The following is a 143,760-nucleotide window of genomic DNA, read 5'->3' on the forward strand; positions in this document are numbered from 1 at the left end:
GAGAGGGAGGGAAGGGAGACAGAGAGAGGGAGAGAAAAGGAGAGAGGGAGGGAGAGAGAGGGAGAGGGAGGAGGAAGAGAGGGAGGGAGAGGGAGAGGGAGGGAAGAGAGAGAGGGAGAGAGAAGGAAAGAGGGAGAGAGAGAGAGGGAGGGAGAGAGAGGGAGGAGGGAGAGAGAGAGGGAGGGAAAGAGAGAGAGAGGGAGAGAGAGAGGGAGGGAAAGAGAGAGGGAGGGAGGGAGAGGGAGGGAGAGAGAAAGTATTTTCCATCCACTGGTTCACTATCTAAACACCTGCAACAGTTGGGGCTGGGCCAGACAGAAGTCAGGAGCTGGGAACTCACTTCACACCTGGGCCATGGGCTCCAGTGTCTGCTTCTGACAGCTGCTCTGGACTACCTGTCTGATCCAGAACAGAACTCTAGCACTCTGGACTTAGGTATCATCTGCTGAGAATGGGAAATCCCATAATGTAAAACCTGTCCTTAAAAGAATAAGAATGTAAGGAAAGGCAGCTTAGCTAGAAAAATTTTGAAGTGCTCTTATATTTGGCCATCAAGACGGCATGAGTGGTCCTCACAGAAGGCTTGTGGGCTCATTCTGAATACGCAGGATGAGGCGGGAGAAACGCTGGGCCTCTGGGCAGTAGAGAGCACATTATGACCATTGCACTGGCATGTGAGGGACTCAGACCCTTGCCATGGGAGGTGGGATTGGAGTGTAATGCTAGAAGGAACAGAGGCACCTAAGTGGAAAAAATGGAGGATGGAAAAGACAGGCAACTGAGATGCTCAATGGACCAGATCTAGAAGAAGCTGAGAACAGAGAGGAGGGGTCCGAGCATGGGTGGAAAAATGACCTCAGTAAGAGGAGGAGCTCCTGTCCAAATAAGACAGAAGCTCATGAGAGGAGCTGAGCACGTCCCTGACCCCAGCATCACTACTGCTGACTGGGGCACAGACATTCAGATCAAGCTCACCGTGTGGACCAGCGGGCCAGCAGAGCAAGATGGCCACCTTGGCACATCCATGTCCATATGGGAGCAACCCGTTCAACTTCATTAGCCTGATACTGCGGACGGTTCTGCTGAAGGCATATGCCGGGCTTTTTCCTGAAAGTTCAAAGACATGTCTCTGGACGATGTCCCAAATCAGAGCAGATGACCAGCTTCCAAAAGCTGGTTATTGTCATCGTTTGGTGTTAACATCTTCTGGCCAGCTTTATGCCTCACATGTAAGTACTTGTGTTTGTGCTGCTTTGAAGTTGTTAAACGAAGATCGATCATTAGATTAACACATGCAGTACAAATAGTCTATTATCCTCCAAATTCCCCACTGAGCGACAGCGGCATCTGCAAATCTGATTTGAAAGATTGGTTTGAAGCAAAGTTGTGGCAAACTTCCAGTGCCACGTGGTTTTCTGTGCCCCTGACCTCGCTTTCACCTCCTGTAATCACCATAGCAGGGTGAGCAGTGCCACCAAGCCCAGGTCCAGGGAGGGGCTGCAGACAACCTTGCTGGATTCCTCAAACCACCACAAGGAAATGAGACTGGTACCCTACACGTTGACACTGTGCCTGTAAACAGATGTGTATATGTTTAGATCCAGGCTATTAGAAAAGTCCCATGTGCCATCAGTGTCCTTGAGTTTTACAGAGAAGATTCTAGAAGGTGCTCAACACACACACACACACACATACACACACAGAAATAAACACCAGATCAAGGAAAGGCAAGTGCTGTCCAGAAAGAAGAGTCCACCATTCGGTTCCTCTATGAATGATTAGCTCTTCTGCATTTTGGGAAGTTTTCTTTAGGAATTCAATCCCATATGTAGAAGACAGCACAGCTGATGGACATTTGATAGCAGGATGGGAACAGCGGATGATTCTTTCAAGAGTTTAGAAAGTGAAAGAAAAACAAGAGGCAAAAGTTGCTAACAGATGACCCCTTTAGAGGTCAACTTGATGGGAACCTGGGCCCCTGTCACGTCACTGACTGGCCACAGATGGGGATTTGAGCCCATCATCTCAATGACTGGCCACAGACGGGGATTTGAGCCCCTGTCACCTCACTGACTGGCCACAGATGGGGATTTGAGCCCGTCATCTCACTGACTGGCCACAGACAGGGACCTGGGCCCCTGTCACCTCACTGACTGGCCACAGATGGGGATTTGAGCCCGTCATCTCACTGACTGGCCACAGACAGGGACCTGGGCCCCTGTCACCTCACTGACTGGCCACAGATGGGGATTTGAGCCCGTTATCTCACTGACTGGCCACAGATGGGGATTTGAGCCCGTCATCTCACTGACTGGCCACAGATGGGGATTTGAGCCCCTGTCATCTCACTGACTGGCCACAGACAGGGACCTGGGCCCCTGTCACCTCACTGACTGGCCACAGATGGGGATTTGAGCCCGTCATCTCACTGACTGGCCACAGATGGGGATTTGAGCCCGTCGTCTCACTGACTGGCCACTGCTGGGCCTGAGATGGTGTCTAACCTCCTTCCCAGCTCTGCCACTCTCTTCTCTCTACGCACACTCCAAGCAAGCCTTTTGGTGAACAGGTATTCATTATGTATTTACAATAACATTCAACACTAGTAGATGTGACAAAATACATAAAACTGGAAAAGAAATCATCCCTTCGTTAAGAATGTTACAAAATGAGGTAGGTAAGTGAGCCATAAGCCAGGAGAAAAGAGGGTGTTCCTCCTGTCCCTTTATTTTCTGTGTTTTCAATGCTTTGGCATTTGGAGCCTTATTAAGTTGGAGAGGCTCCCCTTCCTGGAAAAGCTTATTGTAAGAGATGGTAAAGGAGGTAAAGGACTGGCCTGTCAGTGCACCTTTCATATGCCAGCAGATCCATCCAGAGCCCAGCCACCAACCCCCTTATTTGGCAGAGTCAGGGCCACGATTTCCTTGCTGTACTCATCCCAGCACCAGAGACAGAACAACTGAGGAGAACCCCTGTGCCCCAGAGCTGGCTGAGATTACAACACGCCAATCCTAAGCCCGTCCACACTGCTCCTTCCCACTGAAACCACGATCAGCATTCTTTCCCACCATTTCCCCTCACTCTTGCTGCTTCCCTAGTGTTTTCCCTGTGATCTGCACGACCTGCCCCCTCCTCTGACACCTGAGAATAACAAATCATCTTTTCGAGGATTGTGGTGTCCTGGTGTTGGCCCCCCACCCCCCTTCGAATACAGTAACGGTCCAAAAACAAATGTTAAAGCACAGGGAGTGATGACAAACAGAGGGATCAAGTAAGCGAAGACAGGCACGGATCCATCTATAAAATATGCAGTGGCCGGCGCGCAGCTCAACAGGCTAATCCTCCACCTAGCGGCACCGGCACACCGGGTTCTAGTCCTGGTTGGGGCGCCGGATTCTGTCCCGGTTGCCCCTCTTCCAGGCCAGCTCTCTGCTATGGCCCAGGAAGGCAGTGGAGGATGGCCCAAGTGCTTGGGCCCTGCACCCCATGGGAGACCAGGATAAGCACCTGGCTTCTGGCTTCGGATCAGTGTGGTGTGCCGGCTGCAACGCGCTGGCAGCAGTGGCCATTGGAGGGTGAACCAACGGCAAAAGGAAGACCTTTCTCTCTGTCTCTCTCTCTCACTGTCCACTCTGCCTGTTAAAAAAAAAAAATACTGGAGTGTTCAAAAGGCAGACAGGAGGACGCTGCATTCACAACTTCCCTGCCAGAGAAGCTGAACTGAACCCTAACAGAACTTAAAGTAAGAATAGGGGAAAATAAAAATAAAATCAGAGAGACCTGAGCTATGAAAGGCTTTGTATTTTAAACAAAGGAGACAAATTCAAGGACCAGATGATTTTACTCTGATGTGAATTGTCTTTAGGTTCTAAACATGAAATTCTCCATGACACAGTAACCAAAACATGTATTTGGTGATATATTTGTATCAAATAAGACAGAGAAGTGAACATGATCAGTATATAAAGAGAGCCATAAACAGAGTTAAGATCACATACAGGGATGGTGCTTGTGGCATTATGGGTAAAGCCACTGTCTGCAGTGCCAGCATCCCATATAGGCACTGGGTGGAGTCCTGGCTGTTCCACTTCCGATCCAGCTTTCTGCTATGGCCTGGGAAAGAAGTAGAAGATGGCCCAATTTCTTGAGCCCCTTGGGTCCCTGCACACACATGGGAGACCAGGAAGAAGCTCCTGGCTTCAGATAGGCCCAGTTTTGGTTGTTGTGGCCATTTGGGGAGTGAATCAGTGGATGGAAGACTTCTCTCCCTCTCTCTGTGTAACTCTGCCTTTCAGGTAAGTAAGTCTTAAAAAAAAATAAAAGATCATATCCAAAGCCATAATGCCCACAGAGTATAAAGACAGAGGCAAAACCTAACTTATTGAAGATATAGGAATGGCAGTAGAAATGTAGAGCACCTCCTGCTGCCGCTGACAACAATGCTGAAGACAGAGTGTGGATGTCTTTGTTATCCATGGGTCTTCATCTTGGCCTGGAGGCGAGGGCGTGTCCCCATCCCCCTTATAAAGGGAATGCTCTGTGAGGGGCTCTTTTCCATCCCCGCACCCCTTCACTCCTGTGATTTACCTGATGGGCAGATACTGGTAGGGCTTGGCCTTCACTGGCCCTCACTTGCCTTCTGACTGAGCCTTCTAAGACAAAGCCGTATCTCTGTCCTTGCTTCCTTCTGGACCTGCCTGTGTTCAGGCTCTGTGGTCTGAGCTCCCAAAGCTGGAAGTGTCACCACAGCCTCTGTCCACTTGCCAGGATGCATCAATCAAACACACATCCTGTGGATGTCCACCACAGATACGCACGCTTCTACTCCCAAATTCCTGACAATGTTTTAAAATTTCATTTATTTACATTCATTTTATTTGAAAGGCAGAGACAAAGATATCTTCTTCCCACTGATTCACTCCCCAAATGCCTGCAACAGCCAAGGCTGAATTGAAGTCAAGTGCTCAGAACCCAATCTGGATCTTCCATGGGGGTGGCAGGGACCAAGGTGCTTGAGTGATCATTTGCTGCCTCCCAGAGTGCACATCAGCAAAACGCTGGGATTGGCAGAGCCAGGACTTGAACACAGGCACTTAAGTGTGGGACGCAACAGTCCCTTGTAGCATCTTAACTGCTCTGCCAAATGCTCACCCTGTGAGAAATTTTTAGAATAAGGTCAATACCACTCAGAACACATCTGCTACCTTCCTATATGTCTGTGTGTGGAGTTTTAAAAGCATCTTGCTTGGAAAATTGGATTCCAGGATCTCTTCAGTTGTTATTCCTTTAAATACCACCATCTCATATTTTGTTATTGAAATTGGTGTCAGGCATTCATTGGCACCTCTAGGCCAAACTTCAAGTTTACCTATTTTTATTTATATTTTAACAGTTTTTTTTTTTTTTTTTGGTGATACAGGCTAAGAGAGTCACTCATTGTGACAGAATTTCATTGATTCACTCTTGTCATGCCTTGCTTCCTCTCATTATTTTGCTTGTTTTTAATAACTGTTTTTGCTGGAAAAACTTTTAAATATTTGTCACAAGTATATTCCTATTGTGCTGTGTAACACACTTTCCTTGTTGTGTAACTTCCTCTTCTTGATTCATGATTATTATCTGTTCCATTTTGACACTCTTCTGTAGGTTCACTAGACCTGGTACCCAAGCTTCTAGCACCGTGCCTGGTGTAAGTGAACACTAAATAAGTATTTATTTGAATGATAAACAAATGCATCAAGTATAATTTCCAATTCTTCACACTTCAAGACAAAACCTGGTATGCTAGTTGTTGAGATAGTAGTGTTCAGATTCTACAGTGCAGCTCTCCTATGGGCAGTGTATGAGAGAGCTGGGATGCTATAACAAAATACCACAGCCCAGGGAAGTTCAAACAACAGAAATTTAACATCTGCCAGTCCTGGAAGCTGGAGTCTGAGGTCAAGAAGCAGGGTGGGCTCCTTCCAAGGCTGTGAGGAAGAGCCAGCTCTAGCCTCACTCATTTTCAGGGCTGCTGTAAATCCTTAGTGTTCCTCATCATGTGGAAACATCACCCTTATCTCCGTCTCCATATTCCCCGGGGTGCTTTCCCTGTGTGTGTGTGTCTGTTTTCAAATTCCCCCTCCTCCTAAGAATAGCAGCCATGTTAGATTAGGGATCAGCATAAAGACCTCGTTGGATTTTGATTAGCTTGGTAAGACCACATTGTGAAGTTTGTGGGCTGGGACTTCGACATGTGGGAAAACGTACTTCAGCATGTCAGCCTTTCCTAGTCCACATTAGAGCTCCAAAGCTGTAGGTCCATAGAGCCTCCAAACCCACACGCTGCTTCTCCTCAGGGGAAATGGAGAATCGCAGAGATGAAGGCAATGCAGAGCGAGTGGCAGTCACTCTCCAACCTGCACAGCCCTGCACGGGATGGCAAAGGCTGCCGGCACTGCAAATCCTAATGATCTCGTCATTGGGGCATGCCTGCCTTCCGCTCAGAACTGATGCACTGACAGGAACTCCCTGCGGCAGCAGTGAACAAGGGATGACATCGGTGTGCACTTGCTCTTCAGAAGAGCATTCACTGCACTCAGCCACTCAAAGATCTGATGATGTGACTGCCTTATTTAAAAATGAATTTCATCTATTTGAAAGCCTGCTGCAGAGAGAGGAGAGACACAGAATCACAGAGAGATCTTCTATCTGCTGGTTCACTCCCCAGATGGCTTCAAAAGCCTAGGCTGAACCACGATGGTGAAGCCAGAAGCCAGGAGCTTCTTCTGGGTCTGCCACGTGAGAGCGGTGTCCCAAGCATTTGGGCCTCCCTCCACTGCCTTCTCAGGGGCTGGACTGGAAGTAGAGCAGCCAGGACCTTCACTGGTACCCATATGGGATGCCAGCACTGCAGCCCACAGCTCTCCCTGCTGCACCACAATGCTGGCCCTGTGACAGCTGCTTTGCCTGTCCTCTGACTAAGGCTGTGCTCTTTAGTAACAACTTTGCCATGGTTGATGCCCACAACCACTGGTCTGCTAAGACCGGTAAAAGTGTTCATGGTTCTTGGCCACAGGCTTTTTGGCTCTTGAGATTTTATTAAAAATAACCAATGTACTGACCAGGTGGAACAAACCACTGCTTCGCTTCTCAGAGTGTTTAAAAGGGATTTTACAGCAGTTGTATTTGGACCATATCCACTTTGGGTGTGTTTGCAGTCAGGAGAGACATCAATTTCCACTCTTGCTATCAGGTGGGTGAAAGGGAACAGAGCGGGCTTTTGTCTCCTGCAGTCTCCACCACACCCAGGAGGCCAGGAATTCCCAGAGACAACTCATACCGGCCGTCCAGCCTTGCCACATTAAGACATGAAAGGATGCAGGCTTTCTAATACAGCCAAAGAATGGGTCTAAGCCTTTGAAACAGCAGCCCAGTTCCCGGGCCCCAGGTTTCTAGACTTATTTGGGTATCCTTTCCTCACCTGTGTTCATCTCTGCAGGCTGCTAAACAAAGGGCTGGAGTCCAGGCAGCTCCCACAACAGAACTCCTTCTCACAGCTCTGCCCTGCGAGTCCCAGAGCAAGCTCCTACAGGGTCCAGTGTAGGGTGAGGTTTCCTGCCCGGGCCTGCAGATGTCTGCCTTCTCACTGGGTCCCCACACAGTGGAGGGAGAGAAGACTGGGTAGGGAGGGAAATGGAGCCACAGAGAGATTGAGAGAGACTGACCTCTGGTGTTTCTCCCTCTTCTTGTAAGGGCACCTGCTCCATTAATTTAGGGTCTCACCCCACGTCCTCGGCTACCCTTTCCCTTCACCTCACAGGCCCTAAACTTGGGGGGACAAAAGCATTCAGTCCATGGCATTCCACCTGTCGTCTCCCAAAATGCACATCCTTCTTGCAAGAACATCCATTCACTGCATTCCAACAGCCTCCAACATCTTAACTCATTCTGACATCAAGGGCTCATCTACAATCCTCTACATAAGATCAGTGAGACTCTAGCTGTGCGAGCGTATGCTGCAGTTGTGCACCTGTGAAGACAGACAGGTTATGTGCTTCCAGAATATGGTGGCAGAGCAGACAGATAGATGTTCCCACTGCAAAAGGGAGAATTCAGAAGGCAGGCAGCGCAGGTCCCCGGAAGGTCCAAAAGCTAGCAAGGAGGATTCTCTTAGTGCTGAAGGCTCTGTGCTGTGCCCCTGGTTCTAGGCCTCTTTCAGAAGCACCTGGGGCAGCCTTCTAAGCTCCTGGGGATGTGGGAGCCATCTGGAAGCCTGTTCAGGGCTTTCTTCAGAACTCATGCTTCTGTCCTCAGATCAATCTTTTTAACCCAATAAAACCCGAAGAGGAGAGTTCCTGTCTTGCCCGTGTTCTGCCTGGACTGCAGAAGGTCAAGTTTCCGCCAGGCTGATGCCCCTGTCTCTACTTGCCTGGGAGAAGGAACTGGACCCAAAGGACACCAGGTCAGAACATGACCGGGGGAGGAGGAGTGGTCCCGAGCACTCAGGAAATCTCGTTGGTGCCAAGAGCTGCTGGGGGAGCAGCAGGCCTTCCTGTGCACAGCCCACACAACTGCAGCTCACCACAGGGGAGGGAGGATGACTGACACTTCTGTGTAACTGTCAGGGCCAGTGGAGCGTTTCAGGACCGAACAACGTGGGTTGGAGTCCCCCTTAAACATGGTTCTGCACAGATCTCATGGTTGGTTTGGAACAGCGTGCACCATCTCTCCTAATATGCTGTGTAAGCTTATCACCATCTGGCACTGCTGCATCCTAAAAATAATGACACCAAATTTAAGAATTTCAGTTATGTTCTTGAAAATCGATTAAATTGTAAGCTATGATCTCAGAGATCTGAAATTTGCTGGCTCATCCCAGATAATTACATTGATTTACAAGGGAACTGCATTAAACCTAACGGTGACCACACAACAAGCTCAAGTGCATGCGTGGTCCAGCTTTGGACCCCAGTCTATTAAACAAATCGATCAAGCCAGATTCAGTTCTTTTTACTCTAGAATGAAAAGTCAAAATTTTATAACTGATGAACATGGAGTGAAAACTGAAAACTCACAAAGAATTCATACTATGTGGTTTATTAAACAGACCAATGAAACCAGGCAAGCAGATGATGCCATGAGCACAGTGAGAACAGTGCTCTCTGGAGAGGAGCACCTCTCCAGAGAGAGTGCAGAGTAAGCAGGACAGAAGGGCTGTTTACCCAACTCCAGCGCCATGGTGCAACGCTGCGGCAGGGGCAGGCTCTAACCTGGCAGTTAAGCCGACAGCCAAGCCTCCCACAGCCCACACTGCAGCACCTGGGTTCCCTACTCAGCTCCGCTCCCGACTCCAGCGTCCTGTCAATGAGCACAGGGAGTCAGCAGCGATGGCTTAAGTAACTGGGTTCCTGACACGTAGGCTGGGGATGTGGACTGAATTCCTGGCTCTGGCTTCAACTCAGCACTACTCTAGCTGCTAAGGGCATTTGGGGAGTGAACCAGAAGACAGAAGACCTCTCTGTCTCTCTCTCTGTCTCTCTCTCATCCTTGAATGTGCTGTAGTTTTTGTTTTGTTCCCAGCCTTGGGAAGGGGTCCTTCCCTGACTGCCCCCTGAGCCTAAGTCTGCCATACGGGGTTCTCCTCACATCTCCACACCTTCCCCAGTGACACAGTTTGCCATCACATTTCAGCCAGTAGATTCAAACCCAGCAAAAGATCCTCCCCTCCCTTTTCCCTGATACCTTTTCAACCCAAATCCATCACACGTACACTTCGTTCACATTAGAGTTCAGAATGTGGTGAGGGCTCTTAGCTGACACAGGCAGGTGACTATCCGGACGTCTGCCTTCACCATGTGCTCAGAGGACCAGAGGCTACTACTGACCACACCCAGGCCACTGTATTCTCCGGGATTAGGTGCCCTATTTGTGTGTCAATCTGGGATGGACAGCTGTTTTTTATGGAATTGAAAATCTACTATGATAGGCTTCAGAGCCCAAACCACATTATCAAAACCCACCACCAGCGGTGCCCAGGAAAGGAAGCAGACAATGGAAGGTGGAGAACTTGTTAGTTAGAAAGGGGCGGCCTAACACTGCTTCCTCATCGTTCTCTTCATCTCAACAGGCAGACACTCCAAACACTGTGGCTGCCATCTCCACCAGGTGGCCAAGCTCCCATCTGAAATCTCCCCTTGGCTCTGATTTTCCAACTGGTCTTTGCTCTCAGCATTTGCTTAATCACCTACAGTGCTGCCCCAGTCTCTGGGCCACTTCTGCCCCTCAGCCTTGCCACACCGCTCCATTGAACCTGCTGCCCAGCTCTGCTCACAGGTAGCCCCAGACTCCTTGCCAGGTGCCTGCCAAGCAGTCCCCACTGGGTTGGGTCCTTTCCTGCACTCTGTCTTCAGTTCTCCCTTCTCGTCGGTCTGTGTCCTGAAGACTGGAGGAAGGGGAAGCCTGAATAAACTTCAATGCACCGTGCGGGCATTTTCGAGTTGAAAGGCTTGGATCTGCTTCACATTCCCCAGTGCAGAGGGCCACACTCTCTTCCTCTCTGGGAGGCTACAGGTGAGAGAAAGGGAGGAGAGATGAAATGTCCATCTTCCACACCAGGTGCTCTGTCTCTGCCCAGAAAATAACGTCGTTCGTCCAACAGCTTGGATGCTAAACGCATGGGAAGGATTCCTACTGTGCGACACCTGTCCCTGAGGCTGGGCGATCTCAGCTCTTCCATGGCTGCGCCAGAAGAGCGGAGCCATGGGCTTTTTGGACTATCCTAAAGGGCACAGGAAGCTGGAGTGTAAACCAGCCCCGTCATCGGGACAACTCAAAGGTGCTGGACCCCGTCACATGTCGGGCGTTCTCTGAGCACGCGAGAGACAAGGCGACCAACACAGTTAGAAGGGGTGCAAGTAAGAATCAAGCCACCAATTCACACAATGTGACTCCAGGCTGGAGAAGAGCCAAGAAGAAAATAAACTGGGTGACGGGCTAGGGCCGAGCACCCACTCTGAGAAAGGCACACATGGTCCACACGTTATGACCACATTATGCTACAAGGGGTAGCAAAGTACAACTAGGATGCTGTCCAGGACCATCTGAGCAACAGTGTTTTTTTAAATTCAAAGTAGTTTTTTAAGGTCCGAGCCAGTGACTTGCAGAATGCCTGCCCCTGCTAACCAGGGTAGGAATGCCAAAAGCGGTTGTCAGGGAGCATTGAAGAATGTATAATCTGGGGGCAAGCGCTGTGGCATAGTGGGTAAAACCACTGCCTGCAGTGCCAATATCCCATATGGGCGCTGGTTCAAGTCCTGGCTGCTTCACTTCCAATCCAGCTCTTTGCTGGGGCCTGAGAAAGCAGCGGAAGATGGCCCAGGCCCTTGGGCCCCTGCATCCATATGGGGGACCTGGAGGAAGTTCCTGGCTCCTGGCCATCCAATTTGAAGATTGGCACAGCTCCGGCCACTGGAGCCAGTTGGGGAGTGAACCAGTGGGTGGAAGACTCTCTCTCTCTCTCTCTCTCTCTCTCTCTCTCTCCCTCTCCTCTCTCTGTATAATTCTTTCTTTAAAAAAAAAAAAGATTTATTTATTTGAAAGTCTAAGTTACACAGAGAAAGGAGAGGGAGAAGGGGAGGGGGGAGAGGTCTTCCATCTGCCGGTTCACTCCCCAGTTGGCTGCAATGGCTGGAGCTGTGCTGATCTGAAGGTAGGAGCCAGGAGCTTTTTCTAGGTCTCCCACATGGGTGCAGGGGCCCAAGCACTTGGGCCATCTTGTACTGCTTTCCCAAGTCACTGTAGAGAGCTCGATTGGAAGTGAAGCATCCGGGACACAAACTGGCGCCCATATGGAATGCCGGTACTGCAGAAAGCGGCCTCACCCGCTATGCCAGTGCTTGGCCCATAACTCTGACTTTCAAATAAATAAATATTTTTTTAAAAAAAAAGTGTTATGAAACTGGTGCAGTTTTAGCCAGGTGGCCGCATGGCCCAGCTACCTGAGCCAGGCTCCACCCCCATCCTAATGGGATTCACTGCTCCTGCTTCCCTGCCTGCCCTCAGGCAAAGTTTTAAAAGGGCCTGTTCCTGAACACGTGCTCTCTTGGCTCTCCTCTGCAGCTCTCCCGGTTCTTCTCTCCAGACTCCTCCTCTGGTCTCTTGACTCTTCTCTCTTGGTTCTGCTCTCTTGGCCCTTCCCTCCTGCTCTCTTATCTATCCTCTCCTGCTCTCTGCCCACCTCTCTCCTCTTCTCTGCTCTATCTCCTCTCCTTGCTAGCTCCTCTCCTCTCTGCTTCTCTCTCACACTCTCTTTCTCTCTCTTTCCCTTCGCCGTCCCTTCACTCCGGTCTGTTAGGTGTTCCCCAATAAACCCTCTCCCTTACTCTGGTGTCTGGTGTGTTTTGCAATGGCTAACATTAATATACAACAAAAAGAATGCATAATCTGGGGCCAGTGCTGTGGCACAGGTTAATCCTCTGCCTGCAGTGCCAGCATCCCATATGGGCGTTGGTTCTAGTCCCAGTTGCTCATCTTCCAATCCAGCTCTGTGCTGTGGCCTGGGAAAGCAGTGGAAGATGGCCCAAGTCCTTGGGCCCCTGCACCCATGTGGGAGACCAACACCTGGCTCCTGGCTTTGGATCAGTGCAGCTCTGGCCATTGCTTCTCTTGGTCTCTCTCTCTCGCTGCCTATAACTCTACCTCTCAAGTAAATAAATTAAAAAACTTTAAAAAATGCAAAATCCATATTCTCATTGATTTACCTTGCTTTAGTTACTATCTACGTAGTTTGTTCTCAAATGCCCAGGGTTTAAAGGACACTATTGTATTCGGGCACTGAACACACTGGATTTGGCTTAAGGACCTTTCAGCAACTCTAGGCAAATTCATCAGAATTTTTGAGAAAACAGGTAGAGAGTTTGAGAAGCTTTAATTTCAACTGTTAAACGATGCAAAAATTGGGCATTCAGCTTTATCAGGAGACAGACTTCTCTGTTATCAAGGGTCAGTAGGAAACTTTGCATGCCAGTGACCCTACAGATGGGCAGCTTTTTCATAAAGAAAGCATTAATAATGTAGTTCTAAGTACCCTGTTCTCACCTCTGGTTACTAATCTGGAACTTCTTGGCTTGGAAAGTTGAATTTTTCATCTCTGGAAGACGGAATGAGACAGCTGAACTCAACTGCTCAGCATCCGAGCCAGTGGCACCTTTCAGGTTTTCTGTTGGCCTCTGTCCCAGGCCACTGAGCACCTCACCCATGTGGTGTCTGCAACCTCATGGATGATCTTCTTATCTCTGAAAACCACCCCGTTTCTCAGGCACCACAGAGAGGAAGACTACTTATCCTTCTCTCATGATTTCCATGAACCTGATGGGAAATTCTCCATTTGTCCAAGGTACTTACAAGTGAACATGACAGGGAGGAATCAATCCAATCTGCTGTGCAGTTCTGGTACTTGGGCTGCAGAAATGTTAAATTCTTTTCAAGAGATGCAGCTCTTGTTCTGGAAGGATCTCTGGGACTATCTCCCATGTAAATCAACTGGCTTTGGAAGCAACCTTTAGAGCAAATGAAATGTTCATGTTCCTACTGAATTTGGTCTTCAGTGAAGTGATGTTGCCTGCTATTTTCCCATTTTTAATGTAGTTTAACACCATGTATTATCTTTCATTTAAATGTATCAACTTTAAAGTTATACTGAACTTACAGAGCGGTGTCTGCATTCCAAGCACTGTTCCCAGTCCTGAACAAAGGTTAGCTTATTCCATCCGTTGGGTGACCCTCTGTGGCAGGTTCTGTTGGGAGCATGCCCATCATCCAGATGGCAAAGTGGAGACATCTGGAGGTTAAGAAGTGTTTCCTGGTCACATCCTGTTCACATGTTATTATATCTACCAGACAGATGTTTTCATTTAACAATAATTCAATTCTTAATTTAATATCTCAGTTTTCCTTTTTCAGTGTTTTAAGATTATATATTTACATTGTATTTCTTCAGTGGAATCTAAGATGCTTTTATAGGAAGAAAATTTAATATACTGGGTATACAGTTATAAGTATTTTTACATCCAGTTCACGCCTGTGCCTTCTGATTTTCATTCTTGTGTTGCCTCATTATTTCTGAGTACTCAAAACCTTTTTTTTTTTAACTTTCCTACTCTCATGTATTCAACTTATTTTTTTTTCTTTTTTTTAACTTTTATTTAATGAATATAAATTTCCAGTGTACAGCTTATGGATTACAATGGCTTCCCCCTCCCATAACTTCCCTCCCACCCGCAACACTCCCCTCTCCCGCCCCCTCTCCCCTTCCATTTGCATCAAGATTCATTTTTAATTCTCTTTATATACAGAAGATCAATTTAGTATAAAGGTTTCAACAGTTTGCACCCACATAGACACACAAAGTGAAACATACTGTTTGAGTACTATTTATAGCATTAAATCAAAATGTACAGCACATTAAGGACAGAGATCCCACATGAGGAGCAAGTGCACACTGGCTCCTGTTGTTGACCCAACAAATTGACACTCTAGTTTATGGTGCTAGTAACCACCCTAGGCTGTCGTCATGAGTTGCCAAGGCTATGGAAGCCTTCCAAGTTTGCCGACTCTGATCATATTTAGACAAGGTCATAAAAGACAGGGTGAGGATAGTAACCAATGATCCTAAGAGTGGCATTTACCAGGTTTGAACAATTATACAGTATGAAGTGGGGAAGAGGACCATCAGTACACACAGGTTGGGAGTAGAGCCATTGGTGGTAGAGTAGAGGTTATGATTACAAAGGAATGAGGCCCAAGTACGCTAGACAGGGTCTAGAACAAGGGACAGAGTCATTATTAGAGGAGCTAAGAAAGGTGCTGTCTAAGCTACAAGTAATTTTTCTGATTGAGAGGCAAATAGAACCTGATAGAAGGGGCTTGATAATAATCTGGTGGGCTTTAGGCCTTGTAAATTCAGAGGCCCAGACCTATCTATCTCTTCACATGGGGTACATCCTAAGGGAGGTGTGAACCTCCTAGGGGAAGGCACTCTGTTGACTTTCATTACTTGGCTGGCCTGGGAGGAGAGCTGGCCAGGTAAAGGCAGGTGGCATCTCTAACAAGAAATTTACAGTTCTGCCTGCAATGTTGCTGACCCTACTTGACCATCCCCTCAGCTGCAGTGGTCACTTTGGAAGTTGGGCTGAGTGAAGGGCTTTTCAGCTTGGAGCCAATAAGATCTGTGGCTCTGACCTGGGCATCCTTCGACTCCAGGGCAGGTCCACCTCCAGTGATCCAACTCTTGGCAGAGCTGCCAGGGCTCTTCACAAGCTGACTTCTGCTGAAGCCCAGGCTTACCACATTGAAAGCCACTGCAGTGGACTGGCCTGTTGGGTCTCCTTGAGGGCAGATCACTGTACAGATCAGCCATTAATAGGCCTGCCACCCATTGCTTCTGATGCCTAGCTTTCTTTTCCTCCTGGTTTGTGTTAAAGCAGACCAGAGGATGCAAGTCAAGGGAGTGCCCGTGTCCCATCTCTAATCTTCGGTGGCCTGAACTACAAGTCTATAGTCACAGGCATGTTCTGTAGTAGTTTTTCTAAGGTAGACAATGCCCATGAGAAAATTATATTCTCACTTTAAAACTTCCTTTCCCTTTGGTCTGAAAGGGAGGTTTTTTCTACTTACTGTATACTTTGCAGATGGCGAAGTGAATCTAGCTATGAGATTATTATTTAAGTTCTTATTTTGGCTATGCTATTACAGAAAAATGTTAGCCATCTCTTTTATAAGGTCTAAAGATTAAATTGTGCGTCCTACAGATTCCTTCATAATAGAATTAGTTTCCTACCTTGAAGAGAATAGAGAATTGAAAGAACAAGTTGGGCTTAGAATAGAGAAATGAGGGAGCACGTCCTAGATCGCTTGCTGACAATAGCAATATTACATGAATACTTAGCAAACCGTTTCAACCATTAGATAACAACTTAAGAAAACATTTAGCAGAAGGTCCAATGCCTTCTATAAATTTTAAGAATCATGTATTTGAAAACACCTCTTAAATATCTAACATGGTGTAGTTTGTTTAACCAGTAAACTTAAGCACAACCATCTAAAATGTTTTTAGTTTCTTTCTACCAACACGTTTAAAACATATGATACACAGATTCAGGTCACACAAATTAAAATGTATCTTTGATTGATTTTAGCAGCTTAAATTTATGGACAATCTTATCTATAAGCCATTTAAAATAAAACTCTTAATAAAATTTCCCCATGTGGACATACAATATGTACACACGTATAACATAGCATAATAGACCAATGTAGCAATTTTAATAATAGCTTTTAAAATCTAACTCTTTTTGTAAATTGCCAATTGATTTGAATTGCTTTTTGTTTTTAGTAACCTCAGTTAACCATACTTTCTCTCAGTTGGTACTGTTAATACATTATTGGCTTCATCTGTTTACAGAGCCATCCCAAAGTACTGAATACAATGGAAGTGGCTGGAAAAAGACCATAGGAACCTATAGGAGGACAGCTAAACCCAGAACCAACAACGCTTTAGTTTTATGAGCAGCACATCATATATAACTGTGGATGACAAAAGACTTTAAGTCGCCATGTTTAAAATTATAAACTCATCAACCAACAAGAGGCACTTGCTTACTTCACAGTATTTTTGAAAGCACCTGTAGGATTTTACAAGTATTTAACCTTTTAGGCCTCTGGGGCTTTCTCATTAAGATAACTATCATGTCTAGTAACACAAGATCATTAGACTTTTTAATTCTCAAACATTTGTATTGATAGCATTTCCATTATAGAAACTAAAGTTTGGTACCACATCACATCTTGACAGTACTTCTAATATGATCCAAATAGCCTGATTAGTTGGTGTCTCTATAAGATGAGAGACACAGGTCCTTCGATTTTTTCAGTTTGGCCCAAACTGGAAAAACCAAAGTCCAGGATTTACTGGAAATTTTAGAGACCAGATTGTTTGAAACTTTGATTTTTTGAATGCCTGTCAAGAATGCCAAGAAGGCTCAAAATCCAAAATATCTGGTTGAAATAAGATTCCTTAAAATCATGACCTAACATAGACCAAATTTGATCATTGTTACAAGGTGATTATTCAAATCTTTGAAAATAAGCACATATTTACATAACCCGTAGCTCTTAATAAAAATTCAGCTGTTTTTGAACAATTAGAATTTAACAGACATCAAGAGAACATAATAGATTACTTTAACACATTGCTTTAACAGAGCATCAGAGTTTAATTCTATGTCAAAGAGAAATTGAGCTTCCTGTGATCTTTTGCTGTGAGGTTTCCTTCCTTTACCTTCTTTCATATTGGTGACCATGTGTCTGTGTTTCTGTGTGTAACACATCTTTAAGCATCTTTTGCAGGGCAGGATGAGTGGCAACAAATTCTTTCAGTTTCTGTTTGCTATGAAAAGTCTTAATTTCACCTTCATTCACAAATGAGAGCTTTGCAGGATATAGTATTCTGGGCTGGCAGTTTTTCTCTCTTAGTACCCGGGCTATATCTCGCCATTCCCTTCTAGCTTGTAGGGTTTCTGATGAGAAGTCTGCTGTGAGTCTAATTGGAGATCTTCTGAGAGTAATCTGACATTTCTCTCTTGCACCTTTTAGAATCTTTTCTTTATGTTTCACTGTGGTGAGTTTGATTACGTGTCGTGGTGAGGATCTCTTTTGGTCATGTTTATTAGGGGTTCTATAAGCTTCCTGTACTAAGATGCCTCTGTCCTTCTCCAAACCTGGGAAATTTTCTGCTGGTATCTCCCTGAAAATGCCTTCTAATCCTTTCTTCCTCTCCATGCCTTCAGGAACTCCTAGAACCCGAATATTAGGTTTTTTAATAGTATCCTGTAGATTCCCGACAATATTTTTTAGATTTCTAATTTCTTCTTCTTTTCTTTGGTTTGCCTGTTTCCTTTCCTGTTCTCTGTCTTCTAAGTCTGATATTCTCTCTTCTGCTTTGCCCATTCTGTTTTTAAGGCTCTCTAATGTGTTTGTCATTTGATCTATTGAGTTCTTCATTTCATTGTGGTTTTTTGTCACTATCACAGTTTCATGTTCTACTAGTTGTTTCATTTCATTTTGATTCCTCCTTAATATTTCATTTTCACGAGAGAGATTTTCTATCTTGTCCATTAAGGATTTCTGTAGTTCAAGAATTTGTTTTTGAGAACTTCTTAATGTTCTTATCAATTTTTTGAGATCCGCTTCTTGCATTTCTTCTATCTCATCATCTTCATAATCTTGAATTGGGGTGTCTTTTTCATTTGGGGGCGTCATCGTGTCTTCCTTGTTCTTGTTACCTCGGTTTTTGCGTTTGTTGTATGGCATGTTGGAGATATTTGGTTTCTTCACTGTGGTGTTTTTTCTTGTTACACTATGGCTCTATATTAAGTGGACTGTCTGCTTTCGGTGGAGCCTTAGAGGCTTGAGATAAGTGTGGACTGAGAGCTGTGTTTGGTTCCTCAGGGTTGAGGGTGTGTCAAAGATGACACTCCCAGGTTAGGCGTGGTGGTAAATTTCTCTCTCTCTCTCTCTTTTTTTTTTTTTTTTTTGATTCAAAAGGGAGGTAATTCCGCACAGCTGAACGTAATTGGAGGTAGTTAGCAGGCGAATGATATAGCCACAGGAGCCAGAGATCGGAAGCTCTTTCCCAAGGACCACACAGGGAATCTGTGCTGCCCTCAGTGTGGGCTCCAATTCTCCTGCAGTCTCCCACTGGGTTGCCAAGTTAGATGCTAATCTCCTGTTATTTCACCCCTCCCCCCAGAGTCAGGTTTTTCTGCTAGGCTCAGGGCTGGTGCAGACCTGAGGTCGCCCTGCTTATGACGTATGTCCAAAATGGCGCCTGCTCTGTCTTGCTCGCCTTTGAGAGGTGAGTGGAGAGAGAAACTCGTGTCCGTATCGGTCACTTTTTTTTTTTTCCTCTCTCTCTTCTAGTTAGCCTGGTGAACTTTTCCCCACGGAGTTTCAAGCCTCGTTCCCTCTAGTCTCCTCTTTCTGCTTGCCCGCTGGTGTCTCGGGCTATTGAGGTTCGGCTCACCTTGCGTTCCAGCGCTGGTGCGTTAAGTCTGCCGCTGGTGTCCCGAACTTGGGCTCCCACGCTCTCCAGGCAGGTCCACTGTGAATCACTAGTTCCGGAAGAGTTTCCTCTGCTGTTTCTTCCCCTACTCTTCCTTGACCCTGCCATATCTCCACTTTTATTAACCTGTGTGTCTTGCTGAACTATCAATGTGCTCCCTTCCTATTCCGCCATCTTGCCGCTCCTCGTATTCAACTTATTTTTATCATCAATATTATTTTTAGCTTTTCAAAAGGCTTTTAGCCTACTTTTCTTGATTTCAAAGTTAACGGGCAAAGCCATATGTGTGGATACCCTCACCCACAAGACAGACCTGTAGAACAATTTCACTTCACTTTCTGCCCTTCCTGCCTTGCTGATCCAGGACAGTATTGTGGAAAATAATGAACCATTTATAACAATTGTCTTAACTCTTTCAGTTCTGCAGACCTATACATGTGTAGTATTTCTCAATAGTTATCTTTGTCATTTTACAGTTCAAGCAATTGCTTAAATTTCTGATTTATCTATTTTCATGATAAACACCACCGATTTAACACTATAGTCCTGCAACAGTCAATGCACAAGTATACAGAACTTTGTGAAGCCAGGAACAAAGTAAAAGAACTAGGGGTAGAAGTAAAAACAGCTCACGATGTTCAGGAGAAAATGTGCAGCAACCCTGAGGATCCCGTCCGAACATCACAACGGCCACCGGCCACCGTAGAACAACGAGGCCCAAGGGGGTTGCAGATTTCTCCTGCACAAAGTGAATCGGATCACGGCAGTGACACATCTGAAAGAAAAGCACTGTTGCTTGGCACTTTTATTCCAAGCCAACGTACGGTGATGCAGGCGACAGAAGTCAGTGGTCAAACCCGCACTGCTTGCCGTGGCGCCGTGGCATCTCCCCACTGGCGGGCGCACTCCAGGTTCCCTCCCCTCCTTATCTTTGGGAACACCTGCCCCCTCCCCCACAGTGGCCTCCATTCCTCGGGGTGGCACAGGTGACAAGGAGGCACCGTGGTTGAGTTCTGGGCCACAGGTGAAAATGACTGAAGCAAGGGCATGAGGTCACAAAGAAATAGGAAATAAATCCAGACATGAAAAACTCGTAGCCAAAGATGCACCAGGTAACAAATCCTCAACCACACAAACACAGAGGAGCTGGCTAGGGGGTGTGCACTTTGCAAACAAGCAGCAAATGAACGTTGACATGTGTGGTCAAAATGCAGGGGATGGGAGAGGGAAAGACCAACGTGGTGTCAGCAGACGGACAACGGGTGCCCCAGGTTGCCCTCCAAAGTACATGGACATGCGGATTCAAATCAAATGGGAACAGAATCAGGACTCAGAGAGATGCCTGATAAATCCTGCTCTGGGATATCATTACCAAGAGTCTCACCTCACAGGTCGGGGGGTTACCACGGGTGTCCCTGGGTCGTCACATACAATCCCAATTTCAGAAACATTAAACTGAGAAAAATTAACTTCACAATGGAAGAAATGCAGACAAGAAGGAAAACTCTACTCATCAATACTGAGAGGGAAAAGATCAATAAACTAGACGAGGGCTATAAAATGACCTGAAGAATAGCATATGTTGGCAAACTCACTCCAAAAGGCCTCAATAGGTGTAATTCTAAAGTCATTCCAAAGAGCCTTAATGGATACAATCTTAAAAAACATTCAGTGGAAGTTAGGTCACTGCTTAGGATGTCCATACTCCATATCAGAGAGCCTGGTTCCAGAGTTAGGTCACTCTCAGGACGTCCATACTCCATATCAGAGAGCCTGGTTCCAGAGTTAGGTCACTCTCAGGACGTCCACACTACGTATCAGAGAGCCTGGTTCCAGAGTTAGGTCACTCTCAGGACGTCCACACTCCGTATCAGAGTGCCTGGTTCCGGAGTTAGGTCACTCTCAGGATGTCCACACTCCGTATCAGAGAGCCTGGTTCCGGAGTTAGGTCATTCTCAGGATGTCCACACTCCGTATCAGAGAGCCTGGTTCCAGAGTTACGTCACTCTCAGGATGTCCACACTCCATATCAGAGAGCCTGGTCCAGAGTTAGATCACTCTCAGGATGTCCACACTCCGTATCAGAGAGCCTGGTTCCAGAGTTAGGTCACTCTCAGGACGTCCACACTCCGTATCAGAGAGCCTGGTTCCGGAGTTAGGTCACTCTCAAGACGTCCACACTCCGTATCAGAGAGCCTGGTTCCGGAGTTAGGTCACTCTCAGGACGTCCACACTCCGTATCAGAGAGCCTGGTTCCGGAGTTACGTCACTCTCAGGACGTCCACACTCCGTATCAGAGTGCCTGGTTCCGGAGTTAGGTCACTCTCAGGACGTCCACACTCCGTATCAGAGAGCCTGGTTCCGGAGTTAGGTCACTCTCAGGACATCCACACTCCGCATCAGAGAGCCTGGTTCCGGAGTTAGGTCACTCTCAGGATGTCCACACTCCGTATCAGAGAGCCTGGTTCCGGAGTTAGGTCACTCTCAGGATGTCCACACTCCGTATCAGAGAGCCTGGTTCCGGAGTTAGGTCACTCTCAGGATGTCCACGCTCCGTATCAGAGAGCCTGGTTCCGGAGTTAGGTCACTCTCAGGATGTCCACGCTCCGTATCAGAGAGCCTGGTTCCAGAGTTAGGTCACTCTCAGGATGTCCATACTCCGTATCAGAGTTCCTGGTTCCGGAGTTAGGTCACTCTCAGGATGTCCATACTCCGTATCAGAGTTCCTGGTTCCAGAGTTAGGTCACTCTCAGGATGTCCACACTCCGTCAGAGAGCCAGGCTCCGGAGTTAGGTCACTCTCAGGATGTCCACACTCCGTATCAGAGTGCCTGGTTCCGGAGTTAGGTCACTCTCAGGATGTCCATACTCCGTATCAGAGTTCCTAGTTCCAGAGTTAGGTCACTCTCAGGATGTCCACACTCCGTATCAGAGAGCCTGGTTCCAGAGTTAGGTCACTCTCAGGATGTCCACGCTCCGTATCAGAGTGCCTGGTTCCGGAGTTAGGTCACTCTCAGGATGTCCACACTCCGTATCAGAGAGCCTGGTTCCAGAGTTAAGTCACTCTCAGGATGTCCACACTCCGTATCAGAGAGCCTGGTTCCAGAGTTACGTCACTCTCAGGATGTCCACACTCCATATCAGAGAGCCTGGTTCCAGAGTTAGGTCACTCTCAGGACGTCCACACTCCATATCAGAGAGCCTGGTTCCAGAGTTAGGTCACTCTCAGGTCGTCCACACTACGTATCAGAGAGCCTGCTTCCAGAGTTAGGTCACTCTCAGGACGTCCACACTCCATATCAGAGAGCCTGGTTCCGGAGTTAGATCACTCTCAGGATGTCCATACTCCATATCAGAGTGCCTGGTTCCGGAGTTAGGTCACTCTCAGGACGTCCACACTACATATCAGAGAGACTGGTTCCGGAGTTAGGTCACTCTCAGGACGTCCACACTCCGTATCAGAGAGCCTGGTTCCGGAGTTAGGTCACTCTCAGGACGTCCACACTCCGTATCAGAGAGCCTGGTTCCGGAGTTAGGTCACTCTCAGGATGTCCACACTCCGTATCAGAGAGCCTGGTTCCGGAGTTAGGTCACTCTCAGGACGTCCATACTCCATATCAGAGTGCCTGGTTCCAGAGTTAGGTCACTCTCAGGATGTCCACACTCCGTATCAGAGAGCCTGGTTCCGGAGTTAGGTCACTCTGAGGACGTCCACACTCCGTATCAGAGAGCCTGGTTCCGGAGTTAGGTCACTCTCGGACGTCCACACTCCGTATCAGAGAGCCTGGTTCCGGAGTTAGGTCACTCTCAAGACGTCCACACTCCGTATCAGAGAGCCTGGTTCCGGAGTTAGGTTACTCTCAGGACGTCCACACTCCGTATCAGAGAGCCTGGTTCCGGAGTTACGTCACTCTCAGGACGTCCACACTCCGTATCAGAGTGCCTGGTTCCGGAGTTAGGTCACTCTCAGGATGTCCACACTCCGTATCAGAGAGCCTGGTTCCGGAGTTAGGTCACTCTCAGGATGTCCACACTCCGTATCAGAGAGCCTGGTTCCGGAGTTAGGTCATTCTCAGGATGTCCACGCTCCGTATCAGAGAGCCTGGTTCCGGAGTTAGGTCACTCTCAGGATGTCCACGCTCCGTATCAGAGAGCCTGGTTCCAGAGTTAGGTCACTCTCAGGATGTCCATACTCCGTATCAGAGTTCCTGGTTCCGGAGTTAGGTCACTCTCAGGATGTCCATACTCCGTATCAGAGTTCCTGGTTCCAGAGTTAGGTCACTCTCAGGATGTCCACACTCCGTCAGAGAGCCAGGCTCCGGAGTTAGGTCACTCTCAGGATGTCCACACTCCGTATCAGAGTGCCTGGTTCCGGAGTTAGGTCACTCTCAGGATGTCCACACTGCGTATCAGAGTTCCTGGTTCCGGAGTTAGGTCACTCTCAGGATGTCCATACTCCGTATCAGAGTTCCTAGTTCCAGAGTTAGGTCACTCTCAGGATGTCCACACTCCGTATCAGAGAGCCTGGTTCCAGAGTTAGGTCACTCTCAGGATGTCCACGCTCCGTATCAGAGAGCCTGGTTCCGGAGTTAGGTCACTCTCAGGATGTCCACACTCCATATCAGAGAGCCTGGTTCCGGAGTTAGGTCACTCTCAGGATGTCCACACTCCGTATCAGAGAGCCTGGTTCCGGAGTTAGGTCACTCTCAGGACGTCCACACTCCGTATCAGAGAGCCTGGTTCCGGAGTTAGATCACTCTCAGGATGTCCATACTCCGTATCAGAGTGCCTGGTTCCGGAGTTAGGTCACTCTCAGGACGTCCACACTACGTATCAGAGAGACTGGTTCCGGAGTTAGGTCACTCTCAGGACGTCCACACTCCGTATCAGAGAGCCTGGTTCCGGAGTTAGGTCACTCTCAGGACGTCCACACTCCGTATCAGAGAGCCTGGTTCCGGAGTTAGGTCACTCTCAGGATGTCCACACTCCATATCAGAGAGCCTGGTTCCAGAGTTAGGTCACTCTCAGGATGTCCACTCTACGTATCAGAGAGACTGGTTCCGGAGTTAGGTCACTCTCAGGATGTCCACACTCCGTATCAGAGAGCCTGGTTCCGGAGTTAGGTCACTCTCAGGATGTCCACACTCCATATCAGAGAGCCTGGTTCCAGAGTTAGGTCACTCTCAGGATGTCCACACTCCGTATGAGAGTGCCTGGTTCCGGAGTTAGGTCACTCTCAGGATGTCCACACTCCGTATCAGAGAGCCTGGTTCCAGAGTTACGTCACTCTCAGGATGTCCACACTCCGTGTCAGAGAGCCTGGTTCCAGAGTTACGTCACTCTCAGGATGTCCACACTCCGTATCAGAGAGCCTGGTTCCAGAGTTAGGTCACTCTCAGGACGTCCATACTCCATATCAGAGAGCCTGGTTCCAGAGTTAGGTCACTCTCAGGTCGTCCACACTACGTATTCGAGAGCCTGCTTCCAGAGTTAGGTCACTCTCAGGACGTCCACACTCCGTATCAGAGAGCCTGGTTCCGGAGTTAGGTCACTCTCAGGATGTCCACACTCCGTATCAGAGAGCCTGGTTCCGGAGTTAGGTCACTCTCAGGACGTCCACACTCCGTATCAGAGAGCCTGGTTCCGGAGTTAGGTCACTCTCGGACGTCCACACTCCGTATCAGAGAGCCTGGTTCCGGAGTTAGGTCACTCTCAAGACGTCCACACTCCGTATCAGAGAGCCTGGTTCCGGAGTTAGGTCACTCTCAGGACGTCCACACTCCGTATCAGAGAGCCTGGTTCCGGAGTTACGTCACTCTCAGGACGTCCACACTCCGTATCAGAGTGCCTGGTTCCGGAGTTAGGTCACTCTCAGGACGTCCACACTCCGTATCAGAGAGCCTGGTTCCAGAGTTACGTCACTCTCAGGATGTCCACACTCCATATCAGAGAGCCTGGTTCCAGAGTTAGGTCACTCTCAGGATGTCCACACTCCGTATCAGAGAGCCTGGTTCCAGAGTTACGTCACTCTCAGGATGTCCACACTCCATATCAGAGAGCCTGGTTCCAGAGTTAGGTCACTCTCAGGATGTCCACACTCCGTATCAGAGAGCCTGGTTCCGGAGTTAGGTCACTCTCAGGATGTCCATACTCCGTATCAGAGTTCCTGGTTCCAGAGTTAGGTCACTCTCAGGATGTCCACACTCCGTATCAGAGTTCCTGGTTCCGGAGTTAGGTCACTCTCAGGATGTCCATACTCCGTATCAGAGTTCCTGGTTCCAGAGTTAGGTCACTCTCAGGATGTCTACACTCCGTATCAGAGAGCCTGGTTCCGGAGTTAGATCACTCTCAGGATGTCCACACTCCATATCAGAGAGCCAGGCTCCGGAGTTAGGTCACTCTCAGGATGTCCACACTCCGTATCAGAGAGCCTGGTTCCAGAGTTAGGTCACTCTCAGGATGTCCATACTCCGTATCAGAGAGCCTGGTTCCGGAGTTAGGTCACTCTCAGGATGTCCACACTCCGTATCAGAGTTCCTGGTTCCGGAGTTAGGTCACTCTCAGGATGTCCACACTCCATATCAGAGAGCCTGGTTCCAGAGTTAGGTCACTCTCAGGATGTCCACACTACGTATCAGAGAGACTGGTTCCGGAGTTAGGTCACTCTCAGGATGTCCACACTCCGTATCAGAGAGCCTGGTTCCGGAGTTAGGTCACTCTCAGGATGTCCACACTCCATATCAGAGAGCCTGGTTCCAGAGTTAGGTCACTCTCAGGATGTCCACACTCCGTATGAGAGTGCCTGGTTCCGGAGTTAGGTCACTCTCAGGATGTCCACACTCCGTATCAGAGAGCCTGGTTCCAGAGTTAAGTCACTCTCAGGATGTCCACACTCCGTGTCAGAGAGCCTGGTTCCAGAGTTACGTCACTCTCAGGATGTCCACACTCCGTATCAGAGAGCCTGGTTCCAGAGTTAGGTCACTCTCAGGACGTCCATACTCCATATCAGAGAGCCTGGTTCCAGAGTTAGGTCACTCTCAGGTCGTCCACACTACGTATTCGAGAGCCTGCTTCCAGAGTTAGGTCACTCTCAGGACGTCCACACTCCGTATCAGAGAGCCTGGTTCCGGAGTTAGGTCACTCTCAGGATGTCCACACTCCGTATCAGAGAGCCTGGTTCCGGAGTTAGGTCACTCTCAGGACGTCCACACTCCGTATCAGAGAGCCTGGTTCCGGAGTTAGGTCACTCTCGGACGTCCACACTCCGTATCAGAGAGCCTGGTTCCGGAGTTAGGTCACTCTCAAGACGTCCACACTCCGTATCAGAGAGCCTGGTTCCGGAGTTAGGTCACTCTCAGGACGTCCACACTCCGTATCAGAGAGCCTGGTTCCGGAGTTACGTCACTCTCAGGACGTCCACACTCCGTATCAGAGTGCCTGGTTCCGGAGTTAGGTCACTCTCAGGACGTCCACACTCCGTATCAGAGAGCCTGGTTCCAGAGTTACGTCACTCTCAGGATGTCCACACTCCATATCAGAGAGCCTGGTTCCAGAGTTAGGTCACTCTCAGGATGTCCACACTCCGTATCAGAGAGCCTGGTTCCAGAGTTACGTCACTCTCAGGATGTCCACACTCCATATCAGAGAGCCTGGTTCCAGAGTTAGGTCACTCTCAGGATGTCCACACTCCGTATCAGAGAGCCTGGTTCCGGAGTTAGGTCACTCTCAGGATGTCCATACTCCGTATCAGAGTTCCTGGTTCCAGAGTTAGGTCACTCTCAGGATGTCCACACTCCGTATCAGAGTTCCTGGTTCCGGAGTTAGGTCACTCTCAGGATGTCCATACTCCGTATCAGAGTTCCTGGTTCCAGAGTTAGGTCACTCTCAGGATGTCTACACTCCGTATCAGAGAGCCTGGTTCCGGAGTTAGATCACTCTCAGGATGTCCACACTCCATATCAGAGAGCCAGGCTCCGGAGTTAGGTCACTCTCAGGATGTCCACACTCCGTATCAGAGAGCCTGGTTCCAGAGTTAGGTCACTCTCAGGATGTCCATACTCCGTATCAGAGAGCCTGGTTCCGGAGTTAGGTCACTCTCAGGATGTCCACACTCCGTATCAGAGTTCCTGGTTCCGGAGTTAGGTCACTCTCAGGATGTCCACACTCCATATCAGAGAGCCTGGTTCCGGAGTTAGGTCACTCTCAGGATGTCCACACTCCGTATCAGAGACCCTGGTTCCAGAGTTAGGTCACTCTCAGGACGTCCACACTCCGTATCAGAGAGCCTGGTTCCGGAGTTAGGTCACTCTCAGGACGTCCACACTCCGTATCAGAGAGCCTGGTTCCAGAGTTAGGTCACTCTCAGGATGTCCACACTCCGTATCAGAGAGCCTGGTTCCAGAGTTACGTCACTCTCAGGATGTCCACACTCCATATCAGAGAGCCTGGTTCCAGAGTTAGGTCACTCTCAGGATGTCCACACTCCATATCAGAGAGCCTGGTTCCAGAGTTAGGTCACTCTCAGGATGTCCACACTCCGTATCAGAGAGCCTGGTTCCAGTCCTGGCACTCTATTCCTGATTCAGCTTGCTGCTAATGCACTTCCTGGGAGGCGGCAATGATGGCCCAAGGACTTGGGTCCCCAGCACCCGTGTGAGAGACCCCCAACTTCAGCCTGCCCCAGCACTGGCAACTGCATGAATCTGGGGAGTGAACCAACAGATGGAAGATCTCTCTCTCTCTCTCTCATTGTTGCTTTACCTTCAGAAGTAGATAAATAAATTTTAAAACATAAAAAGTTATATGAGGGAAAAAAAGAATTCCAACCGCAGGGCTGAAACTGTGGTGTAGCAGGTAAATCCACTGCCGCCTGTAGTGCCAGCATCCCATAAGGTTCGAGAGCCAGCTGCTCCACTTCTGATCCAGCTCCCTGCTAATGGCCTGGGAAAGCAGTGAAAGATGGCCCCAGCTTGGGCCCCTGCACCCACATGGGAAGACCCAGAGGAAGCTCCTGACTCCTGACTTCGGAATGGCATATCTCTGGCTGTTGCAGCCTGTTGGGGGGTGAACCAGCGGATGGAAGACCTTTCTCTCTCTGCCTCTCCTTTTCTCTCAGTGTTAACTCTGACTGACTTTCAAATAAATAAATAAATCTAAAAAAAAAAAATGCCAACCATGCCAAAAATCCAGTTGTAAGTTAAAATATTCAATTTCACTCAATAAAAATCTCTTTATAGGATTTTCCTTTTAAATTCACCAAAGTGATAGACACTGGGGGCCACAACTTGAACAACAAAGTGTGTCTGTGAGGAGTCCCAGCCTCAGGTCCCCACGGACACCACCTGAGAGCAAACCTGTGCTGCCCGTCAGATGCCTCCTGAGACCACGCCTCTATCCTCATCAGCTGCCATCCTCCTGTGTCCTGTCCTTAGCGGTTCCCTTGGAACCAGAAAACTCAAATGGACATACCTTACCCAACAACCAGCTCTACACTCTCGGTCCACAGACGTGCAGACACGCTCACATGCTTGTGCTGCCACTCAAGTGAAACTATTCCCAAGAACAACCTGCCGGGGGCAGCAGGACCCCAGCATCTTCTCTGCTCATCACCCAGGTCCTGAGCCAGAGCCACCTGCTCTGATCTGTCCCCTCGGCTCCACTTGCCTCAGCATCTTGGGGAATTGGGCCAGCAGCTTCCTCAAATCCCCAAGTCCAGGCTTCACCCCATAACCACGACCTGAGGGTTTTACACTCTCTCGAACATCAGGATTTTACAGCTGCTGGAGAACTCCAGGACAGCCAGTGGGAGGATCAGAGCTCAAGAAGCCTCCCTGTGCAAGGGTCCCCTGGACCCCGCACGGAGGTGCCGCTAGTGGGGGAGGCCCTGTGGCAGCCAAGCAGCAGGCTCATGTTCTATCAGTGAGGGGGGAGGAGACTTCCCCTGGGGATGGCCTAAAACCGCGTGCCACTGGGCTCATAGTGGGCACAGGCCAGTGCGTGGATGGACCCCATACCTGCCCTTCCTGAAGGGCCCACGGGGTGGGTGGGAGGCCTCCAAGCTCCGCCAAGAGCCGGATTTGGTCGGTGTTGAGCCTTGGGGGACTGGGCCCCCCTTCCTGGTGGATGGAAGCCTTTCACCTCCACCGTCGCACGGGTCTGGAGGCTGCCATCCAGGGTCCAGGTGTGGGCAAGGCTGCTTCCCCCTGAGATGGGAGGCAGCCCTGGGGGTGTGCTCAAGCCTGTGTCACCACAAATCTCTGCCTCTGACTTCATCTGGACTTGCGTGTGTGTGTCTGCACCCAAGGTGCTGCTTTAATAAGAATGCTGACCTTGAACCTGATGGCCTCCATGAAGACCACTCTCCAAACGAGGCCAACTTTCTGAGGTGCTGGGAGTTAGGACTGCTACGAGGAATCCGGGCTGTGGCAGTTCAGCCTAAAACACGGATGGGCCACATCTCCAGGGAGCCGCACCCTTCTTAGCCACCCCAGCAGAGCACGTGTGGGGGTGGGCCGGAAGCCCCTGCAAGGGGAGCCCACCGCGTGCCTCGGTGCTCAGCCCAGCCCTGCCCTCGGAGCAGAGCGTCCGGACGGTGTAGCAGTGGCGAGCGCGGCCCCGGCTCCACGTCTCGGGCCTGGGTACCATGAGCAGCACCACCACGCTCCCCAAACAAAAACGTGCAGGACAAGAGGTGTGAAGCCCGGACCGAAGGCACGCACAGGCCTGTCTGTCCACCTGGGCCGCTTCTCCTGCGTCCGGGCTGCCCGTGGAACCGCTCGGCCAGCAGACCGGCGGGGGCGGCGGCGGCCACTGGTCCAGGGCTCTCTGCGCACTGTTCTCCTGTGCAGGGGGACCACAGCCGGCCGGCAGGAGGACGAGCGGCCACAGCTAACGGCCGGGGCAGCCCACGGGCCAGGAGCCGGAGAACCTGGCCCCTGGCCCCTGTGGGCTGCACACCCCCGGGGAGCCGGCCAGCAGGCGGGCCCACAGGCCGGAAGCCATGGCGCCCGCTGGAAGGCGCCGCGGTTGCTCACGTGAAGAAAAGCGGTTTACCTGGGCCTGGATCTTCGAGGCCGAAGGCAGGGTAGGCCAAAGTGAGCACGGGCAACATGGCGGCAGCAGAGCCAGGTGAACACGTGACCCCGACGCCAGGCCAGCCAGGAGCGGCGCCCGGAAGCCGCTTTATAAGCAGCCCGCTCTTCTCGCGAGATCTGCCTCCCGGGACACGCCCCCAGGCGCCCGAGCACCGCCCCCAGGCGCCATGATGGGTCACAGTTCCCGCCTCCTCGCGCGCCTCCCTCAGGGCTTTGGGGCTGAGGGTCCTGGGGAGGGGGAGCCGGGTCCTAGCCCCCTCGGCGCTGCGGGGACCGTGGGTGAGTGCGGAGCTGCGGTCCCCTAGGCGTCCGCGAGCAGCGGGGGGCCTCGCGGGGGGCAAGGCCATATGACAGGGCCCTGGGCGCTGCCCGGGGCGGTCAGTGCAGAGCGTGGACGAGGACAGCGCCAGAGACGGCGCTGAGGGAGGGCGGCCCCGCCCCGGCACCCGCCCCCGCCCCGCACCCGCGCCCACCCAGACCCCGCCCCGCATCCGCCCCCGCCACGCACCGCCCCGCACCGCGCCCACCCCAGCCCACCCGCACCCTCCCCAGCCCCGCATCCGCCCCCCGCACCGCACCCGCCCCTCCCCCCGCGCCGCCCTGAGCCCGCCCTCGCCCCGCACCGCACCCACCCCGCGCCCGCCCCGCACCGCCCCGGCCCGGTACCCACGCCCGCACCCGCCCCGCCCCGAGCCCGCCCCGCACCCGGCCCCGCACCTGACCCGCACCTGACTCCGCACCTGACTCCGCGCCCGCACCCGCCCCACCCCGCCCCAGCCCGCACCCGCCCCCGCCCCGCTCCCGGGCTGCCCCCCCCAGCCCAGCATCCGCACCCGCCCCCGCCTCGCTCCCGGGCCGCCCCCCCCCTCCCCGCACCCGCACTCGCCCCGCCCCGCCTTGCACCCGCACCCGCTGCCTGCTCCTGCTCTTCACGCAGAGTCCACGTTGCAGACGCCCAGTGTCCTCGCCTCGCGTCCTCCGACGCCGTGGCTCGGTGCTCTCTGGGCTGTGGCCAGTGCAGGGCGGGGTGGAAGGAGGCCCGGCGCGGGTCGGCTCTGCCCCCGGAGTGCGGCCTTCTGCCCGGGGACTGCCCGCAGGGACAAGGCGAGGCCGCTGGACGCCAGGGTCTCCCTGGCCCTGGCTGGTGCTGTCGTGATTCGGTGCGGGGATGAGCAGCAGCGGCCCTCACCTTTCTCCCGCTGATTGCGTTCACCCACAGCGCCCCAGGACTGGGCCGCGAGGCAGGGAGGAGCTGCGGGCAGCGCGGACACGCCCGGTTCCCCGTCACCCGTGGGCGTGGAGCCCCAACACACGAGGTAAGGTGCCTGTTACACAGCAGCTGAGGATCCTCCTCTAACCATTTGGTTTCTGTTTTCAAAAGTTAACTTTATTCTAGAGACAGACACAGAGAGAGAGAGAAGCCCCAGCCTCTGGCTCGTTACCCCGGTGCCTGCAGTGACCAGAGCCAGGCGCCAGGAGCTCAGCCTAGGTCTCTGCGTGGCTGCGGGAACCATCACTGCTGCCTCCCAGGGGCTGGGTCAGCTGGAAGCTGGGGTCGCACCCAGGCACTGCAGGCCAGACCCTCAGCCCCAGACTGCCTGCCTGAGTAATGAGAACTGCCCGCAGGAGAGAGACAAGTGTGAGCTCCGGGTCAGCCAAGCCTCCCCTTAAAGGGCCAGAGGTAAAGAGGGGCTCTGCGGGCCACAGTCTCTGGTCCAAAGGCTCAGTTTCACCATGGTGATCGCTGTCATAGAGATTGTATAAATAAAAGGGCCGTGTTCCAATAAAACTTTATTTACAAAAGTAGGCAGCAGCCCAGATTGGACCCAGGCTGTAGTTTCTGATTCCAGCTCTCAGCAATTTTGATAAAGTTACTCTCCTGTACTTTTATCTCCAAGTTTAGAGTGATGACTCCTCAAAAACCTTTAGATTTATGGACTTTGGTGCTGGCTGCTTGTTTTGAACTTTGCAGTATTTATCCTCAGTTATTTTGGTGAGACATTTTCTTTTTCTTTTTAAAAGATTTATATTTATTTATCTGAGTGGGGGGGGAGGGAGGGAGGGAGGGAGGGACAAGAGAGAAAGGGAGGGAGGAATATCTTCCATCTGCTGGTTCATTCCCTAAATGGCCACAATACCCAGGGCTGGACCAGCCTGGAGCCAGGAGCCTGGAACCCCATCCAGGTCTCCCACATGGGTGCAGGGGCCCAAGCACTTGGCCATCTTCCACTGCTTCCCCAGCTGCATTAGCAGGGAGCTGGATTGGAAAAGTGGAGGAGCCAGGACTTGAATCAGCGCTGCTCCATGGGGTGCTGGCATCACAGGCATCGGCTTAACCCACTGTATCACACCATCAACCCTGCAGTTTTCAATGGAAAGAATCCCACATACAAATCTGGATTTCCACCTGCTCCTTAAAAATCAGACGGATCTAGGCCTTGTTACTGTGCAGCAAAACCCCCGAGCAAGTGCCGGCCCCAGGTTGCCCCAGTCCCCGCTCCTCCCTGTGGCAACTCTGCTGAGACAGGGCGGCAGAGGTGAGCTACAGGGCTGTGTCCTGTGGCCTTCCTCACGCTCGGTCTCCCCACAGGCTGGAGTTTGTCCTTGCTCTGCCTATCTGGGGGTGCTCAGGGTGAGCCCCAAAGCTCCTGCAAACCTGAAGGGACCGCGGAGCGCTCAGCGTTGTAAGGGATATGGTCTGTCTGCATAGTGCAGCGGGAATCACCAGGCTTGACACTTTAAACAGAATCCTAAGAGTGAATTCTTTTACATCAGCCATTTCTTCATCCCATCTGTCTGAACCCAAAAAATCAGAGCGCCCTGCGTCTCTCTGTGTGATGGTGAGACTTGGGAAATCTGACTCCTCCTCATGGCGCGCTGGACACAGGCACAGGCAATCAGGCACAGGCTGCACCCTGGACACAGTCACAGGCGGTCAGGCACAGTTTGTACCCTGGACACAGGCACAGGTGATCAGGTGCAGGCTGTGTCCTGGACATAGTCACAGGCGATCAGGCACAGTCTGTACTCTGGGCACAGTCACAGGCGATGAGGCACAATCTGTACCCTCGATACAGTCACAGGCAATCAGGCACAGGCTGCACCCTGGACACAGGCACAGGCAGTCAGGCACAGGCTGTATCTGGACACAGGCACAGGCAGTCAGGCACAGGCTGTATCTGGACACAGGCACAGGCAGTCAGGCACAGGCTGTATCTGGACACAGGCACAGGCAGTCAGGCACAGGCTGTATCTGGACACAGGCACAGGCAGTCAGGCACAGGCTGTATCTGGACACGGTCACAGGCAGTCAGGCACAGGCTGTATCTGGACACAGGCACAGGCACTCAGGCACAGGCTGTATCTGGACACGGTCACAGGCAGTCAGGCACAGGCTGTGCTGCCTGGCAGAGGACAGAGAAGTCTGCTTGACACCTCCGGCCTGGCCCAGTCCCAGCCTCAGCCTCACCTCTCCCAGGTGAGTGCAGCCCAGGCAGAGCTTCGCCAGCCACGGGGGAGGCAGCATCACGGGTGTTTTAAGGCCACCCCCCAAAGTAGACATTTCATAAAGATGGACATGCATGTGCACATGTGTGTGTGCCCGTGTGTGTTACGGACAGCGAATCTGCTGGTCCTGCCCAGGACTTGAGGCTTCCCTGTGATGAGGGCAGGAGGCCTTGCTGAGCTCCTGGGGCCACCTACAGGCTCAAGGCTGCTGGGCCAAACGAGGCCAGAGACCCCTGATGCCTTGCGTGCGTTGTAGCCGGCCTGAACCAGGCAAAACAGGCCAGGTCAGGCTGCAGTGAGCAGGGACAGAGGCAGGAGACCAGGCGGCCCCAGGCCACAGAAGAGAGTGGCCTGGCTGTGGAGAGCAGCAGGCTGTGCAGGGCACCATGGATGCACTCACACAGGAAGCGCACACGTGTGTATTCCCGCACACACCACGGGGCACGGATGCGGACCTCCCACGCAAAGACACGCAGTGATTAACTCACAGCACGAGCAGGACAGGTGGCCGTACAGGCCCGGGCTGTCACTTCGGCCCCTGGCTTCCAGCCAACAGCCAGACCCTAGCACTGGCGTCCAGGTCAGCAGAGGGCGGCCTGGACCGGGGCAGCGGAGAGGCAGGGCTGGAGGCCATGGCATCTGTTCCTTCACAGCCAGCTCTCTGTGAACCGCGGGGCCCTGGCGGCCTTTCACCAGACCCGCGCTTCTGCCCCAGGTGCGGGGACCGACCGCGGTGCGGTGCAAGCAGGGCGCCTGGACAGCAGTCCCCGCGCACCACCTTCTCAGGGTCCCGTGCCTTGGCTGTGCAGGTGCGGTTAGTGCGGTGTGCAGCTAGTGGCCGAGTCCCGCAGCCGAGGACAGGTCGCGGGTCAGGCGCTCCGCTCCCCCTCCCGGTCACTGGATCAGCGCGGGCTCCCCGGGTGGCCCGCGAGGCGCGGACTGCGGTCTCCCCAGCCCTCGCCCGCCCACCCTCTTTCTCCCGCCTCCTCCCCGCACTGCAGACTCCTCCTGGTCCTCCTGTCCATTTCCCCGCTCTCCTGCCCTCTCCGTCCTCTTGCCCCCTCCTGCGCACTCCCCTCTCCCCGCGCTGCTCTCCCAGGGCTCGGGCGGGTGCTGGGTCGCCGCCCCCGCCTCGGCTGCCACTCCGCCCCCCGCGCCGCGCGGAGCCGCGGTAATAAGCCGGGCGCGGGCGGCGGAGCCACTGCGGGGACGCCTGCGCTCCAGACTGGGTCCGGTGCCGCCCGCCCACCCGCACACTGCCCGACCGGGGACCGTCCCGGGGTCCCTGGGTCCTTCTGAGCGTCCCTGGATGAAACTCTGCCTGCCCCGCTCCGGGGCGCAACGCGGGCAGCCGGTGCGGGGCGCACAGGGCAGCTAGCTGGGCCATGCGGAGCCGGGGCTGTGCTGCGCTCTGGGTGCTGCTGCTGGCGCAGGTGGGTGTGCAGGTGAGTCCCGCGCGTCCTGTCCCTTCCCGTGGCTCCTCGCATTCTCACCGAAGTGTCGCCGCTGTTTTTCGGCAGGCACCTGCGTGCGCCCTGGGACCCGCAGCAGCAGCGCCTGGGAACCCGAGCGTCCCGCACCCTGCTCCTCCCTCGGAGCCCCGGGGCTGGGCGGAAGAGGGCGGTAAGTCCTTGCAGGTCAGCGGCCGGTAGACTTCCGCAGCCGCTGTGCGGGAGTCACCCGTGTGACCGCGCGGTCCCGGCCCTAGAGCCAGCACCTCCGGGCGCGATTCCCCAGGCGCTACCTGGACCTGTGCGAAGGGCTACAGAACATATTGTTGCTAGTATCACCTTGAAGGAGCTTGGGAGGGGTCAGACCACTCTAGGGAGCTTGTGACCCCTTCTCGGCTGCCCCCTGCCCCTGCTCCGTCCACCCTTGCCCGTCGCAGCCTGGGACAAAGGGTAGAGTTTCTCCTTCGTGACTGTCATCTTAGTATCAAAGATGAAGCTCTTTGAGAACTGGGAGACAGCGGAAAAGCCGTCCTGCCGAATGGCTGCCCGCGTGTTGTGGTGTCAGCGTGGCGGCACCTGCGGCCCGGCGCGCCTGGAAACCCGGCGGTGTCCCGCAGCGGCTCAGGTCAGCGAGCAAGCAGGTGCGCAGCTGCTGCGTGTCTTCAGTTAGTCGCAATCCGGTGGCCAAGTAGTTGCGTCATTTCAGCAATAAACTGCCACCTCAAATTTTAAGTGTCTACTTTTGGAGAAATCACTAGGTTTGACTGTCTCAACGCATGTTCAAAAAATCTAGAAAGAATTAATAACTTAAAATTCCTCAATGAAGTTTCATGCTGGTGAAATAGCGCAGAACTAGTGTTCCTCCCGGGTCCGCGTCCGTTAGGGAGCACTGTGCAGGGATCCGTGCTCAGCTGCGGGACCTGCCGGAAGACCACCAGAGGGCGCTAGGTGCAAGTGGTAGCAGACGTTGGCCGTGTTTTCCCCTTGTTAGGAGAAAGCGGATTTAAAGCTCCCTGCTTGGGGCTGTTGCCAATGTTCCCCGGTGCATCCTGCAGTGCAGTGCTTCATAGTGGAAGTTCATTGTCTCCCATTTAAAAAAAAAAATTTTAATCCTGCTTCCATGAAATCAGGAAAATTCCAGAGGAACTTAGGCAATTATCAGAGTATGTTGTAACATTTAGGAAGTTTTATTCGAGATAAACATTACGTACAGGAAACCAGTCGGAAGAAACGCCGTGGTGTGCCGCCTCAGAATGCTTCCCTCCTGGACCATGGCTGGCTTCTAACTCCTATGAGCAAGCTGCTGAATCCCAGGTGCAGCGTTTCCATGACAACCAGGTGGGACCCATGGTCAGTGAAGTTCTAGCTTGGCCACACCTCCATCCCTCACCTGCCAGGTGTGTCAGCTCCTTCATCACAGAAGGGTGAAGGAGACAGGTGGCATCCATGGGAGGCCTTCCTCCCGGCCCCACAAAGCCCGTGTTCTCTGCAGAATGGCCTGTTTGGGTCTGAAATAGGACGGCAGCACACTTTGTGTGGCCCTGAGATCAGCTTACCGTTGGGTGTTCAGGTGTCCAGGAGACAGGTTGATTTGGAAATAACTATTTTGACCATAATTCTTGTTTAAAGTAACATATGGGTCAAGATGTGGGCTCACATTTTGCTGGGTGTCAGAAGCAATAGGAGAGAGAATTCTGTGCACTCCGAGGCAGTACCTCAGTGGAGACAAGTTCTACTTCAGACATGAAGGAAACTGGTCTTACTTTGGTCAGCACCGCTCCTCCTTCCTCTGTCGTGGGAGACTCGGGTGCTTCACCTACACATTCACCCGTGCAGAAGAGACTGTCTGCTGTGTGGACACTCACACCTCGGACCAGGAAATGGAGCTCTCAGTGTGATGGCACTGAGCGCAGCGCTGGGAAGCCATGTGCAGAGCCAGCTCCCTGAAGCTGGCTGGGGCCGCCCAGCACGTGCACAGCCGGGTCTACATTTCATGCCATCACTTCCACATCAGGCTTCTTCCCGGCCTTTGTGAAAACCCCCTGAGGTCAAGTAGCTCGGGGTAATGGCTTGAGCAGCCAGCTGAGTTTCTTCTCCTGAAAAAAAAAAAAAAAATCCACATAGGACCAAGGTCTTATTGAAACATGTCTCAAAGATGGAGAACCACACTTTAAAAAAAAATAAGGCAATGGTTTGGGGAATCCTAGTCTTAGAACATTAGCTTGAAGTTAGCTTAACATTTTCAGCTCATGGCAGTTTTACTTGGACTTCTCTCCAAATGGTAGGTGTGTGGTGAGATGCTACGCGTATTTTGCTCATTCTTTGAATTCTTTAGTTAGGACTTTTTTTCACACCCATTTACACATAACTGCAAGTGCCTTTCTGATTCTCAGGACTGCTTTCCGGACTAAGTGAGCATTTTCCCACCTGGACAGCCCTGGCACTTTGGTTTGGGGGCCTCCTGTGCATTGCAGGAGGTTTACAGCAGCCGTGGGTTCCGCCCTCTGGCTTCCAGAAGCGCCAATCTCCTCTTCCTTTTCTGAGACCTACAATGTCTGCAGACATCGCCAGGAGAAGTTCACGGGCAGGACAGTGACACGGGAGGAGGGAGTTCTGAAGTCCCTCAGCACAGCGGGGAGACGGAGTTCACAGCCACTTATCTGTTTTATAAAGCACTGGGAGAGAGTTTGCACCTTTCCAACACAAAGAAACCATAAATAATTAAGGAGCTAGAACTACTGATTATGCTGATTCCATCATTACACAGTGTATGTCTGTCAAGTTACACCAGCTGTTGTGGGCATTTGCAGAGTTAACTGGGGATGGGAAATGGGGTCTCTCTCTCTCTGTCTCTCAAATCAATAAATATAAATTAAAATAAGCATACAGATAACTGTGGGTTAAGAACGTGGCAACGTAGCAAGCCAGTCTTCCTGTTCAAAGTCTGCGCTGCACACTGACGAACAACTCCTATGGAAATCTGGACAGCAGAGATGACGTTGTTAATGGTGAGGAGAGAGTGAGTGTCGGTTATGACTATGCAAATCAGTTACAGTTATCCGAAGCAGAGGAAGCCACCAAGGTGCACGGCAGAGAGAGCCATGACTCGGGATGAAGTGCTGCAGGCTGCCTGTGGTCACAGCCGGTGGACTTGAATGTGTCCCGAGAAGTCCAGTAGATCTGGGGGTTTTCTTCTATAAAAAAATAAAGCCAAGAATTAAAACACGGGTTAAGGCAATACACTTTAGACCAGCAGACTTTAAATTACAGTGGGAAGAAGAGCAGAACACATGTCTTTGAAAGGCTTTGGAGTGTGAACCTGATCCTGTCCCAGCAGCCGAGGCCGAGAGGAGAGTGGGGCCAGGCCCAGAGGGCGGGCAGGGGTGGCTGTGAGGGGGGCATCCTCAGTTAATGTCTCTGAAGCCGGGACTGTGAGCACAGTCAGCGTTTCTGCTGTATTTGCAGTTCCATGATTTAAACAGGCATCAAAGAATGCCCGTTGCATTTTTCTTTTTACCTGTCTCCTGAAAATGTACCGTATTTTAAAGCTCAACTTTCTTATCAATTCAGTGAAGATGTTTGTGGAAACCAGTATGACTACAGGCATGTTTGGGAACTATAAGCACAATTGCATGTGGTACTTACACTTTCAGTAACATTGTGCACTGTAATCCCCAAAGTCTGTTTTTGGTTTTATTTTGTCTGTCTTCCCCCCTACATTTCCCGACACAGAATTTGCTGAGTTGGTAGTAACGCATTACAGAAGCAGCAATGGCTTAGCTAAAGGCCACTTCCAGGTGTTTCCCTCTGTCCTCAGATGTTGTGTGTCACAGAGTGTGCATTTGAGAACGGCAGGTGTTGACTTTTCCTGCACCGTCACAGGTGACGATGCCATCCGGTAAGACAGGCTCACGCTATCAGATGTCCCGACTGTTGTCAGAACCCGAAATGACTCAGCCACCCTCTCCTCTTCATTCCAGAGTATGACCTGGTGTCTGCCTATGAGGTGGACCACACGGGAGACTACGTGTCTCATGAGGTCACGCACGGCCAGCGGCGGCGGAGGGCGGTGCCTCCGGGAGGTGGCGACTCTCTGCACCTTCGGCTGAAAGGCTTTGGGCACGATTTCCACTTGGACTTGAGGGCGTCCAGCAATCTGGTGGCTCCTGGATTTATCGTGCAGACGTTCGGGAAGGGAGGCACCAAGTCAGTGCAGAGCTTCTCACCTGAAGACTTCTGCTTCTATCAAGGCTCCTTACGCTCCCACAGGAATTCCTCCGTGGCCCTGTCCACCTGCCATGGTTTGGTGAGTACAGCGCGCGGCGCTGTAGTGAGCTCGGTGGGCGATGTGTGAAGAGGGAGGTACGGGCAGGATTTCCCTGCAGACATCGCCGCGTGTCCTTCTGTTATAGCACAGGTTTCCTTGGTCCGTAAAAGCAGAAGGCAGGTTGCTACGGACACTTCCTAAAGTGTGCTGTGCGCCTTGCGTGTCGGCAGTGGTGTGTGTGCACGCTTTTCTCGCTGTTCTGGACTGACTGCGGAGAGTGCTTGGGTTTGGAACATGCCTGTGCATAACGATGGAGCCTGGACAGATGGCTTCATTTTGAATCGAGTGACGTACTCCATGGATTGGCTGTGTTGGCTATTTGATCGGATGTTTGCAAGACTTTAAGTACTTCACGTCTATCTTTCTGGTGATGGTAATGGGATTAGGGAGCTGGGTACCCATCCTCAGCGGGGCAGTGCTGGCCTCGTGAGACTCACGAATCCGTGGGTGCATGTGCCGTGTTTGGAGTACCATAACTGCACATTGCACATGGCTTGGTGGCTCCCTGTGCTCTGCTTTGCAGGGACTTTCAGTGAGGAGCACCTGGCCAACTTGGCAATCTACCTGCACCTCTCACGTTCACCAGGCTGCAACCTCCATGGCTTCTCTTTTTTTCTTAAAAGACCTCCATATTTAGGAAGAAGTGTTTAGGAGATGCATAGAGTCCTGGGCACAGATTCGTCACTCAGACACAGAGGAGTGGGAGGTGACTTGGTAATGTGTGGTTACAACCCTTTGAGGTCTTGACCAAGCTAAAGGCTTGGCAAGCAGGCTCTGGACATTTGTGCCTCAAGACAATGATTTCAGTCGTCTTAAACACCCTTCTCTCTTTGAAGAGAGCGAATTCAGTCCTGTCTTACAAGATTTTTCTGTATTTGTGTGCAAGAGTATTTATTGGATGCTGAAAAGGCACTCCTAACCAATGACCTAAAATACAAAATATATGCGAATGTGAAGTGTCATAAAATATTTTCTAAATATTGGAAGTTCTGCTTTTGGAGGGAATTTGATACGAACTGATCTCATCTCTCCTTTCATTTAGAAAAGCTCTGGTTTGAGAATGGATGTAGCAAGGCGTTGCTAGGGAGAGGGTGGTGGTGGTTTGGCATGCTTGTTAAGCATGAAGACAATGTGGCTGATTTCTTCACAGTCTCTCAAGAAAAATAGGTCTTTCTTAATTAATGGACAAGAACTCTTAATGTAATACACAAAACAAGGTATTTCTTCCTTGACTTCCTTCCACGAGGGCTTACCCAGGGAGGGAAGCCATCTATGTGGTGGGTGTGTCATGGCATGCCAAGCCCTGCAACCTTGGGTTTGTTTCCAGGATTGGATGGGGTGCTCCTGTTCACCCAGCAGGAGCACAGGCTAACTGATGACCCATTGGTCTGTGTGACCCAGGCTCTCCCAGGTTAGCTGAGTTCGGTCCTGTTGTTTGTCCCATGGATCAAGTTGACTATAGAAGGTTGGAATGTGTGGCTGTCTTTGAACTTGATGGAGTTATCAGTGAAAGTTTTAAGAGTACAATTATGTGAAAGATAAAGATAGAGAAAAGAACAGGAAGAAAGGCCCCTCTGGATAATAAATACTGGAATCTGATCCCAGAGTCGGTGGAATAGAAATGTGCATGCTTTCACCATTTATCTTCCAAATGCACACATTCCAGCTTCACTGATGTTTTATCTATCTGCTCATACAAAGTGACATCAGTTAGACTTCAGAATGTGAGGTGTAGGGACATTGGTCATAAGATAGGACAAATGAAGAGAGGAAAAAGGAACAGCAACAAAGTCTTCTGTCTTCAGCCAGATGAACAAAATGCTGAGTGGGATCCTCAAGGAGCTGCCGAGTCAGCTTCACTTCCTTCCTGACGATTACCCATGATGCATCCTTCAAAGTCTGTTCTTACACGCGGAGAAATAGTGTGTCTTCTACCTTAGATGGTGGGTCCCTGTCGCTGTTGTCCTTCTCTGGCTCTCCTAGATTCTGACTGAAGTCTCAGATAGCTGTCAGGAGTTCTCACAGGGTTTCCCCCTGAAGCTGATTGACCCAGCCCTCTGCTGGGAATGGAGTCAGTGGGATCCTTCGTCTGCCTGTTCTCAGCATACAGTTCTGCAGAGCCCAGGCGGACACCTGGGACACAGGACCCCTTCAGGTGGGAAATGCACCACGTCCTGTTCTCCCTGGCCAGTCTCATACAGCCAAGAGCTGTATGTCTGTGTTCACACATATATGCTTAATGAAGAGGAAGTGGTTTGCTGCCATGAGACAGTGCAGGTTCCAGCGTGGTCTACAGTGTTTTCTTGTGTTCCTCAGACTGCGTTTGGGGAGATTTTGCCAAAGTACTCTAAGAATCAGTTTGAGAAATCCTGTAAAAATTAATAGTTGGTGGTGTCCTAGCTATAATATGTGTTCTTGAAGAAGAAGGTTGAACATGTAACAAGATGTTGTCTTAGAGCTAGTGCTCAAAATAAAAATGTGAATAATGATCACTAGGATTGTCTGTTTCTGGAGCCAGCAGGTTAGGGTTAAGGAGTTTATTAACAAATGAGAGAAGCAGGGAGCAGGCGGTGTCTACTGGGTGATGGAACAAGGACACCCAGAGATGGGATCCGGCTTCCTTGAGGGGAGCGGAGGGACATCAGGCTAGATTTCCTGAAGAAGTTCAGAACCCAAGTCTATGCCCAGTCTTCCTAACACTGTGGGAATGGAGGCCATAAATGGAAGAGTCACAAGCAGACACAGAGAGGTTGCTAATATCCAGCAAGTTCATGAAATTTGCAGTAAAACCTCAGATGGATATTATCAGAAGAATATTTGTATCTTAAACCCAAGCATAGTACACTAAATAGAATCATAAAAGTATTTCTATATTAGCCTGGCATTTCCACCAAATATCTTCACCCAATGTATTTCTTTAGTTAGAGGAGAATAGCTTTTGGGAAAACAGTATCTGTTATATCTGTACTAAACTGACCTACCAGATCCGTTGTGGTCACCAACCACAAGCACATAAATGTGTGTCATTCAGTAGGTGCTTTCTGATGTTTGGATGAATAATGGAAGGGTCTACTGGGCGAATTTTAATAGTGCAGAGACAGTGTTGATGATGATGATGATGCCAGGAGGAAAAACTCATCAAAAGTTATGTGCCGGCCAGCGCCGCGGCTCACTAGGCTAATCCTCCGCCTTGCGGCGCCGGCACACCGGGTTCTAGTCCCGGTCGGGGCACCGATCCTGTCCCGGTTGCCCCTCTTCCAGGCCAGCTCTCTGCTGTGGCCAGGGAGTGCAGTGGAGGATGGCCCAAGTGCTTGGGCCCTGCACCCCATGGGAGACCAGGAGAAGCACCTGGCTCCTGCCATCGGATCAGCGCGGTGCGCCGGCCGCAGCGCGCCTACCGCGGCGGCCATTGGAGGGTGAACCAACGGCAAAGGAAGACCTTTCTCTCTGTCTCTCTCTCTCTCACTGTCCACTCTGCCTGTAAAAAAACAAAAAACAAAAAACAAACAACAAAAAAAAGTTATGTGCCAAATACTTAACTAACAGCTTCATGTTTGTTATGTAACTTAGCTTCATGCTAAATCTGAAAGATGCCATTTCAGAAACTTTACTGAGATGTAATTCATGTCACAGAGTTTCTCCACTGTAAATGCATGTAGACTCACAGAGCTGTGCAGATATCCCCAGCATCTAGCCAGAGACACTGAACCAGTCTCAAACAGCAACTCCTTACAGCTGGTCCTCTTAGCCCTCAGCTCTCCCCACTCCTCGGCGTCCACCAAGGCACTTAGATCTGCTTTCTCTGTCCATTTATTGTAAGTAGAGGCATATAGTATGTAGTGCTCTGTAGCTAGCTTGTTTCAGTTAACATAATTTATTTAAGCCCCATCCATGTTGGAGCATATATGAGTCTTTTTTTTAAAAGATTTATTTATTTACTTGAAAATCAGAGTTACACAGAGAGAGAAGGAGAGGCAGCGGGGTGGGGAGGAGTGGTCTTCCATCTGCTGCTTCACTCCCCAGATGGCCGCAATGGCTGGAACTGTACCAGTCCAGAGCCAGGAGCCAGGTGCTTCTTCCAGGTCTCCCACGTGGATGCAGGGGCCCAAGGACTTGGGCCATCTTCTACTGCTTTCCCAGGCCATAGCAGAGAGCTGGATGGGGAGTGGAACAGCCGGATCTCAAACCAATGCCCATATAGGGTGATGGCACTTCAGGCCAGGGCATTAACCCGCTGCACCACAGCACCGGCCCCAGCATATATTAGTCTTTATTCCATTTTATTGCCGAAGGAAGTTCAGTTTATCTTTATATTACATGTTTTTGTTTCTCAACTTAGCAGTTAATGGAAGGTATTTGGACTTTTTGGCTATTGTGAATAATGCTACTATGAACATTTGTGCACACGTTTCTAGTAGACATGTGTTTTCAGTTCTTTTGGATATATACACGACAGTATAATTATCAGATCATATGAAGACTATACTTAATAATTTGTAGAACTGTAAACTTTTTCCAAAGTAACTGCATCATAGTATATCCCCCCAGCACTGCATGATGGTTCTTGTTTCTCCACATTTTTGCTGACACTTATTATTATCCATTTCTTTATTATACTGACCCTAGTGAGTATGAAGGGGCATCTCATTGTGATTTTGATTTGCTGGATGTAGATTATTGATTTATGATATAGATCATTGTGCATTGATGGCCAACTTATCTGAGAACATTCCTCACACACAGTTACATGAAATAACTTTATTACATACAGATAGGCAGAAAACTATATACTCACAGAAATACATGTTTTTTAAATAAGTTGCTTAATTATTAGAGTTTTCTAAAAAGCCGTTTTTAGAAATTCCTTTAGACACTGCTTTTAAATAAGTTGTGTTTAGAAATGTTTTCGCTTGCATATGAAACCAACAGTTTTTCTTAGAGGACGGCATGTAAGTTCTGTATTTGGGTTAACACTTTCAGTCAAAAGGAAAAAGAATATCACCTGACAGCTGTCTTTGTCATAAAGTCTGCATGAGCTATAGTTCATCTTGCATAAATTGTGATGTTTGTTAAGGCTTTAATGCATAGGGTTGTTATTGCTTCTTCTAAAATCTAATTATTATTCTGTTTTCAAAAATGGTGGAAAACCTTTAAATGCTACAATTCTCAGTTTTATTTAGGAATTCTCTCACTTGGTAGAGACTCACTCAGGGCCCTGGTTTGATTTGTACTGGGTTTTATTTCCAGCCACAAACTTCAGGGATCCCCTGGAAACTCTAGTCACTGAGAGATTTTTCTAAAGCACCCAATAAATCCTAGGAAGCATCTGAACTACTGCCAGATTTCCAATTGACTTTGAAAAAATGAACAATGTTCTTGCACAGGAAAATAAAATGGAAGGAAGAAAAAAAACACAGAGTCAACAAGGAGGTTGGCCAGAAGAGACAATGGGAATTTTTTTTTTTTTATTGCTGTGTGTTTGTGTATGAATGTGTAGGAGTTTGGATGTGTGTTTGTGTGTACATTTTTTTAATATTTTTATTAAACTTTTATTTAATGAATATAAATTTCCAAAGTATAGCTTATGGGTTACAATGGCTTCCCCCCTCCCATAACTTCCCTCCCGCCCGCAACCCTCCCCTCTCCCGCTCCCTCTCCCCTTCCAATCATGTAAAGATTCATTTTCAATTCTCTTTATATACAGAAGATCAGTTTAGTATATACTAGGTAAAGATTTCAACATTTTGCCCATATAGCAACATAAAGTGATAAAACTACCATTGGATTACTAATTATAGCATTAAATAGCAATGTACAGCACATTAAAGACAGAGATCCCACATAATTTTTTTTTCAAATTAATTAATTTTCTATGCCATTTCCATTTTAACACCAGGTTGTTTTTTTTCATTTCCAATTCTCTTTATATACAGAAGATCACTTCAGTATATAATTAGTAAAGACCTCATCAGTTTGTGCCCACACAGAAACACAAAGTATAAAAATACTGTTTCAGTACTAGTTATAGCATCACTTCGCTTTAGACGACATATTAGGGACAGATCCCACATGGGGTGTAAGTACACAGTGACTCCTGTTGCTGATTTAACAATTTGACACTCCTGTTCATGGCATCAGTAATCTCCCTAGGCTCTAGTCATGAGTTGCCAGGGCTATGGAAGCCTTTAGAGTTCGCTGAGTTTGATCTTATTCCGATAGGGTCATAGTCAAAGTGGAAGTTCTCTCCTCCCTTCGGAGAAGGGTACCTCCTTCTTTGATGGCCCCGTTCTTTCCACTGGGATCTCACTCACAGAGATCATTCATTTAGGTCTTTTTTTTTTTTTTCCATGATATCTTGGCTTTCCATGCCTGCTATACTCTCCTGGGCTCTTCCGCCAGATCCGAATGCCTTGAGGGCTGATTCTGAGGCCAGAGTGTTGTTTAGGACATCTGACAATGGGAATTTTGAAAGAAAAGTGTCACTCTCTGAGAAAAACGGTGTGGTCTACACAGATGAAAAGGTCAGTCTCGGGAGACATGAGAGAAAGCTGTAGTGAAAGTCAGGTCTTTGCATAGAGAATGCCTACATTGGTGATGATCAGGAAATGTAAAAGGTGGCTGTGGAGAACGAACTGAAAGTATTGTAGAATTTCACAAATGCCTACTATTTACTTTAGGGTAAATATAATAGTGAACTTCGACATCAATAGAAATGTATATACTTCATCAGCGGCAACATCAAAATAATGTTTTGTAAGATGATCTTTTTTATTTGAAATTGGTACAGATTTTTTTTTATTAGTTTCCATTAGCTGTAAATGAAAAATAGACTAGAAAAGCTTAGCTATAAACTATGAATTTGTCAGCTTCTCTCCATTTAGATGTCATGAAACTAAGCTCCACAGGGGCAGAGTGACTTGATCAGCGTCGCAGAGCTCGGCATTTGGACAGGTTCAGACTGCTTATCTTCAGACTTTGTCCAGCGACGTCCAGTGAAATGTACTGGATGATGACACTTTTTCATTTTAAGGAAGAACCAACGGAAGGAGTTTAAATGTTGGAATATGCACAGAGATTTAAAAAGTAATCCAGACTTGTCCTTGGTCTGGAGAGTGAGGCCAGGTGCCATGGGGAGTTCAGAGTGACAGGCTGTGTTGTCATCGCCTGTTCCTCCTGACAGTCCTTTCTCGGGAGGCACTGACTTCCACCGTCATCACCAAGGACAGGCTTCATTGGGGCTGTTGACATGGTCAGGCTCAGCTGAGCTATCAGGGTCATTTGGATGGCACTCATATCCAAAGCCAGTGTATAGAGGGTATCCTAATGGCAAAAATCAACCCTGAAAGAGCCAAGGGACTCCTGGGAGGTGCAGAATAAACTCCTTATGGTTATTGCCTCCGATGGATGACCCATGTCTGGGATGGCTGAAGGACAAGAGTGTCTAAAACCTCCTTTTGTAGAGAGTGGCTATTCAAGCAAAAATCCAGCCCAAAGAGATTAAAAGAGGCCAAATGAACCAGAATCCTACCTTGCCCAAGACTGAATCTGCTAGACCCCTAAATTACTATTTTGTCTAAATGCCAGCTTCACCGTGAGGGCTTCTCTGTACCAACCACCTAAATGCCCAGGGCACACATTCACATGTACTTCTCCTATTTAACATTTATTATGAACTGTATCAGAGTACGGTCAGGAGATAGAAGCTCACAAATTTTCTAAAAAGAGAGAATTAATATAGTGCTTTAAGTTGACAGTAAAGAACTGGACATGGAGAAGCAAATACTGAGGCACCACTGAACAGCAATGGCAAGAAGCAGCCACTGCCCCAGGGCTGAGGAACTGAGGAGAAAGGTTAAGATTCTTACAGTTGTAAAGCTGGGGGCTGGGCCTCAAACGTGTACGCAGGAGAAGCTGGCCAGCTGGTGCCGGGACTGTGAAGGCGGCATGCTGCAGCTGGTCCCTCAAGTAAACTGCAAACCAGAATCAGCTGCTGCCACTGTGACAAACTAAGGAATGGGAAGCACACATGATGTCCACAGGGATAGATAAGGAGTCCAAAGAAGATGGACGGAAGTGCACAGTAGACAGATAGTCCACAGGGGGAAGAAAGGAAGTAAGAGGGTAGGTAGAAAGTAAGGGGCAGCCGGCCCCGTGGCTCACTTGGCTAATCCTCCGCCTGCGGCGCTGGCATCCAGGTTCTAGTCCCGGTTGGGGCGCCGATTCTGTCCCGGTTGCTCCTCTTCCAGTCCAGTTCTCTGCTGTGGCCCAGGAAGGCAGTGGAGGATGGCCCAAGTGCTTGGGCCCTGCACCCGCATGGGAGACCAGGAGGAGGCACCTGGCTCCTGGCTTCGGATCAGTGCAGTGCACCGGCCGCAACGCACTGGCCGTGGCGACGACTTGGCGGGGTGAACCAACGGAAAAAGGAAGACCTTTCTCTCTGTCTCTCTCTCTCTCATAAAATAAATAAAAATAAATAAAAAATAAAAAAAGTAAGGGGCACATAGGAAGTCCACCAGGGGTAGAAAGGAAGACTACAAGGGGAAGACAGGAAGTGGAGGGAAAGACAGAAATCCAAAGGAGGAAGATAGGGAGTCAGAGATTTGATTGGAAGTGAGGGGGGAACACTGGTAGCCCCCTGACAGGAAGTCCACAGGGGAGAAACAGGAAATCTAGAAGAAATAGATAGTAAAAAGAGGAAGATGTGAAGTTAAGAAAAACAGGAAGTACAGAGGGGGATAGATAGGAAGTCACAGGGGTAAGACAAGAAATGAGGTGGTAGACAGGTAATCCAAAGGAGGAAGACATTAAGTGAGAGGGTAGTCAGGAAGTGAGATAGCCAACAGGAAGTCCACAGTGTGAATACAGAAATTAAGAGCATTGACAGGAAGTGAAGGGATACACAGGAAGTCCACAGGAGATAGGAAATTCAGAAGAGATATACATTAAGTCTACAGGAAGAATATGGACAGTAAAGGGAAAGACAAGATGTCCATAGAGGTTATATAGGAAGTCCACAGTGGAAGACAGGAAATGAGAGAAGGCAGACAGGAAGTGAGAGCAGACAGGGGAAGCCCACAGGATAAAGACAGAAATTCCAGAGGAGACAGGAAGTCCAAGGGAGGAAGACATTAAGTGAGAGAGTAGTCAGGAAGTGAGGTGATAGACAGGAAGTCCACAGGAAACAGGAAGTCAACTGTGGGAACACAGGAAGTGAGAGCACAGGAAACGAGGGGACACACAGGCAGACAAGGAGGTCAGTAGGAGACAGGAATTCCAGAGGAGACAGACAGGAAGCCCATGGGGGAGGACAGGAAATGAGAAAGGAAGTGAGAGGGCCGGCAGGATGTTCACGAGAGACAGGAATTCCAAAGCTGTTAAGACAGGAAGTCCACAGTGGAAAGACAGGAAGTGAAAAGGTAGACAAGAAACACAAGGGCACGTAGGAAGTGCACAGTGGACAGACAGGAAGTCCGTAGGAGATGAACAAGAAGTGAGGGGGCAGACAAGTCCACAGAGAATGGACATAAAGAAACAATTTCTTCTATCCTCCTATATCTTTGCTGCCCCCACTGTGTGTGCCAGTGGCAGAGGAGAGTAGGGATCAAGTGACAAAGCAGAAATGGGATTTGTAGAGTTCCAACCTAAACCTCACAAATCCAGGTGTAGAAGGGGAGTTTGGAGCTAGGGGATAATTTAATAATAATCAACCTACCTACCATGCTCAATATTGATTGGCAGGGATGTTTGTCTGACTTTTTCTTTTTTGACAGGCAGAGTGGATAGTGAGAGAGAGAGACAGAGAGAAAGGTTTTCCTTTTTGCCGCCTCCAATGGCCGCTGCGGCCAGCACATCTCGCTGATCCGAAGCCAGAAGCCAGATGCCTCCTCCTGGTCTCCCATGTGGGTGCAGGGCCCAAGGACTTGGGCCATCCTCCACTGCCTTCCCGGGCCATAGCAGAGAGCTGGCCTGGAAGAGGGGCAACCAGGATAGAATCCGGCGCCCCAACCGGAACTAGAACCCGGTGTGCCGGCGCCGCAAGGTGGAGGATTAGCCTATTAAGTCACGGTGCCAGCCAACTTTTTCTTTCTTTATCAGCTCTTAAAAGAGTACCTGATATATAGTAAAAGCCCTATGTAAAACTTCCTTAAGTGAATGACGGATTTTTGATAGAGACATAAGAATTCTGTTGCTTTACAAAAATTGTTTGCCCAGCCACTGGTTTGGAGGCCAGGAAGGAAGCTCCAGAAATAAAGGATGTTCTAGCTCTATCTAGGGAAAGGGGCCACCTCTCTCCAGGACTAGGTAGATGTCAGTAGGCTTGGTGACAGGCCCCCTGTGTAGCTTCTTGGGAAGGAGCAGAAGCAAAGTGTTTCCTCAGAAGGCTTGGAACTTGTAGTTCATGATGAATATAGGAGTACCTAGGCACTCAGGGGCTTGTGCTTGCTTGAGTGAGTTTGGCTACTCTAAGTTACTCCTGAAGTAGGTAGTGGGCTGTCTACAGACCAGTCGCTGTATCAGATTTACACTCTCAGGAGTCCTGTCCTTCCTCATTGTGGACAGTGAGCTATGCTCAGTAACCTCTCCTGACAACTCTCGAGTGCCCCGAGACTCAAAATGGAGCTGGAAGCGGTCCATTGCATTTGCTCTTCTGTTACTTCTCTGGTCTCCAGGTATCCAAGGCCTGTGTCTCTGTTACAGACTGATTCCTTTGTGTAATAGCAGCATCCATCCTTAGTTCATGCATGTCTTTTTCACTACTCAAGAGCTTATTTTAATTTAATTTAATTTAATTTGGGGTGGGGAGAAAGAACAGCATATATCCTAAAAGCATTAAGTCAGGTAAAGGCTTGCATTTTAAGTCAGCATCAAAATCAGGGCTAATTTTATATTCTCTTTATAGAAATTATAATAAAACTAAATAAAAATATCTGGTTTGAGAAACATGGCAATGTCAAGAAATGTAGACTTGATTCTTACTTTTCACCTTTTATTACTTGACTATAAGTGGATATAACCAGCAAGACATGTACTGTCATCATATAAAATCTTTAAGGTTTTATTTATTTATTTATTTGAGAGGTAAAGTTACAGAGAGAAGGTCTTCCATCCCCTGGTTTACGCCCCAGTGGTTACAACAGCTGGAGCTGAGCCAATATGAAGCCAGGAGCCAGGAGCTTCTTCTGGGTCTCCTATGTGGGTGCAGGGACCCAAGCACTCAGGCCATCTTCTACTGCTTTCCCAGGCCATAAGCAGAGAGCTGGATTGGAAGAGGAGCAGCCGGGACATGAACTGGCACCCATATGGGATGCCCAAACCGCAGGCTGAGGCTTAACCTGCTAAGCCACAGTGCTGGCCCCATCATATAAAATCTTAACAGTGTTGAACAAAAATCAATCTAAACTATGAAAATGCTATAAAAATTAACATGTGTATCACTCATCAGCTGTATGTAGATATTAAGATGTTTAGTTGCCTTCAGTTTTAAAATTATGTTAACTTGAAGCATAATAGTATGATATGAATGATTATCCTCATTTTTTATCACTGACAAAATGTATATCCATCCTTTAGGACATTAGAGATTTGGAACAAATAATACAAAGAAAAATGATGTTTAAGCAATTTATAAATACTTCCCATATGCAAAATCTGAAAGGAAAATATTTGCTCCAATAACCTTGGAGCCATTCATTTAACCATGCTTTAAAATTTCATGTGAGTATTTTTTTTCTGCTGAGACAAAAAAAAAAAAAAAGCAATTCTTAGTCTTGGTCTGGTTTGTCTTCACAAAGTAAGTTTGAGTTGGGCCTCCTAGAACTGCAGAAACCTGTCCATTTTCTATCACCTAACACGTCTCTTCCCTTTCCACCCTAGCTCCCCTCACTTCAGCATAACAGCCAAACCCGCCCTCTGATGGTTTCTTTCAAGAGTAATTTCATTTCTTTTTTTTTTTTTTTTTACAGGCAGAGTTAGTGAGAGAGAGAGACAGAGAGAAAGGTCTTCCTTCCGTTGGTTCACCCCCCAAATGGCTGCTATGGCCGGCACACTGTGCTGAAGCCAGGAGCCAGGTGCTTCCTCCTGGTCTCCCATGTGGGTGCAGGGCCCAAGCACTTGGGCCATCTCCACTGCCCTCCCGGGTCACAGCAGAGAGCTGGACTGGAAGAGGAGCAACTGGGACAGAATCTAGCACCCCAACTGGGACTAGAACCGGGGTGCCAGCAATGCAGGCAGAGGATTAGCCAAGTGAGCCATGGCACCAGCCAAGAATAATTTCATTCCTTTAGTAGTACTAGTTTTGGGTTGTTATAAAGGTAAAATTGGTCAAAGCTAAGGTGACCAGGAATCATCTGATGCAGTTTTTTTTCCTCTCTGAATTGGTTCGCTTTCTATTTATTATAGAATATACAAAGATTTGGCAGGACTTTAGCCCACAGAAATAAGAGACAAACAGAAGGCTGTTTGAGGGCTGTGCTACGCAAGCTGGTAGCCACCAGAAGTGGGGAAGGGGAGGTTTGGGTCCGAGCTCTGACAGGTGAAGCAGCTTGTCTGCATGCTATCCCTCTGTGCCTTCCCTCCAGGGAGCAGCCGCGGTGCTCTCCTGAGCTCATCACGTCCCTGTTCAGCACGTCTCATTGCTCGCTGGGTGGAAGCCACGTGCTCTGTATGGCCTATGATTCCCCAGGGCTTGACCTTGCCCGCGTCTCCAGCCCCTTGCTGGAGAACTCTCTGGGCTTGGGCCACACTAATCTTTTGTAAGCTTTAAAATAACACGGAGTTCTTCACACTCTCAGAGCCGTAGCAGACACCATCCCCATCCAGCCCTCTGACTCACTGTCACTTTATTCTTTCTCAGCTTGAAAGCTGCTTGGTTTTGGTTTCTTTTTTTTTTTTTTTTTTTTGACAGGCAGAGTGGACAGTGAGAGAGAGAGAGAAAGGTCTTCCTTTGCCGTTGGTTCACCCTCCGATGGCCGCCACTGCTGGCCTGCTGCGGCCGGCGCACCGCGCTGATCCAAAGGCAGGAGCCAGGCACTTCTCCTGGTCTCCCATGGGGTGCAGGGCCCAAGCACTTGAGCCATCCTCCACTGCACTCCCGGGCCATAGCAGAGAGCTGGCCTGGAAGAGGGGCAACCAGGACAGAATTTGGCGCCCCGACTGAGACTAGAACCCGGTGTGCTGGCGCCACAGGCAGAGGATTAGCCTATAAAGCTGCTTGTTTTAACAATACTCCTCTTATGCCCATGCTACGACAAATTTTCTTCTAATTCTTCTAATTCTTTCTTCATAGCTCACCTTATTTTTTATTGTTAATAAACTTACCTGAAACATTTGCACATGTTTGTCTCCAGATGTGAAATACCTCAGGGAGAACAAAGCAATTTAAAAGTAAGAATATCTTGAGACCCTTTCCTTAACAATTACATTATTTAATTACAGCCCTCGGTTATGCACATCTAGTTTAATATATATATAAAATTATATATAGAATGTACACATAGTATTGTCTATGTAGCAATGTATCTCTACTGTTCTAAGATCAGGAGGGAGCATCCGTTCAACCCAGCTTTCCTAAGCGGGCCAAGCGTATTGATTATGCTTTGACATTGTATCCCTTTCCATGGTAGAATGTGCAAGTTAATCCTCTTACGTGGCTGTTATTCACAGCTTAGAGCTCGCCTTCATCTCATGTACTCTAAAATGGATTAGGCTTGGAGACTTCCAAGAGGTCAGTTTTGTTTGATCTTGGTTTCCCATTCAACCCCAACCAATTTCTCCTTTGCTTGGCTTTAGACTTTCATCTGCCCTTTGTCAAAGGCACAGCGCTTGCTGGACTCGGTCATGGGATAGAGTGGTCACAGCTGTGTGGATGCAGTCCATGTGTGTGAAAAAGTAAAGTCAATTCAATGGTGTAATGCATGATTTTTCACTTCATTTGACAAAACGTGGGTAGAGACGCATGTAGCAGAAGAGTCTGTGGATATTCCCGTAAGGCATAGTTGGATGGATTTACAAATTCCCAAAATGTTTCAGTTCACCTGCTATTCTCTTCTTCCCACAATAATGTTTTGCAATTCATGTTTCTAGTCCTACCCCAGGATCGTCTCAGATGCACACGATACATTTTCTCTGTCACAGAAGCAGACACTTTCTTGGACTCTGACCAGCTTCAGTTCTGACATTTCTTCAGGAGTAATCTCCTGCTCCCTGTGACCACATAGGGGGAGAACTGTGAAGATTTGATGCCAAGGGCATTTATATCATGTCCCTTCTCTTTCAACCTACCCATCCTTTTTCTCCAATTCCCAAGCCAGAGCATTGGGGGAACTTAAATGCACATGTCTTGTTATGCTCAGTGTGCCCAGGTACCAATGCGCCATCACTTTGAAAAGGCCAACTTGCAATATAATTCGCATGTTTGGTTGTTATGGCACCAATCTATGATGAATTCAGCTTCATTACCATAGGAGTGTACATGTTAAAGAACATCAGTAATATGGTTTGAAGAGTTGCAAATACATAAAAGTAGAGAAGAGAACAGATACTGAAACAGGCACCAGGGGCTGGCACTGTGGTGTAGTGGGTAAAGCCACTGTCTGCAGGGCCAGCATCCCATATGGGTGCCAGTTTGAGACCCAGCTGCTCTGCTTCTGATCCAGCTCTCTGCTATGGCCTGGGAAAGCTGTAGAATATGGCCCAAGTCCTTGGGCTCCCATGTCGGAGGGCCAGAAGAAGCTCCTGGCTCCTGGCATCAGATCGGCACAGCTCTGGCCACTGGGGCCAATTGGGGAGTGAACCAGCGAATGGAAGACCTCTCTTTCTGCCTCTCTTTTCTGTGTAACTCTGACTCTCAAGTAAAACATATAAATCTTAAAAACAAAAAAAAAAAAAAAAAAAAAGAAACAAGCACTGACTGCATGCCAGACATTTTTCTAGGCAGATTCACTTCATGAACTACTATTGCATCTACTTATATTAGCATTACAAGAAAAGTTCTTATTCCATCTCTGTATGAGTGGAATATGCATGTCAGGGAGATTATCTCCTCTGCCCAGAGCTGGCATCTAATGAAGGAGAGAACCTGGACTCCCAGCCGTGTCCCTGGGATCACAGAACACGCAATGGGCTTTCTACCTGCACCTTGTCCTCCCAGGGATGTTCTTCAGCAGTATTTTTGGAGATTGGTTGATTGGTTGAACAACACTGGATCTTATTAGGAAAAAAAAAATCTTTAAATATTCAAAACATGTGCTTTTAATCATTCTGGTGCATATGTGGGGACAATTCTGCATAACCATGCTCAAAACCAAGATTACTGGAGAGAATCCTAGAAGGGTCTGTGTGAGTTACAGCTCTGGTAGTTAAGAAACTCCATGATTATATGATTTAGCTGTACAGACAATCATTTTTTTAAAAATTCAAAAAGAATCAGGAAAGCTAGAGAAATTTCCAATTGTAAATAGTAGAAAGTCTCCTTAATTCCTGATTCACAGTGGGCTGGAACTTAACCTTCCTTACGGACTTGACCCCAGTGTTTCTAACAGCACTGTTTCCTTTTAAGATGGCTGAGCCAAAAATGCACACAGAAAATTGGCAGGAAGGCCACTTCTAGTAGCATCATGACTGCCACGGCTGGTTGTCCAAGAGAAATGAGTGCCTCACCTGAAAATGGCTGAGAGAGCTGGTCTTGGGGACTTTCTGTTTGCTCTGTGAAGAAAAATGTCTATATATAACTTATCAGGAATCATGACATGGCACATTTCAAACAGCTTTCCTTCCAGAAATTCCACATTATGTAGATTATTGGTTGAGTGATGGTGACATAAGCATGAATGGCTTCATTGGCCTAAGCATTGCCCTGTAAATACCAGCTCAAAGATTTGGCCCAGGACTGGAGCTCTTGTCTGCTGATCATCCACTGTGTTTTATCCTCTTGCTTATATGTTAACTGTAATTTTAATCATAAGACTTGAGAGCTACATTACACCTCGGCAGAATTGACAGAGATTTGGGATTGTCAGTGATCATGTGGGGACCACGTCCACAAACTTCAGCATGCTGGCAGCAACCTGTAGGACAGCAGACACACTCAGAGCTGTATCTCAGCTTCCACATTGTTCTGTGAGTTTGGATTATAGTCAAAGCACAGGAGTAAGTAGAGAGGTATCACTGGGCACTGGATAACAGCATATTTAGGGCAGCTGGACATCTCTGTTTAAATTCCATCCCTCCATGGCCGGTGCCGTGGCTCACTTGGCTAATCCTCCGCCTGCGGCGTCAGCACCCCAGGTTCTAGTCCCGGTTGCTCCTCTTCCAGTCAAGCTCTCTGCTGTGGCCCGGGAAGGCAGTGGAGAATGGCCCAAGTCCTTGGGCTGTGCACCCGCATGGGAGACCAGGAGGTAGCACCTGGCTCCTGGCTTCGGATCGGTGCAGCGCGCCAGCCGTAGCGGCCATTGGGGGAGTGAACCAACAGAAGAAAGACCTTTTTCTCTGTCTCTCTCTCACTGTCTATAATTCTCTCTCCCTCCCTCCCTCCCTCCCTCCCTCCCTCCCTCCCTCCCTCTCTCTCTCCCTCACTCTCTCTCCCTCTCTCACTGTCTAACTCTGCCTGGCAAAAAAAAAAAAAAAAAAAATCTATCCCTCCACTACCTAAAGGTTAAGGAGGATATAGTTAACTCTCATCTATTTTGGGAATATTTGGTGGTTGGTAGAATTCCAATTATTATAATTGACTCTGAGGCTACATTATCAGTAGCATTCAATTAATACAAAAAAATTCTGTGTGATTCACATTAGCTATTGTGCTGCATTTTGGGCCACACACTTACTTTGCCTTTGCCAGAGAGATGGTTTTCTGACCACAGGAATGAGGAGGAAGTCTTGCTGAGCTTTTAGGGAATTTCTCCCTCTGAGCCAGTGGTGGAAATCTTATACTAACCACACTGGCTAACAAAGGTAACCGTGCACTGCTTCATGGTCGTTTACAGAAATGAGCAGTGAGTCACAGAAAGTGACCAAGCATGGCCTGGTTTCTTTTTCTTGTTTGTTGCGACCTCTGTTTGTTGTTTTCATTTTTTGTTTTATTTTGTGTTTGTTTTGTCTTTTCCTCTTCGTTCCTCTGTAAGTGAAGAGTCTTCCCAAGTGTGTAGTGAACTTTCTCCTGATGATGAAATTTGCAATACCTGTGCAACAATGGCCTTGATTCATGTGGACTGACTGGCTAACCTGTTGACAATGCTTAATTTTTCCAAAAACAGGATGATGTTTGCTTAGTAAATTCTCGATAATAGCTTCTTAGGATGATGCTCTGAATAAGACTGCACCAGATAGGTATTAACACATCATGTGGTGATTATCCGATTTGAGCTAGCAGCCTGGAAATGAGATCAGTCGTAACGTTTACAGTCCCCTTGGGATTTAATCATAGGAGTGCATGCAGTCATGTATATCACTGACTGTGGGTTTCTAAGTGGTCAGATTGGTATCCATAGTAACAGATGTTTAAAATAACTGTCTGGGATATTACTTGGTAATGGAAGTCATGAAGAACATATAGTGTTGGTACAAATGACCATCCTTCAGCCCTGTGGCACAAAAGCTGTCATTAGGCCATGTTTCAAGTCAATTCCAGCTAGTTTACTGGAGAATCCTGGTACTTGGTCTGCTTTTTGTATTTATCAAATTACTGTCAGAAAATATTGGTGTCTAAGGTCACCTTACTTGAAAATAAGGAAACTTCAGTTATAACAAAGTCCAAATAATGCCATATTGCATCCTATAAAGCCCTTAACATACAGTAGATGTCCAGTAAAACCGTATTTCCCACAGAAGGACTGTCTTCCCTGCTCCCTTATAGCAGATCTGGGAAGAATAGGATGGAAGGGAAGGGGAGGGAAGAGGATGGGGAAGGGGACAGGACAGATGTGCAGGGACTGGCCTTCTTGACACACGGTATGTCTGACATGCACATTATAGTACCACACCCAAGACCTGCTGAGTCAGAATATCTGGGAGGAAGAGGAGCTTCTTAGATGATTCTCAGACAGAAGTGTTCGTAAGGATCACTGGGTGTATGGAAGGTGCAGACTCTATGGATGATACCCTCAGCCTGTAGTCCCACCCTCCGGGAAAGTTCGTCAGGTTCCTACTGGGTGCCTGTAGCTAGGAACCCCCTCAGGAAAATGTCACCACCCTCCAGTTCAGCAGGCCCAGGTGGGTGACAGTGTGGAGAGATGAGGAAACAACTGCTTTCGAATCTCAGCTGGCTTTGAGTGTTGGAAAGGAAACCAGAGAGATTCTTGTACACATCCCTGCAGTATTCCACATGTCAGTAAAGAAGGGGTTTGGGCACAGGCCACACTCCTGGGGCTAGATGCAGGTTCTTGGCTTTGTTTGTCTCTGTGTCCTTTGTGATATGCCTGACCCATCCATTGTCCTTTCCAGTCTCCGTGCTCTGTAGTTAGCCTGGTCATCGTGCAAGAACATTCCAGAATGACTGTAGCACAGCCTCACTCTGTGTTCAGAAACAGAATGGCAGGAAGGAGTGGCTGCAGCAGGAGCTCACGTGGGCCCGCCACGTCCTGGTCACACTCTCAGAGCCTGAGTGCTTTATTTTCCAATCGCTTTTAAGAATAATTTACAAAAAAGAATTATCACCAGGTTAAGTATTTAATAATTTTACAATTTAATAATTTTACAATGAGTACAGAAAGTTAACCAACAGTCTCCACAATCCAGTTTGCAGACCATTGCCCTCACCCCAGTAGGAGCCGTTGTGCCCACCTGCAGTTCCACTCCCAGCAGAGCAGCCGTGAGTCTGCCTTCTGCTCTAGAACTCTGGTTTTTCTGGACATTTCACACAATATGGGCCTTTGATGTAGCTTCTTTCCTCCAGCACCCTGTTCTGGGGTTCGTACATGTTGTAGTGTCCGTCAGAACATCACTCCGTTCCATTGCCAGGAGGTATTCTGCTGTATAGATACACCATATTTTCTTGATCCATTCATCAGCTGATGGACGCTTGGCTTGTGCAAACCTCATTTTCTTCCTCTACCAACATGTAGCTGCTGACCTCTTCCTGAGAACCTGTTCCAGGGAAACGGGTAAAACGATGACATAAAGTACCTGGATAAGGGCCTCAACGTGGTAGGTGGTCCATAGATGACCACAGTCATTGTCACTGTGATCAACAGAAGTGTGCAACTGTCCTGCAGCTTGAGATGAAGGGACACCTCCTGTAAGAGACTGGATTTCAGTGCCCTGGTCCGTCAGAGAAACACCTCCCATGGCCAAAGAAATAGAGAAAACAGCTGATTCATGAGCTAAGTGTCAGCTGGGTGAGCTCATCACAGAATTTGCTGCAGGCCAGCAGCTGGCCTCAGCCAGAGGGAAGGGTGCCGTAGGCTCGCACACTGGGATGGGTTGAGTGTGTGTATAAAACCATGGATGATTTCAGCAATGGCATGTAGACCTAGGTAACAGCACCCTGGAGACCCGTGCCTCTGATGAGAAACACATGTGCTTGCCTGGCTTCCTCCTGGCCGTGCCTTGCCACTGTGGCCAACTGCTCTGCCAAGGCAGCCCAGGCAATAGCTGTCCTGGCTCAGCTCCCACACTTAGTTGCTTGGTCATTTCCCATCATGCACAGAGTCCTGCAAGGCTTTCTCTTCCGTCTCCTACAGGTTCCCGTGCACTGTCTTCATTCTTTAAAAACACGTGCTATGGTTTTGATGAATGGCCCTGAAATACTTTTCCACCTTTAGAGTGTGTCTAATTAATCTGCACAGTAACCCTGTGAAATAGCTCTGTTTGCAAACATGGAAACTAGATCTCGGGACACACGTGAGCACACGTGAGCACACACACACAGAACTTGCTTGTGAAGACAGTCAGGACTCAAACCAGGTAGCTGGCCTTGGAGGCCACATGTTTGACTACTAATGGCTCTCGTATGTGCCACAAGGCCCAAGTCTCATGTCCATTTCACTGTGAAGAGCAACATGGTGGCAAATGTGTCTACACCACACCATTCCAAACTGAAGGATGAGAAAAACCAGGGCAAGCAGAGGTAGGCACGGGGGGTGCCAGGAAGAAAGGCGAGTACAAGGGAAGCTTTGAGGCCCAAAAGGAGGCTGGCTGCTCCTGGAGGGAAGTGTGGTTGGCATGGTTGGAACGCCACGAGCCCCCAGGGAGGTGGCATGAGAGGAGCCTGGGCAGAGCCCTCTCATGCCAGAGGGTGCAGGGAGGCCTTGCCCTGAGTGCTGGATCAAACTCTCCAGACAGGGAAACCACAGCAAGGCTTTAAGCAGTAATCTGATTGGTACTTTTCCTCTTCTAAAAAAAGTAGAGAAAAGAAATTGTACAAGGGAGTGGTGCTGCAGTAAGAGTGTCAGGATCCAGATGTGTGGTGCAGTGCTGAGAGATGGTGAAGGCAGGTGGTTCAAGCCGGAGGGAAACGTCCAAAAGCTTAAACTCTGCTTGGAAGAGAATGTCCAAGAAAATGAGCAAGGACCTGCTGACTTAGAATAAAAATGCCTGTTTATTGTTACTATTGGAGGCTGTATCGTGTGGATGCTTTACAGAGAACAGACATCAGCTGCCACCATAGTCAGGCCCTTGCTGGGGCTGCTCCCTCTGCCTGTGCTGCAGCCTTCCCTCCCGCAGCCTCACAGCTGCCTCCCCTCACTCAAGATGTTGCTGAAATGCCAGTCCACAAGGCCTGCCCGACTCCAGAGCAAGATCAAAACCGCCTTCCCTGCACTGCGGTGTCCTTTAGTACGGTCCAGCCCCCCACCACATGCTAGAATCTAAGCTCAACAAAAAAGGGGAATTTTGTCTGTTTTGTCCATTGTTGTGTCTGGACTGCCTAGCCCAGTGCTTGGATTCTAACGGACAATTAAGGAATAGTCACTGAACGAATGAAGGGCTGTGAATTTCTTCTGGAGTACGGGATTAAATCCATGTCTAAATATTACACAGTTCTGCAAAGGAATCTATCACAGTGTTCCCTCCTTGATATTTCGATTAGGTTATCTTTGGTAGCAGCAATGTTTTGACTAGGTGATCAGTCGCTTAAATATTTGTCTTTGGGTCTTGGGGATGTGTAAGTATAGGGCACAAGAATCAAAGCTTAGGTTGTTCTTGGTTTAGACATGTTTGTGTCAACCAAGAGCAGTGTTACTTAGTAATCAGTCTAGGGTAACACATTTTCAATATTTCAGCTGAAAAAACTTTGCAAGCATGCTAGTGGGTGTGGCTTATGAGATTGCTCCTAACTGTGTGATATACAGCACTTACCATCAGGAAAGACAGTTGCCCAGAGAATCAGTCTTAGCAATGAGCAGTGGAGGCTCTGGTAAGCAGCGGCTGTTTGGTCACCAGTAGAGCTTTGTGCCATGAAAGAGAATGCCTTTGTGTGCCTAGGGCTGCCACTAGCCGTAGGTGGCAACTGAGCAAGTGAAGAAGGGACTTTGCATTTTATTTTATTTACCTGCACTTAGTACCCACTTGTTGTTACTGAGCAATTCAGGACGGAGTTTTTAATTTTAATCATTTGATCAGATCTAAACTTGTGGAGATAGGACAGGTCTAGTCAGTGTCTTTCAATAGAATTAAATTGCTATTATAATATGTTAGCACAACTAAGAGAGCTGGTTCACTAATGTCAAAGAACACAGTGTAGTGAAAGTGGATCTCCAAAAGAAGTTTGATCTCCCACTGTAAATCTGAGCCATCTCTAGCTTGGCTAATTCTCCTCTCTCTCTCTTACTTGAAAGACATAGTGACACACAGAGAGAGGTAGAGGGAGAGGTCTCCATCTACTGGTTTACTCCATATCTGGGCCAGATAGATGCCAGGAGCTAGGAACTCCATCCAGGTCTCCCATGTGGGTGTCAGGAACCCAAGTACATGGGGCATCATCTGCTGTGTCCCAGGCACATTAACAGGAGGATGGATAGGAAGCAGAGGTAGGACTTGTCCCAAGCACTCTGATATGAGATGTGGCCTCCCCACGTAGTGATTTAACCTACTGCACCCACAACATTTCCCCATTTTCTTGATTTTTTATATTCCTCTTTATTACAGTGTCATGAGATATGCCCCTTTTGGTCTAAAACCAGATCTTGGATTTACTAGGCTTCCTCAGTCTAATAATCAGATTGGTTTTGTTTTTACTGGTTCATTTATTCCAAAAATTTTAACAAATCTTTTCTGATTTATAAATGCTATTCATTACTTTTTTTAAATACTCTGGACTAATGTTAGCTTGCTTCTTTTCTTCACTTTTAATCAGCTAAGTGTTCAAGATGTAGGAGTTCTCTAAGTGCAGTATGAACACATTTCACCCTTTTTATTAGATTTCTCATTTCATATTATAATTAGCTCATTATTTCATTTTCTCTTTGAACAAGTAATTGCTAATTAGCAAGGAGCACTGAATTTTCATCTCCCATGTTAGCAGTACCATTTGTGTCTGAACTGGACACACACTGGACAGTTCATGTATTGAGCCTTACTGCCTGACTTTTGTGACCCCTGTGCCTGTCTTTGTCTTTTGCTGCTGCCTGGTAGAGCTGTCATGACATTCTCTGCCCTCCCGTTCCCAGTGGATATTTCAGAGGGTAACTTATAAGTGTTCTCGCTGCGTGGTCATACATTACATATTTACTTTTTCCTCTTTTGGCTCTATTTTGAATGAAGACCACATAGTTCACCTCAGTGACTGTTGAGACAGGGTGCTTGCTGAGCCCTGTATCCCAACAGGTGTTCCTGTGACTTGGATATGTCTGTTCTCTGGAGAATTGTGTCATCACCCAAACTGGTTCTGCCGAACTATTGTGGAACCTTCTTCTGTGTCTGTAATTGACTCTGTGGACGTGTCAAAATCAGAGCGAGGGAGAGGTTCATAAAAACCCGCTCTACTCGCTGGTTATCCCTGCAAGAAGTTGCTGTCACACTTGCCTTCCTTTTACCTTTAAGCAATTATTCTACTAAGTAGTAATACGTAATACCCTCTCTTTCCACCTCTGTCATTGGCTGATTTCATCACATGAAATAGGATAAAAGGAGACTTTCTGATGGGTAGGAAGCCACCAGATCCACATGAGAGAATATTTCCTGTGTTGTAGCAAGTCTACATCCCTATGCTCTGGGCAGGTCTTAAACAAAGGGCAGGGTTGGCAGCTGAAGCAGTCTCTCCCGTCCCGGTATTTCTAGTTTCTCGTGCTGCTGCATTCGGCTCTTCGTTGCCTTCCTCAGGAAAACCATCTTCCTCTTCAGGCAGAAGCTTTTCTAATCCACGGTGCCCAAAACTGAAGCCATTTCTTCTCCTTGTACATCTTCTGTTTGCACATTTTTATCAGTCAAGGAATGATTGAACACAATGGCCAACAAGTTGCTATGGTTTCCTAAATGTGGGAACTGAAACTTGGAAGACATAACCAACATAATGACCCACCTGCTGCCAAGTGATGACTGTAAGGAAAGTGGTTTAGTTTGTGGGATGTCAGCCCCTGAGCAGATCATGAAATCTCAGACCATGTCCCTTAATTCCTAGATTAATTCTTTCACGAACTATTGCATGTTTGCAAATTTCTGATAAAAAAAATAAAACCTTGAAAAACTAGATTTTGGACCTAGGGGAACCACCAAAGAGGGGTGGGGTTTATATTTATATTTTAAAAAGTTACAAAGAATGACAAAAAGATATTCGGCATAGAAGGAAGAGTTGAAGTAAGACATGAATAAATGTGTATACTAAAACGTGTTTCATAGGTCAGCAACTGGATTTGTCCTCTGTAGCACCAAGTTTAAGACAAGTGGGAAAGGAATTTCAACACATGTGAAAATAGGAGGGCACCTGTGTGCACTGGAGAGTCATTCAAGATGGTAGTGTTCTGAGAGACTCCAATCTTCCAGCAGAGTCTGGGAAACCTGGGTTCTGAGCATCCTTCACTCATTTCAACACAGGAGGCTGTATGAGGTCCTGAGCAGTAGCTCCTTCCAAGGCTACTCAGTGTAGCTTCAGCCTGGTTACCACCAGCGCATTAGAGTCAAATGGTTTTGGGGTTTTATTTATAGCACAGTCACTTCCTGCCTTGTGAACTGGGGTGGATTGTGTGACTCTAGCCATAAGTTCCTGAAACTTCTCATATGTCTGTAACAAGGACTGACACATCAGTACGTATGAAATATAATTTCTGGCAATGATTATAGTTTAATAAAAAGAAGCTGTATTAATAACTATATTGCTGCTGCAACATTGCTTGTTTCAGCATAGCAGACAACAGTGGTCTTGATAAAATATGCACGTTGCACTGATTTCAGGGTTAGCCTCTCCAGTTTTGTAAAATGCCCAGAAGAAGGACCTAGAAGAAGCTCTGTAGTAATGTCTCTGCCCAGAACACCTGAGCTCTTTATATGCTGTCGATTCTAAACCAAGTGTAGGCAACTTCTTTAGAGAAGTTATGAGTGTGACACCATTTGATAATTCTTAGAGAAAATGTATTTTTCAAAACTATTTTAATACATAATTTATCTGAATCAACTCCTGAGGGAGCGTGTGTCCCCACTCGCGGTTGTCTGCCTCCACCTGACCTTCCCTTGACCTCACAGGAGGCCAGTGGTGAGCACTTTGTCTCTCCCACTGCCACACTTCTGATATCCTGTTGGAATTCTGATTTCCTAGAATTCTGAGCTGAAGTTTTTACCTTTGCTTCCTCTGTTGCTTTGCTTCTCCATGTGCTTTGTCACTTCAGTCTGTCTTTTTCTGTCTCATTCCACTGTCAGTTCTGTCGTCTAAGCCTTCAGCACTGAGTTCTGTAGGTGCCACACTGGACCCCGGAAGAGTAACTCCAAAGATGGTGAGAAAGAGGCAGGATGAAGGGCATGACATTGGAGCCATCATCCTGAAATTTAATATTGGCTATTCCACTTTCTGTGTCTGCAATGTTGGGCACATTTCTGAATTTAGTATTACTTTCCTTTAAATGGGCACACTGTTTCTCACTTTATGGGTTTGTCATTAGGATACAGATAGTAAGTAGATGAAAACACTTAGCACATGGGTGGTGTCCCAGCCAGAGTAACCGCTATTTTTGCATGCATTTAGGTATTTAGAGTATTCATAAGTATACTATCAATAAACTACATTAGAGTGTATGTTGGGATTTGAAGAAGCCAATGAATATTTCCTTTTTCCTTCTTGCATTCTGAATGAACTGAAAAGTATGAACTCAAAAAGAGTAACTCAAATGGTAGACCTGTTTATTCTGTACATTACCAATACAGTCATTTCCCCCCAAAAGTGAGGCATTTGCTCTGTCTGGTAAGTGGATTTCCTAAAATTCGGCCCCAAATTTAGACCTATGCACCTCTCACAGTGACTGTGCTGGGGCAGCTGCTCACTGGAAGCAGGGCACCTGGAGCTGCCCAGCTGGTGCTTGGTCAGTCTGCCAACATCCACTGAGGTTGCAGGCTGTCTTTGGGTGAAAATGGCTGTATTATGCATGTGCAGCTCTGATCCCAAACTCACAGATCAAACTCCCTGGAGAGAAATGGTTGATGGGCAGAGAATGCCATGCTCCTGGGTCCTGCCGCACTGAAGAAACGGTAAGAAGGGGTGAGAAGCATTTTCCCTACAGAGTTACCTTTTACCCTAGATTTCTCTTCAGCCAGGGATGATACTGGAGGTCACAAATGTCTGTTTCATCTTTCTCATCCTATGAGCTATCACGAATCTTAGATTTTACAGTAGTGCAAGGAATCGTGGTAATTTAATATCCAAGTGAATTAACTTAATATTAAATACTAAAAATATGGAAACTCCCCACATTTAAGCACAAGGCCTGAAAGGTAGATGTTCACACTTGGTTGTCCTTGAAGCTGCAGCGACGAGTCATTAAGAAAGTACAAAAAGAAGCGCAGCTTCTGACAGTGGACACGGACTGTGCACACTCAGGAGCGAGCTTGAATCGCATCAGTGACTGTCAGGAATGGCCAGGAAGAATCACGGTGCATTCCTACATTGTACCTTAAACCACGTGTCTGCTGCTGCCAGCCTTTCTACTGCATGATACTCATCACTCGGCAGATTAGCCAATGACTCCGGTGTGCACAGCTGTGCAGTCACAGGAAGAGACACACTGGCCATCCTTTGAGGGTAGGTGCCAGGAGAGCAAGTAGTTGGCTTGGCACCCAAGTCAGACACTGCCCAGCTTACAACTCCAGATAGAGTTCAACAAAGCGATTCAATTTGTTGGAGTTCGTCCACTGGGGAAGGGCCCAGTGAGTCTTCCTAGGAGACGTGCCCTTGTACATCTACAATGCCGTCAGCCTACAGCTGACGCCTCCACAGTCCTGCCTCTGCCCAGCCCTGATTTGGCCTTTTCCTTTCTTCTTCCGATGTACCTGCAGCAGGTGTCTAGGTGCCATAGATGTGACCTTGAATCACTGCCGTAGGAACCGGGGTCTGTGACAGCGTCCTGGGTAGAGTATGATGACATGAATAATGTTATAACCAACAAGATCCAATGTCAACCAGAAACTTTGTCAAACTGTTAAGTGACCAAATGTTAGTCTTTTGAACCTACAGGTAAGCAATTGAAAAGTGCCAGGAACCACCTTTAACTCTGAACAAATGACTGAGTTAAGAAGCCTGGATTTAATGGGTTTAAAGGGATGAGGGATTCCTGTGACCATTGTCCTTGAAGGAAGAGGGCTGAGAAAGCCCTCAATCCTAGCCAGGGGTACTGAAGAGCAAAAGAATTAGTGACAGAATCCTGTGAATAAAGAGGGAGCCTTTTGGTTCATTTAGCTTCTTGGCAGACTTTAGCTGAATTTTGATTTTCAAAATATCACATATTCATATAATTATCCAGCAAGACTTGGTGTGTTTCCAGGTAGACATGGTACAGAATGAACTGACCCTTCCACCAGGTCCATGTTTGAGACTTGGGAAAATAGAAGCAGAGTCTAGTAAGAGAGTTTATCTTTGATAAAAGTTGAAATTGCCTTGTGTTTCTTAAATACAACTAAAAAGACCTAGAATTAGTAGCTTATTCACAAAACAAGTCACACTTTAGGAGAAAAGATAAAAGGCAATAGAAATGAAATCCTTTGGGAATTATAATGCGTGATAGAATAATGAGCCCAGTCCCTTCCTCATGGAGTTTGTGATGGCCAGGGTGCATGGTATCTGCACCGGAGACCAGCTTGGAGCTAGGTCACTAGAACGCTGTCATACCAAAGCAATGAGAGTTTCCTTATGCAAAGTGATGTGCAGAATCAGCCATGAGAAATGTGGTCCAAGAGAGCTCCATGTGGGGGCTGGAGGACGCTGGCTTGTCTTTTTTTTTTTTTTAAGATTTATTTATTTATTTTGAAAGAGTTAGAAAGAGAAAGAGCACACTTCTAACTGCAGGTTCACACTGCAGATGGCTACAACAGCCAGTGCTGGTCCAGTGCGAAGCCAGCAGCCAGGAACTTCATCCCAGTTTTCTGGTGGCTGGCAGGAGCCCCCAGCACCTGGGCCGTCTTCCACTGCCTTCCCGGACCATCAGCAGAGAGCTGGGTCAGAAGTGGAGCAGCAGGGACAGGAACCAGCACTCCTCGTGATGCTGGCGCCACAATGCTGGGCCCACTTGCTGGCTTTCCTAACGCCTGACCAACAATCGATGCATTCTGAAATCACTGTGGGCTGTGGCAGGTGTGCTCTGGACGGTTCATGAGTTTACAACTACCTATTCTTGATTATGTAAAGAAACGCTTTGATAAGAAAATAGTAATCGTCTGTGATTCACCTAGTCTTTTAAATAAGTGGGCAAACATGCAACAAGTTAACAGTAACCTTGCTGCATTTTTAATCTTCTAGAAGTACTGCATTTTAATCATTTACTAGCATTGCTTACCGAAGGATATCAAAATACCAGTCTTATTCTAGATATCTAGGGAAATGTGGGATAATTTAAGTACAGAGTGTTATTACAACTCAGGCTAACTTATTAATGTAATAAAGAAAATGCCTGACATCTTTGTCAGTGAGATTCCAAAAATCTTGCAGCCCTGCCTTCTGAATGAGCCTCACGCCTCCCCAGAGTTCTGCCACCCGGAATGCAGCCTGAACCTGGGGAAAGCAGGAGTTGCTTTGAATCGGGAACAGCTGTCATAGAACACAAGTGTTTTAAGGGCTGAAGCCAGAAAAGTGAAGGAAAGCAGCAGGCCAGAATCAAAGCTGTGTTTGGAGCGGTGGTGGTGTGGGTGTGCCAGCGCCATGGCTGCGGGAGAGCCTGGATTATAAAGTGAAAAACTCCCAGGGACCCCATAAATCATCAGAAGGAAATCAGAGCATCAGGGGTGAAGAATCGTATTTCATATTCTTTGTTTCATCGACTTAGCATGTTCACTATACGTCACGTATGTTCACTATATGTCACGTGTTTTAAATATGTTACTGTTAAGTCTTACAAGCTGATGGCAAGCAGCTGTCCTTGTATCCACTTCTAGATGACCAAATGGAACAGTGGTCTTTCTGCTGTCTAGTGGTAGAACGCTTCATGTAGAGCAGCTTTGACCTGTGATTATGAAGTGGATTGAACGTATGTTGCAGAAAATTAAAAGAAAAGCAGGAAGTAGGAGCGAGAGCCAGGAGGGTATCGTTGTATTCTTGGAATCATATCTATGAAATACATGATATTTGTTCTGTTTATATTAATAAAGTTTTAAAATTTGAAAAAAAGAAAGGCTCAGCAAACCATCCCAAGTCCCACAGCTGGATGAAAAGTGCTGTGGAGGCTGAATCATTTGGCCTTCCCTGAGTCCACTGTGATGGCAGGAGCCATGCTGAAGACCATTTATTCCAGATTTTTAAGGGGCTGATGGTCTTTTAAGAGGTGCTTGGAAAAGCAAGGATTGTTTGCCTATCAGAAAAGTATTTTTAAAAAACAAAATGAATTTGTTTCATTTTCTACTTTAGTTTAATATGTAAAGTAGTTACCTTAAGTAGTCTGAAAAGAAGCTATTTGGCTAGTACACAAGGTTAAACACATTGACAATGGCTTATGCTGCTCTGGGTTAGTTAAGATGCTGGAAGGATTTAGCCATTATTCAATTCCCGACTGGCTGTTCCCTGGTGGAACTATAAACTGTGATGTATCCTTGCGTCCTCCTGTAGTTGGTAGGTGTAGGAGGTCACGAAAGGCTCCTTCTATGCCCCCTCCACCTCCACCCAGCGCTTACATTCCAAGGTTCTGCCTTCTGCTTGCTGGTGGTGTTCCAGCCGCAGGAGGTCTACCCCCAACCGTGCTGATGGCTTCTCTGATAGTTTACCTTCTCCTGCCTCCTCCCCCAGGCAGGGAGAACCAGTGGCCAGTGCTTCCTCTGCAAATGGGTGACCAGCCTGCCTCCTTTCTTTTCTGATTACCTTCCCAACACTGCTTTCCCATGGAGTTGGGTTTGCTTTTTGCCCGGGTCTCAGACTTGCGTCTCTAGACGGATCCTCTCACAGTGGGCAAAGACCCAGGCTCACTCCTGACAGCCCAGGACTTCATCACACATACACGCATTGAATCCTGGGAAGTCTCCCCTTCAAGTCCCCACAGAGAATCAGACTCAGGTTTCCAAAATCAGAGGCAAATTGGGGCAAGCATCCTGTGTCAGCATCTCACAGGACTTAACAAGGCCCTAACTCAGTGTACCAAGTTAACACAATGGCTTTGAAGAAACTTGGCACAATAATAGCAGTGATGGCTGGAGTCCTAGTGATCCTCGGGTATCCTTTCCCCATCTGTTATACCCGTAAGATATCATTGGGGCAACATTTAATAACATTCCTAGGTTTCTTTAAAAGTTCACCTTTAATCCTGCACCCCAGCAATGCCATTGACATTTGTTTTAAAGGATGGGTGCTTTGAAAACTTTTTTTAAAAGTTCTTTTTATAAGACTTGTAAAGCTTGAACCATGCAGAAAGCTATAAAACTGAAGTGGAATTCCCCTTTCACACCCCTCCTACTTGATGTTCTCACCCTGAAGAAAATCCAATAATTTCTTGTCAGTCCTCCTGGAAAATTCTTTAAGGGTTGATGTACAGTTTTTAGAATGAACATACTAGGGATCACACTGCACACTCTACTGTGGACTTAAAAAATCAGTACCTTCAGAAACCTTTATTAAACATCTTAAACTTAATAGGTATTATGGTTATTCTGATTTTGTTCAGTCTGTACACAATATTTCCTGGCCACGTGACCTTGAAAATCTGAGCTCATCAGCCTATGTCTCTATTTCTGAATCCTTCAAAAGGAGAATACCAGTGCTACTTCCAGGAATCACCGAGAGAGAAGTTTATTGTATATAGAAATGTGCGCTACAGCCTCAGGGACCAAATAATAATAATATAATCTTGACTGTGATTACCATGGATTCAAACTGGCCAACTTCTAATGATTTTCTGCTCTAATTATACAACTGTACTTGAAAAAAATTCCCCTGAGGCCATTATACATATTCAAATTGCTTCTTGTTTTAATTTTTTGTGTCGATTGTGTTTTTTTATTATAAGCAATGCTGTATTTGCTGTATATTATATATATTATTGGCTATATACATTATAAGCAATGCTATATTTGTGATTATGGAAGGTGTGCTGACAAGAAGTATTTAGCAAGGGTCCCAAAGGCTGAGTTCCTAGAACTGACTTGTGCTGTTAGAGTGGTGGTGCCTGTGGTGCAGTGCCATGCCTTGAGTGTGGGCCGTTTGCACTTCTGCCTGTTTGTCCTCGTATTTAGCAGCAGCCATGTTTCCAGCTTTAAAAAGCTTTTACTCTAAAAGGTAAAAGTGTAATCATTCAATTTTGCCCCTCAAGATATTTTTAATGTAGTTTTTTTTTCTTAGTGTGTTACACTGCACAGACATTTTTGGTGGCTTTATAAAGCCATTGATTTCCTATTTTCTTCCATATCTTACTTAGAAAGACCTTCCTGGTTACTTATGTCAATTCACTCATGCTTTCTTCTGCTTTAATTTTGTAAAGTTATACTTTTCCAAAAAGTATCTCATTTTATTCATATTTTAAGATTCGCTTAGGGGCCAGTGCCGTGGCTCACTTGGTTAATCCTCCGCCTGCAGTGCCAGCATCCCATATGGGTGCTGGGTTCTAGTCTGGTTGCTCCTCTTCCAGTCCAGCTCTCTGCTGTGGCCCAGGAGGGCAGTGGAGGATGGCCCAAGTCTCCCTGCACCCACTTGGGAGACCAGGAAGAAGCACCTGGTCCTGGCTTTGGATCGGCACAGCGCGCTGGCCATAGCAGGCATTTGGGGAGTGAACCAATGGAAGGAAGACCTTTCTCTCTCTCTCTCTCTCTCTCTCTCTCTCTCTCTCTCTCTCTCTACCTATAACTCTACCTCCCATTTTGAGTCTTTCTTCATCACCTTCTGACCACATTTTCCCCTTCTCCTTCTTGCATCCTCTCAGTCTTATCCCAAAAATTCCTCTTGCGCTTCTGGGATTCCTTGCCAGGGGGCTCGGGGCATGCTCAGTTTATGTAGTCATATCTAGGACTAAAAACCCACAGAATTCCCCATGTGTTCCAGCAAGGACACCTCTCAACCAGAGGTTGACTGTTTGAGGATGAGAGTGGATCCCATCAGCCTACAAAGGCAACATTTATTTCCCTGCCCCGGATACATGGGTTCTGCCTTGGTGGTTAGGCCTGTCTATACCTGTTCATGCAGCAATACAGGAAAACTCCACTCTGCATCACTGAAGAACAAGGGGTTCGGCCTTAGCAGTAGGACTCCGGGCCTCACCAGTGAGCAGGAAAATGTTGTCCTGTACCAGGCTGATGTGGGTATCCTGTCTTTTTCAGGTGTCGGCTTTATTCAAGGATGGTACAATAGGAGGAAACATCAACATTGCAATTGTAGGTCTGATTCTCCTAGAGGATGAACAGGTATTCCATCTTGGAAACCAGTAGTTTTATTTCCCCCAGAAAAATAAATGTACAGTTTTGCACTTTTCCCCTTTAATATGTTTGCTCTTGATTTTCTTTGGGGAGACAAAAATGACTCAATGTTTTGTGTCTCATGCTATGAGTTTCCTTTCAGTTTTTAAAAGTATTTTATGTTTTTACCAGGGATAGTAAGGAGTAGTCTTTTAATTGGGTTAGGAGGAAATCAGAACGGAAGAGCTGCCTTACCCCTGTGGGTGGGAAACACACTAGGAATCCTACATACAAAGTGTGTCTTCAGTCCACTGGGCGGAGGGTACCTGTTGCCGGAAGATGTGTCTGTGGCTGGAAGGCGTTTGTTGGCCTTGCATTGCTGTTCTGTCCCCTCCTGTTCTTCAGGCTGGTGGCACTGGCCCTCTCCACCTTCACTCTCAGGTTTTTATTTTTATGTAGATTCTGGAATGTTGGTCATACCTCTCTCACTGCAGCCAAAGACCCAAACAGTGCCACAATGCTGGATCTTGGTAGCAGGGGGTGAAAACTCTCCTCTGCCTCCATGACAGACTTCCTGCAGGGGCGAAGTGGACCTCAGTGCACAGGGAGGATGAGTATGGGCCGTTCATGGCAGGAGGACAGGAGCATCTCAGTTGTGAAAGGTGCTCCCTCCTGTGCTGTGCCAGGCTGACCACTAGCTTGGCTTGGAGAGTGGACAGCGGACTCTGGTTGGAAGCCAGTGTTCACTTTTACCCTTGCTGACTTCGTCTGAGCATCTTGTTAGCCACAGTTTCCTCAATTATAAAACAAACATTTGTAGACGACACGTGCCATCTCGCATGAGAACACAGACGTGACAGTTGTGGGATGCTGCTCTTTCTGCACGCAGGGGTGGTGTGTGTGGGCAGGGCCCTTTCTCGCCCCACTGGTCAAGGAAGCTACGCACTCAGCTGTCTTTTGTGTGAGTGTGTGGTTGGGGTGGGGGGTGCCTCACGAGCAGGACATGTCAGGTGACAGGTTAATTATTCTTTGTATTAAAACGTTTTCACCTTGGAATTCATCCAAGCTGCAAAGAATAAGCGAGGTTACCGTTTGATCGTACACCTGTGTTAACTTTAATTAATGCAGTTTTCCTGGAGATCCCAGCTAAAGAATGTAAGGCATGCCTTCATGTTTAAGAGGAGCCTTTAGCTTAGGTATGTTTGACTCTCTGGAATAGCAGAGTAAACACTGAAGTAGAAATCTTGATCGGGGAGAGACAAAACATCTAACTAGACACACCGGCAGTGAGCGCTTTCAGTAAAATGAGGTCCTGAAAGGGAGCTATGATTTCACCTCGCTTTCTCTGACCAGCTGTAGACAAACTGAGCAGTCCTGTCAACAAGGCTCAGATACCACAGTGCGGCCCTTTCTGATGGACGTTCTGCCACACCCCCACGTCCTTCGGTTCCGCGGGGTTCTGATGTTCTGCACTCTGAACCTTCTTGTTGCTCAGGGTGAAGATCACCATTTCCATGTAGTCTCCTAGTTAGCATTTATTTTCTAGAAACAAAGATTTACAAATTGACTTGTAAACATGTCACCTTTGAAGGAAACTTACTTCATTTAACACTGAACAATAAATGTTGAGACAACCATTGATTGCAAAGTCCACATGTGCAATTTACTTCTGCAATGAACATGTCTAGGTGTGTTCTTGTGTGCAAAGCCACTTATAAACCATTCTGTTGCTTTATATAGTTTTGTTAAGTGTTTTTCAAAGACTTTGAATGAAAACACATCATGTACATGAGTTACCTTGAGTCACTAACCATTCAGTTGGGGTCAGCCAGGCACATCCAAAGTGTATATGTGTATAGCTAGAAAAGGTATGTCAGTGTCTACATGTACTCTGTAGAGGCTTTACGTAATACACCCTTATGTTAGCTTACGTGCTTTCAGATCCAGGTATATATTCGAAGTTCAAGTTAATGGCAGTTGCTTTTAGGACAATGCATCGTAACATGCTTTCATTCTGTTGCCGTGGGGGCGTGGTCTCGTGCATAGCCAGGACTGGTGATAAGTCATCATGCCGACCACACCTTAAGCAGCTTCTGCCAGTGGCAGTCTGGATTGATGGGGAAAGACGGGACTCGCCATGACCATGCCATCCTGCTGACTGGCTTGGACATATGTTCCTGGAAGAACGAGCCCTGCGACACTTTGGGTAGGAGCCTTTGGGGAGTTCTGAGGGCTGCGTGTGGGGTGTGACCTTGGGTGGGGGCATTTTATCTGTTGTTCTTAGTCACAAACAGTAGCTGATGTTGCAAAATCATAAAGAATAGACTCATACCCCTGCGTGAACTGTAAACATGATAGTATACTTTTGTTCATCAACGGTGATATTGCACAAGGAAAAGTTTCAAACACATTCAAGAGTTCGTATCTCATCGAACATGGAAATAATTTATTTCCTCCATTTCTTCTATCATTTGTGAGAATGGATTAAACAGGTTTAAGTGTGTCTCTTTGGCAGAGATAGTACAAGCATGAATATGTGTAGAAATAGTATAACATTATATCCTATTTCCCATTTTCTCATCTCCCTGTAAATATCAATCCTAGCACTTTTTTAACATGTTGAAGAGCTGTGCATATCTGAGGGACAACAATGACTTTTTTTTCAGGTGGTCAATGGAGAACATTCTGGTACTAACCAGGACTCAACTGGACTTTTTTTCCCTAACTTTGTATTTCTTTGCAAGTTCTTATGGAGGGAGATTCTTATTATGAGAACTTTCAGATAGGACCCTGTTTAGTGGAGGTCAGTCCTACTGTCCAGAACAGAGTTAACATAGTAGCCTGGCTCCTTGTCTCTGGAAAGCCCTGAAGGCAAAGCTGGCCTCTGAGAATTTAGGTTCTCAGATGGTTCCTTCCACACAACCTGAGAAAAGTGGCTGATGTGCTAAACCATCTGTGCAAATAGTGAAGTTTAAGCTTATCACCTGTTTTCCTTCTGGGAGGCTGGAGTTTCGATATGTGTTGGGCAACAGGGGCCATGGTCATCCTCCAGTAAAAACCCTGGACACGGGGTCTCTAAGAGACCAACATTTTATCCTCATTGTCACAACTTAGAGCAGGGGAATTTGGCACATCTTGTGCTACGTCGCTGGAAGAAGGTTCCTGGAAGTTTGTGCCTAGTTCTGCCTGGATGTCTCCCTGTGTGCCTTTGCCCTTTGCTGAGTTTTCTCTGGGTCCCTTTTCTCTACTAAATCATGGCGGTGGGTCTGACAGATGATCATAGTGACAAATATGAGGCACTGAATCTGGTCATGATCTTGGGGGTCTCCCAACACAGCCATTAAGCAATGGCTGTGAACCTGGGAGTGACCTCGGGGGGGAGGGCTCTCCCAACACAGCCATTTCTACAGTACTTTTCATTTGGGTTTTGAGAACATAGACACATACAGGAAAAGGAGGGAATTCTCCTCCATCTGCAGTACTCCTGTCTTCTCTTTCACACCAGTCATGTCCTGTACCAGGAACATCACATAGAACCGTGCATTGCTTTCCCTGGGGCAGAATCGTTTGGTTCCTGGAAATAGATGCCCTCCTGTCACGTTATCAAGTATCCTTTATATGACTGTCCAAAAGATTACCCATTCATATTTCCCCAAATCAGGATGAAAACCAGATCTCGCTCTAGGAAAGAAACTAAGTGTGCAATTCCCTCTATTTCATTACATCAACACTGCTGTATGCCCTTTTGGTCTTTATGCCTAATAGGATTCGCACCCATAAGTGGAATGTGTAGTAAATATCGCAGCTGTACCATCAATGAAGATACAGGTCTTGGACTGGCTTTCACCATCGCCCACGAGTCTGGACACAAGTAAGTGCATCTTTGTAGAGGATGGGGCCCGGGGCCTTCTTGTGTGGGGCGACTGCCATAGAGATGTTGACTCACCCAGTCAAGTCTGTAGAGGGGGTTCATTTATATTGAACAAACTTGTCACCGAGAGTCATGAAATGCTGCCGTGTAGGCATTCCTCCTAGAAAAAGTACAATCAGGAATGATCATTTTTCTATGGCTTTTTACTTCCAACCTGATTTTTTTTTCCAAAGGGAAAAACAAAAGCAGTGATTGTGATTTGTGGTTTTCAAAACAGCTTCTCCATCTTTTATTGAAAAATGGGCTGAGGTCACAGACTCCTGTCATCTGCACCTGTGCAAAGAATGAGTGTGTGTGTGCGTCCATGTGTGTGTGCATCCACGTGTGTGTGCGTCCACGTGTGTGTGTGTCCACATGTGTGTGTGCGTCCACGTGTGTGTGCATCCACGTGTGTGTGCGTCCACATGTGTGTGTGCGTCCACGTGTGTGTGCATCCACATGTGGGTGCGTCCATGTTTGTGCACGTCCACGTGTGTGTGTCCACATGTGTGTGTCCATGTGTGTGCGTCCACATGTGTGTGCATCCACGTGTGTATGTGTGTCCGTGTGTGTGTGCATCCACATGTGTGTGTGCGTCCACATGTGTGTGTGTGCGTCCACATGTGTGCCTGTGCTGAATGGAGTCCCACTGGGACTATGCAGGCTTTGGCTTTGTGAACTGATGACCTGAAAACGAATCTGTATATCCCATTCCTGATCCCTTTATCATTACAGGTAATGATTGACTATTTCATTACTTAGAAAATTACAACTGCACTTTATGAAGCTTTCAGTTAAAACATGATTGTGTTTTTAATAGTCTGCTAGAGTTAAAACTTCAAAAACTCTCATTATTCTAACGACATGGGGCTTTTCTGTCCTCTGAACCATACCTGAATTTAATTAAACAATCAAGGCAAGAAATATCTCAGTCACCAGGGGCTGAGCAAGTCAGCGTTTGATAAACAGTTGAGATACAGGCATTGGCAGCTCCAGTCGTTGCAGGTGGTGAGCTTAACTGAAGTCAACAAATGTGAGCGTTTACATTTATTTTTCTTAGAAGTCAATTATTAATGTTTTCTTCCCTCACTCAGACTGGGTCTAGATGGAAAAAGAATTTCCTCCAAATAAGAAAAAAAAAAAAGTGGTTTTACTTGAAAGAGGGAACGCAGGTGGGGGAAGGCAAGGAGCTGTGTGGAGGGATGAAAGCGGCCTCACTGCTCGTAGGCTTGGCCTCCAGGAGTGATCAAAGCCTGCCTGAGCTCTGGCCCTGTGCATGACACCGAGAACTGGGAGCCCCGATTTATCAGTGGTCGTGTGGGGGAAAGCGAGGAGTCAAGACCTGAACCACCAGATGACATTTCAGTTCACAGTGGGCTGCAAGGGTGACTGGGGTCCCCTCAGACTGTCCTCCTTGGCATCACAGGCCTTGGTGATGGCTGCCTGCTGACAGTATCTCCTGATGACCCCCGTCTCACACATCCCCGTGACTGTGCGTGCTTTTGCCATGCATAAAATGCCAGCATGTGTGATAACGACAGTGGTAGTAGTTCTCGCAATGGCAATGATGATAGCAATGCCTACTGTTTGTGGAGCCCTTTTTGCAAAATTTGCCAAGCTATCCTGCTTGTAGCTCCAACAGGAGACACCATCCAGGACAATTGCTTATGTTGGCTTCCCTGACTTAGGGAGACTGTGGTGAGTATTCAGCAAATGAGCTTGAATGGGATGCGAAGAGGGAGCGAGCCAGGGAGTGGGCAAGTGAACAACTGAAAAGTGAGTATTTCAAGCAGGTCGTTAGCGATGACAACTGCTTGGCATAGGAAAATCTGTGACACATAAGACTCAGAAATAAAACTCAAGAATTTAGGTGAATTGAAGACAAACACATTTATTCAGTTCATTCATTCAGTAAAGAGTATTTCTTACAGAAAGAGTTGTAGAATCAGCGGATGGGTCAGGTGTCAGCTCATAGACTGTGTGCCTTTACTTACCTTTGGCAATGAGTCCCAAGCAGAGTCAAGTGTTTGAGTTCTGTACTTTAAAAATGTAAAAGTAATTTTGCATCTTTAGGACTTTTATTTTGAAGACATGAAACTATTTCAAAGGTGAATTTATTTCTTCTGTTCTGTTTACATCAAGACCATGATTTGGGATGGAAACTTTTCCATGTCTATACAGAACTCCACTGATGCTCATCCAGTTCCTTCTAAGTTTAATGGTTTTCATCTCAAAATGTCTTGTAACTTACGCTGAGGAATCTGACCTAAAAATAGAAATTGTGAAGAATGGTGTCTGGATTTGAGTAGGAAAAGAGAGGAGGAGAGGCTGGAACAGAACTGAAGTGTGTGTTCTCCTTTAGTGCATGGAGTTGAGTCTGGGTTGGCATGAAGTTGGTAGCATGGGGCTAGTCCCCTGGGTGTGTGACATCATGTGACACTTGGCATGCAGTCTGCCAGATGCAGGTGGTGAAGAGTTGGCACTGAAGCAGCTTTTGGAGAGCATATCCTCTGAGTATGAATCCTTTGAAAAGCCCCCGTTCTAGGGGAAGACTTGTCGCCTTATGGGGAGGGCCCTGAGTCCCAGATTCCAGAGGCAGTGTAGCAGTGTCAGCACGTGCCTCTGTGCAGGGGTTGTCATCTGACGAGCTCCTCTGTAGGTTTCACCTCTGTAATACCAGTAAAGCATTGTGAACATGGCGCATGAGATATTTGAGCCGAACATTCCTGTTATATAAAATAGGCTTAAATACTGAAGACCATCATGCCACTATTAACACATTGACCGTGCTTGGAAATATTCATGATCCATCAGTCTGTCTCTTGTCCTTCCCTAAATTTACCAACCCCTTTGCTGGGTAGAATTTGTATCCTGCCAGCAGGCACTGAGTAGGATGTATAAGGTGTACAGGGACCCATGGCCTTCACACGTCTAACAGGAAAAGTAGAACAGCCATGCTCTGTAAGAGATGGAGGAACGAGGCTGTCGGCACTACAGGGGACCACAAAGTGACCATCAGGGAGGTCTTCCTGAAAGAAGCAGAGTCTGTGTCACTACTGGTTAGTCCTATCACACCACTTGGCTGAACCATACTTCCCCGGGGATACTACGTGCCAGTTCCAGTGTTTGAGAGTGATGTCCGCCGCCCACCAACTCATGACTGAGCTGTCGTAAGCCTGGGCCCCCTTCCACTGAGTCAGAGAAGTAGTTGGTGATTGAAGGATCTGTGGAATATTGAAATGAGAGAGCCACTTAATCATAACATGATCTGATTGTCAGGCTGCCCCTGGGAGCCCCGCAGATCAGAGCACCAGTCCCTACAAATCTTCTTTATTGCCAGTCATCTTAAGATTTCTTATTTGTTTCTGTGTCCAAGAAGCATTTGAACGAACCTTTGGTCAAACCTCACACACCCCTTACACATTCATACCACACGCATGCCTGAGTGACGTCAGGTGTTGACTGGTTTGGCCAGAACCACATCAGAACCAGAGAAAGGGATACAAGTTTGAAATTTTCCTTTGTCGGGTGCATGGTGCCAGGTATTATCGGTTTATGAGGAATATTTTATTCCCGCACTTTATAGATGAGACAACCGAGGCGCAGGGCTTGAAGAAGTTGCCTAGTACAAGCAGCTTGTGAATGACAGAGCAAGATGCCACCTGAGCTCCTTCCTGCACTGCCCAGGCTCCCTGCGGTTGTCTGCTCTGCCCACATCTCCTGATCAGCACCTGACTGCGGTCTCCCTCAGCCCCGCCTCATGGGGACCAGTGCCCCTCAGGAGAAGCCTGCATCAGGGCTCCGTCCTCTCGATCCTGCCCAGGTCATCATCATCCCACCAAGGGTGGAATTTTCCAACCAAATGACATTGGCCCCTGAGTCCCTTCCTGGGTGTCTGTCTCCCTAACTGCTGTCTCTGTGCAGCCAGAGTTAACTTACACAACCTCTGAAATACTTGGACAGGCATCCCTCTGGGTATAGCGTTACCAGCGAATAAATATGAATCACTCAAGATAGTATTACAGAAGACGTTAAAATAAGCTGACAGCAAATGTAACCTCCAATCCAACTCAGTGTGAAGACGCACTTATATTTGGGTATTTGAGTTGGTATAGATGGAAAATTGTCCTTTACTCATTTAACCAACAAGTGGAGGGGCTAACATTGTGGTGCAGTGGGTTAAGCTTCCATTGCAAAACTTTCATTCCACATTAGGGTGCTGGTTTGAGTCCCAGCTGCTCTGCTTCAGATCCAAATCCCTGTTAATGCACCTGCGATGGCCAAGTGCTTGGGCTCCTACAACCGTGTGGGAACCCCAGAATGAGTTCTGAGCTCCTGGCTTTGAACTGGCCCAGCTCCCGCCATTTGGCCATTTTGGGGGTGAACCAGTGGGATGGATCTATCTCTCTCTGTCTCCCTCCCCCTCTCTCTCTCCCTGTCCCTCTCTGTCACTCTGCTTTTCTAATAAAATGTAAATCTTTAAACAAAACAAGCACAAGTGGAGACTCAATTCTCAGTTGTTGATTTCCCTGGGTGGTGGGGCTATGAGCCCTGAGGAGGAGAGTAGCTGTCCTTCAGAAACTTATAAACTAGTAAGGGATAAAGAGAGGAAGAAAGGTCTGTTATTATATATATATATATATATATATATATATATATATACTCTGATATATATATATATATGTACTCTGTTACTATAACAGAGTATATTTGAATTGAATTTGTTATCTACTATAACAGAGTATGTATATAGAGTATTACATAGAGTAATAATCACTTTAAATAAAGTGCTATGGTACATAGGGACAAAAATGTCTGGCATGTGTCATCTGAACAGCAGTTAGGCTTCCTAGCTGCCTGCCGAATGCCAGCCTTGTCTTTCAGATGTATTCTGTTCTCTCTGTTGCTCTTGCCTGTGATCCCCTCGTAGTGCTTCTGAGCTGAAGGGTGGGCATTCACTACCTCGCAGTACGCGACCCAGGAAACGGGGGCTGGGACAGTGCATGAGAATCCTCCAGGGCTGTCTGAATACCCCAACGGCCCGGTCCGCCCTTTAGCCTACGTCCAGGATGCACTCTGGAGGCTTCGCTGAGTTTCGCAGCTGGGCCACTGCATCAGCAGAACTTGACACTTGAGGCTTGAAAGAACCACTGAAATCACCTTAGATGGAGAAGTTGGAGGCCAAGATATTAAGGCTCTGAATTCCTTAGAAATGCAGGCAGAAGTGGAAGCAAATGTATCCAGGACTGTTGCTGGGCCCTAGTACATCGTCCCCATAAGTAGGTTAAGGGCAGGCCAGGCAAGGGTGGGTTAGTGTTTCCGTTTCCATTGCTTGCTTCCCACAGCGGCCTGCCCTCTGGGACCTCAGCCTGAATTCTTTTCACAGCCATGACAGGTTTCCTCTGCCATGTGGTTGCCCCTGCTTAAATGCCTTTAATGGAACTTGGGAGAGTGGGTGGAGGCTAACATGACGCACCTGCAGCACCCTTGGTACGGTCAGGAATGGTGTGGAAATCCAACAGTGCCTGCAGCCACATTTTCTCGCCCCACCCTTCCATCATGCTCGGTTACACTGTCAGATGGGTCCCGCCCGGGCCTTCACACAGGCTGTCGCCTTGACTGAAGCCCTGGACAAGGCCTCTCCCCATGCTCACGGTGTTATACCTGTCTCCTCTAGGGTTGCAGTCAGGATTTGTCAGAAGATGGGGGCCACATGCTAAAACCACCCGTAGTGTGTGATTATAAATGATGTTTTTAAAGAGATTTGCTTATTATTTATTTGAAAGGGCTACAGAGAGAGAGGGAGAGAGAGAAGAAGAGAGATCTTCCATCTGCTGGTTCACTCCCCAGATGGCTGCAATGGCCAGTGCTGGGCTAAGGTGAAACCAGGAGATTCATCTGGGACTCCCCTGTGGGTGCAGGGGCCCAAACCCGTTCTCTGCTGGCTTTCCAGGGCCATTAGAGGGAGCTGGGTCAAAAGCAGGGCAGCCGGAACACGAACAGGTACCCATATGGGATGCCAGTGCCATAGGCCTCAGCTTTACCTGCTACACTACAAGGCCGGCCTGTAAATGGGAGATTTTTAAAAACTTAGGTTAAACAGCTTCACATAGGAGGAAGAATGTGTGTTTAGTGTCGACAGCAAGTACTGATTCTCTTGTCCCCTTCTGGAGCCCACTGCCCTGTGTGGGTGCTTTCTGTCCTACTCATGGTCAGTTGTTGACAGCACAAGGTCCCCTGGATGCAGTAACCACCGTAAGCGTCTCTGCTCCTCTCTCTCTTGCCTTCCCGTTTTCCTGTGGGTATCACTCATTAGGACCGTTAATGGCCAGTTAGGTCTTGCATCTCTGAGACCATATGGTCCTTAACAAGAGGTTGCAGGGCCGTAGTGAGCTTCCGGTTCCTGTAGGCTTTCCTCCCCGGGGCATGTGCTGTGCTCCTCTGGGCTAGCTGACGGTGCCAGTCCGAGGCTGTCCCACAGGCACAGCTTTGGGAGCTGAGGAAGTAGGCATCCTGGTGGAGGGAGGCAGCAACACAGGTCAGTGTGAGTTGCACAAGAACAAGGCTGCACTTTTCCCAAGTGACTGGGAGGCGACACTGACTGACACTGTGGAGGTGGAGCCCCTCGAACAGATTGTATCTTTGGGTCCTGTAGCACTGGAGATGTCTTATAAGCCAAAGCTAGAGTCCTACAGTGTTTTTCACCCAAGAATAACAGGTTCCGTTTCAAACAATGCCCGAAGGGTTGTGGGGATTCAGGCCAGGTGCTGCCCCAACAGGGCAGAGATAGCCTGGGACAGCAGCCCCAACAGAGCACAGGGACCGAATGGTATCGTATCATGAGTCACAGGTGATATTTTTATTCTTTCTGAATCATGGTAAGCATCCAGCAGCCCCGGACAAGGTCTGGGAAACGAGTTTGAAAACTTCACGTGTCATGATCTCTTTAAAAAATTATTTATTTATTTGAAAGAGTTATAGAAAAAGAGGGAGAGACAGAGGCCAGGATCCTGGAGCTTTATCCAGGTCTCTCACATGAATGGCAGGGGCCCAAACACTTTGACCATCTTCTGGTGCTTTTTCTGGGTCGTTAGCAGGGAGCTGGATTTGAAGTGGAACAGCTAGGACATGAATCAGCACCATGTAGGATGCCAGCCTGGCAGGTGGTAGCTTTACCCTCTGTGCTACAGTGTCGGCCCCCTGAGCTCTCTCCTTGTTGAGTCATCAGTTACCACCTGGGAACCTGGCACCGTAGTTCCAACAGACACCCTTGGGAATTCCGACAGCCCTGCGGAGCAGCAGGAGACACATAAAGCAGTGCTATCCTTATCAAGAAGATGTCAGCGAGCTCTCCTCGCCACCCCTTTGGAATGCCTTGGTGTCTAAGTACTTAAAGCATCTGCCCTCAGCGGGCCTCTGACATTCACCTGGGTTTGATGCTGGTGCGCACTTGCAGCTTGCTGAACGGCCTGTTCTCTAGAGCAGTCTGTAAACACCCATTCTCAGCAACGCTGGGAGGGCTTTGACTTCCGCCTCCCAGACGGCAGAGGGAGGGGAGTCTTCACAGCCTCGACTTGGATTTGTTGGAGTGTGTTGGATTGTTTACGCTGTCCTTCACTCAGAAAGCACCCCCCCCCCTCTTTCTCTCTCTCCTAGCTTTGGCATGGTCCATGATGGAGAAGGGAACGTGTGCAAAAAGTCTGAGGGCAACATCATGTCCCCTACATTGGCAGGACGCAACGGGGTCTTCTCCTGGTCACCCTGCAGCCGCCAGTACCTGCACAAATTTTTAAGGTATGCATTCCTTGGGCTGGTGGTGTGATTCCCCAGGGCACTGGGCACTCTCTGCCCAGGGTGGCTTCCTCAGATGGGGCCCCTCGGAAGAGGCCTCAAAGCAAACCGGAGACCAAATTGTTACTGAAATGATAATATAATTAGCAAATACGAGAGTCAAATGAAAATTAAATAAAGTAAACCAAAGAAAAGGACACAAATCAGTATGTGCACTAGAGTGCTCAAGTCTGCCCGCTTAACCAGATATTCACCCTCAGACTCAGGATACACATACCAAACCACGGTGTGTGTAGCACAAGGACAAACCATAATCAACTCTTTTTTCCCTTTTCTTCTTCTTTTAAAAATAAATTTCTCATTAGGTAGAAAACCTTGTACATATAAGCTTTAACACAGTTCTAAAGCTTAAAATTTTGAGGTTTATTTTTAGAAAAGTTTATTACAGCTTAATACATTTAGGTTACAGAACATTGGGTGGTAGGGTTTGGCCGTTGAAAAAGAGGTAGTCTCAGCCGGCGCCGCGGCTCACTAGGCTAATCCTCCGCCTTGCGGCGCCGGCACACCGGGTTCTAGTCCCGGTCGGGGCACCGATCCTGTCCCGGTTGCCCCTCTTCCAGGCCAGCTCTCTGCTGTGGCCAGGGAGTGCAGTGGAGGATGGCCCAAGTCCTTGGGCCCTGCACCCCATGGGAGACCAGGATAGGCACCTGGCTCCTGCCATCGGATCAGCGCGGTGCGCCGGCTGCAGCGCGCTACCGCGGCGGCCATTGGAGGGTGAACCAACAGCAAAAGGAAGACCTTTCTCTCTGTCTCTCTCTCACTGTCCACTCTGCCTGTCAAAAAAAAAAAAAAAAGAAAGAAAGAAAGAAAAAGAGGTAGTCTGTTGATTTGTGAATTTCGGAGAATTCAGGTAGACTCCGCACCACATCTCAGGGGCTTTAATTTAGAGTCTGGTTAAATCGTCAACCAGATCTGCATTTCTGACCCACGTCACGCCTCATGCAGATCGCAGAGAAAGTCTGCTGTGTGCCGTCATTCACAGGCCAGGTTTCCTCTATCCTGGGAGTGTGCGGGGCAGTGCGGTGCTCTGCAGGGAGGACTCCCACGATGGCCCCGAGAGCAGGGTGCCGAGACATGCTGTCTTACAAGGACTTGATCAGAGAGACAGCCATCAGTGTGTTATCATTCACCAACCCCAAACCACTCATGGGCAAAACACAGACACCTGGAGGGACCAGCTCGTTGGTGGCAACATTGAGAGTAGAATGCAGGGCCCTGGAACTGACTGCTGTGCACTGATCCCAGGGACACCAAGGTAAACCACTCTCATACAGTGACAGCCTTGGCTTTGTTCTTACTTATATGTGCTAGCAGTTTTCAGAAAGGACAAAGTACGTCTTTGGGAAGCAGCATTTCTCTCTCAGAGACACTGATCTGTAAGGTACAGCACAGGGAGGGTGTAAGTTAGATGTCATTCATGGCTCCAGAATGAATGCCGCGGGCTGGGTCCCCCTCAGTGCCCCAGCATTCCTCCCCCTCCTTCCTGAACATGCTCTCCCAAGCCCGAGGGGCAGCATCTGATGCAGACTGGCTTTGTAGCTTTTGTTCCTCACGCTCCTGCCTTTGCTGTTTAGGAACTGCGATTGGATCATTGGCCATCAGAGCAAGATCTACTGTTTTTTAAAAAGATTCACTTATTTTTTTTGAAAATCAGAGTGACAGGACTGGGCTAGGGGAGATGAGAGAGGAGGAGGGAGGGAGGGAGGGGGAGAGAGAGAGAGAGAGAGAAGAAGAAGAAGGAGGAGGAGGAGGAGGAGGGGGAGGAAGAGGAGGAGGGGGAGGGAGGGAGGGAGGGAGGGAGAAAGAGAGGAGAAAGAGGTCTTCCATTTACTGGTTCACTCCTTCAGTGCCTGCAACAGCTGCAGCTAGGTCAAGCCAAAGTTAGGAGCCAGGAACTCCACCCCAGTCTCTACATGAGTGGGAGGGGGGAACTCCACCCCAGTCTCTACATGAGTGGGGGGGGACTCCATGCCAGTCTCTACATGAGTGGGAGGGGGGGACTCCATGCCAGTCTCTACATGAGTGGGGGCGGACTCCATGCCAGTCTCTACATGAGTGGTAGGGGGGGACTCCATGCCAGTCTCTACATGAGTGGGAGGGGGGAACTCCACGCCAGTCTCTACATGAGTGGGAGGGGGGGAACTCCACCCCAGTCTCTACATGAGTGGGAGGGGGGGACTCCATGCCAGTCTCTACATGAGTGGGAGGGGGGGACTCCATGCCAGTCTCTACATGAGTGGAAGGGAGGGACTCCATGCCAGTCTCTACATGAGTGGGGGCGGGGGGGGGGGGGTCCAAGCACTTGCGCCTTATCCCCTGCCTTCCCAGATGCACTGTAGGAAGCGGCATCGGAGGTTCTGAGCAGCTGGGGCTACGCCAGCGCTCGGAACGGGATGTGGGCAGCCCAGGCAGCAGCTTCTTCCACTGCACCATGACGACGTCCTCACGGGCCCTGCTCTTATTCAGGATGAGGGACACGGGTACTCATCAGACAGGAGTCTGTGTTACCAGTCACAGGGTACTAACAAGTGCACCCACGCACCGTCGTCTCCAGATTCCCCTGCAGTGGACACAGCACCGTGCTGCTGTGTTTTCAGAACACAACAGTGCTGCCAATCACAAGACAACAGCTGCTGTGATTGGTTCTCAGTGGAGTTAGCTCCGTGTGTTTGAGAAATCATATTTCTGACATTTATTAAAGAAAGCAGGGAAATTATCCCTCCTATTTCAATAACATATTCTGGAAAAAAGCTGACAAAACAACCACCTTACCTCAAACATTGGTACAGATTTAAAAAGAAATGATAATATAAGTAGCAAATACGAGAGTTAAATGAAAATTAAATAAAGTAAACCAAAGAAAAGGACACACATCAGTATGTGCACTGAAGAGCTAGCTAGCTATGATAGAGAAGCCGGCAGTTTAACAAAATACATAGGATCTGTTCCTGTTATTGGGAAGTAGAGTAAATGCCAGGAATTCAGGGAAAGCAGAAAATGTCTAAAGACGGCGTCTTCATTGGTGTAAAATTAATGTCCACGAATCTGCACATTTAATGTAGCAATGCAGTGAGCTTAAACAGAATGCACATGCCAGTGAAGCCACCTCCACCCAGCAGACCTGGGGGAGAGCAGTAGGCTGGCTGCACCCCAGAAGTGTCTAGTCTGAGAGGCCAGCTGTCCACCTTCTGAGTCTTTGCAACTTACGTGCTCTGGCAGTGAAACTGAGAACCAGCCATTGCAGGAGGCACCGAGAGCAAAGCTGCATCTGTGCCCGTTCTGCGGTGCTGCTCCGTGTTCAGCCGGTGTGTCTGGTTTGTGTCACTGAGCCCCTTCCTTTGGGTTCTACTTCTTTGTCCTTGTTTTCTGTTTCTCTTGTATTTTTTAAGTACAGATTTGCCCCACCCCCTTCTGTTGCAAAAAATAGGTTGTCTTGTTTCTGGAGCAAATTTAACCAGGGCCACTGTTCCTTGTGCTGGTTCTGCCACTGTTTGCTTCACATGAGCTCCCCTCAAAGAGCCCCACGCCCACCTGCAGCAGCGACCCATGAGTGCTGGGTTACCTCCCTCTCAGCCTCTTCCTTCATTTCTCCAGAAGATCTCGTAGCCTCTCTGCTGAGCCGGCATCTGGTTCAGCAGCCTTTAGAGTCGCCATTTACCTTGGTCCTGCCCCTGAAGCCTGAGTCAAGATGTTTTGCCACTTCGCAGGAGTGGGGAACGTCTGGCCCCCAGCCCATACACAGCCTGTGAAATCATTTGGTCTGGCCCTGCCAAGGCAACCATGGGTGGGACTCAAAATTCAGCCAATCAATAACAATCAGATTTTTTAAAAGATTTATTTATTTATTTGAGAGGCTATGGTACAGAGAGAGGGAGAGACAGAGAGAAAAGTCTTCCATCTGCTGGTTCACTCCCCAGATGACCACACTGGCAGGAGCGGAGCTGATCCAAAGGCAGAAGCCAGGAGCGTCCTCCAGGTCTGCCACGTGGGTGCAGGCCCAAGCCCTTGGCCGTCCTCCACTGCTTTCTTGGCCCATCATGTAGAGCTGAATTGCAAGAGGAGCAGACAGGACTAGAACCGGCACCCATGTGGGACACCAGCATCTCAGGCAGAACCCTAGGCCACTACACCACAGTGCTGGCCCCACAAGCTAATTTTTAAGTTGATAATTTTGTATGGCCCAGGAATGATGTTGTGAATATCCAAATGGCTGTTGGCAGAAAAAACGGTTTCCACCCCTGAAATGATGACTGTTTTCTGTATTTAATACTGCTAGGGTGAGTGAAAATTTTGTGAATAACATCTATATCCTGCTAATACATACTCGATCCTGTTTTCTAAGGACAATAGTGATATTATTCAAAAACTGCCCCAACACATGTTCAACCCTGTGAGTCCCTATCCAGCATTCTCAAGGAGTCGAGCTGGGATTGCTGGCATTGTTCTGGCTGTTCCTGACAGCTGTTCACATTGTGCTGTGTGTGAGTGTGTGTGAGTGTGTGTGTGTGTAATTACACTTTCAGTAATAAAGAAAAGCACTTCCTTTATATGTACCACATTCTTATTTTTATCAGCAAAGAAAATTTGGAGTTTTCTAAATCCTAAACCCTTTCTCTGTTTTTCCAGATTTTTTTTTCAGAATTTTTAAAATCTTTTTTTGTTGTAATGACAAAGGGGAAGGTGTATAAGCATTTTTAAGTTTTTAAAATTTGCTCTGACAATTTGGAAAATGAGAGGCTGCAAATGTAGGTGTGTAGTGAGAGTGGCCATTATGAGAATCCAAAAATTCTGACACTGCCAAGAAATATGGGGAGACTGTGGAAAGAAAATAGATCCATGCTAAGAGCAGAATTACTGGGAGGACATGGAAAATGGGTTGTAATCTTCAAGTCAGAATAGGATCCTAGGAATGATTACTAAATTTCTGAAATTGAAAGCAACTTTTCATTCTGTGATCCTAGGCTGGCGAAACACATACTGAAATATGCTAATTTGGGGGGGCTCTAATCAGTAAAACACCTCTATGACATTTCAATAGTAAACCTTTATTTTCAGAATTCTTGGGATTTCCTTTTACCACGTGATTGTAAATGGATATGTAAGATTTTATTTACCCACAAATTTGCTTTATTGAAAAATTAATTTTCCGTGAAAACCACTCATTGTCAAGTTCGCTCTGTTTACTTGCGAGTCAGTTACAGTTGGACGCTTGTCCAGTGTGTTGCACCTTGCCTCTCACTGGCTTGATGAATCTGATACTGTCTTCTCGGACTGTTCGCTGGCTTCCTGATATCCAAGTAATCAAAATCCTGTTATATTCTCCATCAATTAGGTGACTTTTGGATATGTTCCCAACAATGAGTAAGGGTATATGGCTGACATTTAAGGTGATTCTCCTCTCCTGTATTAGCGGTCTAGCATTTGGTACGTGGAATTACATGTAGATTTCAGCTCAGCCGGCCTGGAGTTGTCAGCACAGCTCTCCATTCTCGGTAGTCATGAAGGACAGACACTCGTCCACAGTGACGCATCAGCCTAGCCAATGAGGGCTAGTGTCATTTCCTACCAACAGACACAGACCGCACTGCCTACCAACAGACACAGACCACACTGCCAAGTCACTCACGTCTGCGTCCAGGAGGCCCGCGGCTTGGGGAAGCTGTAGCTCATGATTTTAAATTTAATGAGCACATGGACTCATCTTCAGTTTACTTTATGGAAATTTGAGTCCTGTCCTGCAGAACAGTTGCTGCGCCTCCCTTCTGAACACACGCGCTCACATGCATCCATGCGCAAGGGAAGGGACCAGCACAGCGAACTGCTCGCTGGAGCCTAGGGGCGCGTGGATCCCCACCATCCCCACACCACCAGTGTCAGGGAGGAAGTATCATGTGACGTCCGGGCCCCCAAAGTGTGTTTGCACAATAGGAGGTGAATGCATTCCAGGTCTCATCCTGCTCTGCAGTGTCATACTTTATAATTCATTCATTATAATAATTCGTACATTATAACTCATTCATTATAATAATTCATACATTATAATTCATTCATTGGAGTGGGAAGAGGCTTTTGAAATATGGTACTTCCAACCTTGCCTTATTGATTTCATTAACTTTTTTTATGGTACAATAGATAAACAGAAAAGTACAAAATTCTAAGCATACAGTTCAATTTTTTTTTAAGATTTATTTATTTATTTAAAAGTCAGAGTTACACAGACAGAGATGGAGAGGCAGAGAGAGAGAGAGAGGTCTTCCATTCGCTGGTTCACTCCCCAACTGGCCACAACGGCTGGAGCTGTGCCAATCCAAAGCCAGGAGCCAGGATGTTCTTCCAGGTTTCCTACATGGGTGCAGAGGCCCAACGACTGAGCCACCCTCCACCACTTTTCCAGGCCACAGCAGAGAGCCAAATCAGAAGTGGAGCAGCCGGGACTTGAACCGGCACCCGTATGGGATGCTTTACCGGCTGCACCACAGCACCGGCCCCTCAATGGGTTTTCATACAGTGAACAGGCATTGTGACTTCTTCCCAGATCAGGATAAACAGAAAACCTCGTCGCTCTGCTCCAGTCTTAGTTCCCTCTTCCCATGAGTAATCACTTTCCTCTCATGGAACACTGGAGATTCGCCTGCCTGGCCATGAGTCGTCTACAAACAGAATGATCTAGTATATACTGCTCTCTTTTTTTAGGACTTGTTTGTTTGAGAGGTAGAGTTACAAATTGAGAGAGGAAGAGACAGAGAGAAAGGTCTTCCATCTGCTGGTTCACTCCCCAAATGGCCACAATGGCTGGAGCTGGGCTGATCTGAAGCCAGGAGCCAGGAGCTACATCTGGGTCTCCAATGCAGGTGCACAGGCCCAAGCACTTGGGCCATCTTCTGCTGCTTTCCCAGACCTTAGCAGAGAGCTGGATTGGAAGTGGAGCAGCCAGGACATGAACTGGTGCCCTTATGGGATGCCAATGCTGCAGGCTGGGGCTTAGCCCATTGCGCCACAGCACCTGCCCCATATACTTCTCTTTGAGTATGAGATTCATCCTTGTTACTGTGTATAAGTACAAGGGGACTTCAAAATGTTCACAGAAAAATGAGTGTTTATTTTGTTGAAAAACTTGAAATCCAATACATAGTTTTTTCACAATAAGCAATTTCCATAAAGCTTTGAAGGCCCTTCATATGCATGGATTTCATTTTTTTCCTTCTAGGATGACCTTATCTCTTCATTTGACCTTCCATGAGCTTTTTGAAGTATGCTCATATAGCGTTAGTTTACTTATTTTTTCTTATGTGGATATGTTCTAATTTGTTAATGCATTCTGTTGGTATCGGACATTTGAGTTTCCAGTTTGGGCTATTATAAGGTATGTTACTGTTCATATGCTTTTGGTGTACATGTATGTTTCTGAGGATACATAGGAAAGGAATTTCAGGTCACAAATATATATGTACGATTTCAGTACACACCACCAAAGAGTTTTTTTGTTTGTTTGTTTGTTTATGAAAGGCAGAGTTAGACGGTGAGAGAGAGAAATAGAGAGAAAGGTCTTCCTTCCATTTTCTCACCCCCCAAATGGCCGGCTGTGCCGATCCGAAGCCAGGAGCCAGGTGCTTCCTCCTGCTCTCCCATGCGGGCGCAGGGCCCAAGCACCTAGGCCATCCTCCAGTGCACTCCCGGGCCACAGCAGAGAGCTGGACTGGAAGAGGAGCGACCCGGACAGAACCGGCGCCCCAACCGGGACTAGAATCCAGAGTGCCAGCGCCACAGATGGAGGATTAGCCTAGTGAGCAGCGGCGCCAGCACCAAAGAGCTTTTGTAAGTGGTCATGCAGAGTTACACGAGGGGCAATCGGGGAGTCCAATGGCTCCACATCCTTGCCAGCACACAGTCTCATCTTCGTGCTTTCCGTGCCAGCCCTTCCAGTGGGTGTACAGCAGCATATCAGTGTGGCGACTAATGGGGCTCAACACCTTCTTACAAGTTTAAAAGCCACTTGAACAACATTCTTAGTCAAGTTCCTGTTCAGATACCCTGTGCCCTTTTAAAAAACTAGGCATCCTGTCTTCTTATCTCTGGAGAGGAGTACTTTATACATTCAGAGTATAAACATTTTTTCCCACTCTGGAATAAACTTCGGTGTGTTGTAAACATCTTTGCTTACTCCTTGACGCACTAGTTATGCTTTTAATGATGTCTTCTGATAAACACAAGTTTCATTCGCTAATGGGGTCAGAATTATCCATATTTTTCCATTATGATGGGTGCTTTTGTATACTGGTGAAAAAAAATGCTGCTAATTCCAAACTCATGGGAACATCCATCCACGTGATCCTTTATGCTTATTGCGTATAGACCGCTAGATTGCTGTGCGGACTATGACAGTCTAAATTGACTTCTCCCATGTGGATATTACGGCAGGTTGTTTGTAGAATGGTTGCAATGATTTCCTTTCTCAAACCCACAGCTTTGATGGCTGAACCATTTTGCTTTCTCTGTGAGTGAGACTTCCTACTGTGCCACGTAATCATCAGCACTTGATTTTGTCACTGTTCTGACTTCATCCCCTTCTAATAGACCTGTGGTGGCACTTCATCAGTGTTTGAATTTGTAATTTCCTAATGACATATGATGTTGGGCCTTGTCTCATTTGCATATTTGTCATCTGTATATGTTATTTGATAAGGTGTCTGTACAGATATTTTGCCTATTTTTTGGTCAACTTGTTTTCTTATGGTTGAGCTTCAAGTGTTACCTATATATTTTGTATCATATTCCTTTGTCAGCTGTGTCTTTTTACAAAGATTGTCCCTCAGTCTGCAGCTTTTCTATTCATTTTCTTAATGATGTATTTCACAGAGTGGAAGATTTTAATTTTAAGGAAGTTCAGCTCATCAATTACTTCTTTAATTGATAGTGCCTTTAATGTTTTGTCTAAAAAGTCATTGCCATACTGGTGGTCATTGAGATTTTTTCCTATGTTATTTTCTAGAAGTTGTATAGTTTCACATTTTACATATGATTCCTTTTGAGTTAATTTTTAATGTTATAAAGTCTGTGTCAGCATTCATGTTCTTTCGCATATCGATGTTCAGTTATTCCGGCATTATTAGTTGGAAGAACTTTCATTTATGCATGCTCTCGCCTTTGTACCTTTGTCAGAGATTAGCTGACTGTGTTTGCAGCCCTGTTCGGGGCCCTTAAATCTGTTCTGTTGGTCTGTTTCTCCGTTCTTTGGCTAGTTTATCCTGTCTTGATCACTGAGCTTTACACTTAATCTTACAGTTGAGTAGCATCAGCCTTTTACCTGTGCTGTCTTTCTTCAATACGTCCTTGATTATTCTGTATCTTTTGTTTTCCATATAAACTTTAGAGTCAGTTTGCCTACATTCAAAAAATAGCTTGCTTCAATTTTGATGGACATTGCCTTAAAGCTGTGGATCAGGATGGGAAAAAATGGCTTTTTGACAACACTGAGTCTTCCTGTCTTTGAATGTGGGCTATCTCTTCATTTATTTAGTTTTTATTTTATGTCCTTCAAATTTTTATAGTTTTCCTCCAACTTTTGTATGTATTTTACTATATTTAGACCTAAAAGTGTCTCTTTTTCTGGGTGCTAATATGAATGATTTTTGTGAGATTTTTAAATAAATTCCACTAGTTCATTGCTGGTTTATAAAAAAATCATTGGCATTTGCATGGTAACCTTTCATCCTGAAACCATGCTCTAATTATTTATTAGTTCTAGGAGTTTCTTTCTGTATTGTTTTGAACATTCTACATACACAATCACAATCATGTCACCTGCAGACACAGTTTTATTTCTTCTTAGTGTGTACATTTTATTTCCCTCACTTGGATTGTTAGACCATCTAAGCCTGCCAGCACAGAGTTGAAAAGAAGTGGTAAGAGGAGGTGGCCTTGCCTTGTTTGTGATCTCTGTGGAAACTTTCTGGGTTCTTCCCTTTACGTATGAGATCAGCTGTGGGTTTTTGCAGATGTTCTTTATCAAGTTGAAGGGGTTCCTTCCCTTCCTATGGGAGTTTTTATCAAATAAGTGTTGGATTTTGTTAAATATTTTTCCGCATCTTTTGATGTGACCATGTGATTTTGCTTCTCTAGCTGGTTGTTGTAAATTGATTAATTCATTTTTGAATGTTGGAGCAGCCTTGCATACTCTGGGATTAGTCTCTCTTGGCTGTGGTGTGTAAGACTTTCTGTGTGTAGTTGGATTCAGTTTGCAAATACTTCATGGAAGAGTTCTGCCACTGCGTTTCGGAGAGACACTGGTCTGGCATTTTCTTAGAGTGTCCTTGGTTTTGGTGCCAGGATAATGCTGGCCTCGTGGAATGAATTAGGAAGCAGCCCTCGACTTTGTCTGCTGGAAGAGACCTAGAATGGGTACTTCTTCCCTCAAGTCAGCAGAGTTCACAGGGAGCCCGTCAGGGTTCTGTTTGCTTCCTGCACAACCCTGAGCTCCAGCGCAGTAGGATCTGGAGCTGGGGTCCTGGAAACAGCAGCCAAGCTCTTCCCCAAGGAGAAACTCCATTCAAAGCGAAGTGTGGAGGATTCTTAACCATTGCTCAATTTATTGTGATTATGGTTTTTGTTTTCAGAAGTTTGGGGGACCCTACTGAAATCTATAGGAAGGGTTTAGTTACAATTTATAAACCCAAACATTTAAAAATACTCCTTTCCAAATGCTTAAATTATCGCAGAGAACATCATGAGAAGTAAATCATCAGCTGGTGCCTACCCATCTACTAGGAAGCTTGAGCACAGGTAGTTTCCTTCTTTGTGGTGATCTAGGCAGAAATTAGCCCAAGCATAGACCATTGCTGGTGGAAAACCAGTGTTGCATGAAGAACTCCTAGAAGGTGTGGGGTACTGTACAGATGTCCCCCAGGCTAGCAAAAACTAAAGGGGAGGAAGGAGAGGGCGTAGAAGAGAAGGTGAAAGGGAGGGAATGAGGGTGGGAGGAAGGAAATCCCAGTGTTTGAGATGGGCTGATTTTATTTTGACTTTACACTGCACATTTCCATCTTTTGATTGTTTCTGGCAAGAAGTGGACAAAAAAGGCTGTGGAATAAGGGTTTCTCACATTGAACATCTGGTTATAATTGTTCAGTTTCACTTTTCCCCATGATAAGTTTGAGGAATCTAATGAAGAGCAAATTGTGTTCCTGGAAAAAGTGAAATATAAAATGGACAATTCCAGAAAACGCGACCCCTGTATTTAAATGTAACGAAGATACCTGTCGCATTGGACCTCAGGAGAAAGTCTCCCTTCTCTCTGTGCATGTGAAGTTGCATGAATGAAAAGGCATAATTAAGTGTACATCCTGGTCACCCAAACTCCTGTGTTTCAGCACGGCTCAAGCTGTGTGTCTTGCTGACCAGCCAAAGCCCGTGAAGGAGTACAAGTACCCTGAGAAGCTGCCGGGGGAGTTATACGATGCAAACACACAGTGCAAGTGGCAGTTCGGAGAGAAAGCCAAGCTCTGCATGCTGGATTTTAAAAAGGCAAGTGATTATTGGCAAATGCTCAGTGCAACATGATTCATAAAATTGTTTTATTTAGTGTAACCGACATTGATGTATTCTGCATTTATTGGGTACCTACCAAATGTCAGATCCTGTATGTTGGAGCCGGTCACATATAACAGGAAACACATGTTTCACTGTGTGCAGAGAAGATGATAGTGGTGCTGTTGTGGATATCAGTTTCCATTTGCGAACTGACTTGGCCTGTGAGGTCAGATCTTTCTTTCTGATTTATCATGTGGGAGCTCAGCTTAAGTCAGTATTAGTTGGCAAATTAATACTGTACATTTTTTTCCCAAATAGCATTAGTAAAACAATGTGCTCTCTCTGTCCTCCTGGTGTAATTTATTATAAAGCAGCAGCCTGTCTAGGGCTTCTGAATATTAAATTCCCCAAATAAAGTATTTATAGTCTCTCATAGAAGGCGATATCTACTCCATCAACCCCAGGGACATCACCCAAGAGATTTCCTACATAAATTCCTCATATAACACAGAGAAATATGCTCTTGCTAGATGAGGCAAATCAAGATTTAGGAACTTGCTCTGCTGAACCACAAGAAAAGCTGCACATAAATTAAATGAAAGTAACTATTTTTGAGGTTTCTTTGATTCTAGCTTATCATGAAATCAAGAGGAAAATAGACCCTCTATGCTATGGGGTATATACTAGACCATTTCTGAAAGCCCTGAGAATTCTCCCAGCTTCAGTCTAACCTGATAATCTTCTTTCTTCCAAATTAATGGAAAGCTCTCCCAAAGATCAGTTACAGCTGTGTGCCACAGCTGGCCTCTCATCTCCTCAGTGGGTAATCTCAGCTTGGAACAAGAGCCATGAATCAGTGCCCATCTGCTAGTCACAATGTCACCTTTGCACGGGCAGACGAGGTGAATCAACTGAGAGAGAGAGAGAGAGAGAGGGAGAGAGAGAGAGAGAGAGATGATTGTGAAGGAAAAGGGGCACAAAAGTAAAGTTTTCTTTCCCTGATGGGAACTTCCGGATAGTGTTTCTGGCTTCCCCATTATTTTGCTTGTGGCCATGCCTGTGTTGTTCATGATCAGCTAATGTCACTTGGGAAATACAGACAAAATAGTGAGTTAAGGGCAGAAAGTCTCGCTGACCTTGAGGACGTACCTACATGCGGTGAGGGGCATTCACTTTAAGGGTACAATTTACATTTTAGCAGATGTATTCCCTGTGTTTCCAGCATCCTAATCAGGACATGGCTCCTTCCATAAAGCCAGGAAGCACCCACTTCCATGCCAGCGCTTGCCCACCACAGACAGAAGCCACCATTTCAGCATTCCTGTCATCCTAGGGCCACTTTGCCTCGTCTTGAACTCCATGATTACCTGGTTTCGTGTATTAGAGGTGAAGTGTATAGTATTTCACGATTAAGTTTGATAGTAGCTCTTGGTTTACACAGATACCCTTTGCCAAACTTAGGAAGTTCCTTTCTAATACTAGTTTTCTGAAGTATTTTGTGGCAAAACACTGTTGACTTTTGTCAATTTTTTGGATATAGTTTTATTGTTTTCTCCTTTATTATGTCAGTGTGATGAACCATGTTGATTGACTTTTATCTTGTTTTTCATTGGTTTTTGAATGTTAAGCCTGTATCTCTGGGATAACTCCACTGGGCCATGAACTCTTTCTTATTGTCGTATTTTGCTCATTTGATGTATAAATATTTGTTCTGGATGTGAGCATCTGTGTTCTTGAGTCATAATCATTTAGAAATCTTGTTCTCTTGTAATTTCTTTTCAAGACTTGCTATCAGCATTCTGTTGACCTCATGAATGTTCTCTGCTGTTTTGCCTTTTTGTTTTTTTTTTTTAAAGATTTATTTATTTGTTTGAAAGTCAGAGTTACACAGAGAGAGGAGAGGCAAAGAGAGAGGGAGAGAGGGAAAAAGGTCTTCCATCTGCTGGTTCACTCCCCAGTTGACTACAACAGCCAGAGCTGCACCCATCCAAAGCCAGGAACCAAGGAGCTTCTAACAGGTCTCCCACATGAGTGCAGGGGCCCAAGGACTTGGGCCATCTTCTACTGATCTCCCAGGCCACAGCAGAGAGCGGTTCAAATGTGGAGCAGCCAGGACTCAAACCAGTGCCCATATGGGATGCTGGCACTGCAGGCAGTGGCTTTAATGCTACGCCACAGCACTGGCCCCTGTGCCTTTTTGAAGAGGTGACAGACAATTGGGGTTGTATCTGCATGAAATGTTTGTTAGCATTCACAAATGGCTGCTGTCTGCAGGAAGTTTGTTGTTTTTTCAAAGAAATGTATATCCTAGATTTATTCTTCCCCAAAGAAACCATTGATTTAATGAGTACAAATTTCATAAGTACAACTTTAGAAATATAGTGATTCATAGCTGCCCTCCTGCTCTCACTCCCACCCCACCACCTCCTCCCTCTCCCATTCCCACTCCCATTCTCCATTAATAAAAAAAAAAAAAACTGTTCCTCAACAGTCAAGAGTTGTTCAAGTCATTGCTTCTAAAAGTGTCAATTTCACTTCTACAGATTTCCTTTTAGGTGCTCTATTATCTCAGATCAAGGAGAACATATAGTATTCATCCCTTTGGGACTGGCTTATTTCAATAAGTATGACGTTTTCTGGATGCATCCATTTTGTAGCAAATGACTGGATTTCTTTTTTTTGTTTGTTTGTTTTTGTTTTTACTGTTGTGTAGTATTCCATAGAGTACATATCCCATAATTTCTATATCCAGTCTTCAGTTGATGGGCATTTAGGTTGATTCCATCTCTTAGCTATTGTAAATTGAGCTGCAATAAACATGGAGGTGCAGATAACTCTTTTACTTGCTGATTTCATTTCCCTTGGGTAAATTCCCATGAGTGGGATGGCTGGGTCAAATGGTTGGTCTATATTCAGATATCTGATATATCTCTAAACTGATTTCCATAGTCATTTACCAGTTTACCTTCCAACCAACAGTGGATTAGGGTACCTTTTTCCCCACATCCTCGCCAGCATTTGTTGTTTATTGGTTTCTGTATGAAAGCCATTCTAACTGGGGTGAGGTGAAACCTCATTTTGGTTTGATTTGCATTTCCCAGATGGCTAGTGATTTTGAGCATTTTTTCATGTGTCTGTTGGCCATTTGGATTTCCTCTTTTGAAAAATGTCTGTTTAAGTCCTTGGCCCATTTCTTAACTGGGTTGTTTGCTTTGTTCTTGTGTAGTTTATTGATCTCTTTATATATTCTGGTTATTAATCCTTTACCAGTTGAATTGTTTGCAAATAATTTTTCCCATTCTGTCAGTTGCCTCTTCACTTTCCTGAGTGTTTCTTTTACAGAACAGAAGCTTCTCAATATGATGTAATCCCACCTGTTGATTTTTTTTTTTTTGACTGCCTGGGCCTCTGGGGTCTTTTCTAAGAACTCTTTGCCTTTGTCAATGTCTTGCAGGGTTTCCCCAGTATTCTCTAGTAATTTGATGGTATCAGGTCCTAGGTTTAGGTCTTTAATACATTTTGAATGGATTTTTGTGTAAGGTGTAAGATATGGGTCCTGCTTCAAACAGGTGCATGCAGAGATAGTTTTCCCAGAATCATTTGTTGAAGAGACTGTCTTTGCTCCATGGATTGGTTTTAACCCCTTGGTCAAATATAAGTTGGTTGTAGATGCTTGGATTGATATCTGGCATTTCTATTCTGTTCCAGTGGTCTATCCATCTGTTTTTTGTACCAGCACCAGGCTGTTTTGATTGTAACTGCCTTGTAGTATGTCTTGAAATCTGGTATTGTGATGCCTACAACTTTGTTTTTGTTATATAAGATTGCTTTAGTTATTCGAGGTCTCCTGTGTTTCTATATGACTTTCAGCATCATTTTTTCTAGATCTGAGAAGAATGTCTTTGGTATTTGGATTGGTATCATATTGAATCTGTAGATTGCTTTTAGAAGAATGGACATTTTGATGATATTGATTCTTCCAATCCATGAACATGGAATATTTTTCCAGCTTTTTGTACCTTCTATTTATTTCTTGAATGTTTTGTAACGATCATTGTAGAGATCTTTGACATCCTTGGTTAAATTTATTCCAAGGTATTTGAAATTTTTTGTAGCTATTGTGAATGGGATTGATCTTAGAAGGTCTTTTTCAGCCATGGCATTGTCTGTGTATACAAAGGCGGTAGATTTTTGTGTGTTGATTTTATGTCCTGCTACTTTAACAAACTCTTCTATGAGTTTCAGTAATCTCTTGGTGGAGTGTTTTGGATCCCCTATATTTATATTTGTCATCTGCAAATAGGGATAGTTTGACTTCATTCCCAATTTGAATCCCTTTAATTTTTATTTATTTTTATTTTTATTTTTTGTCTAATGGCCCTGGCTAAAACTTCCAGGACTATCTTGAATAGCAATGGTGAGAGTGGGCATCCTTGTCTGGTTCCAGATCTCAGTGGGAATGCTTCCAGCTTTTCCCCATTCAATAGGAAGCTGGTCATGAGTTTGTCATAAATTGCCTTGATTGTGTTGAGTAATGTTCCTTCTATACCCAGTTTGCTTAGAGTTTTCATCAAGAAAGGGTGTTGTATTCTATCAAATTCTTTCTCTGCGTCTATTGAGATAATCATATGGTTTTTGTTCTTCAATTTGTTAATGTGATACATTTGTGAATGTTGAACCATCCTTACATACCAAGGATAAATGCCACTTGATCCGGGTGAATGATCTTTCTGATGTGTTGTTGGATTCGATTGACCCAAATTTTGCTGAGGACTTTTGTATCTATGTTCATCAGGGAAATTGGTTTGTAGTTCTCTTTCTCTGTTGTATATTTTTCAGGTTTAGGAATTAAGGTAATCTGGCTTCATAGAATCTGGGAGGATTCCCTCCCTTTCAATTGTTTTGAATAGTTTGAAAAGAATTGGAGTTAATTCTTTAAGCATCTGGTAGAATTCAGCAGTGAAGCCATCTGATCCTGGGCATTTCTTTGTCAGGAGGGTCTTTATTACTGATTCAATTTCCATCTTGGTAGTGGGTCTGTTTAGGTTTTTTCTGTCTTCATGGTTGTATGTATCTAGGAATCTATCCATTTCTTCTAGGTTTCCCAGTTTGTTGGCATACAAGTTACTTTATAGTAATTTCTGATTATTGTTTTTATTTCCATGGTATCTGTTGTTACATTTCCTTTTTTATCTCTAATGTTATTGATTTGGGTCTTCTCCTTTTTTTGGTTAGTTGGGACAATAGTGTGTCAATTTTTTTTTTTCAAAAAACAGCTCTTCATTTTGCTGATCTTTTGTATAGTGTTTTTGGTTTCTGTTTTGCTCACTTCTTCTCTAATTTTAATTATTTCTTTTCTCTTACTAGTTCGGGTTTGGTTTGCTGTAGTTTTTCTAGATCCATGAGATGCATTGATATCTTATTTATTTGGTGTCTTTCCAATTTCTTGATGTAGTCACCAGCTGCTATAAACTTTCTTCGTAACACTGCTTTTGCTGTATCCCATAAGTTTTGATATGTTGTGTTGTCATCTTCATTTGTTTTCAAAAATTTTTTGATTTCTCTTTTGATTTCTTCTATAACCCACTGATCATTCAGGAGCATGTTGTTCAGTCTCCATGTGTTTGCATATGCTCTAGGGATTCCTGAGTTGCAACTTCATTGCACTGTGGTCCAAGAAGATGCATGGTATGATTTTGATTTGTTTTTAATTTGCTGAAACTTGTTTTATGGCCTAGCATGTGGTCAATCCTAGAGAAGATTCCATGCACAGGTGAGAAGAATGTGTGTTCTTCGACTGTAGAATGAAAAGTTCTATAGATATCTGTTCTGTCCATTTGGTCTGTAGTGTAGATTAACTCTGCTGTTTCCTTCCTGATTTTCCATCTGATTGATCTGTCCATTGCTGAAAGTGATGTATTGAAATCCCCCGTTACTATTGTATTTGATTCTATGTCTCTTTTTAGATCCCTTAACATTTGTTTTAAATAGACAGGTGCCCTGTAATTAGGTGCATATACATTTATAATAGTCACCTCTTCCTGTTGAATTGCTCCCTTAATCATTACATAATGACTTTATTATTATTATTATTATTATTATTATTTGACAGATAGAGTTAGTGAGAGAGAAAGACAGAGTGAAAGGTCTTCCTTCCGTTGGTTCACCCTCCAAATGGCCATCATGGCCGGCACTGCACTGATCTAAAGCCAAGAGCCAGGTGCCTCTTCCTGGTCTCCCGTGTGGGTGCAGAGACCAAAGCACTTGGGCCATCCTCCACTGGCCTCCCAGGCCACAGCAGAGAACTGGATCGGAAGAGGAGCAGCCAGGACTAGAACCCAGCACCCATATGGGATGCCGGCACCACAGGCAGAGGATTAACCAAGTGAGCCATGGCACCACCCCATAATGACCTTCTTTATCTCTTTTAACAGTTTTTGTGTTAAGTCTTTTTTGTCTGATATTAGTATGGCTACACTGGCTCTTTTTTGGTTTCTGTTGGCATGGAATATCATTTTCCATCCTTTCACTTTCCATCTGCATGCATCTTTGTTGGTGAGATGTGTTTCTTGTAGGCAGCAAATAGATGGGTTTTGTTTTTCAATCCATTCAGCCAGTCTGTGTCTTTTAAGTGGAGTGTTAAGGCCATTTATATTCAAGGTGACTATTGATAAGTAACAACATTGCCCATAAATATTCCTATTTCTTACTTTGGATTTCCTTTGTACTTCTACTGGGAGCTTTTCTTCCTTTACCTTCTTCCGTAGTGATGACCGTGTTTCTGTGTTTCTGTGTGCAGCACATCCTTAAGCATCTTCTGCAGGGCTGGACAGGTGGTGACAAATTCTTTCAGTTTCTGTTTGTCATGGAAGGTCTTTATTCCACCTCCATTCATAAATGGGAGCTTTGAAGTATATAGCATTCTGGGTTGACAGTTTTTTCGCTTAAGTTTTGGACTATATCTCTCCATTCTTTCCTACCCTGTAGGGTTTCTGATGAGAAATCCACTGTGAGTCTAATTGGAGATGCTCTGAAAGTAATCTGGCTTTTCTCTCGTGCACATTTTAGAATCTTTCTGTGTTACTGTGGAGTTTGGCTGCAGTGTGTTGTGGTGAAGATCTTTTCTGGTCGTGTCTGTTAGGAGTTCTCTCTGCTTCCTGTGCTCGGATGCCCCTTTCTTTCTCCAAATTGGGGAAATTTTCTGTTATTATTTCACTAAAGAGGCCTTCTAATCCTGTCTCTCTTTCTAGCCCCTCAGGACCTCCTAGAGCCTGAATTTTGGGTCGTTTAATGGTATCCTGTAGATTCCCAACAGTGTTTTTCAGTTTTCTAATTTCTTCTTCTTGTGTTTGGTCTGGCTGTATAATTTTCTGTGCTTTGTCTTCTAAATCAGATATTCTTTCTTGTGCTTCACCAACTCTGTTGTTAAGGCTCTCCACTGTATTTTATTTGTTCTATTTAATTCTTCATTTACAAGATTTCATTTTGATTTATCTTTAAGATCTCAATTTCATGGTAGAAATTTTCTTTCATGTCACATAGGGATTTCATTAGCTCATGCATTTGCTTCTGATTACTTCTAAGTAATCCTATGATCAATTTTTGAATATCTCCCCTTATTTCTAATAATGGCAATTTGTGTTTTTTTTTCCTTCCTTGATCAATCCAGCTAGGAGTTTACCAGATTAATTAAGCCTTTTAAAAACATCAATGTTTGATAGTGTTAGTGCTATTTTTTAAAATTCTTTTCTATCATTGAATTTTATTTTTTTCTTTATTATGCCTCAACACTTACTGCACCTTTCTTTTTATTGCTTTATAAGGAAAAAAACATGGGTCACTTATCTGAAATCTCCCTTCTTTTCCTAATATAACTAAACTATACTCAAAGCTGTTAACTTCTTTCTAAATATTATATTAGCTGTAGCCTGAAAATTTTTACATACTAAGTTTTTTTTTTTTTTTTGACAGGCAGAGTGGATAGTGAGAGAGAGAAACAGAGAGAAAGGTCTTCCTTTTCTGTTGGTTCATCCTCCAATGGCCGCTGCGGCCGGCGCATCTCGCTGATCTGAAACCAGGAGCCAGGTGCTTCTCCTGGTCTCCCATGCGGGTGCAGGGCCCAAGCACTTGGGCCATCCTCCACTGCCTTCCCGGGCCATAGCAGAGAGCTGGCCTGGAAGAGGGGCAACCGGGATAGAATCCGGTGTCCCGACCGGGACTAGAACCCGGTGTGCCGGCGCTGCAAGGTGGAGGATTAGCCTGTTAAGCCATGGCGCCGGCCACTAAGTTTTTAATATTGTCAATTATGAAATAATTTCCAAAGTAACTGGTGATTTCTTCTTTAATTCATGTGTTATTTAAAAGTATATTAAATCAAAACAATTAGTGAATTTTGATATTTAGATAGTTTAATTTTGATTTCTAGTATGTTTCAAGCTTGTTCAGAGATTATAGTCTGTGTAGGCTTTTGAAATGTTCTGAGACATGTGAGCAGTCTTCAAAAAGTTCACCAAAACTGTATGCTACAAAAAAGCTATGTGTGGATTTCAATGTTTTTACACGGAGATAAACTTTTTAATTTAATTCCATTTTATGTTAACTTTTTGAAATACCTTCCTACTTCATGGCCTGGCATATGGTCTAGCTTGGTAAACATTCACACATGAAATGAATGTCAATTCTGCAGTGGTTGGGCACTGTGTTTAAGAATCTTTATTTTTGATTTGATAATATCACCTGTGTCTTCTGTTTTGTCCTTGACATTTGCTGCCTGTTCCACTGATTTCATGGAGATAAGGGTGAATATCTCCAGACTCGCTTGTGTCTGCTTCTCCCTCTGCTTCTGTTAGTGTTCGCATTGTTGATTTTGAAGGCTCATTATTAAGTGCATCTTAAATCTTCCTGACTCTGTCATTTTTCTTAAATTCTTTTTTCTGATATTAATATAACTATATCAGCCGATTTAAGAATGCTTTTTGTATGATATCTTCATCCATTTTTTATTTCCAATTTGTAAACTTATTTCTATCTTTGTTTGAAATTTAACTTGTAACTGTTCAATTTATTGTGTTTTGTTATACAGTTCCTTTTATTTGGTTTTGCTTTCCTGTCCAGTTGAACAACTGTGAACTTTCACCCAGATTGTTTAAGCCATAATATTTAATTGTTGATATTACAGATTTTAATTTACCACTTTGCTATTTAATTTCTATTAGTTCCATTATTTTCCTTTTTATTACTGATAAAAGCTTCCTGTTGCTTGAAAAATGAGTGATTGTGAAGTATTCATACCCCGGCACTGCAGCATCTGTAGCTGCAGTCTTCGTCTGTGTTTCTGGAGAGCCACGTATGACCGCTTTGCACCTAGTGCAGTCCCAGTCATGATACTGGCACGCTCAGGGAGAGTGCAAGCCAGCCACTTGAAATGCTGGTGTCCTTGCAGGCATTGTTAGGCAATGGAAACATAACCAAGTCTGTGTTCCTGAACTTGGCCTTAGTGAGCAGAGCTCTTCAGCTGTGTGGTGGAGCAGTAGGTGACAGCGTCGAAGCCATGGCAGCCCCTGACTGCGCAGATCAAAGCATGGCTGAACTGTCTGCCCGGGCCCTGAGTCTTCTCTGCCCAAGTGTGACATTAGTTATTGCAAATACATCGTCTTTATCAAGCACCTCGTCTGCTTGGTGACCTGACTCTTCAGTCCGCAGTATCAACGGCCAGAATTACTGTGAAATTTGATCATCTCAGTACCCTGGGCACTTTACTAAATTGGGAGCTGTCCCCCACACCCGACAAGGTCTGCAATCCCAACCCTGCACTCCAGAACCATGATTTAATAGGATCTTTGTTCCAAGAGGACTCTGAAGTTTCAATAAGGATATAATGACATCCAACAGGAATGCTTTAATACAGCCATTGTTCGGTATTCCAGGAGTTAGTGAAGTCAGGGTATGATCAAAGTGAGCAGACCAATTGGACTTGAATTGTTCTGTTGTGATTTAGCTTGCATTTATCATCTAACTCTTTTAGGCACCAGAGTTTTTGCATGTCCAGGATTGAGCACCAAGGTCTCCGATATGGCAGTTCAGGGTTCTTCTAACTCTGTGCTTTACGCCCACCTGGAGGCCTGGACTGCAGAATGAGCAGGGCGCAGGAGGAGGCTGCCTTACACAAACGGCACGGACCAGGGCACAGGCCGAGCTAGTGAGTTCCATGCTGCAGTGGTGAGCTAGCAACAGCATCCTGTATTTCCAGGAGCTTTGTACTTGGAAAAATTGAAAGCGTTGCTTCGAATTATTTTAATCCTGCAAACGTTCCCCAAACCTGGTGTAGAAGATTCTGAAATTGCTCTGGATGGTAGCCTGAAACTCTGTAATTAACACACATTTATTCTTAGGTGTTGAAATTTAACTGAAAAGTGATCCCTGTTAAATATAAGAGTGGGAATAACAGAGGAAGGAGATGTACAATTTGGGACATGCTCAATCAGACTTGCCCCAAATGGTGGAGTTAGAAATGTGTCAGGGGATTCCAATACAATCCCATCAAGGTTGCATGTACCAATGCCATCTCACTAGTCCAAGTGATCAATTTCTGTTCACAATTGATCACACTGATAGGTCTAAGAGTCAAAGGGATCACATAAACAAGACTAGTGTCTGCTAATACTAACTGATAGAATTAAAAAGGGAGAGAACTATCCAACATGGAAAGCAGGATGCACAGCAGACTCACAGCACTCTGGCCTCAGAATCAGCCCTTAAGGCGTTCAGATCCGGCTGAAGAGCCCATGAGAGTATTTTAGGCATGGAAAGCCAAGACACTCTGGCAAAAAAAGCCTAAATGAAAGATCCCTGTGAGTGAGATCCCAGTAGAAAGAACGGGCCATCAAAGAAGGAGGTACCTTTCTCTGAAGGGAGGAGAGAACTTCCACTTTGACTATGACCTTGCCTAAATAAGATCAAAGGCAGCAAACTCAAGAGGCTTCCATAGCCTTGGAAACTCATGACTAGAGCCTAGGGAGATTTCTGACACCATAAACAAGAGTGTCAAATTGTTAAGTCAACAACAGGAGTCATGTGTACTTACTCCTCAGGTGGGATCTCTGTCCTTAATGTGTTGTCCAATGTGAATTAATGCTATAACTAGTACTGAATCAGTATTTTATGCTTTATGTTCTGTGTGGGTGCAAACTGATGAAATCTTTGCTTAATATATACTAAATCGATCTTCTGTATATAAAGATAATTGAAAATGAATCTTGATGTGAATGGAATGGGAGAGGGAGTGGGAGACGGGAGGGATGCAGGTGGGAGGGAAGTTATGGGGGGGAAAAAGCCATTGTAATCCATAAACTGGACTTTGGAAAATTATATTTACTAAATAAAAGTTTTTAAAAAACTATATAATATTTTATGGAGTTTTATTTTTTTCCATACAAAAACATATAATTCCTTCTTTCCTACTTTGATGCTCTGCCAACCATTGTGGGAGACGCAGAAGAAGCTCCTGGCTCCTGATTCAGCCCTGGTTGTTGCAGCCATGTGGGGAGTGAACCAGCAGATGAAAGACCACTCTCTCTCTCTGTCTCTCTCTCCCTCTCTCCCTCCCCCCTTCTCTGTAACTATGACTTTCAAAATAAGTAAGTTAAAAAAAAAAACTGGCAATCACAGATTTAGAAAATTTCTCCGGGCTAGGAAACCCAGCCAAAGAACATTTGGATTTTTTTTTTTTTAAGATGACCACAATGTCCAGAGCTGGGCCAATTCAAAGCCGGGAGCCAGGAGTTTCTCCCGATCTCCCACATGGGTGCAGGGGCTCAAGGACGTGGGCCATCTTCCACTGCTTTCCCAGGCCATAGCAGAGAGCTGGATTGGAAGTGGAGGAGCTGCGACTCAAACCAGCACCCATATGGGAACTTCACCCTCTATGCCACAGTGCAGGCCCCCACATTGGATTCTATCAGTAGTACTTATTCTCTCAATGTTCCTGGAAATACAAATAAGTGAAATACAAAGAAATGAACATTTAATTCACTCCTTGTAAAATTGGGATTCTTGAAGCCAGGCATTCTGTATGTATTTTCAGTTATGCAAACATTTGCAATGGTGGACTGTTATAAAACAGATATATGTGGAACTTATGCAAACAAAAGCACTACCATAAAAATAATAACTCTCATGAATATTTTTTGAATTTTGGATGAATCAAGAGTGGGGAAGATGTAAATGCTTCATCCTTTATTTAAAATGTGTATTTTATCTACCGTAAACATTTGAGTTTAAAACCAACAATGCAGGGCCAGCGCTGTGGCGCACTGGGTTAATGCCCTGGCCTGAAGCACCAGCATCCCATATGGGCACCGGTTTGAGACCTGCTGCTCCACTTCCTTTCCATCTCTGTGCCGTGGCCCAGATAGCAGTAGAAAATGGCCCAAATCCTTGGGCCCCTGCACCAGCATGGGGGACTGGAAAGAGGCTCCTGGCTCCTGGCTTCAGATTGGTGCAGCTCTGGCTGTTGCAGCCAACTGGGGAGTGCACCAGCAGATGGAAGACCTCACTCTCTCTCTCTCTCTCTCTCTCTCTCTCTGCCTCTCCTCTCTCTCTGTGTAACTCTGACTTTCAAATAAATAAATAAATAAATGTTTTTTTTTTTTTTAATAAAGTGTTAGAACACTTCATCAAAATAGGATCACAGATTCTTGGAAAATAATTGTCACTTCACTGAAGCAGAGTGATTTAGCCAGAACTATAAAGTGATTACTTTTATAAGTATGAAAATGATTAAAAAATTTGAAAGAAAATAAATGAAAAATCCTTGCACAATTCACAATAGCTAAGATATGGAATCAACCCAGATGTCCATCAGCTGTTGACTAGATAAGGAAATTTTGGTATATATACACTATGGAGTGCTACTCAGCTTTTAAAAAAAATGAAATCCTATCTTTTGCAACAAGATGGACACAAGTGGAAACCATTATATGTAGTGAAATTAGCCAGTCCCCAAAAGACAGATATCATATGTTTTCCCCAATCTGTAGTAACTAGTAATAGAGTACCTGAAATGTAATGTATTGGAGTGAAATAGGTGTTTTGCGATTTGATGATTGTTTACAGCCCTTGTTTCTTCCATTGAAGAACAGTGTTTTGTTTTATTAATTTTCTCTTCATACTATTTGTTGAACTCTTTTGCTTAGTGTAGGATTAACTACATGATCATTAAGTAAACTGAAAATAGACCTTTGTAAAAATTAAGAGTGGGAATAGGAGAAGTAGGAGGAAGGGTTGGAGCATGGGTAGGAGGGAGGTTGGGGGAGAGTGTCACTATGTTCCTAAATCTGTATATTTGAAATGCATGAAACTTATATAACTTAAATAAAAAAAAAATCTGTGCAAGTTCATCCTTATCAGATTGGTTTATGTTTCCTTCTGTCCTGGGATAGTTTTTTTGTAAAATGTGATAATCCTCTTCATATAATTGAAATTAGTTCAGCTTTCCCCAACACATACATGGTAGGAGCACTTTTCACCCCACAGCAGGGTTCCCTCTCCCAGGGCTGCTTGTCTGAACCTCCCACTTTGAGGGTCTTTCTTGTCCTCCTACTCAGTTGAGAATGCAGGCATCTCTTATTTACAACGTTTTGATCTAACAAGGGTATGAAAACAAACCCATACAACCATTCTGCATGTCACTTCTAGTCCCGTAGTCAAGAACTAACATGAGGCAGTCAACACTTTATCATAAAATAGTCTTTGTGTTAGATGATTTTGCCCGACTGTAGACTGATATAAGTTTCTGACCATGTTGCAGTTGGGCGTGGGTAAGCTATGATGTTGGTAGGTTAGTTGTATTAAATTCATCTTCATCAAATATTAGGATAATTCAAAAATTTCATGAAAAAATGAAATTAAAATTTGGGTGCCAAAAACTTTGGATATCTATGCATAGTTTTTCTTAATATACATTTGCATGAACTTTTTGAATACCTCTTCTGTGTATGAATTTCAAAATACTTTAAGCCAAAGTAGAATTCTTTTTCAATTGCACTTTCCATGAAGTAGCCTCGTATTTTCAACTTCACATAGTTTTATTGTGATGAGGCCATTGTAAGTCAGGAGCACCTGCACTTAGCTCAAGCATTGAAAGAAAATCATTTGCAAGGAAATTATAGAGCCAGAGACCACACCCTCTGCTGTCACATCTCAACTGACAGGGACTTGCACATTGTGTCCCCTGCACCTTAATCACCTCTGCCTGCTTTATTTTACTGACATTCTTGACATGCCAATTATTCACTAAAATCACAGTATTTTCTGTCTTTTTGACATAAAAAATCAAACTTAAAAGCCACTTCCCACTTGCCAACATGTCTCAGTATCAAGGAATGGCATGGATGGGCGTTCACTACACTGGGTCACTCTGAAAACCGCAGGCTTAACTGGAGCGGACAGGGATTGCTGAGTGAATCCCCTGGCTCTGTGGGGATCTCTGGCACAGGTCCTGGGGTGGTCTCTGTAGATGACTCGGGGGGGGGGGTCCTCTGAGGAGATGTCTCTGGAGTTCTCTGTTAGAAGCCCTGATGGGGTCTGTGAATCTCTTCGAGAGATGATCCCTCTCTGTCTCTCTCCCTCTGTGGTCTCTCACAGAGGTCCCAGTCTCGGTGGGCTTTTGTCACAAGTCTCGGGAAGACCTCTGGAGGTCTCTGAGGGGTCTCTCGGTAGAGGTCTTTGTGGAGGGTCTTTGTCAGAAGTCTCCATGGGGCCTCTCTCAAGGCTCTCGGCGAGTATCTGCCTCCCCGTCCCTGCCCTTGCTGCATGTCATGGGGGTCAGGGACTCGCTGCCTCTTGTTTCTTACAGGCCCCTCCATTTCCTGTGTTTTTGCTGAACAAGTCCTGGGATCCTCATCCAGTTCCAGCACATCCCAGAACATACCTCTTTGGTCTTGAGAAGCCAGCAGACTCGGGGCCCCAATCCCATGCATCCCCCTCCTGAGGGACAGATTAGCCCTGTTCCAGTTCCCAGCCCCTCTTGGGTCATCCACTGTGACTGCTGGGCACACCCTGGAGGCTGCCACCCCAATCATGGGACCCAGGCAGGACCTGGCCCAGGAGTGACCTGTGGGGCATGTGCCTGCTCCCCCTCCTTTCAGAGGAGCAGGAGCTGTTCTGTTACCATCTGTCCCACCGACCCCTCCTGCTTCAAGACCTTCCAACAAGGATTAGCCTTTTGGATTTACGCCAGGGCTCATTCCATGTGTGGCACGGCATGGAAAAGTGGAGAAATGGTACCTCCTCTCCCCATTTTGGGGCCTTCCCACTTTCCCATGTGGTTGGGCCCTGGGCAGAGGAAACCTGTGTAAGGAGCAGAGTGAGGACCAAGCTGATTCTACTCCTGGGCTGTCCCTATAGCCAGGCTCTACATTTTGGACAAGTCACCCAACCCCCTGTTTGTAACTGGGAGCCAGGTAAGACTTTCTTTGTGACCTCAGGCTGGCCCTGGGCACTTCTATGTCCCCACCTCTGCTCCAGGAGAAGTCCTGGTGCCACATGTACCTGCAAAGGTGGATGTACTCATCCTGACAAGTACTGAAGGCTTTCTTTTGCTTGTTTCTGCAATTGTCAATGAAAACCTAGGAGACAGTCCTGTGGCATCTGGAGTGAGGGTGGCACTGCGGTGACACTGTCACCCTGTCCCTTCTGGAAGCCGCATTCAGAAACACAGACACTGACCCTTTTCCCACACCCCAGAGCACAGCACAGACTGACGCCACTAAATCTGATGAGGAAATACACGTTTAATAGAGAAGAGTAAGTATATTCGTAGGTGGAAGCCATTAGCACATAAAGGATGTACCGACATAAGACTGAATAGGTTTCTGTAGCAGAAATTGATGTTGTTCTGGGAGAAAACTTTTCCCAGTGGAAAATATATGAGGAACCTGATATGTTGGACCAGATGAAACACTTCTCTGAAGAAGGCAGTTCCTGGGGCAAGAGATAGAGTGGCCCAAGGTACCTGCCACTCCTGACCTGTGTTGGCTTTGGGTAGCTCGGGACACAGGCTCCCTGGGTGGGGAGAACTGGTGACTGTCCCTGTCCCTGATCCACATGCTATTGATAGGATGGCTGAAACTCTGGGGGGTTGCTTGGTGACAAAATACTGTATCCATCCCTACTCTCCTTGGCTCTGGGTAGGAGGGAGCCCTGTGGTAGCAGGGACACTCACCCAGTGGGACCTGGGTTTCCTCTGTGTACCAATTGAACTCTGAGGGAACATGTGCATATGGAAGCCCCAGTTGGTCCACCACAATCTTTCCCACAACTGTGGTGAGGGCCTGTGCCTGAGCCTCTCTCTTTTCTGTGAACAACCTGCCTAAGTGTGATCCTTGGCCCCCAGCAGTTGCTGATACAGGCCTGTCTCTGAGCAGGGAATCTTCCCACCGTGAGCCTCTTTGGGTAGGGGTAGAATGCTGCATAAAGGGCCTTATTATTTTTTTGTTGTGGCTTTCTAGTGGTTCTTGTCTCCTCTTTGGCAGGAATGGTGAAGACTTTTTAACCGGGGTGTCTCCTGTTTCCCTGTTCCAGGCAGGGTGGCTCATCCCACAGGCATGCGTGGCCCTTTGTCCTGCAGCTCTTTCTTCATGATCTCCTGGTCTGAGCCTCCTGCAGTCCTCCCTCTTGTCAGAAGGACTGAACATGTTGTTCTCACTCTTCCATGGGGATCTCACTTTTGGGCTCCTGGGCTCCTGCTGCCTCTGGCTCCACCCTGCCTTCAATAGGTGGTCGTGAAGCCCCTGGGAAGCTGATATGTTGCTACTGGACATGCTCTTTGGAGTGTCTGAAGAGGCCTGAGAAGCCAAGATGTCTGTGACGGGGTGCACCTCAACAGTGTAGTCTTGATAGACGATATCAGTGTCCTGGCCTTGAGGCTGATTCTCTGACTCCACCTCCACTTGGACTTCCACTTCATTGACAACCTCTCTTTCCAGGCCTGGCTGTCCTGTGCGGTAGCCAATAGGCATTCGTGAGGTTTGGGGGCATTGACCGTCCCCCAAAGGTTCTAAACTCAGATTCACGTTGATGGTTTGGGAGATCATCATGTTGGCTTCCCTGGTGGCTTCCCACGTGAGGGGCTTCTCCTCAGCCTCCAATGCACCCCTGATTTCTTTTGCCCCTGTAGCCTGGGATACTCTACTGATCTGCGTTTCGGGTTTGTAATGGTCTGGGGGGGCCAGGTGCCCAATCTCTTGAGGTTCATTCTTGGCTGTTGTCGTACTTTTCCTCCATGCTAGGCTGCCTCTCCTAGCTCCCTGAGCAGTCTTGCTCTGCTGGAATCTGTCCAGAAGGCTATCCTTGAGAGACTCACTAGGAAGTTTGGCCTTTTGTCTGGTTCCAGGGGCCTCCGAGAGCCTACGGGTGCCACCGGATGGGGTCACTGTCAGGGTCTTCTTGGCTTCCTTATACACAGAGGAGGGGGCGATGACAGGTCTCTCTGGGGGTGGAACTGACTTTTTTGCCATCATCTTCTCTCCTAGACCTTTGTGAGGGTCTCCTAGGGCATTGGCAGCCTTGACTTTCACGTTGGCCCCTGACTCCCGGGAAGCTGAAGAGGGAAATTTGGGCTGCGGGTGCTGTGAAACTTGAACTGCACCTGAGTTGAGATTTGTGTGCTTGAGGGTCTGGTAGTATAGATTCCACCCTCGCCTCACTGGAAACCTTCCAATGTGTGTTTCTAGCAAGTTTCGAGTGAAAGGATTGACAAAGTAGGTCTTCTGGGAGGTGTTCACCGAGGAGTTGTGACCTTTCAGGTCTGCTGGATTTCTGGGTTTCATGTGGGTGTTGTCATTGGGAAATGCAAAGTTAGCAGTAAGCCAGGATCGACGCACCCTCACAGGGATTCGACCCTTCTTGATCTGCCCCGACTTCTTTTCCAAATGGACTTTCAGGTCTTTTTTGAGATCTTCCTTTTCTGGGACCCTGGGTTTATAGCTCCTATCCTCATGCTTCCTGGGCTTGAAAAAGTTACGTTCTGCTTCCTCCTTGTCATCTTCCAGAACCTTCACTGAGGTGCTCTCTGGAATCCAGGGTAGGTCTTTTTTGTCATCTTCATCTTGCCCTAGAGCCTTGCTTTGTTTGTCTAGTTTGAGCCCTACTGCATCCTTTCTGTGGAGTCTTCTGCATTGCATGGGCTCCACTGTCTTCACATCCTTGATGCTTTTACCTGCAGAGGGCAGGGACGGCTGTGAGCGGCCTTGTTTTTCCATTCCCTGGAATGGGCAGGTCCTTGAGAATTTGCCCCGAGGGTGCAACAGTTTCTGATGTGGTTGGATTCTGTAAAGGAAGCCATCCTGGGGTTTATCTTTGAGAAGCCTTGCTTGACTTTGTTGTTCAGACTGCCTGTGGAGCTCAGGGCTGATAGTTTCCCCAGGAAAGGCAGAGGTGGACTTCCTGGTTTGGGAGGCCCAGCTGCCCTGGGGGAGGCTGGGTGTGGGTTGGCCAGCACCTTCTTGAGGGTTTTGGAGAAAAGAGTGAGCAGCCCACTTCCGCTGTAGTGGCATCTGCAAAGGCCAATCCATTTCTTGATTGTCAGTTGGGATGATAGAGCGAGCCTTATCCTGGGAGGTAGGGCAGGACGATCTACAGGTCCTACCCTTGTGTAGGGAGGGGCTTGGTAGGCTTGGGAAAGAGCAAGGGAGCTGGACTGGGGTCGGCACCTGACGCAGATGTATTGGCAACTTTTCAGTCAGAGGTTGGGGTTGATTCAAATGGTTAGGAGGCAAGGGTTGGGACTGGGAAAGCAGTGGAGGATCTGAGGACTGAGTTTGAACTGGAGAGGAACGAGAGTTGACATTGAACCTAACCGTGGGAGCGCTTGAAAGGGAAGGCCCCTTAGAGACCCAGGCCGTAGCCACTAGTGACTCGCTGTGCAGAGAGGGGAGGCCCCAGAAGAGCTGGCTGCATTTCTTCTCTAAGTGATCCCCGAAGACCGGGGGGGCAGAGAGCCGCTGAGGCCCCTGCAGCTGTGTGCATTTGTGCCTTGGTCTCCAGAAGAGCTGTGGGGTGGTGCTGGGCTGCTTGTGACTCAGTGACCTCAAGAGAGCTCCCAGAGAACTCAGGAGGGAGCCTGGGCGCATCTGGCCCAGCAGGGACCCCGTCTTCTCTTCTGCTTTCAGCATCAGCTCTGCTCTCCTGGAGATGAGGATTTCTAGCAGCCTCTGGACATCCGGGTTGATGAAAGGAGGGCCGCCAGCCTCTGCCTGCCCGCGTGTGGCGTCTCCCCAGGGCGAGGCCTCTGGTGGGTGCTGGGAAAGAGGCTCTTGCCGGCATCTGCCATGTGGTGAGGTGAACAGGAGCAAGGCCTTGGCGGTCGGCCACCACCAGGAGAAGAATGCAATGGAGCTGCTTATGCGGTCCAAGCCCTTTGTGGCCGTGCCGAGAGAGGCCAAGCAGGAGTTACCTGGAGGGGCGCTGTCTGGGGCAGGGCCTGCTGGGGTGCTCTTCATGTCAGACTGGACTTGTTGAGGTCTTTCTGATGGGTGGGAGTCCGGGGGAGGAGGGTGCTGGGTTAGCAGAGCCGGGGAAGGCAGTGGGGACGAGGTGACAGGAGAAGCATCTTCCTTGGGCTCCCCATGATGCTGGTGGCCCCCAGCATGGGCTGGATTGTGTTCATCTCCCTGGAGGTCCCGACACAGAAGATGAGAAGCGCTGTCATCAGGGAGCTTTCCCAGGTGGCTGCAGGAGACAGGAGGCACACGATGCAGCTGGGAGCAGATGGGACCGGAAGCCCTGACCTGCCCGGGGGGGATGGATGCCCGCAGCCCGGGGCCCCTCCACTGCCCCATGCCCTGACTTCATGGAGCTCTGGCTCTCCCTCACCCCCGGGGTACACTCACATCCCATGTCTGTCTGTGGTCTCCCCCTCCCTGGGTGGGACGCTCCAGGCCCTGGACTCATGTAATGGGTTCTGGCAGGATAAGGACATGGACCACAGCAGAAAGTTCCTCACCTTTGCAGAAGGGAAATGAGCCCTCGAGCCTCCTTCAGTTTCTCCAAGCAGTCTCTGCAGGCTGGAAACCAGGAGACTGGGTTAGGGTGCAGAAGGGAGGGGCCTGGGATTCTTCCAGGAGGCCGAGTGGAATGTCCCTTTTTAGGGGGACCCTGGGAGATCAGACTCTGGAGCCCAAGTGTCAGTGTCCAACCCCTAGGTCCCTGGCAGTGCGAGCAGTGCACACCAATGGCAGTGCTCTAGCATTTAGAAAGTGCTTCCACATCCATCATCCCCTGGAATCCTCACCACTGCACTGTGGGGGAGAAGGGAGGGGCTCCTCTCAAAGAGGGATTAGCCTTATGGGAATGATGCACTGGTCCACTGCTCCACTCCAGATGCAGGCAGTGTTGGTCCACTGCAGCCCACAGTGCCCCCTACTGGGCAACACTCATTTTCTGGCTCACCATGGCTTCCTTAGCAGCAGAAGCCTGAGGATTCCTGGTGCTGATTTCCTTCCCAGGACCCTCCCTCCCCCGTGGGCCCCTGCCACTGACATCCCTAAGATGTGGTGCTGGTCCCTCAAGGACTGGCACGGTCTGGTCACCTGTAGGGGCTTCAGGTGGACGGTCAGGGCCTTACCTTTCAGAGCTCTGCTCTTCTTCCTGCTCTTGATTCTCCTCCTTGTGTGCCCTTGACACTGAGAAACAAGGAAGAAAGAGGGGGCTGGGACCCAGTCCTCTCTCCTTCCCTTAGACAAGCTGCAGACGTTCAGTGCTCATGAATATCATGTCTTGGCCCTTTTCGCTAAAGGATCTCCATGTTCTTTCCTTTTACTCATTGTAGAGAAGATTAATTTGAGAGAAATAGACAGAGCCCCCAATCACTTGTTCACTCCCCAAGTAATTGTAGTGAGCCAGTCTGGGACAAAGCTGGCAGCCAGGAACTGACTCTAGTGCTCCTGTGTGGACTGCAGGGTCCCAACTACTTGAGCTATGACTGGTGCCTTCCTATGATACACATGGGTAGGAATCAGAAATGGAGCTCGGGCTTGAACCCAGGCACTTTGGTGTGAGATGATGTTGTCCCAGCTAGAGGCTTAACCACTATGCCAAGTGCTCTTCCCGTACTCATCTTTAAAACAGAGGAAATATTTCCTGGTTTTCTTCTTTGAAAAGCACAGAGGAGTGTTCTCTGTGAGATCTGCTAGGAGGACCTTGGTTCGCTGTTCCTCTGCTTGAGGGAACCAATTTGTCCGTGCAGTGTGTGTGAGCTGCCAGGGAGGAGCCTGCTGCCCGAGGCCAGCTGTGACTCCAGGCTCTGAACTGAGGTCCTCACTTCCCAGCACTGCCCTCGGGTCTGCCAACACCGAACAAAGGCTCGGCTTCAGGACACCTGACCCAGGAGGCCCCTGAGGAGAGAGTGCTCAGGGCTGTCGTCCCCCAGACATCACACTGTAGGCAGCAGGCCTTGCCTGTTCCAGGGCTCAGTGTTTGACTTTTGCCCCAGTGCCCTCCAGCACACCCACAGGGATGGCCCGGGAGCGTCACACAGAAACCCCAGAAGCACCTGATGCCATGAAGGGTGATGTTCCCTTCCAACGTTTCCCATCTCAGAAGTCTCTAGATGCTTTTAAAACGTGAAAATAAGAGTAAAAGCAAGAAAAAGCCCTTGTCTGTTGGGTTCTGGCCAAGGGCTCCTTACCTTCCTGATGGTCCCCTTTCTCTTAGGAGGTGGTGAGGGTGGAGTGCTGTGGATGAATGACAGGAGGAAGAGGCCCAGGCCGCACAGGAAGACAAGGATGATGTTTGTTCCCCAGGAGGTGCAGCTGAGGCTCTGCCACATTGCACCAATGCTTTTCTGATTTTCCATCCTCTGAATCACTCAGGCAACTGAGTCCTTGGAGTTCCGCTCGGCAGAAGGGAGCAGGCCCAGGTCTGCATCACAGAACTGTGGCTTCCTCATCACAAAGGACTCCTGCGAGTGGGGGAGGGGTGACAAGAGGCTGGTGGCAGCCCCTCCCCCACCAGCTGGGCCTTCTAGGAACCTCTGTCCAATTCCGCCTCCTTAACTTATGGAGACCTTAGTCAATTTTCTATTCTTTTCACCTTGAACCCAGATACTATATGGTTCCCTTTATCTAGAAAATTTTGGCTTGAACTCCCCAAAGTTTTTTACAGCTTAAACGTCATTGGGCTCCTCTGAGAACACATTTTAATGGTGTTTTATCAGACAACATGGTGTACATTTCCATATTTCTTCTTCAGCATATATCAGTTGCATTAGGCCATTGAATTTTTTTTTTTTTACAGATAGTTCCTTAAATCTAAATCTACAGCATGTGTTATGTCACGCTAACCAGGTATCTCTCACCTGTTGCAATCCTTACACCCTTCCAGTCCTGATTGCATTTTTGTCTTAGAACCTGGGATGCGTGGTCATTCCTAAAATTTTTATTTTTTCCTTGCTGTTGATATTTACCATTATCCCTCAGCCTGAGCTCTAGGAGACATTACATTAACTCTCTCTTTGCTTAAAAGTGTGCTGTGTTTTGTGGAAGTAACGTGAGTGTTCCATTTTTGGAAAACTTACTGTGTTCGACAACTGAGGACAAGGCATGGGGTGAACTTGTTTCTGTAAAGCAAAAACCAAACCAAAACAAAACAAAACAAAACAAAAAAAAACCCACACCAAACATTATTGAGAAGGTGGTCCTTGTGTGTAACATTGTTCTGTCACATGAAAGTGGTGCAAAGCAATAGAATGGAAGCAACGCCCGGAAATTGTTGATTTTTAGTTTCTTTAATGACACCAGTGTGGCTCAAAAGACATCAAAGTAGGTAGAACCAATGAATCAGACATTCTGTAGTAATTAAATGTCTATTATTCTTATATGATCTCTTGGATCATTTTTGCCATGAGTTTTTCTGAGATTTTCAATGGATACATGGGAAAGTGCTTCTGATGGATAATAATGGATAATAAAAATCAAGTTTGACACTTGATTTCAGAGATGTAGAATGTTGGAAAAAACTTTTCTGGAATTGAATGACTTTTCTGTAACACACCAGGCAAATGAAGCCTCAGGACAACCAGCCAATGTGGAATAGAGAGAGTGAAAGGCAACTACAGGGAAAACAGGACCTCAGCATTTTTCACTTAGGACACATGTGAACTGAATAACTTATAGTCCAAACAAATATTAATCTAGAAAGTTTTAACAAAGTGAACAACAAAATAAGCCACCTGGTAGTGGATTATAACATAAAAAACCAAATAAATGTCCTTGAGTACAAACTAATATAAATAAATCATCGGCAATAAAAATAAATTATAGAAATAACAACAAATAGTAAATATGAGTATTTTTGCTGTTTTTTCAAAATTATTACAAAAATAGAAAAATATAAACTGAAAAATGGCAATGATAACTTACAGGGGAAAATAACTCCTCCATTTTACAGTGATATATTTTTATCAAAAATATTTTATTTTCCCTCAATTGTCTTTATGTTCTATACTTTCATGTTTTAATTTTGTGCCTCTTAGAATGTTTACATGAGCTCATATTTCTTTATCACAGTCAGCTTGTTGAATATGATTGCTTGTGTTTTTCTACTTTTTGAATAATTGAAAAAAGATCATAGACTTTGAGAAAAAGGCAGAAAGAATGAGTTATCAGATTTATCTTTTTTCTTGACAAACTGATAAACCATTATTTAGCATTGTGGGAAATTAGTTTATCTGTAAAATGGGAATTGTTACAACATGGACCATGGATTACTGAGAACATGAGGATACCTCAGAAACTCAGTGGAACATTGGAATTAAACAGTAAGTTTATTTTAGTTCCAAACATTTTTGGAATCCATACATTAATGTTTTCATACTATACATTTTCAATGAACTTTCTGAAGTATCTTCATATTAAGATAACAGTAGAATGATCTGTAATTATAAATCCCTACATAAAGAAAAACCTTCTACTGATATTATTATTAAGTACAACTCAAGATGAAAACAATATGATTATAAAATTCTGTTTACCACCCTCATTTAAAATTCCCTGAATTTTACAGGTGATTAAAAATAATGTGTCCTGTTTGCCCAGAATAATTTCTCTAAAATGACATTCAGGGAGATTTATTTTATGGACTATGAGGTTTTCAACAAGTGGTTGCTATAGCTGCTAATTAATAAGAATAGTTCAGGGGCCGGTTCTGTGGCGCAGCAGATGAAGCCGCCACCTGCAGCGTGGGCATCCCGTATGGGCACTGGTTTGAGTCCCGGCTGCTTCACTTCCGATCCAGCTCTCTGCTATGGCCTGGGAAAGCAGTAGAAGATGGCCCAAGCCCTTGGGCCCCTGCACCCGCGTTTGGAGACCCCGAGGAAGCTCCTGACTCCTGGTTTCGGATCCGCACAGCTCCGGCCATTGTGGCCAATTGGGGAGTGAATCAGCGGATGGAAGACCTCTCTGTCTCTCTGCTTCTCCTTCTCTCTGTGTAACACTGACTTTCAAATAAAATAAATAAATCTTTTTAAAAAAATAGTTCAGACTGTTGATTGATTACTGCCTACTTCATGCGTTTAGTTTGGAAATAAAATTCTCATAAATGAGAACAAGCCTCACCTGAGTTGTTTATTACTAGACTATTGTCGCATGGCCAGCAAGAATGGTGTGGTTGAGATTAAGTCCTGATGTGTGTGTCTGGGCTCTCATAGCTGTTGTCCATCTGGGCTAATGATTTTAGTGATCCCCAGTCTTATCTAATTTCAAATTCCTTTCTCAGCACCATCTTGGAAGCAGAGACTGGGCCCTCAGCAGACACTGAACCTACTGATGCCTTCATCTTCGCTTTGCAGCCTCCAGAACTGTGGTAGAATAAGCTAGGTTTTTTATTTTGATTTTTTAAGAAAGGCTTAGGGAGAGAGAGAAAGAGGGAGAGGGAGACAGATCTTCCTTCTGCTGTTCCACTCCCCAAATGGCCACAACAATGGCCAGAGCTGAGCCAGGCTGAAGCCAGGAGCCTGGAACTCCATCTGGGTCTCCTACATGGGTGTCAGGGGCCCAAGCACTTGGGCCTCCTCCTGCTGCTTTCCCAGGCACATCATCAGGGACACAAACTGGTGTTCGTGTAGGATGCCAGCATTGAAGGTGGCAGTGTAAACTGCTGTTCCACAAGGCTGACCCCCAAAGTTTGTGCTGTTTGTAAAATTACCCACTCTCAAGTCTCCGTTACAACAGAACAAAATCACGTACGACACTTCGCTTGCCCTTTTTTTTTTTTCACTTTTTGACAGGCAGAGTGGACAGTGAGAGAGAGAGACAGAGAGAAAGGTCTTCCCTTTGCCGTTGGTTCACCCTCCAATGGCCGCCGCAGCTGGCGCACCACGCTGTTCCCAAGCGCTTGCCCTTTCTTTAAATCTGCTCCTGCCTGCTTTTGAGTCTCTGCCAAAATCAGGGGGCGGCAGCTGCCTCCATTCCTTGGCAGGCTCTGAATAAGCAGCTTCCGCTTGCCCGCATTGCGTGGACTTCCTCTGAGTGTGCAGTACCAACGACCCATAGAGAACTAGAACCCCTTTCTCCGACAAAGCCCAGTTCCAGATTACATAAGCCATTGTTTGTTTTTGCTGTAGGGTGAGCGTATAGGGAATATGAATTTCTTTCACACTTTCTCCTGTTCCTTTTCTTTTGGGGTTAGATTTGGGACTAATCTAGCATGTTAGGCTCACTCAGCTCAGGAACCTCAGAAAGCCTCATGACTATGATCCGTCTTATTGTTCAAAGGAGAAATTTCCTTGTTCTTCTATTATAGATACCAGTGATACTATAATTCTATTTACCTGTAATACTATAACCCTACTATATATATATATATATATATATATATATATATATATTAATAACTACACCGGAAATAGATAAAGAAATACACACTATAATCAACCCCACCCTCTTTTTCGCACCTCAGGATAAGTTAGGCTTGTAAACCCTGGCCTGGTTGTTTGATAGTTCACTTGTGCATTCATTGGTTTATCTGCTCACTCCAGCTAATGAGGGTTATTTTATTCTGAGTGCTCTGCATGGCCCTAGAAATACGAAGACAAGCACAATCATGGGCCTTGCATGCAAGGAGATCAACCCAAAGTTATGCACTGGAAAAGGAGGGAGCCTTCCCCTGCCTCCTACCCCTCCATGCTGAGTGTTGTGTCTTCAACTTGGTCACCCATTCTCTTCTTTTTGATTCCTTAGGAGTGAGCTGAATCACAGAATTGTGCTTTCATTGCATGTGTGTGCATGCACATATACCCATGAACAATATATTGTCACGTTTCTGGAAAAAGCCAGTCGTTAGCATTCAAGTAGCCTATTAAGTTAATGTAATATTATTTTGAGTTAAATTGTAAGAGTAGGGGCTGGTGCTGTGGCTCAGCTTGCTAATGCCCCAGCCTACAGTGCAGGCATTACATATGGGCGCCAGTTCCAGTCCCAGCTGCCCCACTTCCGATCCAGCCCCCTGCCAATGTGCCTGGGAAAGCAGCAGAGGGTGGCCCAAATACTTGGGCCCCTGCACCCACATGGGAGACCCAGAGGAAGCTCCTGGCTCCTGGCTTCGGATCAGTCTAGTTCCTGCCATTACAGCCATTTGGGGCCTAGAACCAGTGGATGGAAGATCTCTCTCTCTCTCTCTCTCTCTCTCTCTCTCTCTCTACCTCTTTCTGTAGCTCTGTCTTTCAAATAAATAAAAAATAAATAAATTAGAACAGTAAGGTACTGGAGCTTTTTTTAAGGTACTTCATCAAATAACCAAAGGCAGTTGCAAAGAGGAGTTCCTGAGAAAATAAGGCAGGAAGGGGTTAAAACGGAGCTGCTTGAGCTAACTGCATATTGTTCTGCTTTTGTATAAAATAGCTGGGCTTGCAAAATGCTTTCATGAGCTAGTTGAACTTTAGCTGGACTTGTAGCATGTGATGTATGCCTTTATGAGATAATTGAGCATGTGACAATTATTTTAGGAGCTATGTTAAGTTTTTGGTCATGATGACCCCGTGTTTGTGCTTGCTCAAGGTTTTTTGTCCCCTTACCCTGGAAAAACCCTTTATCTCATGATAATTCGTCATGCTGTGGTTTATCTTGTGATCTTTTGTAATGTGTGGAGATATGCTAATGTTGTGGTTTTAAGCCTTAAATACTCTGTGCAGTTGATGATCGGGGCCTCTCTTCTTGCACAGAGACGGCCCATCTGCGCAGATGTAATAAACTTCCTCATGCACTTGCAGCGATTGGACTGGAATTCGTGTTTCTGGGGTCGGTAGAAGTGTGAGATACCTTTCGGGGGTCTTACATTCTTGGGGGCTCGTCCGGGATTAGAGACCCCAGACCCACGCTCCATTTTCCAATCGGAGGTAAGTTTTTGCTGTTTTAAGTGTTTTTGTGTGTTTTGTTATTTTTTTGTTATTTTATTTTTTCCCGGGGCGCTTGACGTACCGGAGGTTTATGTTTTAGCTGTTTTCCCGGGGCGCTTGACGTACCGGAGGTTTAAAAATTTTCTGTAGGCGCCCTTTTTGAATTGTGCCTGTACGGGACCTGTATCTGAAAAGAGCCAGTAGTAGGCAAGACAGACGTGTCAAGACCCCTGGCTCAGGCCCTGGAGGACGCTCCAGTGGTGGTATTCTGGGGGAGCCTAGCGGGTGGCAGCCGCTCCGCTCCCATTGCTCTCACCACTTGGTGGGGAAAAGCTTCCCTGGGGAGCCTGGCGGGTGGCAGCCGCTCCGCTCCCATCGGAAGTTCTGGTTAGGGAAAGGTTTTCTTCCCCGGGAGAAGGGCTGGTGGCAGCAGCCACTCCCATTGGAAGTTGTGGTTTCAGTTTTGTCTCGGTCTTCTTCCCCGGGAGAAGGGCTGGCGGCAGCAGCCACTCCCGTCGGAAGTTTTGGTTTCAGTTTGTTGGACCTCTCAGTTGTAGAGATGCCCACTTGCTCGAGAGGACGCCCAAAAATCCAGACTCCAGACCAGTTGATGCAAAAAGCATGAGGTATTTATTGTACGTTTGCGCAAACGGGCCCCCACCTAAGGCGGTGAGGAGCCCTGAGCGGCAGTTTCACACAGGTTATATAGTCAACAAATTAGCATATGGGATTGGCCGGTTCGGAGGGACAATTAGCATACCGGAGAATGCTGAGGAGAGTGCTGAGGGAACCAGCTGAAGAGAATGCTGAGGAGAGTGCTGAGGGAACCAGCTGAGGAGAATGCTGAGGAGAGTACTGAGACTCTTCGAAGGGGGAGTGGCAGCTCTGCTCTGGGCATGCCTAGAGGTTCTCTAAAGGGGATAGACTTTTCCTTCTCAGAGAACGTGCCCGCTGGACCCTGGGGAACATCTAACCTCTTAAGAAGCCCCCCGATATCTGCCCAGGCCTAGTTTCTTGTCCCTCTCCCCCATAAGGGTCCTTCAAGTTTTGTCTCGGTCTTCTTCCCCGGGAGAAGGGCTGGTGGCAGCAGCCACTCCCGTCGGAAGTTGTGGTTTCGGTTTTGTCTTGGTTTTGCGCGCAGTGTCTTTGTGAGTCTTATGATTTGTGAGTCTTGTGGTTGTTTTCTGTGTTCTAATATATCTTCCTTATTTGCCTTTCCCCTCCAACATGGGACAGGAATTAACTACACCTTTGAGTCTTACTCTAGGTCATTGGAGAGAGGTCCGGGAGCGGGCCCAAAACTTGTCTATAAGACTGCAGAAGAAGAACTGGACAAGTTTCTGTACGTCCGAGTGGCCAGCCTTAACCATCGGGTGGCCACGGGATGGGACTTTTAACTCTCAAATTATCTTACAGGTGAAGAGCCAGGTCTTCAGGGGAGGTAAAGAAGGGCGCCCGAATCAAGTGCCCTACATCTTTGTGTGGGAGGACCTGGCAAAAGAAAAAAAAAACCCAGACTGGGTAAAACCTTTCCTCCTTTCCAACAGGGCGGTGGCAGAGCTCGATCCTACTATACCCACCACCGCCCTGAGGATGAAGCCCAGTTCTGAGTTGTCAGCAGTTGCCCTGGGGGTGGCGTCGAGCCCCAAACCCCCTCCGATCCTACCTGCAACACCCCTAGTATCGGAAATTGCAGACCAGGGCAAATACCCTACAGGAATTGGACACCCTCAAACCTGAAAAACCCTTAGCTCCTCCAGGCGAGCAGGAAGATATTCCACCACCTTATTCCCCCCCCCCCCCGCCTCCTTAGGAGGGCACCTTATATCCCCCACTTCCCAAAAAGGCCCGCGGTGCCCTTTTAGGAGACCAGAAGAGGAACGGAGGAGGAAGAATTCGATAAAATAGAGGAGGAAGGACCCCCGGCCCGTTCTAGCTGGCCGTCCTCCTCCTCCATATAACTGGGATCACAAGCCCTGACTGGACTTGCAGGGCCTGTTTTACTAACATTAATTTTACTACACTTAAATGGAACTTTGTAAAAGACTCAGTCTCTACTGCCAGACTCCCCTGAGGAGTTTAGCTGAAGGGGTTAAAGTTATTTAGTTAAAAAAAAAAAAGGGGGAAGTTTAAGATGGGCTAAGAAAGAGGAACTAACTAGGATCCTGGCCACCACAGTTAACAGGAAGCAGAGTAAGGGAGAATCAGGGTAAGCAGGGACCCCCGGAGACTGGCAAAAGCACAGAGAAGTGCCCAAAAGGACAAGTCTGCCTAAGGTCCGACTAACAACGAGAGTCAAGTGGTGTACGACTGCCACACGAGACTGAACTGACCGAAACGACCCCTGCAAGACGACAAGAGAAAAGATGACAGCAGCGGAGTGGTGAGACTGGGCGACAGCGGCCCCTCGGCCCCTCCCTCATTGGGACACGTCTGGGTTTCCACCTTCAACCCCCCGAGGACTCTGCTCGGCAGGCAGGGCTGATCACTATGGACCATGCACTCCGTGCAGCTAAGAAAAAGGAGCAGGTGGCAATGCACAAGAACAGCAGGTACGCTCTCGCCACTACCCACGGGGAACTTAAAATGGACAGAGGCTTCATCAACCAGGAAGAAGAATTGCGCCAATGTTTCCCTGATTTGGACTACCAAAGGTACTGGGGTCAGACACCGGGCCGGCTTTCGTCTCCAGGGTAAGTCAGATGGTGGCACAGGTGTTGAAAATAGAAAGTTATAGGGTAAGTCAGATGGTGGTAGCGGTAGCCAAGGTACTGGGGATATAGTTAGGTAAAATGTATGATTAATGGTGGAGACTGGCACTAGAGACTGGGTCAAATTGCTGCTGCACATTTTTATAATGCTACATGTCCTTTATATGCTGCTACTCTTTTGCAACTTCTCTATCCTGCCAGGCTCTGCTTAGAAGCAGTTCCTGGCTCTGCTCTCCGAGCAGCAGAAGATGAGTGACTGCGAGTTTGCCTATGTACACATGCTGGCTTAGGACTATTTGCTGTATATCCTGAAGACGCCGCAGCCTGGACTGGAATTGAGCAAGACGTCCAGGGTGCTGCAGAACGTCACCTTTTCCATCCAGCAAGAAGTGGAAGAGGCTCTGCTTTATACATAATTCTGGTTAAAAGATTTTTCTGGAAGTTACCAAATAGATCTGTGTGATACTGTCATTGCTAAAGAAGAAGTATTGCTGACCCTGCATAATGAATAGGCTTCTTTAGTTCATTAAAAGTAGAAGTGTCTAATAGCTCTGGCCAAAACTTCCAGAACTATATTGAATAGCAGTGGTGAGAGAGGGCATCCCTGTCTGGTACCAGATCTCAGTGGAAATGCTTCCAACTTTTCCCCATTCAATAGGATGTTGGCCGTGGGTTTTTCATATATTGCTTTGATTGTATTAAGGAATGTTCCTTCCATACCCTGTTTGCTTAGAGTTTTCATCATGAAAGGGTGTTGTATTTTATCAAATGCTTTCTCTGCGTCTATTGAGAGAATCATATGGTTTTTCTTCTGCAGTCTGTTAATGTAGTGTATTACGTTGATTGTTTTGCGAATGTTGAACCATCCCTGCATACCGGGGATGAATCCCACTTGGTCTGGGTGGATGATCTTTCTGATGTGTTGTTGCATTCTATTGGCCAGAATTTTATTGAGGATTTTTGCATCTATGTTCATCAGGGATATTGGTCTGTAATTCTCTTTCAATGTTGCGTCTCTTTCTGGCTTAGGAATTAAGGTGATGGTGGCTTCATAGAAGGAATTTGGGAAGGACGAACTCAAACTATCCCTCTTTGCAGATGATATGATTCTTTATTTAGGGGACCCAAAGAACTCTACTAAGAGACTGCTGGAACTCATCGAAGAGTTTGGCAAAGTAGCAGGATATAAAATCAATGCACAAAAATCAATAGCCTTTGTATACACAGGCAATGCCATGGCTGAGGAAGAACTTCTAAAATCAATCCCATTCACAATAGCTTCAAAAACAATCAAATACCTTGGAATAAACTTAACCAAAGACGTTAAAGATCTCTACGATGAAAACTACAAAACCTTAAAGAAAGAAATAGAAGAGGATACCAAAAAATGGAGAAATCTTCCATGCTCATGGATTGGAAGAATCAATATCATCAAAATGTCTATCCTCCCAAAAGCAATTTATACATTCAATGCAATACCCATCAAGATCCCGAAGACCTTCTTCTCAGATATAGAAAAAATGATGCTGAAATTCATATGGAGACACAAAAGACCTCGAATAGCCAAAGCAATCCTGTACAACAAAAACAAAGCCGGAGGAATCACAATACCTGACTTTAGGACATACTACAGGGCAGTTGTTATCAAAACAGCATGGTACTGGTACAGAAACAGATGGATAGACCAATGGAACAGAATAGAAACACCAGAAATCAATCCAAACACCTACAGCCAACTTATATTTGACCAAAGATCCAAATCTAATCCCTGGAATAAGGACAGTCTATTCAATAAATGGTGCTGGGAAAATTGGATTTCCACATGCAGAAGCTTGAAGCAAGACCCATACCTATCACCTTGCACAAAAATTCACTCAACATGGATTAAAGACTTAAATCTACGACCCGAAACCATCAAATTATTAGAGAGCATTGGAGAAACCCTGCAAGATATAGGCACAGGCAAAGACTTCTTGGAAAAGACCCCAGCAGCACAGGCAGTCAAAGCCAAAATTAACATTTGGGATTGCATCAAATTGAGAAGTTTCTGTACTTCAAAAGAAACAGTCAGGAAAGTGAAGAGGCAACCAACAGAATGGGAAAAAATATTCGCAAACTATACTACAGATAAAGGATTGATAACCAGAATCTACAAAGAAATCAAGAAAATCCACAACAACAAAACAAACAACCCACTTAAGAAATGGGCCAAGGACCTCAATAGACATTTTTCGAAAGAGGAAACCCAAATGGCCAACAGACACATGAAAAAATGTTCAAGATCACTAGCAATCAGAGAAATGCAAATCAAAACCACAATGAGGTTCCATCTCACCCCGGTGAGAATAGCTCACATTCAGAAATCTACCAACAACAGATGCTGGAGAGGATGTGGGGAAAAAGGGACACTAACCCACTGTTGGTGGGAATGCAAACTGGTTAAGCCACTATGGAAGTCTGTCTGGAGATTCCTCAGAAACCTGAACATAACCCTACCATACAACCCAGCCATCCCACTCCTTGGAATTTACCCAAAGGAATTTAATTTGACAAATAAAAAAGCCATCTGCACATTAATGTTTATTGCAGCTCAATTCACAATAGCTAAGACCTGGAACCAACCCAAATGCCCATCAACAGTAGACTGGATAAAGAAATTATGGGACATGTACTCCATAGAATACTATACAGCAGTAAGAAACAACGAAACCCAGTCATTTGCAACAAGATGGAGCAATCTGGAAAACATCATGCTGAGTGAATTAAGCCAGTCCCAAAGAGAAAAATATCATTTGTTTTCCCTGATCGATGACAACTGAGCACCAAAGAGGAAACCTGTTAAGTGAAATGGACACTATAAGCAACAATGAACTGATCAGCTCCTGTCCTGACTTTAGATGTACAATGTAATACTTTATCCTTTTTAGTATTTGTTGTTGTTGTTGTTGTTCTAGTACTATTGGTTGAACTCAGTAATTAACACACAATTATTCTCAGGTGTTTAAATTTTAACTGAAAAGTGATCCCTGTTAAATCTAAGAGTGGAAAAAGAGAGGGAGGAGATGAACAATTTGGAACATGCTCAATCGGACTGGCCGCAAATGGTGGAGTTAGAAATGTGCAGGGGATTCCAACACAATTCCATCAAGATGGCATGTACCAATGCCATCGCACTAGTCCAAGTGATCAATTTCAGCTCACAATTGATAGCTCTGATAGGTCTAAGAGTCAAAGAGATCACACAAACAAGACAAGTATCTGCTAATACTAACTGATAGAATCAACAAGGGAGAGAAAGATCCAACATGGGAAGTGGGATACACAGCAGACTCATAGGATGGCAGATGTCCTAAACAACACTCCGGCCTCAGAATCAGCCCTCAAGGCATTCAGATCTGGCTGAAGAGCCCATGAGAGTCTAGCAGGCATGGAAAGCCAAGATATCATGGGAAAAAAAAAAAAAAGACCTAAATGAATGATCTCTGTGAGTGAGATCCCAGTGGAAAGAACGGGGCCATCAAAGAAGGAGATACCCTTCTCCGAAGGGAGGAGAGAACCTCCACTTTGACTATGACCCTATCGGAATAAGACCAAAGTCAGCAAACTCTAAAGGCTTCCATAGCCCTGGCAACTCATGACTAGAGCCTAGGGAGATTACTGACGCCATGAACAGGAGTGTCAAATTGTTAAGTCAGCAACAGGAGTCACTGTGTACTTACACCCCATGCGGGATCTGTCCCTAATGTGTCGTCTAAAGCCAAGTGATGCTATGACTGGTACTGAAACAGTATTTTTATACTTTGCATTTCTGTGTGGGCGCAGACTGATGAGGTCTTTGCTAATTATATACTGAAGTGATCTTCTGTATATAAAGAGAATTGGAAATGAAAAAAAAAAACAACCTGGTGTTAAAATGGAAATGGCATAGAAAATTAATTATTTTGAAAAAAAAAATTATATAGGATCTCTGTCTTTAATGTGCTGTACATTGCTATTTAATGCTATAATTAGTAATCCAATGGTAGTTTTTTCACTCGATGTTGCTATATGGGCAAAATGTTGAAACCTTTACCTAATATATACTAAATTGATCTTCTGTATACAAAGAGAATTGAAAATGAATCTTTACATGAATGGAAGGGGAAAGGGAGCGGGAGGGGGGAGGGTTGCGGGCGGGAGGGAAGTTATGGGAGGGGGGAAGCCATTGTAACCCACAAGCTATACTTTGGAAATTTATATTCATTAAATAAAAGTTTAATAAAAAAAAAAAGTAGAAGTGTTTATCACCCATACCTTGGTCCTGACCCAGCAGTGCCAAAGTTTAAAAATGAAGGACATAAAAGAAAAGAGTGTTGTTGGTAAGAAGGGCTAAAGAAAAAAGAGCTTTTTATATAAGGAAAGGACATGGTTTGTAAGAATGACTTTATCCGGATGGCTAGTTTACTCTAGACTGAAATGGAAATGGTAAAATGTTTAAAGTAAGTCGAAGAGGGTGTGTGAAAGTCACGAAAAGTATTTGGGTCAATTCAGCTGAACAGGCACCAGGTATCAACCCAAATTTGTATGACTTCTTCAGGGATGTGTTTTCTGTTTTTGTCTCTGTTGTATTTTCTGTTTTTAAATTCTAATGCCTTTTTGTAACTTTTTATTCTGCGGGGCATACTTCCCCTACCCTGCAGACTTGCTTCTGTGCTCATAAGATTGGCTGTAAGACACAGAGATGTGCTTGCAATACTTTTATTTTGTCTTATCCCGGTGATGGGCAGCCCACATATCCCAATGAAGATCACGTGGGAGGCAAGATCTGGTACCGCTGAGGTTGTGTGGTCCGTTACCCGCGTGGCCCCTTGGTGGCCCTCCTTGCACCCCGATGTCTGTTAATTGGTTGTAAAAAGACACCTGGGACATCTCCGGCCTGTTTCATGATCAGACTCCCCTACGAAACAAAGGACCGGGCGGAAGCGTATACTTAATTACCTCTTAATTCTAATTGCTATCATTATGGGATTTTTAATTTCTTTCCAAAAGAATCTTAGCCATTGCAGGACCCTTAGTAAGATAGGGCCTGCTCCTCGGGGTATGCAACTGATATTTTGAACACCCTGCTCCCTTTCTTTATTTCAGGCCTTTACAAAATTTAAAAGGTAATTCCTAAAATTTTAAGATTAAAATTTGACAAAAAAGAAAAGGGGGGAATGAGAAAATAAGGCAGGAAGGGGTTAAAACGGAGCTGCTTGAGCTAACTGCATATTGTTCTGCTTTTGTATAAAATAGCTGGGCTTGCAAAATGCTTTCATGAGCTAGTTGAACTTTAGCTGGACTTGTAGCATGTGATGTATGCCTTTATGAGATAATTGAGCATGTGACAATTATTTTAGTGAAGGACCCTTATGGGGGAGAGGGACAAGAAACTAGGCCTGGGCAGATATCAGGGGCTTCTTAAGAGGTTAGATGTTCCCCAGGGTCCAGCGGGCACGTTCTCTGGGAAGGAAAAGTCTATCCCCTTTAGAGAACCTCTAGGCATGCCCAGAGCAGAGCTGCCACTCCCCTTCGGAGAGTCTCAGTACTCTCCTCAGCATTCTCCTCAGCTGGTTCCCTCAGCACTCTCCTCAGCATTCTCTTCAGCTGGTTCCCTCAGCACTCTCCTCAGCATTCTCCTCAGCTGGTTCCCTCAGCACTCTCCTCAGCATTCTCCGGTATGCTAATTGTCCCTCCGAACCGGCCAATCCCATATGCTAATTTGTTGACTATATAACCTGTGTAAAACTGCCGCTCAGGGCTCCTCACCGCCTTAGGTGGGGGCCCATTTGTGCAAACGTACAATAAATACCTCATGCTTTTTGCATCAACTGGTCTGGAGTCTGGATTTTTGGGCGTCCTCTCGAGCAAGTGGGCATCTCTACAACTGAGAGGTCCAACATTAGGAGCTATGTTAAGTTTTTGGTCATGATGACCCCGTGTTTGTGCTTGCTCAAGGTTTTTTGTCCCCTTACCCTGGAAAAACCCTTTATCTCATGATAATTCGTCATGCTGTGGTTTATCTTGTGATCTTTTGTAATGTGTGGAGATATGCTAATGTTGTGGTTTTAAGCCTTAAATACTCTGTGCAGTTGATGATCGGGGCCTCTCTTCTTGCACAGAGACGGCCCATCTGCGCAGATGTAATAAACTTCCTCATGCACTTGCAGCGATTGGACTGGAATTCGTGTTTCTGGGGTCGGTAGAAGTGTGAGATACCTTTCGGGGGTCTTACATTCCAAAGTGATTTTAGAAAGACAACTTTATGGGGGCGGAGCCAAGATGGCGGATAGTGAGGACGTGTGCCTTAGTTTGGGAAAATAAACTTTCATAAAAGTGGAATTACTGTAGCCTCAGGAAAAGACTCAAGAAAAAAAAACTGCAGAGGAAACGCTTCCGGGTCTTGTGGATGAGACACAGAGGACTTACAGGGAACCCACCGCGTGGAAAACCAACCGAGACGAGCCGAGCGGCAGCGGCGGGAGAGGAGCCACAGAATCTCGCCAGCGCGGGAACCCAGGAGGGTAAGACAAAGACCTGAGAAGTCCGAGACATTGGGGGGAGGGAGAACAGAGGCCTCTCCCTTCACTCACCAAGCAAAACAAAGAGCACCGCGATTTTACATATGTAAAGCTCAGCCAAACTCAGTATCTTTAGCGAAACTGGAGAACACATTGAGGGCTGCATAAACTCTGTGTATGGTCCCAGGGGTAGATCAAACGAATACTCACAGAGGCCAGATTTCAACTACCCTCAACTCCACTCCCAACTGAGTCAAAAAAAAAAGAGAGAGAGAGAGAGAGAGAGAGCCAGCAAGGAGAAAGTAATCTGGGAGAGTCGCTCTTTACACAGCCTTAAACCTCAAGAAATAAGCATAGCTCTCTGGCCACACCCAGAGCCACAGAATCTCGCCAGCGCGGGAACCCAGTAGGGTAAGACAAAGACCTGAGAAGTCCGAGACATTGGGGGGAGGGGGAACAGAGGCCTCTCCCTTCACTCACCAAGCAAAACAAAGAGCACCGCGATTTTACATATGTAAAGCTCAGCCAAACACAGTATCTTTAGCGAAACTGGAGAACACATTGAGGGCTGCATAAACTCTGTGTATGGTCCCAGTGGTAGATCAAACGAATACTCACAGAGGCCAGATTTCAACTACCCTCAACTCCACTCCCAACTGAGTCAAAAAAAAAAAAAGAGAGAGAGAGAGAGAGAGAGAGCCAGCAAGGAGCAAGTAATCTGGGAGAGTCGCTCTTTACACAGCCTTAAACCTAAAGAAATAAGCATAGCTCTCTGGCCACACCCAACACAGCCCCTAAGGCTCCAACAAAGCAGACAGCTCACTTAGAGGCATAGTATAACGAGAGAAAAAAACAAAAACACCACAAATTATCTCTAACATGCCAAGCAAGAAACATAGAAGCGGAGGTACCAAGAACAATGAAGGCACTATGACGCCCCCAAGTGAACAAGACACGCCAATGCAAGATTATGAAGATGAAGAGATAGAGCAAATGCAAGAAGCAGATTTCAAGAAATTCATAAGAACAATAAGAAGTTCTCAAAAACAAATTCTTGAACTACAGAAATCCTTAATGGACAAGATAGAAAATCTCTCCCGTGAAAATGAAATATTAAGGAGGAATCAAAATGAAATGAAACAACTAGTGGAACAGGAATTTGCGATAATGACAAAAAAACACAATGAAATGAAGAACTCAATAGATCAAATGGCAAACACATTAGAGAGCCTTAAAAACAGAATGGGTGAAGCAGAAGAGAGAATATCGGAATTAGAAGACAGAGAACAGGAAAGGAAACAGTCAAATCAAAGAAAAGAAGAAGAAATCAGAAATTTAAAAAACACTGTCAGGAATCTACAGGATACTATTAAAAAACCCAACATTCGGGTTCTAGGAGTTCCTGAAGGCATGGAAAGGGAGAAAGGATTAGAAGGCCTTTTTAGTGAGATACTAGCAGAAAATTTCCCAAGTTTGGAGAAGGACAGAGACATCCTAGTACAGGAAGCTCAGAGAACCCCTAATAAACATGATCAAAAGAGATCCTCACCACGACACGTCGTAATCAAACTCACCACAGTGAAACACAAAGAAAAGATCCTAAAATGTGCAAGAGAGAAACGCCAGATTACTCTCAGAGGATCTCCAATTAGACTTACAGCTGATTTCTCATCAGAAACCCTACAAGCCAGGAGAGAATGGCGAGATATAGCCCAGGTACTAAGAGAGAAAAACTGCCAGCCCAGAATATTATATCCTGCAAAGCTCTCATTTGCGAATGAAGGTGAAATTAAGACCTTTCACAGCAAACAGAAATTGAAAGAATTTGTCGCCACTCGTCCAGCCCTGCAAAAGATGCTTAAAGATGTGTTACATACAGAAACACAGAAAAACGGTCACCAATATGAAAGAAGGTAAAGGAAGGAAAACTCACAGCAAAAGATCACAGGAATCTCAAACCAGATATTAGAAAATATCTTTGGCAAATGGCAGGGCAAAGTTACTCCTTCTCAATAGTCACATTGAATGTTAATGGCTTGAACTGTCCAGTTAAAAGACACCGATTGGCTGATTGGGTTAAGGAACAAAACCCATCCTTTTGCTGCTTACAAGAAACCCATCTATCCAACAATGATCCATACAAGCTGAGAGTGAAAGGCTGGAAAAAGATATACCACGCCAACAGAAATGAAAAGAGAGCGGGCGTAGCCATCTTAATATCAGACAACATAAACTTTACCACAAAAACTGTTAGGAGAGACAAAGAGGGGCACTATATAATGATTAAGGGAACCATTCAACAGGAAGATATAACGATTATCAACGTATATGCACCTAATTACAGGGCACCAGCTTATTTAAAAGACTTGTTAAGGGACTTAAAGGGAGACTTAGACCCCAATACAATAGTACTGGGGGACTTCAATACTCCACTCTCAGAGATAGACAGATCAACAGGACAGAAGATCAACAAGGAGACAGTAGATTTAAATGACACTATAGCCCAAATGGATCTAACAGATATCTACAGAACATTTCATCCTACATCTAAGGACTTTACATTCTTCTCAGCAGTACATGGAACCCTCTCTAGGATTGACCACATACTAGGCCATAAAGCAAGTCTCAGCAAATTCAAAAGAATTAGAATCATACCATGCAGCTTCTCAGACCACAAAGGAATGAAATTGGAAATTGGCAACTCAGGAATCCCTAGAGCACGTGCAAACACATGGAGATTGAACAACATGCTCCTGAATGAACAATGGGTCATAGAAGAAATTAAAAGAGAAATCAAAAATTTTCTGGAAGTAAATGAGGATAACACCACAACATACCAAAACCTATGGGATACAACAAAAGCAGTGTTAAGAGGAAAGTTTATATCAATAGGAGCCTACATCAAGAAATTGGAAAGGCACCAAATAGATGAGCTTTCAAGTCATCTCAAGGATCTAGAAAATCTGCAGCAAGCCAAACCCAAACCCAGTAGGAGAAGAGAAATAATTAAAATCAGAGAAGAAATCAACAGGATTGAATCCAAAAAAACATTACAAAAAATCAGCCAAACGAGGAGCTGGTTTTTTGAAAAAATAAACAAAATTGACACCCCATTGGCCCAACTAACTAAAAAAAGAAGAGAAAAGACCCAAATCAATAGGATCAGAGATGAAATGGGAAACGTAACAACAGACGCCACAGAAATAAAAAGAATCATCAGAAATTACTACAAGGACTTGTATGCCAGCAAACAGGGAAATCTATCAGAAATGGACAGATTCTTGGACACATACAACCTCCCTAAATTGAGCCAGGAAGACATAGAAAACCTAAACAGACCAATAACTGACACAGAAATTGAAACAGTAATAAAGGCCCTCCCAACAAAGAAAAGCCCAGGGCCAGATGGATTCACTGCTGAGTTCTACCAGATATTTAGAGAAGAACTAACTCCAATTCTTCTCAAACTATTCAGAGCAATCGAAAAAGAGGGAATCCTCCCAAATTCTTTCTATGAAGCCACCATCACCTTAATTCCTAAGCCAGAAAGAGATGCAACAGTGAAAGAGAATTACAGACCAATATCCCTGATGAACATAGATGCAAAAATCCTCAATAAAATTCTGGCCAATAGAATGCAACAACACATCAGAAAGATCATCCACCCAGACTAAGTGGGATTCATCCCCGGTATGCAGGGATGGTTCAACATTCGCAAAACAATCAACGTAATACACTACATTAACAGACTGCAGAAGAAAAACCATATGATCCTCTCAATAGACGCAGAGAAAGCATTTGATAAAATACAACACCCTTTCATGATGAAAACTCTAAGCAAACTGGGTATGGAAGGAACATTCCTTAATACAATCAAAGCAATATATGAAAAACCCACGGCCAACATCCTATTGAATGGGGAAAAGTTGGAAGCATTTCCACTGAAATCTGGTACCAGACAGGGATGCCCTCTCTCACCACTGCTATTCAATATAGTTCTGGAAGTTTTGGCCAGAGCTATTAGGCAAGAAAAAGAAATTAAAGGGATACAAATTGGGAAGGACGAACTCAAACTATCCCTCTTTGCAGATGATATGATTCTTTATTTAGGGGACCCAAAGAACTCTACTAAGAGACTACTGGAACTCATAGAAGAGTTTGGCAAAGTAGCAGGATATAAAATCAATGCACAAAAATCAACAGCCTTTGTATACACAGGCAATGCCACGGCTGAGGAAGAACTTCTAAAATCAATCCCATTCACAATAGCCACAAAAACAATCAAATACCTTGGAATAAACTTAACCAAAGACGTTAAAGATCTCTACGATGAAAACTACAAAACCTTACAGAAACAAATAGAAGAGGATACCAAAAAATGGAGAAATCTTCCATGCTCATGGCTTGGAAGAATCAATATCATCAAAATGTCTATTCTCCCAAAAGCAATTTATACATTCAATGCAATACCCATCAAGATCCCGAAGACCTTCTTCTCAGATATAGAAAAAATGATGCTGAAATTCATATGGAGACACAGAAGACCTCGAATAGCCAAAGCAATCCTGTACAACAAAAACAAAGCCGGAGGCATCACAATACCTGATTTTAGGACATACTACAGGGCAGTTGTTATCAAAACAGCATGGTACTGGTACAGAAACAGATGGATAGACCAATGGAACAGAATAGAAACACCAGAAATCAATCCAAACATCTACAGCCAACTTATATTTGACCAAAGATCCAAATCTAATCCCTGGAATAAGGACAGTCTATTCAATAAATGGTGCTGGGAAAATTGGATTTCCACATGCAGAAGCTTGAAGCAAGACCCATACCTATCACCTTACACAAAAATTCACTCAACATGGATTAAAGACTTAAATTTACGAACTGAAACCATCAAATTATTAGAGAGCATTGGAGAAACCCTGCAAGATATAGGCACAGGCAAAGACTTCCTGGAAAATACTCCAACAGCACAGGCAGTCAAAACCAAAATTAACATTTGGGATTGCATCAAATTGAGAAGTTTCTGAACTTCAAAGAAACAGTCAGGAAAGTGAAGAGGCAACCAACAGAATGGGAAAAAATATTCGCAAACTATACTACAGATAAAGGATTGATAACCAGAATCTACAAAGAAATCAAGAAAATCCACAACAACAAAACAAACAACCCACTTAAGAGATGGGCCAAGGACCTCAATAGACATTTTTCGAAAGAGGAAATCCAAATGGCCAACAGACACATGAAAAAATGTTCAAGATCACTAGCAATCAGAGAAATGCAAATTAAAACCACAATGAGGTTCCATCTCACCCCGGTGAGAATGGCTCACATCCAGAAATCTACCAACAACAGATGCTGGAGAGGATGTGGGGAAAAAGGGACACTAACCCACTGTTGGTGGGAATGCAAACTGGTTAAGCCACTATGGAAGTCTGTCTGGAGATTCCTCAGAAACCTGAACATAACCCTACCATACAACCCAGCCATCCCACTCCTTGGAATTTACCCAGAGGAAATTAATTTGGCAAATAAAAAAGCCATCTGCACATTAATGTTTATTGCAGCTCAATTCACAATAGCTAAGACCTGGAACCAACCCAAATGCCCATCAACAGTAGACTGGATAAAGAAATTATGGGACATGTACTCCATAGAATACTATACAGCAGTAAGAAACAACGAAACCCAGTCATTTGCAACAAGATGGAGCAATCTGGAAAACATCATGCTGAGTGAATTAAGCCAGTCCCAAAGAGAAAAATATCATTTGTTTTCCCTGATCGGTGACAACTGAGCGCCAAAGGGGAAACCTGCTAAGTGAAATGGACACTATAAGCAACAATGAACTGATCAGCTCCTGTCCTGACTTTAGATGTACAATGTAATACTTTATCCTTTTTAGTATTTGTTGTTGTTGTTGTTGTTCTAGTACTATTGGTTGAACTCAGTAATTAACACACAATTATTCTCAGGTGTTTAAATTTTAACTGAAAAGTGATCCCGGTTAAATCTAAGAGTGGAAAAAGAGAGGGAGGAGATGAACAATTTGGAACATGCTCAATCGGTCTGGCCGCAAAGGGTGGAGTTAGAAATGTGCCAGGGGATTCCAACACAATTCCATCAAGATGGCATGTACCAATTCCATCGCACTAGTCCAAGTGATCAATTTCAGCTCACAATTGATAGCTCTGATAGGTCTAAGAGTCAAAGAGATCACACAAACAAGACAAGTATCTGCTAATACTAACTGATAGAATCAAAAAGGGAGAGAAAGATCCAACATGGGAAGTGGGATACACAACAGACTCATAGGATGGCAGATGCCCTAAACAACACTCTGGCCTCAGAATCAGCCCTCAAGGCATTCAGATCTGGCTGAAGAGCCCATGAGACTATAGCAGGCATGGAAAGCCAAGATATCATGGAAAAAAAAAAAAAGACCTAAATGAATGATCTCTGTGAGTGAGATCCCAGTGGAAAGAGCGGGGCCGTCAAAGAAGGAGGTACCCTTCTCCGAAGGGGGGAGAGAACCTCCACTTTGAGTATGACCCTATCGGAATAAGATCAAAGTCAGCGAACTCTAAAGGCTTCCATAGCCCTGGCAACTCATGACTAGAGTCTAGGGAGATTACTGACGCCATGAACAGGAGTGTCAAATTGTTAAGTCAGCAACAGGAGTCACTGTGTACTTACACCCCATGCGGGATCTGTCCCTAATGTGTCGTCTAAAGCCAAGTGATGCTAGGACTGGTACTGAAACAGTATTTTTATACTTTGCGTTTCTGTGTGGGCGCAGACTGATGAGGTCTTTGCTAATTATATACTGAAGTGATCTTCTGTATATAAAGAGAATTGGAAATGAAAAAAAAAAACAACCTGGTGTTAAAATGGAAATGGCATAGAAAATTAATTAGTTTGAAAAAAAAATTATGTAGGATCTCTGTCTTTAATGTGCTGTACATTGCTATTTAATGCTATAATTAGTAATCCAATGGTAGTTTTTTCACTTGATGTTGCTATATGGGCAAAATGTTGAAATCTTTACCTAATATATACTAAACTGATCTTCTGTATACAAAGAGAATTGAAAATGAATCTTTACACGAATGGAAGGGAAAAGGGAGCGGGAGGGGAGAGGGTTGCGGGCGGGAGGGAAGTTATGGGAGGGGGGAAGCCATTGTAACCCATAAGCTATACTTTGGAAATTTATATTCATTAAATAAAAGTTTAAAAAAAAAAGAAAGACAACTTTATTAGAATAAATTTAATGGCACTACTCACATGAAATGATAAGGAATAAATTGTTCAGATGTGTGCATTCTGATCATGCTTTCCAAACACTCCTTAACATCATAGGCCCCTTACTTATTTCCTGGGGTGGCTGGGAATTTTTTTTCAGAAATTTTTTTTCTCCCACAGATGAATGTATCCAAGATTGACATTTGACCTGAGATAAGTACTCTTGTTGGTAGATTATTTTTAAATTGTTTCATTTATTTTTTTTAAGATTTATTTTTTTTACTTGAAAGTCACAGTTATACAGATATAGGAGAGGCAGAGAGAGAGAGAGAGAGCAAGAGCAAGAGAGAGAGAGAAAGAGAGAGAGAGAGAAAGAGAGAGATTGAGAGCTTTCATCTATTGGTTCAGTCCTCAGGTGGCTGCAATGGCCAGTGCTGGGCCAGGCCAAATTCAGGAGCCTGGAGCTTCTTCAGGGTCTCTCAGGTGGATGGCAGGGGCCTACACACTTGGGCCATCTTTGCTGCTTTTCCCAGGCCACTAAAAGGGAGCTGAATCCAAAGTGGAGCAGCCAGGACTCGGAGCAGTGCCTATGTGGGGTGCCGGGGCCACAGGCAGTGCCTTTACCTGCTGGGCCACAATGCCAGCCACTGCTGGTGACTTTTGTTTACTTGTATGTGAGGTGTGCATGTATGTGTATCTTCCAAGTTTTCTTCCAAGTGTACTTTTGCGATTAGGAAAAAGTAGAAATAATAACAGCAAGATTTCCCTCCTGGGAAAATAGGTTAGAGATACTACCCATGAAGAATTATGAAAACTGGATATTCAAGTTAGCTTTGGGAGGATGGTTTTGCACTTCCTGTGTAGAGTTTTTGTTTAAGAGGACCCAGTAGACCGTACAGTTGCACGTATTTGCTTCTCTTGCTTGGGGCAGAATTTTACTTGTCGCCTTGCAGAGAGTATTGTGGTCCCTTGGAAGAGAAGCAGTAAGAGGCAGCCTGGACTTAGCCGCACTACCCTTCCTCTCGTGTACAATCAGTGATGTCCCCATTCTTCTGTCAGCCTGTGATCTGGAGAAAAGACGAGAGAGCAGAGCCACGGTTGTCTTCTGAAGGCCTTTGTTTTCATAAACTGAGGTCTGGGGGCTGCTTGTGATCACAGCGTAACCTAGCCTACCCCTGACTGATACGGGGAACATGAAATACGTGACATTTCTATGAACATCTTGAGACGCATGCTTGGGATTGCACAGTGAGTCAGGATAGACAATTTGGGGGTGGGTTTGGGAACTTTCTCTCTTTCTTTTTAAAATTTATTAGAGAAGTAGAGTTACAGAGAGAGAGAGAGAGAGAGAGAGAGAGAGAGAAAGGTCTTTCATCTGCTGGTTCACTCCCCAGATGGCCGCAATAGCTGGAGCTGAGCCAATCCGAAGCCAGGAGCTTCTTCCGGGTCTCCCATGTGAATGCAGGGGCCCAAGGACTTGGACCATCTTCTACTGCTTTCCCAGGCTACAGCAGAGAGCTGGATCAGAAAAGGAGCAGCCGAGACTAGAACTGGTGCCTGCACTGCAGTGCCCGCACTAGAACTGGGATGCCAGCTCTGCAGGCGGAGGCTTAGCCCACTGTGCCATAGCGCCAGGCCCGAATGGACACATTTTTTAAGGAGAACAGTGTAGTGGGAAAAGAAGAGGCGTGGCCTAGGGGAAAAGTCACTGCCAAGGTCACGGTACAAGAGGGAAGAACTACAAAAAAAACAGAAGAAAATATTCAACCAAGATGTGGCAGACAGGTGTGGTACTAGCAGAAGCAGCCAGTGGGGAAGCTACAGGGGTCAGATGCCATATTATGAGAGAAAAGAGCCTTAGGATCTCCCTTGAAAATGCGTCCTGAGAATTTCTGCTGCAGTGGTTTTGGTGGAGTTGTGGGGAAGGAAGTCGGTTTTCCTGGGGTGACAGAGGGAGTCCACGCAGGGGAGGCAGGAAGCTGATGGAGACCATTCCTTTAAGAGAAGAGAAGTGGGACAGCAGTAACCAGTGGCTCTTCATGGTTGTGATTTTTCCACTGATTTGGCATACAATGTTGCTCTTAGACAGGAAGGGTGAGTTTTCTTCCCACACAATTTCTCTTACGTGCATTTAAAGTTGTTTGGGATACGTGATGCTGTGTAATGTATAACAAAGTTTGTAATGTTTTGTGCTAGCATTGAGACTTCTGACAACTGGAGCGAATGCTTGATGTAGTGGTTAGGACTCTCTCTGCAACACCCTGCCTGATATCCAGAGTGCCTGGGTTTGAGACCTGCCACCGCTCCCTGATTACAGCTTCCTGATGATGTACACCTTGGTAGGCAGCAGAGAGTGGCTCAACTAGTAAGAGTCTCTGCCACCCATGTGGGACACCCAGATTGAATTCCTGGCTCCTGGCTTTTGCCTGGCCCAGCTCTGGCTGTTGTGGGCATTTGGGGACAGAACCAGCAAAGATATCTGTCTGTCTGTTTGTGTCTCTGCCTTTCAATAAATAACATTTTAAAAACTTTGAATAATGATAAAGATTGTATTTAAATAACATCTTCATAGGAGATTTTTTTCTTTTTAAACAATTATTTGAAAAGCAGAGTGACCAAGAGAGGGGAAGAGACAGACTTTTATACCTATTAATTCACATCCCAAATACCATACCTACCAGGGCTGGGCCAGGCTGAAGAGCCGGGAACTTGGGTGGCAGGAACCCAAGCACTTGAACCATCACTCCATGCCTCCCAGGTGCATTAGCAGGAAGCTGTAACAGAAGTGCAGAGTAGCTGGTACTGGAACTGGTGTTCCAATATGGGACACAGGCATCCCAAGCAGTGGTTTAACTAGCTGTATACAGTGCCTGTGAAACCCTCACTCACATGGTCATGTGTTATCTTTAAGTACATGCTAATCCTTTTAATTTATTATCTTTTAAAAAGTGTAATTTTAGGCCGGCACCATGGCTCAATAGGCTAATCCTTTATCTGCGGCGCTGGCACCCCGGATTCTAGTCCAGGTTGGGGCGCCGATTCTGTCCGGGTTGCTCCTTTTCCTGTCCAGCTCTCTGTTGTGGCCTGGGAGTGCAGTGGAGGATGGCCCAAGCTTGGGCCCTGCACCACATGGGAGACCAGGAGAAGCACCTGGCTCCTGGCTTCGGATCAGCATGATGCGCCGGCCACAGCACGCCGGCCTCAGTGGCCATTAGGGGGTGAACGGCAAAAGGAAGACCTTTCTGTCTCTCTCTCTCTCACTGTCCACTCTGCCTGTCAAAAAAAAAAGTGTAATTTTAATCTTTTTTTAAAAGATTTATTTACTTATTTGAAAGTCAGAGTTACACAGAGAGAGAAGGAAGGGCAGAGAGAGACATCTTCCATTCGATGGTTCACTCCCCAATTGGCTGCAATGGCTGGAGCTGTGCAGATCCGAAGCCAGGATCCAGGAGCTTCTTCTGGGTCTCCTACAAGGGTGCAAGGGGCCCAAGGACTTGGGCCATCTTCTACTGCTTCCCCAGGCCATAGCAGAGAGCAGGATCGGAAGTGGAGCAGCCGGGACTCGAATGGCACCTATATGGGATGCTGGCACTGCAGGTGGCAGCTTTACCCACTATACCACAGCACCAGCCCCTTAATTTATTATCTTTAAATTTATCTTCTTATATTTGAAGCAGAGAAATTATAGGAAAGAGTACTCTTAACACATGTCATTTGTTTATTTTCTTTATTTGAAAGAAGAGAAAGAGAAAAGTAGAGAGTGACACAGAAAGCTCTCGCATCCCCTGGTTCACTCCCCAAATGCCCAGGACAGGCAGGGCTGGTCCAGGAGTCAGAAACTCAGTGTGGCTCTCCCATGAGTACTTGCAGGGCCCCAAGCACTTGAGTCATCATGTGCTGCCTCCCAGGATGTCTATTAGCAGGAAACTGGAATCGGGCACAGAGCTGGAACTCAAACCCAAGCACCCCAATTCGGGATGCAGATATTCCATGAAGCTAGTTCATTACAGTGCCAAATGCCCACCTTGGGAGCCAGCACCAAACCTGCTTCTCCTCATGGTTCTACCACCTTGAGACTTTCAGGTTATTCTGGTGTCATCCAGCCAAACGGTGGCCAGAAAGAAAAAAGAGTGAGGGACCATGCAGCCAGTTCCTAAACTCCTCAACTCACATGTAGTGCACATGGCTTTTCACTCACTTTCCACTGGTGGGGGTGACCCACAGGATCCATGATGAGCAAGGAGGGCCGGAGGTGTACAGTTCTTATCTGGAGCCACTCTCCAGCCATGATGCTTCATGGTGACAAGGGAACAGTCAACTAGCTGTCTGGGTCAGGAGGCCAGTCACCTTTTGTTGCTGGCCACCAACAGAATTGCTGCATTCCTAAGTATGTATAGGCGTGGTTTGACTTGCTGTTGGTCCGAGTCACCAGGTATGGGCGTAGGAGCTGTGAGGGAAGCAGAAGGTAAGTCTAGCCACAGCACCTGAGATTTTAGGTACAGTAGGAATGCAAGTGCACTCCAAAAAGTTTGTGGAAAGATGGAATTAAAAGGTAACTTTTGTAGCAAATGCATCTTGAAATCCATGCATTGTTTTTTCCTAATATATGTTATCCATGAACTTTTTGAAGACCCCTTGTACAAGTTATAATTGAAATATAAGAAAGGAAAGCAGGTGGTAGGAGAAAAAAAAACATTTAAAATCCTGTTGCAGTTAAGGATACCAGAAGTATCATGTGCAATTGAACTTTTTCTGGAAATTCTATAAATTGATAAGGAACAAGATTGCTTGACCATTTTTAAATTAAAACGACCGATGTAACATATTTTAGGAAAAGCTAGAAGATTGAGATATTTTTAAACAGCTTCTTTTGATTAGTTTAGAATCAGTTTTGTATGTGAGAGGAAACAAGAGCTTTCTGCTCCAAGAAACAGCAGCATTCTCAAATGTTCACTCCCGCCTGGGGCAGGGGGGTAACTGTCCAGTCCAAGCTGTCTGTGAGAGGGCAATTTGGACAAGAAACTGAGTCACTGGCTCACTTTGGGTTTGTTGATGCCTCTTGATTTATTTGCCTTTTAATCATTTGCTAATCTGTGAAATCACTGTTCCTTACTGATGTTTGCAGGTACAGTAATAATAATGACCACTCACAGAGGCCTCCCTGTAGAGAGCCGTG

At 46.3% G+C, this 143,760-nt stretch overlaps 2 protein-coding genes and 1 long non-coding RNA gene across 3 annotated transcripts; 1 reads left to right on the top strand and 2 right to left on the bottom strand.

The window, feature by feature from the left end:
• Positions 1-10,080: 10,080 nt before the first annotated feature.
• Positions 10,081-20,284, bottom strand: LOC133772041 (uncharacterized). Its single transcript, XR_009867678.1, has 3 exons — positions 19,733-20,284; positions 13,688-13,819; positions 10,081-10,545 (listed from the first exon to the last, which is right to left on the bottom strand). It is a non-coding gene; the product is annotated as an uncharacterized LOC133772041 (long non-coding RNA).
• Positions 20,285-35,083: 14,799 nt separating this feature from the next.
• LOC133771075 (A disintegrin and metalloproteinase with thrombospondin motifs 16-like) lies at positions 35,084-97,909 on the top strand. Its single transcript, XM_062206798.1, has 9 exons — positions 35,084-35,143; positions 35,219-35,321; positions 39,130-39,455; positions 71,331-71,414; positions 73,452-73,611; positions 75,171-75,276; positions 82,972-83,109; positions 94,533-94,686; positions 95,915-97,909. Exons 1-9 carry the CDS (start codon positions 35,084-35,086, stop codon positions 96,023-96,025), a joined length of 1,242 nt encoding a protein of 413 aa, XP_062062782.1. The 3' UTR covers positions 96,026-97,909.
• Positions 97,910-110,307: 12,398 nt separating this feature from the next.
• Positions 110,308-116,518, bottom strand: LOC133771076 (spermatogenesis-associated protein 31E1-like). The gene is made up of 5 exons (XM_062206799.1): positions 116,378-116,518; positions 116,012-116,084; positions 115,316-115,373; positions 111,130-114,420; positions 110,308-110,464 (listed from the first exon to the last, which is right to left on the bottom strand). Exons 1-5 carry the CDS (start codon positions 116,516-116,518, stop codon positions 110,308-110,310), a joined length of 3,720 nt encoding a protein of 1,239 aa, XP_062062783.1.
• Positions 116,519-143,760: the final 27,242 nt, after the last annotated feature.

This window comes from Lepus europaeus, chromosome 12, assembly GCF_033115175.1.
Source record: "Lepus europaeus isolate LE1 chromosome 12, mLepTim1.pri, whole genome shotgun sequence".
Lineage (NCBI taxonomy): Eukaryota > Metazoa > Chordata > Mammalia > Lagomorpha > Leporidae > Lepus > Lepus europaeus.

What these genes read in the sequence shown, in the direction of transcription:
- LOC133771075 (XM_062206798.1), top strand. Translation starts at nt 35,084, where the DNA reads ATGCGGAGCCGGGGCTGTGCTGCGCTCTGGGTGCTGCTGCTGGCGCAG. An exon ending in TGGCGCAGGTGGGTGTGCAG is followed by an intron (nt 35,144 to 35,218) that starts GTGAGTCCCGCG and finishes GTTTTTCGGCAG; the next exon opens with GCACCTGCGTGCGCCCTGGG. An exon ending in GCATGCTGGATTTTAAAAAG is followed by an intron (nt 94,687 to 95,914) that starts GCAAGTGATTAT and finishes CTGTGTTTCCAG; the next exon opens with CATCCTAATCAGGACATGGC.
- LOC133771076 (XM_062206799.1), bottom strand. Translation starts at nt 116,518, where the DNA reads ATGTGGCAGAGCCTCAGCTGCACCTCCTGGGGAACAAACATCATCCTT. An exon ending in GAAAGGGGACCATCAGGAAG is followed by an intron (nt 116,085 to 116,377) that starts GTAAGGAGCCCT and finishes CTCTCTCCTCAG; the next exon opens with GGGCCTCCTGGGTCAGGTGT. An exon ending in GAAGAGCAGAGCTCTGAAAG is followed by an intron (nt 114,421 to 115,315) that starts GTAAGGCCCTGA and finishes TGTCTCCTGCAG; the next exon opens with CCACCTGGGAAAGCTCCCTG.